Here is a 144179-nt window from a genome sequence, read left to right as displayed (position 1 = left end):
GTGGAAGATGATCCCTTGACGGGCCATTTAGTAGCACTTGAAGGAGAACAATGGCGGGCCATGAGAACGAAATTGACCCCGGTATTTACATCGGCCCGTATGAAATATATGTTCCCCACTGTGGTCAAAGTGGGAGAAAATTTTACCCAAGCTATGGGTGAAGAATTGCAAAAGTCCTCAGATCAGGTTTTGGAAATCAGAGATTTATGTGCCCGTTTTACCACCGACGTTATAGGAAATTGTGCCTTTGGCATTGAGTGTAATAGCCTAAAAGATCCCAATGCAGAATTTCGTCAAAAAGGCCGTGATATATTCACACGACCTCGACATGGCAGTCTCATTCAATTGTTCACCATTACCAATGGCAAATTGGCCAAAACGCTTCATATGAAATTGTTTCCCGACGATTTAACTGAATTCTTTATGAATGTTATCAGGCAAACGGTTGACTATCGTCTCAAGAACAATGTGAAGTGTAATGATTTTATGGATTTACTGATCGAAATGAAAGCTCAAGATGAGAATATGGCTAAAGCCACAAAGGGTATTGATTTATCTCATGGTCTTACGCTAGAGCAAATGGCTGCCCAAACTTTTGTATTTTTCTTGGCTGGATTTGAGACATCATCAACAACAATGTCTTTTGCTTTATACGAATTGGCTCGCCATCAAGATATTCAAGATCAATTGAGAAATGAAATTGCCAATACACTTAAGGAATCTCATGGGGAGCTGACCTATGAAGGAATACATGGAATGCAATATCTGGAGCAAGTTGTATCGGGTAAGAGTTGAATATACAATTAAAATTTTATATTATCTGATTATCACTCGGTGGCACAAAAAGTGGCACAATTTTTCAAAAAAAAAATAAATAAATAAATAAATAAAATAAGAATTAAATTAGTTTATTATTTTTCTTTTGTCTGTGATGTCTTCAAAACTGCATCAGCGTTGCAAATTTCAAAACAAAGTAGCATAAAAAGTATAACCCGTAACAAAAGGTAGCGCAAAAAGTGGCACACTTTTTTTAAACAAAAAATATAAGAAATAAATTAACTTATTATTATGAATGATTTATATAGAATTATGAAATGTTTTTATTTTAATAATTTGAATTTAATACAAACATTTCCAATCTAGTAAAAATTATCTTCCTCCTTTTTGTTTGCAGAGACCTTACGCAAATATCCCCTGCTAGCCAACTTGGTACGCATTACGAAAAATGACTATAAAGTTCCCAATACCCGACATGTGATTGAAAAGGGCATAATGACTGTAATCCCAGTATATGCCCTACACCATGATCCCCAGTACTATGATAATCCTGAAGAATTTAGACCTGCCCGTTTCACACCCAGTGAATGTCAGCGACGTCATCCCTCGACATATTTACCATTTGGTGATGGACCTCGTAATTGTATCGGATTAAGATTTGGCAAAATGCAAACCAAAGTTGGTTTGGTTGCCTTACTCAGAAAATATCGTTTCGGATGCTGCAATACAACTGAAATTCCTCTTGAGCTAGATAAGAAAATCCTACTAACAGCTCCAAAAAATGGTATATATCTGAAAGTGGTACCTTTGTAATATACAAGAAAAAAAATTTTATTATTTTTATAATATAAAAAATAAATTTACTTTTATACTTTCTACGAGTCCCTACCACGCTTGCCACAGTTGGCAGAATTCTACCAAAAGTGGTAGAATTTTTTTTACTGTTTGGTATGTTTTCAAAATATTCCTCTCTAACTAAGAGATCCCTCAATTTCAATAAAAGTTTCAATGAATTAAATTTGGCAACATTTTCTATAGAAATAAAATTTTGACAAAAATTGCTGTAGAAACAAAAATTTTTAAAAAAATCTATAGAGATACTTAAATTTCAAAAAAAAAGCAATCAATTAAATTTTTACAATATTTTCTATAGAAATAACTTTTTTGTTAAAATTCTCCTTAGAAATAAAATTTTGACAAAATTTGTTATAAAAAAGTAAAACGTTGACAAAAATTCCATAAAAATAAATAAAATTTTGACAAAATTTTCTTAGAAATAAAATTTTGACAAAATGTTCTATAGAAATAAAATTTTGACAAAATGTTCTATAGAACTAAAATTTTGACAAAATTTTCTATAGAAATAAAATTTTGACAAAATGTTCTATAGAAATAAAATTTTGACAACATTTTCTATAGAAATAACATTTTGACAAAGCTTTCTATAGAAATAAAATTTTGACAAAATTTTCTTTAGAAATAAAATTTTGACAAATATTTTTATAGAATAAACTTTTGACAAAATTTTTTTTAGAAATAAATTTTTGACAAAATTTTCTATATAAATAAAATTTTGACAAAATTTTTTTAGAAATAAATTTTTGACAAAATTTTCTTTAGAAATAAAATTTTGACAAAATTTTTATAGAAATAATATTTTGACAAAATTTTCATTAGAAATAAAATTTTGACAAAATTTTCTCTAGAAATAAAAATTTGACAAAATTTTCTATAGAAATAAAAATTTGACAAAATTTTCTATAGAAATGAAATTTTTACAAAATTTTCTATAGAAATAAAATTTTTACAAAATGTTCTATGGAAATAAAGATTTCACAAAATGTTCTATGGAAATAAAATTTTGACAAAATTTTCTCTAGAAATAAAATTTTGACCAAAATTTCTATAGAAATAAAATTTTGACAAAATTTTCTCTAGAAATAAAATTTGACAAAGTTTTCTATAGAAATAAAATTTTGACCAAAATTTCTATAGAAAAAAAATTTTGACAAAATTTTTATAGAAATAAAGTTTTGGCAAAATTTTCTATAAAAAAAAAATTTTGACAAAATTTTCTATAGAAATAAAATTTTGGCAAAATTTTCTTTAGAAATAAAATCTTGACAAAATTTTCTTTAGAAATAAAATCTTGACAAAATATTCTACAGAAATAAAATTTTGCCAAAAATTTTCTATAGAAATAAAATTTTGACAAAATTTTCTATAAAAATAAAATTTTGACAAAATTTTTTATGGAAATAAAATTTTGACAAAATTTGCTATAGAAATAAAATTTTGCAAAAATTTTCTATAGAAACAAAATTTTGACAAAATTTTCAATAGAAAAAAATTATGTCAAAATATTCTATAGAAATAAAATTTTGACAATATTTTCAATAGAAAAAAATTTTGACAAAATTGTCTATAAAAATAAAATTTTGACAAAATTTTCATAGAAATAAAATTTTGACAAAATCTTTTATAGAATAAAATTTTGACAAAATTTTCTATAGAAATAAAATTTTGACAAAATGTTCTATAGAAATAAAAATTTGAAAAAATTTTCAATAAAAAAAAAATTGACAAAATATTCTATAGAAATAAAATTTTGACAAAATTTTTAATGGCAATAAAATTGTGACAAAATGTTCTATAAAAATAAAATTGTGACAAAATGTTCTATAAAAATAAAATTTTGAGAAAATTTTCTATAAAAATAAAATTTTGACAAAATTTTCTATAGAATTAAATTTTTGACAAAATTGTTTATAGAATTAAAATTATGACAAAATTTTCTATAGAAATAAAATTTTGACAAAATCGTTTTGTTTTGTTATTGTTGGTTTCGTTCCTTAATCATTGTTGTTGTTTTTGATTTCAACTTAAAACAATGCATTGACTAAACTACAAGTGTAGCTTGACCAACAGAGGAAAATAATGTTTGTCAAATTTATTTGGGTAAAGCCATACAGGCTGCAAGATGGTTGGGTGGACGCACGTTTCGGAATTACCACATTCCTCATCAGCATCCTCTACTTGCAGCAAAACTATCAACCAATTATCAGAACAAATTCAGGCAATTCATTAAATCCAACAATGAACCACACTTTCAAAAACCTTTTTTCGGAAGGTTCACATGTGGTTTATTTTTACAAAATTTTCTATAGAAATAAAATTTTTACAAAATTTTTTATAGAAATAAAATTTTTACAAAATTTTGCATAGAAATAAAATTTTGACAAAATTTTCTACAGAAATAAAATTTTGACAAAACTTTCTATAAAAATAAAATTTTAATAAAATTTTCTATAGAAATAAATTTTTTTAAAAATTTTCTATAGAAATAAAATTTTTTAAAAATTTTCTATAAAAATAAAATTTTAACAAAATTTCCTATAGAAATAAAATTTTGACAAAGTTTTTACAGAAATAAAATTTTGACAAAATTTGCTATAGAAATGCGATTTTAAAAAAAATTCTTAGAAATAAAATGTTGACAAAGTTTGTACAGAAATAAAATTTTGACAAAATGTGCTATAGAAATACGATTTAAAAACAAATTTCTTAGAAATAAAATTTTGACTAAATTTTCTATAAAAATAAAATATTGTCAAAATTTTCTATAGAAATAAAATTTTGACAAAATTTTCTATAGAAATAAAATTTGTACAAAGTTTCTGATAGAAATAAAATTTTAACAAAATCTCTTATAGAACAAAATTTGTTACAAAATAGAAATTCTTATAGAAATATCCTTCAATATAAAAAACTCTTATTTAATAGATTTTTGGTAAAATGTTCTTCAAATTTTTGGTAGATTATGTTTGGAACGAGTGTTGACCGTGGTCCTTACGCTTTGGATGGTTTGCTGTGTTGATGAGATGGAATTGGTAATTTCGGCTGTCGGCCTCCACTAAAACAATGATGAGTTCCACTAAAACAATGGAGCTCCTTTTCCCTCTTTCACTTAGGAGGTGCTCAATAATTTGTCGGTTAAAGAAAACCTCATACATCTCTCCGAAACACCGCCAAAAGTGTCAGCATACATTTCATCAATATTAAGGCAATGATATGTTTTCATTGACATAACAAAATTATTCATTAACCCATGAAAATGTTCTTTAATATTATGATAAATTTCGCTATAAGGTAAAAACTCATTACCATAACGAAAAAGTTCATTGTATTTATGAAAAAGTTTCATTGGCTCATTTTTAACGACAAATTCCATTAATGACATTTTTTCCACTAGTGTAAGATCCAATCATCCCTTGTAGTGGAGTTCGAGAAATCTCTTACTGTAGACCACAACTTACCTGTACCTATGTTATATTGATTCAGATGCTCTAACAATGTATTCCGTTTCGTCTTCGTCGAATATCTTACTAAACTCTACAGTAAGTTCCCTGATACTAGGATCAGCAGGATTATCGGGGCTTACCTCGCTCGTCTGCATCTCTGTATTCGTTCCAGTTGGGTTTTTTTGTTTAGTAACCGTTCATCTCTTCGTATCGTCTCTAATGTGACTGTAATCTAATTATCCCTTGTAGCGGTGTTCGAGAGGATACTCACTGTAGACTAGAGGTGTGCACGTGACACGAAATTGTCGTGACTCACGAAAATTTTCGTGACTCACGCGTGAGTCGTGAGTCACGCTCATGGCAACGGCGTGAGTGTGCGTGATCGTGATTAACAAACCAAAATGTCGTGCGTGAGCGTGAGTCACGAAAATATTATCTCCGTGAGTGTGCGTGAGTAAAGGTTTACGCTCACGAAAATAATCCCGCTCACCAACATAAAACGCTTAATAAAGGGTGATTCTTTTGAGGTTAGGATTTTCATGCATTAGTATTTGACAGATCACGTGGGATTTCAGACATGGTGTCAAAGAGAAAGATGCTCAGTATGCTTTGACATTTCATCATGAATAGACTTACTAACGAGCAACGCTTGCAAATCATTGAATTTTATTACCAAAATCAGTGGCAGAAAATCCGCTTTTTTATCGACAAATTTTGTTCAGCGATGAGGCTCATTTCTGGTTGAATGGCTACGTAAATAAGAAAAATTGCCGCATTTGGAGTGAAGAGCAACCAGAAGCCGTTCAAGAACTGCCCATGCATCCCGAAAAATGCACTGTTTGGTGTGGTTTGTACGCTGGTGGAATCATTGGACCGTATTTTTTCAAAGATGCTGTTGGACGCAACGTTACGGTGAATGGTGATCGCTATCGTTCGATGCTAACAAACTTTTTGTTGCCAAAAATGGAAGAACTGAACTTGGTTGACATGTGGTTTCAACAAGATGGCGCTACATGCCACACAGCTCGCGATTCTATGGCCATTTTGAGGGAAAACTTCGGAGAACAATTCATCTCAAGAAATGGACCGGTAAGTTGGCCACCAAGATCATGCGATTTGACGCCTTTAGACTATTTTTTGTGGGGCTACGTCAAGTCTAAAGTCTACAGAAATAAGCCAGCAACTATTCCAGCTTTGGAAGACAACATTTCCGAAGAAATTCGGGCTATTCCGGCCGAAATGCTCGAAAAAGTTGCCCAAAATTGGACTTTCCGAATGGACCACCTAAGACGCAGCCGCGGTCAACATTTAAATGAAATTATCTTCAAAAAGTAAATGTCATGGACCAATCTAACGTTTCAAATAAAGAACCGATGAGATTTTGCAAATTTAATGCGTTTTTTTTTTTTAAAAAGTTATCAAGCTCTTAACAAATCACCCTTTAGTTAAATTAATTTACAATTTTAGTGACACCTGGGATGTTAAGAGTGAAATAACGATCCCGATTTTAATAATGCTCATGTTTTCAGAGACGTCGTTAAGGTAAATTTGTTCGTGAGTCACGACATTTTTCGTGAGTCACGATATTTTTCGTGAGTCACGATATTTGTCGTGAGTTACGACATTTTCGTGCGTGAGTGTGCGTGAGTACAAATTTTCTTTTCGTGAGTGTGCGTGAGCGTGAGTCCTACCAAACAATATCGTGCGTGAGTGTGCGTGAGTAAGATTTTTCCGTCGTGAGTGTGCGTGAGCGTGAGTAAAATATTACTCACGTGCACACCTCTACTGTAGACCACAACTTACAGGGTCTGTACCTATGTTATAGTGTGCTAAAGGAATATCTTATTAATCTATGTATTCAGTTCCCTGATTCTAGGAATTGCAGGGTTAACAAGAAGGCTCTCATCATACTCCTTTGCGAGTCCCGTCAATTCTGCTGGGAAATTGGGCCACATGACCAATTTGACAAGCGAATATGAAACGAGGGTCTACGCCCTTCATGATATCCCGAGACACCACCGGGCAACAAGAACAAGAGAGAAGGTTGGCAAAAGGCAACTAAGACCTATCATCACGGCTGTGCTCCAGAGTGCTCTCACTGTGGACCACAACTTATCTGTGCCTAGGTTATATTGCTCTAGGTACTCTAACAATATAATCCTCTTGTGCTCGCCGACTATCTTACCAATCTTTATATTCAGTTCCCTGTTTCGTTTGTGAGTCCCGCCGCTTCTGCTGGGAACTTTGGACTCATTTTGAGCATGAAAGAAGGACGGGAGCTCACTAAAGGACCGTTGAATGTAGTCTCTGAAGTTAACCCAGTTAATTTTGTTTTAGTTGATAAACGTCCGGTATTCAGACGTCATGAAATCAGATTTGATCAGCAAACAGACATGTTTTACATAGCCATTAATTTTTCCATTTTCACATTATTAGAGATTTTTCAAAAAGAAGAACCTAAACGACTTACCATTAAAATGAGTAATTGTGAATTTCCTAACAGTTCTTAGGTCATCAATAGAATTTTATTTTTCAAATCTCTCCACATTCAAATAAATACATTCACTGGGATTGAACACTCTGATATTGAAAGGATCAAACTTAAGACAGTCCGGAGTTTTTTCACAAATGGAAAATTTGAAATTGTTCAAGAGTAAGGCAACACCCAACATAGATTGCATCATACCAAAACGTTCGGCAATACATGACCGAGGACCAGCACCAAATGGTTGATAAGCCATAGGATGAAGTTGCTTCCTTTCTTCAGTGGTGAAACGCTCTGGACGAAATATTTCAGGTTGGGGAAAATTAAGAGGATCATGATGCATGGCATAGACGGGTATAAGAATACTGACACCAGGTTCTATGGTAAATCCATGGGGACCAGGTAAGGTATAGGAACGACGACATGTACGTCTACCGGTGGGAGCAACAGGATATTTGCGAAGAGTTTCTAAAAAACAAATGGAGTTTCTCAAAGATTATCACAAAAGTGTACTTTTAACTTATTTACCTTGCACCACCTGCCTTATATAGGTCATTTCATTTAAACTCTCGTAGGTAAATTCTTCTTCATGCATGGCCAAAGAATTTCTTACACTCTCCCTGGCCTTTTCTTGTATTGCGGGATTTTTGGCCAATTCGTAGAGGGCAAATGTCATGGTACTCGATGAAGTCTCAAAGCCACCAATGAAAAATACAAATGCTTGAGCTATAATATCATCCAATGTCAATTGCAATTCTCCATCTTCAGTGGGATTATTTTTCAACTCGATGAGAAGATCCAAAAAATCATTACGTTTCACCGAATTCTTTTCACGATAGTCAACATTTTCTCGAACAATACGAGAATAGAAATCAATTAACTCTTTGGTGAAAACTTTGTAGCCAAGCCATTGGAAAAATTTCGGATATTGTGAGGCCAACATTTCAAATAAGGGGTTAATCGTATAAAAAGCCTTATCACCTTTCACTCGAAACTCAGTACGGGGGTCGTGTAGGCTATTGCAGTCCAAACCAAAAGCTACACTACCAATAACATCGGTGGTAAAACGGGCACTTAAATCTCTTATCTCCACCAAGTGATTATGTTCCATGGAAGTTTGCTCCATTACTTGTACGAAACGCTGACCTATGGCAATGATAGTGGAGAACATTTGCTTCATTTTGCCCGAGGTGAAGGTGGGTGTTAATTTGTTTCTCATTCTACGCCAAAGGTCACCCTGAAGTCTCACCAAATTTCTGGATAGGGGATCATCGTTATAATTTGCATAGAGACCTCTATCGGGGAATGAATCGAAATCGCTAATCAATATTTGCTTCATCATGCCCATATCTGCAACTACCACCGCAGGCGACAAGGGACTATAAATTCCAACATAGGGTTTGTTTTCAGCCTTTAATTTTTTGTAAACTCTTTGCAAGGCGAAAGCCACATGTTTTCTTTCTTTGATTTTATATAACTCTGGTACAGGTTCAGTTGCCACATTCCTTCGCTTCCAATAATTACGCCCTCTTCTTATCCAAATTGCAATGATAATCAAAGGAATCGCTAAGATTAGGCAAACAGTAGCACAAATACATGCCATCGTTGGTAAAGTTGCTTACTTCACAGAGGTTTTAACACTACTGAGATAATTTCGCAAAAGCTTTTGCATTTCTTGCTCCGAGCTTATCATGCTTCAATGTTACAAAGATCAATGTTTGCCGCGAATCATAAACAATTCCAAATTTAGCAAGAGATAGATTATTTACTTATCTCATTTGAATTTATAATTCTCTTAAACTGATAAATTATTCGGTTTCAATTCAAAAAGAGTCCTTAGAATTTCAAAGAGAGTACATGCAAAATAAAGAGTTAGACAAAAAATCAATTGCCTCAGTCAACAATGTCTCACTAATGTATTTACAAATTTTAATATAATTTTCTTTGAGTATATGGGTTTGAGGAAAATCAGTATTTAACTCGGATAGTTTAAACTCTGAAAAGTTGCTCAAAGTGAGAGATTTACAAATAAAGAGATTGTTACCAATAAAACATATGAGTTCTCTGAAAGCGATTGGTTGTTGAGTCGGGCTCCTGCGCCAATATGGATTGTCCCTTAATATGCATAGATCCTTGAATGTCTCGATTGTGAGAATGTTTCCTCCATCTTGTAAATATCGAGCTCCACATTTGATCATTTCAGATGTGGTTTAGTCTCTGAAGTTTCTCAGTATTTGATGCGAATATTTAAGTACCTGGAAATACCAGATCTTAGCTGGGATAGCACTGAACTGGTCTCTGTAGGCAGTCTTATTTGGTCATCGCTAACAGATGGTGGTTTTCCACCCAGCACAACGCTGCACTGGTAAGAATTTATAGCCTTCTGAAACGCTGCCGTGTGTGCCGCCCTCAATGCCGTACTTATTACCTGATCACTGTCATCACCGATCAGATGGTTAATTGACTGTATATGTTTCCTGAAATCGTACCGAATGGACTTGTTCGGTTGGTACCCTCCTGGATGTGGCATTTCTTGGGTGGTTTGCCCCTCTGCACTGTTGGATGAAGAGTTCGCCCCAACGAGAGAATATGTTTCCTGAAATCGAACCGTAATAGGCTTGGCTTGTTCGGTTGGCACCCTCCTGGATGCGGCATGGTTTGGTTGTTTTATCCAACTGCACTTTATCAGGTGCTGTTGGGTGAGGTATTCGCAGTGTTGCCTCACCGAGAGAATTTTTGAATCATGTCGCAGATGCTGTTCTGGTGTTTTTGGGGAACAGTTCGCAGCGCAGAATTTTGCACCGTTTAAAGATGGCTCCACTGAGTATCGCAAATATTAGGAGTCCTAAAGGAGACGCACAATCGATAAGGAGACGAACAATAAACTCATAGGACTTTTGTATCTTCTCTTTATCTTTATCTATCCTTCAAGCTGAAAGAAAAAAGAAGATTTTCCATCTAAAAATGAAGAACGCACTTAACACAAATACGTTAGAGGAGATAAAAGGGAGAGAATATGCAAAGGAGACAAAATTGACGACACTGCGATATATACGACAAGGGAAAGCAAGACTTATTCCCATTACAGAAAAGTAGACGAACAGACGACGTGGAAATGGGTGGATGCTTTCGAAATTATTTGCATGAAATGGGCAAATCTCATAGTCCATATTGCGCCTCTACAAACAGATGAATAGCACCGATGACGCGTATTCAGATGTACTTGGATCTGCAGCGAAAGATCGCAATTAGAGGGACATGTAGACGAACTGCACTTGAACGCCATTACAGGAGAACAGCTGAACGCCATTACAAAATACTGCGTAGTCATACTGAGGAAGAAGAAGATTGACACACACCGTAAGGTAAAACGAAATGACCTCGAAAATAGGGGCACACACTGAAAAGCTATGGTGTGGATGCAGACACGTCTGATGAAATGGCCACACACTTACATGGGGCTTCAACTGGAAGTTATGTAAAAATAGTGCAAAACTCCGAGAGCCACCGTAGTACATTGGTTAGCATGTCCGCGAAAGATCGCAATTAGAGGGATATGTAGACGAACAGCACTTGAACGCCATTACAGGAGAACAGCACTTGAACGCCATTACAAAATATTGCGTAGTCATACTGAGGAAGAAGAAGATTGACACACACCGTAAGGTGAAACGAAATGACCTCGCAAATAGGGGCACACACTGAAAAGCTATAGTGTGGATGCAGACACGTCTGATGAAATGGCCACACACTTACATGGGGCTTCAACTGGAAGTTATGTAAAAATAGTGCAAAACTCCGAGAGCCACCGTAGTGCGTTGGTTTGCATGTCCGCCTTGCACACACAAGGTCATGGGTTCAAACCCAGTTTCGATCAAACACCAACCATTTCTTCAGCGGTGGATTATCCGCTCTCAGTAATGTTGGTAACACTTCTGAGTGTTTCAAAGCTTCTCTAAGTGATTTCACGGCAATATGGAACGCAGTTCGGACTCGGCTATAAAAAGGAGGTCCCTTGTCATTGATCTTAACAAGGAATGAGGCATCACAATGGACTGAATAGTCTAAGTGAGCATGATACGTCGGGCTGCCACCTAACCTACGCTCCTGGATGTGGCATGGTTTGCCCCTCTGCACTTTATCAGGTACTGTTGGATGAGGAGTTCGCCCCAACGAGAGAATATGTTTCCTGAAATCGAACCGAATAGGCTTGGCTTGTTGGGTTGGTATCCTCCTGGATGCGGCATGGTTTGGGTGTTTTACCCAACTACACTTTATCAGGTGCTGTTGGATGAGGTGTTCGCAGTGTTGCCTCACCGAGAGAATTTTTGAATCATGTCGCAGATGCTGTTCTGGTGTTTTGGAGGGACAGTCCGCAGCGCAGAATTTTGCACCGTTTAAAGATTGCTCCACTGAGTATCGCAAATACTAGGAGTCCAAAAGGAGACGAACAATAAACTCATAGGACTTTTGTATCTTCTCTTTATCTTCCCCGCCAAGTGCTACCAGCCAACGCCTTCAAGATCTTGTTTCTACTCGCAACGTTTTTAGCTCCAATTTTTGGGAGCCACCGTGGTGCAATGGTTCGCATGCCCGCCTTGTATACACAAGGTCGTGGGTTCGATTCCTGATTCGACCGAACACCACAAAGTTTTTCAGCGATGGATTATCCCACCTCAGTAATGCTGGAGGTTTTCAAAGCTTCTCTAAGTGGTTTCACTGCAATGTGAAACATTCGGACTCATCTTGTCATTGAGCTTAACATGGAATCGGGCAGCATTCAGTGATAAGAGAGAAGTTCACCAATGTGGTATCACAATGGACTGAATAGTCTAAGTGAGCCTGATATATCGGGCTGCCAGCTAACCTAACCTAACCTCGTGTGGACTAACTTTCAATTTAGAAGACGATGTTAAAGAGTTTTAAGATACCTTGCCATCGACAAGTATTACCACGACGCAAGTACTTCGATTGTAGATGATAGTCCTTAGTAGAAGTTTCTACGCAATCCATGATGGAGGGTACATAAGATTCGGCCCGGCCGAACTTACGGCCGTATATATTTGTTCTTGTTCGCTTGTTTGATTCATTGCTGCCACCGTATGACGTTATCTTCTGGCTACCTAAACACAAAATAAAAATTCATTAGATTGATAGAGAGGATAAATCACATCGTTAAACTATCGACAAAGTTTCTGAAGTGTTAACTGTAACTCGCTTCGCACAAATTCACTTAATTTGATAGAAGTAATGAGAGAATTATTTGTAGAGTAAAATATACTCAGATATGTAGCGTAGAAAAGCACATCAATTTATCCCCACTCAGGTTATTGTCATGTGAGTAAGTTCCCTGTCTCTTACTCATCCATTGTTTATATTTCTCATTAACACTCTTTATATGGATCGTTATAATGACGAATTGTCAATACCTTTTGTTTATTTACAGAATACACCAACAAACTCTCACCATAAAATTTTAGCTATCTCTTTCATGTTTGACAAGTTGACTGTCAAAAATCTCTACAAAAACGATAACGAGAGACGACATAAATGGAATACTTTTTTTATGGATTGATAAGAATACATTGTGACTTCGACCAAATGAAGCATTAAAATATGTCTATTAGTTAAAGCTGGTTAGGTTAGGGTTATGGTGACACTTGGGATACGCTTTCTATGCGATTTTCCAAATAATTTTTCCTAATTTTTGTTTTTTTAAATGTTTGAAAGCCTGTGGAATACATATAAGCATTTTTCCAATACATATTTTTAATAGGTAGCTCCCAATTCTCGATCATTCCAATAATATAAATATAATAAAAAGTAAATATTTCTATTAAAATGTAACCATATAAACAAAGAGAGTATGCAAAATCATATCAAAGATCATGTGTTTGCATCTCTGCATAGTTTTCCTCTATAAACAATTGTAGTATTCTATACAAGCACCTCAAATGTAAACAATAGTTATAAACCCCATTTTATTTCATTAATTATTTATTTTTTTTTTATTTTCTCCATTTATTATTTTTCGAATGGTTCAAGTACGTTTTATGTAACACTTATTTATTTGCGTGCTTCCGTTTTGAGAGTAGAATCGTTTCAACTACTGCAGCATCAATCGTTGGCGTTGACGTTTTAACAACCGTAACTTTAATTGTCGGTAAACTTTGCCTCTTCTCGATTAATTGCTTTTACCTTAGTACGATTTCAGCTGGATTTAAAATTCAGTTCGTATTATGGTCAGACAGGTGAGTAGGAGAGTGAGTCACAATAAATATTTTTGCTCACTGACATAGTTCAGTATTCTATGGCTGAGTAGAACAATTCTCATCTCTTTTTTATTGGGAAGAACCTGTAGTGACGATGATTCAATTGTTTTAATGTTTTTTGGAGAGCCATATATTGATAAGCTTTTGCAGTTTTGTTAACTTCAAATAAGTATATATGGCCAAAAACGAATTTTATGAATCCTCTACCATAAAAAAAACGAGTTGACTTTTATTTTGGATACGATCATAGATAAAATCGTTTTTAAAAATACCCGAAGTAGACTTTATGTAGATTTTTTTTTTTTTTTTTTTTTGACAAAATTTTCTATAGAATTAAAATTTTGGCGAAATGTTGACAAAATTTTGTATAGAAATAAAATTTTTAAAAATTTTCTATAGAAATACAATTTTGAAAAAAATTCCTATAGAAAAAAAATTTGACTACATTTTCTAAGGAAATAAAATTTTGGCTACATTTTGTATAGAAATAAAGCTTTAACTAAATTTAACTAAATCGTTCACAAAATTTTCTGTAGAAATTAGATGTTGACAAAATTTTCTGAAGAAATAAAATGTTAAAAAAAATTTCTATAGAAATAAAATTTGACACAAATTTCTATAGAAATAAAATTTTTACAAAATTTTGAAAAAAAAAATAATATGTGCTTTATTTGGTTTTTTGATTTTTGGTAAAATTTTCTTCAAATTTTTGGTAAAATTTTCTCCAAAATTCCTTTTGCAACTAAGAGTAACTTCAATTTTCAATAGAAAACAAGTATATACGGCCGCAAGCTTGGCCAGGCAGAAGCTTATGTACCCTCCACCATGGATTCCGTAGAAACTTCTGCCATCCACAATCGAATTACTTGGGTTGCGGTAACACTTGCCGATGGCAAGGTATCTTAAAACTTCCTAACACCGTCTTCTAAATTGCCAGGTAGTCCATACGTGGTATATATTCAATTAAAAAAGGCCGATTAAATACGTATGTAATAAAGTTTGACAAAATTTTCTATAGAAATAAAATATTGACAAAAGTTTCTATAGAAATAAAATTTTGACAACATTTTCAATAGAAGTAAAATTTGGACAAAATTTCTATAGAAAAACATTTTGACAAAATTTTCTAAAGAAATTCAATTTTGACACAATTTTCTATAGAAATAACATTTCTATAGAAATAACATTTTGACAAAATTTAAATTTGGACAACATTCTCTATAGAATTAAAATTTTGACAAAATTTTCTATAGAAATCAAAATTTTGCCAAAATTTTCTATAGAAATAAAATTTTGACAAAATTTTCTATAGAAATAAAATTTTGACAAAATTTTCTATAGAAATAAAATTTTGACAAAATTTTCTATAGAAATAAAATTTTGACAAAATTTTCTATAGAAATAAAATTTTGGTAGATTATTTTTGGCTCGAGTGGCAACCATGATTATGAACCGATATGGACCAATTTTTGTGTGATTGGGGATCGGCAATGTATAACTATAGACTGATATGGACCAATTCTTTCGTGTTTGTTAGATACCACATACTAACACCACGTTGCAAATTTCAACCGGAGCGGATGAATTTTGCTTCTTGTTAGAGACCATAAAACACCAGGTACCAAATTTCAATCGAATCGGATGAATGTTGCTCCTCCAGGATGTTCCGGAGGTAAAACCTGGGCATCGATTTATATGGGGGCTATATATAATTATGAACCGATATGGACCGATTCTTGCGTGTTTGTTAGATACCACATACTAACACCACGTTCCAAATTTCAACTGGATCGGATGAATTTTGCTCCTCCAATGGACCAATTCTTGCATGGTTGTTACAGACCATATACTAACACCACGTACCAAATTTCAACCAGATCGGATGAATTTTGATCCGGACGTCAAATCTGGGGATCGGTTTATATGGACCAATTTTTGCATGGTTGTTAGAGACCATATACTAACACCACGTACCAAATTTCAACCGGATCGGTTGAATTTTGGTCTTCCAAGAGGCTCTGGAGGACAAATCTGGTGAACTGTTAATATGGGGGCTATATATAATTACGGACCGATGTGGGCCAATTTTTGCATAGTTATTAGAGACCATATACTTACACCATGTACCACATTTCAGCCGGATCAGATGAAATTTGCTTCTCTTAGAGGCTCCGCAAACCAAATCAGGGGATCGGTTTATATGGGGGCTATATATAATTACGGACCGATGTGGACCACTTTTTGCACGGTTATTAGAGACCACATACTTACACCATGTACCACATTTCAGCCGGATCAGATGAAATTTGCTTTTCTTAGAGGCTCCGCAAGCCAAATCAGGGGATCGGTTTATATGGGGGCTATATATAATTACGGACCGATGTGGACCACTTTTTGCACGGTTATTAGAGACTATATACTTACACCATGTACCAAATTTCAGCCGGATCGGATGAAATTTTCTTCTCTTAGAGGCTCCGCAAGCCAAATCGGAGGATCGGTTTGTATGGGGACTATATATAATTATGGACCGATGTCGACCAATTTTTGCATGGTTGTTAGAGATCATATGCTGACACCACGTACCAAATTGCAGCTAGATCGGATGAAACTTGCTTCTCTTAGAGGCTCCGCAAGCCAAATCAGGGGATCGGTTTATATGGGGGCTATATATAATTATGGACAGATGTGGACGAATGGTTGTTAGAGACCATATACTAACACCATGTACCAAATTTCAGCCGGATCGGATGAAATTTGCTTCTCTTAGAGCAATCGTAAGCCAAATTTGGGGGTCCGTTTATATGGGGGCCCATTTGCAATACCACCGACCTACATCAATAACAACTACTTGTGCCAAGTTTCAAGTCGATAGCTTGTTTCGTTCGGAAGTTAGCGTGATTTCAACAGATGGACGGACGGACGGACATGCTCAGATCGACTCAGAATTTCACCACGACCCAGAATATATATACTTTATGGGGTCTTAGAGCAATATTTCGATGTGTTACAAACGGAATGACAAAGTTAATATACCCCCATCCTATGGTGGAGGGTATAAAAAATTGCCAATATTTTTCAATAGAAATAAGATTTTAACAATGTCTTCAAAATATTGACAATATTTTCGAAATTCGAAGTAACTTTTGGAGAAAAAAAATCGATAGTAAAGTTTTGACATAATTTTCGAGAGTAACAAAATTTTGATAAAGTTTGCGAAATAAGGTTTTGACAACAATTTGAATAGAAATAAAATTTTGACAAAAATTAATATAGAAATAAAATTTCTTGACAAAATTTTCTCCAGAAATAAAATTTCAACTCAGTTTCCTATAGACATAAAGTTTTGAGAAAATTTTCTATAGAAATAAACTTTTGACAACATTTACTATAGAAATAAAATGTTGACAAAATTTTCTATGGAAGTAATATTTTGACAAAATGTTTATAGAAATAAAATTTTGACAAAATTTAATATAGAAATAAAACTTCTTGACAAAATTTTCTGCAGAAAGAAATTTTTGACACAATTTCCTATAAAAATAAAATTTTGAGAAAATTTTCCATAGAAATACAACCTTGACAAAACTTTCTATAAAAATACAATTTGGACCAAATATTCCATAGAAATAAAATGTTGTTAAAATATTTTACAGAAATAAAATTTTGACAAAATTTAATAAAGAAATAAAATTTTTTGACAAAATTTTCTGCAGAAAGAAAATTTTGACACAATTTCCTTTAAAAATAAAATTTTGAGAAAAATTTCCATAGAAAAAAAAAATGTTCTATAGAAATGCAATTTTGACCAAATATTCCAAAGAAATAAAATGTTGTTAAACTATTTTACAGAAATAAAATTTTGAGAACATTTTCTACAGAAATAAAATTTTGAGAAAATTTTATATAGAAAAAATATTCTGAAAAAAATTTCTATAAAAATAAAATTTTGAGAAAATTTTCTCTGAATATAAAATATTGTTAAAATATTCTACACAACTAAAATTTGGAGAAAATTTTCTATGGAAATAAAATTTCTAGACAAAATTTTCTACAGAAATAGAATTTTGCCACAATTTCCTATAAAATGAAATTATGAAAAAAATTTCTATACAAATACAATTTTGATCAGATATTCCATAGCAATAAAATGTTGTTAAAATATTCTATAGAAGTAAAGTTTTGACAAAATTTTCTATCTAAAATAAAATATTGACAAAAAAGAAATAAACTTTTGACAAAAGTTTCTATAGAAATAAAATTTTGACAAAATTTTTTATAGAAATAAAATTTTGACAAAATTTTTTATAGAAATGACATTTTCTAAAGAAATAAAAGTTTGAGAACTTTTATTATAGAAATAAAATTTTGGCAAAATGTTATATAAATAAAATTTTTACAAAATTTTGTATGGAAATTTTTGGAAAATTTTCTATAGAAATAAAATTTTGACAAAATTTTTTGTAGAAATAAAATGTTGACAAAATTTTCTATAGAAATTAAATTTTAACACAATTTCTATAGAAATGAAAATTTGACAAAATTTCCAATAGAAATAATATTTCCATAGAAAACTTTCGGGATAGAAATAAATAAAATTTTGACAAAAGTTTCTATAAAAATAAAATTTCGACAAAATTTTTTATAGAAATAACATTTTTACAAAATTTTCTATAGAAATAACATCTTGGCAAAATTTTCTATGGAAATAAAATTTTCTATAGAAATAATATTTTGACAAAATTTTCTGTAGAAATAAAATTTTGACAAAATTTTCTATAAATTAACTTTTTACAAAATTAAACATTTTTTTGATACTAACTACAAAAATTTTACGAAAAAAACTCAAACTAAGGTTTCTTAAATTTGGTAGATTTTTGGTAAAATTTTCTTAAAATTTTGGTAGAATAATTTTAGCACGATTGGCATCAATGCCGAATATTATCGGGGAAAAAGGCCTATAGGCAGTACTGAAGCCCTGAATAGACAAATATTTCGGCTGCAAACCATGGACATTCCAACAGGGCTTAAGGTCATTGCACCAGCACGCGTCAACCAAAGAAATGGAGAGTTTTCGTTTCATTTCAACCTTAGAATGAACACCAAAGTCTTCGAATCTCAATTCCTTGGATTTTTGACATTTTAGTATTTGCGACAAATATAATATTGCGCTCTTGCACATGTTGATTGGGTGTGATCATATTCCTTCTCTCCGTGTTCAGACCCAATGTTGTAGGGTATTACAAACTCTGACCGTATTTTATTGTTCCAAACTTCCCATAGAACCTATTGAACCATCCATTTCTAGGTAGACTATAATCAGCAAACAGATGATAAACTCTGAGCAATGCTTTTGTGAAAAGTTGAAGCAGAATATGTACACGGAGTGCTAGTGGCAGAAAGTAGAAATTTACTTCATAACAATAAAAAAAAAACAGAACAGCACAGCGCCGAACAGCGTAACGCTTGCTTCTCACCACTCTCGAGGTTTAGTAATCAGTTAACAAATAAGCGTTTAATACAACCAACACCAGCGTCAGCGACATCGAATAATAGAAATATTTGCGAATATACAAAAAAACGACAATTTCAAGTGGAAAATAAGCCAAAAATAATTCATTGAAATAGAAGCGATAAAATCATGATCACAAAATGAAATCGAGTGTTAATTCCAACCGCCAATACGAAAATCCAATTGAACGAAGAAGAAAAATTTTTTGAATAAAAATTCATTGGAAAAAAATAATTAAATTTTTAAATCAATTCGCTTACGGCCATGTGGGTTTTATTTTTACTTTTGGCCTTGGTTATTGTGCTTATCTTCGTTTTATTGGGCGTTTTTTGTAAATACGTGCGCGATTATTGGCATTTTCTGGGGGTGCCCCATGATAAACCCAGACCCTTAAAGGAAATCGTTAAGACATTCAGTAAATATGGCACCACCACCCAAGTGCAAGAACAAACGGAATATTTCAAAAAAGTCTATCGAAAATTCAAGGGATCGGGACCCTTTTGTGGTTTCTATTTTCTGTTCGAACCGCGTGTATTGGTCTTGAGCCAAGAAATGGTGCAACAAATTCTAGTGAAAAATTTTTCCAATTTCAATGATCGAGGATTTTATCACAATCGTAAAACCGATCCTTTATCAGCCGATTTATATCAGTCTAGTGGCGATCAATGGAAAGAGATGCGTTTGAAATTGGAGCCTGTTTTCCAAAAGGCCTATATGTTCCATTTCTATGAAAGCATACGAGAGGAATGTGAAAAGACTTTTCTTCTCTTCGAATTGCAGCGCCAAGAGTATCAGAAAATCTCCCCTCAAAGTGATGTGGCCATGGATGTTAAGCCCCTAATGCATCGTTATGTCCTTGGGAATATAGCGAAATGTGTATTTGGCCTCAATAAAGCCATGCAGGCCAAATATCCTTTGGAGGAATTCGATGCTATGACTCAATATGCCCTACACACCTATCGTCATGGAACATTTTTGAGTTCCATTATGCATCGCTATCCCCAACTATTTCGTTCGTTTAATTTTTCCACAACCAAAGAAAAGGTCCATACATTCTTCATGGCTCTACTCAATGATGTCATTGTGCATCGTTCGAAATGTGAACCCTATACCGATGATTATCTACAACTTCTTATCAATCTGATGAATCAAGAATACAATACCCATGAAACGCAAGTTCATAATGAGGGTATTGGTCTAAAGGAGCATTTAATTAACGAATTGGCATCGCATGCCTTTACATTTTTGCGTGCCGGTCTAGAGCCTACAGAGCAAACTCTGACTTATGCGTTGTATGAGATGGCCCGAGATCCTGTAATGCAACAACGGGTGAGAGAGGAAGTTAGTAAAGTCTATGAGAATAATGGAGACACCTTCACCTATGAGGGTATACAATCGCTGAAATTTATGGGGCAATTTATTTCAGGTGAGTTTGGGTAAAAGCTTTGGGTCAATTACAATGGCTAGTGTGACGCGAAGATTGAAAAATAAGGCCGGCGATGTAAAATTGGTTGTACGATTAATTGTAACGTGGATAGCCAGTATAGGAGATATTGGATGGGCGAATGCACACCTCCATCCCTCGACACAGGCAATTCGACATAGAAATGGACCAACTACGCAGTGAAGACATCTACAATTCCTTAGGAATTATCCGTGTCGAGGGGTGAAGGTCTGCATTCGCTCACCCAGTATCTTCTATACTAGCCATCCTCGTTGCTATTAATCTCACAATAGTTGGGATACGTTTTTTAATTTTTAATGAATAATGGACCAACGCCGAGTAGATATATTTGCGATGTCTCAGCCGTCAAACTACCGCCGATAAAAATGGGTAAGCTTCATTCCCTGGTATGACGTCTACACTAGCTGTATGGATTGACATTGAGGGAGTATTCAAGAACTTATCAAATCCTTAGGCCAGTTTCGAGCGTCTCGATCTTTTAAAGATTGGATAGCCCATATGCTAAGGAATATAAGGATGAGCTGTGTACCGCATCGTGTGACTATAACGGTCAATGCAGAGCAGAGAACTCCACAGGGATGTAGGGATACTTGTGCAGGGAACGCACCCTAATTGATTCTGCAGGAAGACAAAGGGTTCCTGAGGATGGCATATGACTGGACAAGACTCAGGAGCCTCAATGGTAATCCAGAGAAGACAAAATCATGTTAAAGAAGAGCCACATTAAGGATAGGACTGAGGAAATCTACATGCAGAAGAGCGGTGAGTGCTAACGACGAACTATCAAAGGAAAATAGGGGCTACAATCCATGATCGTATACCTGAGGTGACCGTAGATGCCGAGTGTGACATTCTGGTGGTCCTGGGAGAATGGGACCCCATAACATATGTCAGAGGGAAATAACTGCTACACCGATGTATCGAAGATGGGTGAGAGGACGGGACTGAATGTTAACCCGGAAAAGACAAAGCTATGCCTATTCACTACATGAACTGAACAGAGGCAATACGATACCAGTGTCTGATATAGTAAAGTATATAGGATTAAACTTATACAGGACACTGCAATGGAAGATCCAGAGAAGGCGACCTAGAACAGATACTTGAGGGAAATTACTGCTACAGAGCAGAAACGAAGATGGGTGACAGGACAGGACTGAATATTAACCCGGAGCCTATTCAATAGAAGAACTAAACGAGTTTCTTGGACAAACAATTCCAGCGTCTGATAAAATAAAGTTCTCAAGAGTAACCTTAGACAGGAAACTGAATTGGAAGAGCCACATTGAACGGAGGACTGAGTAAGCCTACAAGTGTTGGGCGAACGATGTTATCCATACTTCCTCTGGAAACGGACTCTAACCGACTCTGCAGGAAGACGGAAAGGTTTCTGAGGATGGCATATGACCCAGAAGCCTGATTGTTAAACCGGAGAAGACAGAATTATACCTATTCTCTAGTAGTACTGAAGGACTATAATAAATTTTTGGGCTATGGGATATCAGCTTCTGATAAAGTAAAGTACTTAGGAGTAACCTTAGATAAGAAACTGAATTGGAAGAGCAACATCAAAGAGAGGACTGAGAAAGCATATAGAGTGGTGGTCTCTAAATGGAGCTTGAACCCACAGATAACGCACTGAATATATGAGAGCGTAACAAGGCCAATCCTTGAAGATGTTGGGAGAATGGACGGAAACACGAAATATGCCTGAAGTGGCCATAGCTGCCGAGTGTGATATTCTGACGCCATTAAGATAGTCCTGGGGGAATGGAACCCCATGACAAATACCCGATGGATCGATGGGTGAGAGAACGGAACTGAATGTCAGCAAGATCCTGATAAAGTAAAGAACTTACGAGTACCCTTAGACAGGAAACTGAATTGGAAGAGCCACTTCAAGGAGAAGGCAGAGGAAGCCTACAGGTGTTGGACAATGTGCAGAAGAGTGGTGGGCTCTAAATGGAACCTAAATCCATGTGTTAGATGACGCACTGAATATATGCGAGCGTAATAATACCAATCCGGACATATGCCTCTATAGTGTGGTGGGCATCAATGGATTGGAAGTGCAACAAAGAATTTTTACAGAGGGTCCAACGGACATCAATCAGAGCGTTGGAAACGATACTGGACTTAAGATCTCTAGAGGTTCAAATCAAAAACGTAGCCTTTATGGTTACGATGAGATGGAAAATGTTGGTAGAACGAACGGAAACACGACACATGAAAGGAAAATAGGGGGGACGATGAGTGAAATGGCGGATGCCGCAACAGGGGCATGATCGTATACCTGATATGGCCCTAGCTACCGAGTGTGACATTCTGATGCCAGTAAGATGGTCTTGGAAGAATGGTGCCCCAGAACAGATACCGGAGGGATATATCTATTACATCTATGGATCGAAAGTGGCTGAGAGAACAGTGGCATGATTGTATACCTGATGTGGCCCTAGTTGCCGAGTATGACAATCAGTAAGATGGTCTTGGAAGAATGGTACCCCAGAACAGATACCGGAGGGATATATCTATTACATCTATGGATCGAAAGTGGCTGAGAGGATGCTACACCGATGGATCGGCGATGGATTAAAGGAGGGGACTAAACGTATATATGGAGCACCTAGATATCGAGATACTATTTCGATTATCGTACCACATCACAATCTTGCTGGCATAACGGGATGTGCTATGTCGATCTTCGGAAATAATACGAAGCCATAAAACGTAAATATTTTCACATATTGCCGGAGGGCAATGAAGGCAATAGCAGATATTACAGTTCGATCACGAACCGTATGCAAAAAAAGATCAACGAATTCTTGGAATACTGCAAGGTCCGCACCATATTGGTGCCGGACCATGCCGGAATTAGAGAAACCGTAAAGGCAAATGGACGTATAAGGAAATGAATCTATAGAACGCAAAGTCAATAGAGGCAATACGGGCCGAGTTGAATGAATGGACCAGGGAGATATATAAAACGATGGGGATCAATGCCACGGGCGGTAGGGAGACGAATATACTGAGAGGTGAACCAGATACAAAACAGACTGGAGAACTATTCAAGAATAGTAAAACGACAGTCAGGAGGACGGCGGGAATAATGACAGGGCACACTAATAGAAAAATTGCGTTCCACAATCGTGAACGGACGGTGACAAAATAAAACGGAAATGTTCACAAAAAATCAAAACGAAATGTTCACGATTTTGTCCACGGGCGTTCACGATTTCATGAACGGCATTCGTTTTTCTTTTTCCATGAAAATTCTTAAAATAATCGTTAGACGTTGTTATGGCAACTCCGCTGGTGGTGCAATGAGCTAAAGCGACTGTTAACGCGTATGGTGCACACAACACAGGTTCGAGTCACGGTAGCGGAAATCTTTTTTTTTTTTAATTTTGTTTATAAATTCGTAACCATTACGTTTTCAGATCATGAACACTCGTTGTTGTTTTGACAACGGATGGTGTCATTTTAACGTTGTCAGATTGACCCCGTCTGTTCTCAGTTTGACAACACATGAACGAAACGTTTTGAAATGACAACGCCGTTCATGATTTTTTCTATGGGTGCAGATAGAATTAAGAGCATATCTGTGCCGAATTGGAGCAGCAGAGTATGGTGCATGTAGGCTATGTTTGTGAGCCACGGTGGTGCAATAGTTAGCATGCCCGCCTAACATACACAGGGTCGTGGGTTCGAACCCAGTTTCGACCAGACACCAAGAAGCTTTTCAGGGATGGAATATCCCACCTCAGTATTGTCATTGAGCTTAACATAGAATCGGGCAGCACTCAGTGATAAGTGAGAAGTTCACCACTTTGGTATCACAATGGACTGAATAGTCCATTGTGAAATATCGTTCTATACCTAACCTAACCTAGGCTGTGTTTTGAGGATGATGAGATCTGGAACATTACCTTTGTCTGCGAACTAAATTGCCTACCCTAATGTATCGTTATCTCCTGGGAAATATAGGAGGACCGTGCGAATAATAACCGGGCTCCTAGAATTAAGAGCACATCTGTGCCGAATAGCAGCAGCTGAATATGGTCCATGTAGGGCTTGTTTTGAGGATGAAGAGACCTTGCAACATTATATTTTAATACATCTCCTTATAGGTCTATCTCCAGAATATATATTATGAGCCTCATGGTCTACGTTGGTCCTTGTGGATGCCTAACATTTCTAGGCTACCAGCGTGAAAAGGGAAAATGAGTCTGAACGATTCTTCCTTATGTGAATCTGTGTTTTTTTTTTCTCCGTCTAATATAGCCTTAGTCTACTATCAGATTTAGTTGTAAATCGCCATCCATATTAAGCATCCAAATTTAAAATTATCCTACTTCTTTATATTCCTATCATTGCAGAAACCATACGTCTTCATCCTGTCACCCCATATATCATGAGACGTACGCTTAATGACTATCTAGTCCAAAAAGATACAAATTATCTTATACGTAAGGATATTAACATCGTCATACCCATACATGCAATGCACAATGATCCTGAGATCTATCCACAACCGCATATTTTTAATCCTGATCGATTTGCTGCCGCCAACAATGCACAGAGGCAATCGTGTGTATGGCTAGGCTTTGGTGAGGGGCCACGCAATTGTTTAGGTCTACATTTTGCCCAGCTACAAATGCGTACACTATTAGCCCATTTGCTAATGAGATATGAATTTTCATTGGATACCCAAAATCTGGTGGTATGCTGTCTAGAAGGCGTGGCCTTAAGGATAAGGCCTTTAAATGAACGTTCAGAATATGTAGAGACCGAGGGACGAGAATCGGCTGTTGTGATATGAAAAGGAGAACATAAATATGTTTAGAATTTATATGTATGTAGAAATGATTGAATTATTGTAATTATTAGAAATTAAATTATATTCATTGTGTGTTTGTGTTTTTTTTTTGTTTGTTTGTTTGTTTGTGATTCCTTTTATGTAGACAAGTATTAATTGTTATTTATTTTCTAGTGAAATTTAAGAACACCTTTCCCTTGTTTTTTCTTTTAATTATTGTAAATAAATTACATTTTAATAAGGCCATATAAACCAAAAGAAACAAAGCTTTCGCTTATCTAATCTTTAACATAGAAATGTAAAAGAATTTTTAAAAACTCCTAAAAGTATGCTGCCATTTGCAATTGTTTTTAAAATTGTCTAGGTTCCCCAATACCAAAAATATAAAACGAAATAAAAAAATGAAACAATGAAAAATTATTTGTATTTTTAATTTATGAACAAATTAGTTTTAAGCACGTATGCACAAAAATTTCGTTTGCCTGCCCATAATACAGTTTTGCCATCTATCTCTTATGGGAGTAAAAAAGTAAACAATGGATAATAACGTCACACGTAATTATCGTTAGCTAATATAACAAAGCATTTCCTAAGGGTAGCGGAAATTTCCACTAGAGTAGCATACGGGGCTTAAAGAAAATCAAATTTTTTTTTTTGCAAAAAAAAATAATTTTTTTTTTCCAAAAAAAAATAATTTTTTTTTTCCAAAAAAAAAATCAGAAAAACAAAATTTTCAAAAAATTTCTGAGCATATTTTTTTACAAATACTTTTGAAAAAATACAATATGTTTAGGAAACATTTTTGAATTCAAAATGTCTATAGAAGAGATTTTGAATTAAAAATTTGGAGTGTTCATAAGGGTAATAACTTAAATTTCGTTAATATGCGGATTTAAATGCTGTAAGAGCCCCAACGAGTCGCTACGCCGGTTTTACCCGCGACCGATGACTTTTGCTTAGCCGAAGTCATCTAGACTAAAATATAGCCACAGTGGTACAATGGTTAGCATGCCGCCTTGCATACACAAGGTCGTGGGTTCGATTCCTGCTTCGACCGTACACCAAAAAGTTTTTCAGCGGTGAATTATCCCACATCAGTAATGCTGGTGACATTTCTAAGGGTTTCAAAGCTTCTCTAAATGGTTCTACTTGGAGAAAAAAAAGACTGATACATCAGGCTGCCACATAATTTAACCTAACCTAGCTGTCAGTCAATCAAAAACTCAAAAACTTTATGATGTTTGATCGAAACTGCGGTTGAACCCACGAAGATTTTTGATGTTTTAAAGTTTTACCGAATAACGGCTACTAAAATCTTGGGTTGTTAAATTTTCTATAGAAATAAAAATGACAAAATTTTCTTTGGATATAAAACTTTGACAAAATTCTCTACGGAAATCAAATTTTGACAAATTTTTCATAGAAATAAAATTTTGACAAAATTTTCTATAGAAATACCATTTTGAAAAAATTTTCCATAGAAATAAAACTTTTACAAAATTTTCTATGGATATAAAACTTTGAGAAAATTTTCTATAGAAATAAAATTTTGACAAACATTTCTATGGCTATCAAATTTTGACAAAATCTTCTATGGATATAAAATGTTGACAACATTTTCTATGGAAATAAAATTTTGACAAAATTTTCTATGAAAATAAAATTTTGGTAAAATTTTCTATGGATATAAAATATTGACAAAATCTTCTATTGAAATAACATTTTGACAAAATTTTCTATGGATATAAAATTTCACTAAATTTTCTATAGCAATAAAATTTTGACAAAATTTTCTATGGAAATAAAATTTTGACAAAATTTTCTATTAAAATAAAATTTTGACTAAATTTTCTATGGAAATAAAATTTTGGCAAAATTATGAAAATAAAATTTTGACTAAATTTTCTATGGAAATAAAATTTTGGCAAAATTATGAAAATAAAATTTTGACAAAATTTTCTATGGAAATAAGATTTTGTCAACATTTTCTATGGAAATAAAATTTTGACTAAATTTTATTTGAAAATCAATTTTTGGCAAAAAAATCTATAACAATAAAATAGAAATAACATTTTGACAAAATTTTCCATGGACATAAAAATTTCACAAAATTTTCTATAGCAATAAAATTTTGACAAAATTTTCTATGGAAATAAAATTTTGACAAAATCTTCTATAGAAAATAAATTTTGGCAAAATTTTCTAAGGAAATCAAATTTTGACCAAATTTTCTATAGAAATACCATTTTGAAAAAACTTTTCTATAGAAATAAAACTTTTACAAAATTTTCTATGGATATAAAACTTTGAGAAAATTTTCTATAGAAAAAAATTTTGACAAAATTTTCTATGGCTATAAAATTTTGACAATATCTTCTATGGATATAATATGTTGACAACACTTTCTATGGAAATAAAATTTTGACAACATCTTCTATGAAAATGAAATTTTGATAAAATTTTATATAGATATAAAATATTGACAAAATTTTCTATTGAAATAAAATTTTGACAAGATTTTCTATAAAAATAAAATTTTAACAAAATTTTCTTTGGTAATAAAATTTTGACAAATTCTATTTAAATGAAATTATGACAAAATTTTCTATAGAAATAAAATTTTGTCAAAATTTTTCTATAGAAATAAAAATTTGACGAAATTTTCTATAGAAATAAAATTTTGACAAAATTTGCTATAGAAATAAAATTTTGATAAAATTTTTTATAGAAATAAAATATTGACAAATTTCTATAGAAATAAAATTTTGACAAAATTTTCTATGGAAATGAAATTTTCACAAATTTTCTATGGATATAAAATATTGACAAAATTTTCTATGGAAATAAAATTTTGACAAAATTTTCTATAAAAATAAAATTTTGATACAATTTTCTATGAAAAAAAATTGACAAAATTTTCTGTGGAAATAAAATTTTGACAAAATTTTCTATAAAAATAAAATTTTGATAAAATTTTCTATGGAAAAAAAAAAATTGACAAAATTTTATTCTATAGAAAAAATGTTGACAAAATTTTTTAAGAAATAAATTAAGAAAATTTTGCAAAAAAAAAACATTTTGGTTTTTATAGCCATAGAAATAAGGCTTTAAAAATTTTACAAAATCTGCTATGAATATAAAATTTTGACAACATTTTCTATAGAAATAAAATTTTGACAAAATTTTCTATAGAAATAGAATTTTGACATTTTCTATGGAAATGGCATTTTGACAAAATTTTCTATGGATATAACATTTTGACAAATTTTCTATAAAAATAAAATTTTTTCTTCAAAACTTGGTAGATTACTTTTGACTCCAGTGGCAACCTTGCCCACAATACCACAGAGTCGTTTTTGTGCAGAGTGTGATGACTTTGCTCGCCATAAAATTTGACGTTCTTTCCATCTTTTTTTTTGCTTTGGAAAAAAATGTAAAAAAGTATAAAATTCACTATGTTCAAAAATGTTTATTTTTATTTAAGTTTTAAAAACTATTATAAATATATAATAATTAAAAATATTATTTTAAAATGGTAATAACTATTTTTTTTAATATATGTTAGTATATACGTAAATGTATATTAAGATGCCCGAGTGTATTAACAATTTAGCTCGTAATAATTTCTTTTTAAGGAATATTCTATATTTTATTGTTTTTATTTATGTTGTTGTAGATATGCAATTGCCTCTATCCTAAATCGAAAACAAAAAATTACCAAAGAATTTACAAAACTCTACTAATCATTGAACACTATATGCTATGTTAAGACAATAGCTTTACATATATATTATGTGATATGAAATATTGAAATGAAAATTATTTAGATTTAAATTTGAATAACGATTTAAGTATTTTCTATGTATTTTACGTTTTTTCTTTAAAAGTTTTATTAACTATTATATAAATTTGTATTTATCGATGTGATATAGATAATTGATTATCAGTTGACTGAGTGGAAATTATTTTCGTTTTATTTTCAATAAGTGACTTTCTGGAGGGATTTGATTTGAAAATTGCTGTAAGTGCAAATTTATCAAAATTTCTATATAAAAGTTTAGAAAATTTGTGCGGTAAATTTCTGGTAAATTTTTGAGGTGTATCAGTTTTTTAAATATAAATAAAATCTTCGGACTTATATTTTGTTTGATATGACTTATAGTATAGCCGAGAAGAAAGAATTTTTTATTATCTTGCTTTTTGTTGAATAAAAAAGTAATAGGAAATACGCAAAATAATTCATAATTTTTTCGCATAATCATGACAACCATAAAATGTTGCTATATTTTCATTGCAAACGCTATTATCGACATTCATAATCATGTATACCCATTGATGCATCGCTATATTTTTGCTTATTTATATGAATTTTGTATTAGACCTTGATATCGACCATTTACAACTTACCCCGTACGAAAAACCTGCACAATTTTTTTTTTACATAACTACGACATTCTCCAACTTTAACCAATATTCCCTAAGGACGGACACCTTTATCATTTCGTCTGTAATGTATAAAGGTGACTTATTCGTTTGAAGTGCAACATAATTTTTGGACAAATTTAGTGGTAGCAAAATCTAGCACTTTCCGTTAATATATTGGTTAAAAACTTGCAAGCTCAATTGTTACAGCGAAAATTTAAAAATGAGTCGATAATGTAGATTTATGTAAATAATATTGAGTACTTGATTCATTAAATGGATTTTAATAGGCTTCGAACCTTCAAATTTTGTCAAAATTTTATTTCAATAGAGAATTTTGTCAACATTTTATTTCAATTTATTGTCAAAATTTTATTTCTATTTAAAATTTTGTCAAAAATTTATTCCTATATAAAATGTTGCCAAAATTTTATTTCTATAGAAAATTTTGACAAATTTTTATATCTATAGACAATTTTGTCAAAGTTTAATTTCTTTAGACAATTGCGTCGAAATTTTATTTCTATAGAAGATTTTGTCAAAATTTTATTTCTATAGAAAGTTTTGTAAAAAAATTTTATATTTATAGACAATTTTTGTAAAAATTTTATTCTATGGAAACTTTTGTCAAAATTTGATTTCTATAGTAAATATCGTCGTTTATTTCTATAGAAAATTTTTTAAAAATATTATTTCTATAGAAAATTTTGTCAAAATTATATTTTATAGAACATTTTGTCAAAATTTTATTCGTATAGAAAATTTTGTCCAAATTTAATTTCTATAGAAAAGTTTGTAAAAAAATGTTTAAAAAATTTTATTTTATTTTATTCTGTGGAAACTTTTGTCAAAATTTGATTTCTATAATAAATATCCTCGTTTATTTCTATAGAAAATTGAAGAAATATTTTTTCTATAGAAAATTTTGTCAAAATTGTATTTCTATACAAAATTTTGTAAAAAAAATGTATATCTATAGACAATTTTTGTAAAAATTTTATTCTGTGGAAACTTTTGTCAAAATTTGATTTCTATAGAAAATATCGTCGTTTATTTCTATAGAAAATTTTATTTCCATAGAAAATTTAGGCAAAATTTTATTTCTATATAAAATTTTGTCAAAATTTTATTTCTATAGAAAATTTTATCAAAATTTTATTTCTATAGAAAATTTTGTCAAAATTTTATTTCTATAGAAAATATTGTCAAAAATTTTTTTCTATAGAAAATTTTATCAAACTTTTATTTCTATAGAAAATTTTATCAAAATTTTATTTCTATAAAAAATTTTGTCAACATTTTATTTCTATAGAAAATTTTTGTCAAAATTTTATTTCTATACTAAATCTCGTTTATTTCTATAGAAAATTTTGTATAAATATTATTTCTAAAGAATATTTTTTCAAAATTTTATTTCTATAGAAAATTTTGTCAAAATTATATTTTATAGAACATTTTGTCAAAATTTTATTCGTATAGAAAATTGTGTCCAAATTTTATTTCTGTAGAAAAAGTTGTCAAAATTTTATTTCTATAGATAATTTTGTCAAAATTTTATTTCTATAGAAAATTTTGTCAAAATATAAATTCTATAGGCAAATTTGTCAAAATTTTATTTCTATAGACAATTTTGTCAAAATTTTATTTCTATAGAAAACTTTATTTAGATAGAAAATTTTGTCAAAATTTTATTTCAATAGACAATTTTTTATAAAAATTGTATTCTATAGAAGCTTTTGTCAAAATTTGATTTCAATAGAACATTTTGTCAAAATTTTTTTTCTATAGAAAATTTTTTCAAAATTTTATTTCTATGGAAAATTTTGTCAAAATTTTATTTCTATAGAAAATTTGTCAAAATTTTATTTCTATAGAAAATTTGTCAAAATTTTATTTCTATAGAAAATTCCTCATTGGTGTCGATTGTTTTCATTTTGCTTTCCTTCCAAATACTTGGCAAACCTGTGTTATTGGCACACAAAATAAATTTCCGCTGGACTTAAATGTGACATTTTAACGAGAAACTTAGGTTAATTATCGGTAACTTTTACCAATTTATTTCTATAGAAAATGTTATCAAAATTTTATTTCTGTAGAAAATTTTATTCCTATAGAAAATTTTGTCACAATTTTATTCCTACAGAAAACTTTGTCACAATTTTATTTCTTTAGAAAACGTTGTTGTCAAAACTTTATTTCTATAGAAAATTTTGTGAAAATTTTATTTCTATAGAAAATTTTGTGAAAATTTTATTTCTATAGAAAATTTTGTAAAAATTTAATTTCTATAGAAAATGTTGTCAATATTTTATTTCTATAGAAAATTTTGTGAAAATTTTATTTCTATAGAAAATTTTGTGAAAATTTTATTTCTATAGAAAATTTTGTCAAAATTTTATTTCTGTAGAAAATTTTGTCAAAATTTTATTTCTGTAGAAAATTTTGTGAAAATTTTATTTATATAGAAAATTTTGTAAAAATGTTATTTCTATAAAAAATTTTGTCAAAATTTTATTTCTATATAAAACTTTGTAAAAATTTTATTTCTATAGAAAATTTTGTTAAAATTTTATTTCTATAGAAAATTTTGTCAAATATGATTTTTTAATGCATTAATTAAAATTTCGATATAATGACCTTATGTTTCGTATTATGGCATGTATTAAAACTTCCAAAAAAAAATATATATTTTTTAAATGAAAATCATTCATACAAGAAAAATCGTTACCGATCGATAATACAGTCTATCCACATATTTATGGTATATTTGCTGATGTATATTCATTGGATATGAATGCATTTCTTAGTGCCATTAAAAAAAAATATTTTTATCATAAAAGGTGGTTCAACCATTTCATTAATAAGACTTTGCGAAAATTAAAATTATTTTACTTTTTTTAGTTATGGCGACTTAAAAAAATTCTTTGATCTCGGCCTAAATTTTTTCCGTGTTATGTCCATTATTTATATAGATTTATTATTTTCTTAAATAACTAATTTAATTAATTTGTGTGTTTTATCATTGGAGATAAAATTTTAATGTCATTTGTTAGCATTTCGTTGCAAGTCATTAATTAAAGGACATTACATTTTATTTTTCTAAATTTTTAATTGACTTTTTCAATTATTTATTTAATTTTGTTTTGGAATGTTATTAAATTTGCTTTATGTTTAGATTTGAAAAAAAAAAATTAAATACGCTGCCCAATGCCAGTATGCTCTTCGTTTCGGCTAACATAAGTGGTTAAACAACTTAATTATTATTTTAGAAAACTAATAAAAGCATTTAGAATGCTAGACTTTTGTGTGTTTGTGTGTATGTATGTTTAACTAATAGTTTAAAATAAATATTGTATTTAGTTTTGTTCGTTTTTAACTAAAAACTGGCCTTAGAATCTATTTTGACACTTATTTCGAGGGTTGCCGTTTGTGAGTAAAACGCGGTGATGTAGGCCCAGGACTATGTTTGACTGGCGATGTATTGGAAGAGGGAGGAGGATTAGGCATTTTACTGCGCAACATTTGTTCATGGACATAAAGGAAAACTCCAATATCACGATGCCCAGCTTGCCAGGCAATCTTAAAGGCAGTACTGCCATCCTAGATATGATCAAAAAATAAATTAGAGATAAATTTGTCAAATTACTCTTAAAAATCGCAAAACTCACAGCATCTTGTATTAATGAATCACAATCGGGATGGGTTAACAAATGTTTAACAATATCACTGCGTCCATGCTCAGCGGCACACATTAAAGCAGTGCTACCATCTTCATCTTGTATATTAATATCGGCTCCATTGGCCAATAAGAGTTGTACCATTTCCAGATTACCATGCGATACAGCCAGCATTAAGGCTGTCTGGCAATGCTAAAGGGGAACAAAAAAATTAATAAAATTTTTTCTCGATTTTTTTTTTATTTTTACTAACTAACCTTTTTTGCCCGTATATTGACATCAGCCATCTGAAACAGTCGTTCCACGACTGTACGATGTTCTGGATTTTTCAATTTGGCCAATGATACAAGCATTACACTGGTGTATCCTGCATTATTCATTTGATTTACATTGCAAACCTTTGAATCGAGCAAAATGGATACAACATCGAAATTACAATGCGAGACTGCATAATGCATGGCGGTATTACCCTGAAAAGGAAATAAAAAAATCATGAAACATTTTAATTTTACAAACGATGGCATCTCTATGTATTAAAAAAAAAGAGTATTGAGATCGAGAGACTGTTTTACATTATAAAACCAAGGCGCTAGATGTCACTGCCAGTAGGATGTCATTAAATGATTTGTTCCGAGTCACTGTTTTCCGAATCACCTCTTCACCGTTATGGTTAACGCTTTGCCTAATAAAGGCAGGACAGTAAAATAGTGTTTCAACGTCTCATCATCCTCAAAACACGCCCTACATGCAACATCATCTGCTGCTCCAATTCGGAACAGATTCTAGGTGCACGATCATTATTCCCACGGTTCTCCTGGCTGGCGTCCTACTCTGCTTGAGTAGTTATCCAGTCTATTTTTTTTATCTTGCTCACCTCATAATATTTGTGTCGCCCTTTCGACCGTTGCGTTGGCCCTCGTCGCTTTATGTGACATCCCGAGCTTATTCCTCAAACTTGGCCTGCGTTGCGTCTAATGGCTTTGAGTTCTCTAAGTTCAATTTCCTATGTGTCCTAGCTTTTTATCGCCAGTTTATTTGCCTTAACATCCTTTTCATTGCCCTGCTGCAATCTGTGAAAATGTTCACGTTTTGAGGCCTCGTGTTATTTTCGAGCCATTTAACACATTCCGTAATGGCAGGCACTTCTACACTGTTAGAAAAATATGTTTTTCATATGTTTCGATATAAACAAAATGTGTTTCGGGCACAATTTTTAAACGCAATATATTTAAGTGCAAACATGTATTGTTCTCAAACTAACACTAAATTTTTGGAACACATATGTTAATATGTTAGAATATATTATGTTTGGGGCATGCATGTTTCATAAAAATTATATGTGTGAATGTAAACATATATAAATTTACAAATTTCGAGTAAACATATATATATTGTGATATTTTCTTCAGAGAGAGAGAGAGAGAGAGAGAGTATAGAGAAAGAAATAGAGATAAAAACCGGGAGGGTCGACGAAAGATATCAAATTAACACAGCGAGAGAATCAAAAGAGCGCAATTTCTGTGAAACCGCTTATATGTTGTTTCGGAAACTGCTTTATGATAAGGCCAAAAGTTTTATTTGCTTAAGTCTAAATATTATTTAATTTAAGCCTAATTATTATTTAATTTGTGTATGTTATAAAATTATTTATATATGTTTATACTCGACCCCACGTTCTTCCTTTGTTAGAGTTTTTGAATTCCTTCCAAAATTTCAAACTTTTATACCATAACCAGTTTTTTATTACAAAATTGTTATTTTTGCAATAAAAAAATAATATTTTATCCAAAAGCCCAGTCCATTTCGTTTATATCAAGCACTGTTTCTGACTGTAAATCTTTAATAACCCACATTTCGAAGTTTCATTATAAAAATTTAATATAGTATAAATATAAATGTGTAAATTAAAAAAAAAAAAAAAACAATTGGTGTTTGGTCGGAGCAGGGATTGAACCCACGACCCTTTGCATGTACGGCAGACATGCTAACCACTGCTCCACGTTGCCAACACATGTATGTTTCTGTTAAATAATGTTATGTTTGCATGGGCTCGTGGGCGCTGCAAACTATGCTATATTAATGTAACTTATAACGATAATTGTCTACTGGTGACTAAAACAGCTACGTAGCTCAGTGGTAGTGTGTTGGCTTACAAACTGTATGGTCCTCGGTTCGATTCTCCGTCCAGGCGAAAGGTAAAATTTAAAAAAATTATAAAATTGAATAATTTCTTCAACATTATTTGTATTACAGAAAAAGGTGCCAAGAACTAAAAAATTTCGTGGAAGTGAAAATTATGTTAGGGAATGAGCACAATCTTCTTTGGGGAAAATTCTTCCAAGCATATAATATTTTTGGGCTCCAAATGCTTCCAAACATATTATATGTTCACATAAAACAAACATATTAATGTTTCGGCAGTATCCAATAATATATGTGCTTCCTGCAAAATATGTTTGGAACATATGTTAGAGAGGCGATTTTTTTTGAGGGTGTACTTGCCGGATTATGCTGTGGTCTGGTATTGGGCCCCGTCCTCTCACCCAATCCATTGGTGCAGCAGTTATTTCTTTGGTATCTGTTCTGAGGTGCCATTCTCCCAGGACCTTTCAAAGTACGCTAAGTCTAAGAACTGAATTTTACAGGAAACAAGTTCAAAGTTTTTTTTATCCCCTCCACCATAGGATGGGGGTATATTAACTTTGTCATTCCGTTTGTAACACATCGAAATATTGCTCTAAGACCCCATAAAGTATGTATATTCAGGGTCGTGGTGAAATTTTGAGTCGATCTAAGCATGTCCGTCCATCTGTTGAAATCACGCTAACTTCCGAACGAAACAAGCTATCGACTTGAAACTTGGTACAAGTAGTTGTTATTGATGTAGGTCGGATGGTAATGCAAATGGACCATATCGGTCCACTTTTACGTGTAGCCTCCATATAAACGGACCCCCAAATTTGGCTTGCGGGGACTCTAAGAGAAGCCAATTTCATCCGATCCGGCTGAAATTTGGTACATAGTGTCAGCATATGACCTCTAACAACCATGCAAAAATTGGTCCACATCGGTCCATAATTATATATAGTCCCCACATAAACGGACCCCCAAATTTGGCTTGCGGGGACTCTAAGAGAAGCAAATTTCATCCGATCCAGCTGAAATTTGGTACATAGTTTCAGCATATGACCTCTAACAACCATGCAAAAATTGGTCTACATCGGTCCATAATTATATATAGTCCCCATATAAACCGATCCCCCGATTTGGCTTGCGGAGCCTCTAAGAGAAGCAAATTTCATCCGATCAGGCTGAAATTTGGTACATGGTGTAAGTATATGGTCTCTAACAACTATGCAAAAATTGGTCCTCATCGGTCAATAATTATATATAGCACCCATATAAACCGATCCCCCCGATTTGGCTTGCTGAGCCTCTAAGAGAAGCAAATTTCATCCGATCCGGCTGAAATTTGGTACATGGTGTTAATATATGGCCTCAAACACCCATGCAAAAATTGGTCGACATCGGCCTATAATTATATGAAGCCCCCATATAAACCGATCCCCAGATTGACCTTGCGGAGCCTCTAAGAGAAGCTGGAATTTGGTACATGGTGTTATTATTTGGTCCCTAACTACCATGCAAAAATTGGTCCATATCGTCCATAATTATATATAGCCCCCATATAAACCGATCCCCAGATTGGGCTTGCAGAACCTCTCCGAGAAGCCAATTTCATCCGATCCGGCTGGAATTTGGTACTTGGTGTTAGTATATGGTATTTAACAACCAATCAAAAATTGGTCCATACCGGTCCATAAATATATATATCCCAGCAAAAAAAGTGTCGCCAAAAAAGTAATGAAAATGTTCTTTTTGGATCCGGAAGTGGTCCAAAATTGACGCAGAAGCGATGAATTTAACATGGGCTTGTCACAGGACGGAAATCCTCCCTTTCAACAGCCGTTGCACTGAATTTGCATCACTTCTTTAGGTGTGGTCCGAATTCAATGTTTTGGATGTAAATAAAAAAATTCTGTGATATTTTGTCGAATAAATAATTTTTATAATTTTGTATAATTTTTAATGTATTCTAACGCTTGTCGGAAACGTTTGACCTCAAATATTTTCAATAATTCACAATTTTTTGAGATTGGATTTAGCATTTTTTTTTCGACAAAACTTAAATGATTTGTACCATTTTATGAATTCTTACTCTGTTTTTACCTATTTGAAAGAAAAAAAGTTAAAATTACCCATTAAAAGTATGAAAACATCATGTTATAAAAAATTGAATTAAAAGAACTTCCTGGGTAGTTAAAATAAAGAACATCATTGGGAGTGCATCTTCTGGAAGTGCTTTTAAAGTTGTGCCTTCGGAAGAACTTCCAAATTTTTTTGCTGGGTAGCCCCATATAAACCGATCCCCAGATTTGGTTTTGAAGCCTCTTGAGGAGCAAATTTCATCCGATTAAGTTGAAATGTGGTACATAGTGCTAGTATATGGCCGTTAACAACCAAGCCTAATTAGGTCCATATCGGTCTATAGATATATGTATATAGGTCTCAGATAAACCGAAGGCAATGTTAAGAAGTTTTATGATACCTTGCTATCGGAAAGTATTACCACAACCCAAGTAATTCTATTGTGGATGACAGTCTTTCGTAGAAGTTTCTACGCAATCCATGGCGTAGGGTACATAAGATTCGGCCTGGCCGAACTTACGGCCGTATATATGTACTTGTTTGATGTAGGAAACTGAACCCAAAACTCTGTCTTTTCAAGACCTGTGTTACCGCTGTGTCACTTTAATATCAATTTGCAAATTTTTTAAGCGGTACTTTTGTCCATTAAAGACATACATTTTACTTTTTTGTTCCACCTTTTTATCATACTGTTACACTTTTTTCAATTTCTTTACTTTCATCTGTAATATTTTTTATACATATACCGGTTAAATTATGGATATGATCGGTATCTTAATATATAAACGAGTTTATGAATTGAATACTACTTGTAAGAAATTGTTTACAATAACGCCTAAAAGTATGCAACAATTTTTTCCACAGTAGATACTATTCTGAATATTACATTTCCAAGAATGGTTTTCAACGAAATGGAGATAAAATGATTGTAAGGTTAGTTAAGATTTAAATTAACTGCCTGTTTATGGAATTTTCGTTCGCCTCGAGACGAACGATTCGCCAAAAATCACATATTGACATCTCGAAAACCAGGGACTGTGGAATCCCAATTGTTTCGGTGTTCAATAGCAAATCATAAATAATGAGTTCAGAACAAAATTCAGGATTTCCTAGAAAATATATATAAAGTTATTTTTGTTTCAATCTAGACAAACGATTCGTCTCGAGTAGATTTTGTGTTTCATGAACTGGCAGTAAAGAAATTTACTTCACAATTCACGCTGAGAAAAAATAGATTCAATTGTTAATTTATCTTTAAGAAAAATTGTGCTATTTGTATGCCTTTTTTAATGAGTGTGCAAGTCGTTAAAAAACCTGTTTATGCCAAATTCTAAAAAATCGGTAACGCTGATTGATACATTAATATAATGATTCCCTTAGATCCAATTTACAATAGGATATTTTAAACCATATTATGATCTCGATTACTTACATTAATATCCACCATATTAACACAGTATTCCAATAATGGCACAGACAAATCTTCAAAACAATCCAAATAATCCTCGACATCCAAGGGATTTGCCTTTTCCGAACTGGAAACCCGAAACCATTCCTGTTGGACAATTTGCTTATATGTCTTCAAACTCAAAGATGAGATGGGTTTAGCACCCATCTTTTTGAGTAAAGAATTATTAATGGATTTTAAAGCAACCAACATATTCATGGGAGGTGTAACTCTGGAAAACAGAAAAAATTAAACATTTTTCCGATTTACTGTCTTAAAATCCTCATACTTCTTTCTTGGCTCTGTTTCTTTCATGGCAATCTTTTGCAGCAAAGCCTTCGAAGGGGGTTTCGGTTGGGCTTCCTTTGATGCTTCTTCATCTTCATTTCCTTTAGGAGTAGCGTTTACTTGACTAGATTTTATGGGTGAGGGCAATAGTGAAGCTGTAGTCGTCTTCTTGCGAGCTCCCTGAGATACTTCCACCACACTAGGTTCGGGCCTTTGAATTTCTTTACTTGCCTCTTCCTCATTGGCCGGCAATTTCTCCTTGACATTGGCATTTGAGGTGTTTGTAGGTATTGCCGTTACTACAGCACCTGATGCCACCGACAACGGAGCTGGGGAATTGTCGCGAGACCAACTTATACTAATACGTTTTTCTTCACGCACAATGAGCTCATTATCACCCAAATGGCTGAGGTCATATAACGATTTACGTTGCGGTGATGCCCCTGGGGATTCTGTGGTCTTCTCTTCGTTATCATCTTCTTCGGTAAGCTTTTCAGTATCTTGATGACTTTTGCTTGCAGTTACTTGTTCAGTAATGAAACTTTGAGATTCACCAGCTGCATCCAATTGATGGAAGGCTGTAGAGGGTTTTTCTTGCAAGGAACTGTAAAGAAATGAGAAAAGGAGGTTTGCTAATTATCTTACTACCCTGCTGCATGTTTGTATGAGAGAGAAATTGGTGCGAAAACTTTACGTTAGCAATAATGCTGAACAGCCACTTACTATCAGAGGATAGCAAGTGAAACTGCCAAGACTCCAAAACATGGATTTTTCCGTTGATTTTCAACGCTTTTGGAGGGAAAACTACTGTAGTTATGCGCTTAAACTTAATTTCCTAATTATTAACAAGCTAAAATATTCTATTTTGCGTATTTTGCAAATAAACACAAGCTGCTATGAAGCTTTCGAAACCAAAACTAAGATTTTAGTCCGAAGGTCATTGCTATTGTTTTGCTGTTCTTCTTCTTGTTATACGGCATTATCTAGTGCTGGGAAAGCTTCTGTGGTGAATTTTCGAGAGCGCATGTCTTTCTCTAAGGGTTGCCACTTACAGAGAATTTGTACTAAATAAAATTTTTAAATCATAAGTTTTCAAGTTCATTGGAATATAATTTTAAATTATAAGATCAATATTTTTATGGGAAAATATCAGTGGGTACAAAAGCAGATGAATTAGCAACTGTGAAAACTGTCCTAGGGTGACATTTGGTGTAGGTTAGGTTAGGTGGCAGCCCGATGTATCAGACTAACTTAGACTATTCAGTCCATTGTAAACCACATTGGTGAACTTCTCTCTTATCACTCAGTGCTGCCCGATTCCATGTTAAGCTCAATGACAAGGGACCTCCTTTTTATAGCCGAGTCCGAACGGCGTTCCACATTTCAGTGAAACCACTTAGAGAAGCTTTGAAACCCTCAGAAATGTCACCAGCATTACTGAGGTGGGATAATCCACCGCTGAAAAACTTGTTGGTGTTCGGTCGAAGCAGGAATCGAACCCACGACTTTGTGTATGCAAGGCGGGCATGCTAACCATTGCACCACGGTGGCTCCCGTGGTGGTGTAGGAAACGGTGTGCCAGGGGAGGGCTATGAAACCGCAGAAGAATTAGGCTACCCTTTCTTTCGAATTTATAATCGACCTTTACAATTTTATTGGGAAATACCACAGGCTTCGAAAACAACCGTGGGGACTGTCATAGGGTTACAATTGCCCTTTTTTCGAATTTATAACCGGCCTTTACAATTTTATTGGGAAATTGGAGCTATGAAAGCAAAGGAATTAGCAACAGTGGCAACTGCCTTAGGGTAACAATTCGTGTAGGACAGACGGTAATAAGAGTTCTAGGACATCCCTGAAAAAATTGTCGACCACCTTTTTTGCATTTCTAACCACCCTGTGGAATTTTCATATATAAACGATGCTGCACTGAAAAAAAATTGTCGCGAACAAGTACATACAAGGCAAGGAAATTCAACCGGATCGGATGAAATTTGCTATTCCGCCAGAGGCGCTGGAAGTCGAGATTGGGAAACTCTGTTGTTACAATCTACTAACTGACAACTTTATCGCAAAGCTTGACATTTTTGAGATTATACCTACTCAGAACATTTTAACATACGAGCGATATTTGTGAACATTTTCGTGAGATTATTTTTTGCAATTTTTGGCGTGCACCCATAGAAAAAATCATGTTCTGAAATCGTAATGATTGCGAACTCATGAAAAAAATCCGCTACCGTGACTAGAACCTGGATTATCTGCTCCCTACGGGTTAACAGTCGCCTTAGATTATTGCACCATCGACGGAGTTACCATAAGAACGTCCAACAAATATTTTAAGAATTTTTGTGCACAAATAAAAACGAAAGCCGTTCTTGAAATCATGAACGCCCGTGGACGAAACCGTTAACATTCCGTTTTGAATTTTTGTGAACATTTCCGTTTCATTTTGTTATCGTCCGCTTCAAGATTTTGGATCGTAATTTTTTCTATAAGTGTGGATAAAATCAAAAACAGTGAAACGGTGAACTTAGTTACTTTTTTGGCGATGAATTTCCGTCAAGGACCAGTGTGCATCGATGGAATGGGGAACTCAACGGATTCGTAGTTCACTCCAAGACTAAGGTCATCTAAAATCAGTTGTTGTTAACGAGACCATTGATGCTGCCCGCCAACCGATATTACGACATCATCATGTGACCTATCGTGAAATTGAGACAACCTTAAGCATTAGTGGTTGCCTCAATTTCAATATTGCATGAACATTTGGCCGTCAAACATTTTTGTTCGCGTTGGATTCCAAACAATTTGTAAATCGCTCAATAAGGGGATCCTGTCGATTGCTCGAAAGAAATGCTCCAAAAATGCGATTCGCGGTTCTTCGAAACAGGTCTATGACATCGTGACAGGTAATGAAGCCAATTTTACCAAAAAACTACAAACAAACAAAAATGTATGTTATTTCAATAGAAAATTTTGTCAAAACTTTTTTTCTATAGAAAATTTTGTAAAAATTTTATTTCTATAGAAAAATTTTGTTAACATTTCATTTCTATAGACAATTTTGTAAAAATTTTATTTCTAAAAAAAATTTTGTCAAAATTTTATTTCTATAGAAAATTTTGTCAAAATTTTACTTCTATAGTTAACTTGCAAACATTTTAGTTCCATAAAACACTTTGTCACAATTTTATTTCTATAGAAAATTTTGTCAAAATTTTATTTCTATACAAAAATTTTGTCAAAATTTAATTTCTAAAGAAAATTTTGTTAAATTTTATTTCTATAGAAAATTTTGTCAAAACTTTATTCTATAAAAAATTTTGTTAAATTTTATTTCTATAGAAAATTTTGTCAAAATTTTATTTCTGTATAACATTTTGTCAACATTTTATTTCGATATGAAATTTTATCAAAATTTTATTTCTATAGAAAATTTTGTCAATATTTTATTTCTATAGAAAATTGTTTCCAAAATTTTATTTCTATATAACATTTTGTCCACATTTTATTTCTATATAAAATTTTATTTCCATAAAAAATTTTGTCAAAATATAAATTCTATAGAAAATTTTGTCAAAATTTTATTTCTATAGAAAATTTTGTCAACATTTTATTTCAATAGAAAATGTTGTCAATATTTTATTTCTATGGAAAATATTGTCAAAATGTTATTTCAATAGAAAATTGTATTTCTATAGATAAATTTGTCAAAATTTTATATCTATAGAAAATTTTGTTAGAATTTTGTCATTTTTTTCTATAGAAAATTTTATCAAAACTTTATTTCGAAAGAAAATTGTGCCAAAATTTGGTGGTTCACTTTGGGTTTAATGAACTGCCTGAATTTATTCTGATAATTGGTTGATAGTTTTGCTGCACGTAGAGGATGCTGATGAGGAATGTGGTAATTCCGAAACGTGCGTCCATCCAACCATCTTGCAGTCTATAAGGCTTTGCCCAAATAAATTTGACAAACATTCTTTTCCTCTGTTGGTTAAGCTACTCGTGTAGTTTAGTCAACACAATGGTTTTAAAGCTGAGATCAAAACAACAAATAAAATTTTATTTTTATAAACAATTTTGTCAAAATTTTGTTTGTATGGAAAATTTTGTCACATTTTTGACTATAGAAAATTCTGTCGAACAAAATTTTATTTCGATAGAAAATTTTGTCAAAATTTTATTTCTATAGAATTTTTTGTCAATATTTTATTTCTATAGAAAATTTTGTCAAAATTTTATTTCTATAGAAAATTGTGTCAAATTTTTTTTCTATAGAAAAATGTTGTTAAAATTTTATTTCGATAGAAAATTTTGCCAAAATGTTATTTCTATTGAAGAATTTGCCAAAATTTTATTTCTATACAAAATATTATTATATACAAAATATATTTTATTTATATAGAAAAATTTGTCAAAATTCTATTTCCAAAGAAAATTTTGTCAAATTTTATTTCTATAAAAAATTGTGGTTAAAATTTTATTTCGATAGAAAATTTTGTCAAAATTTTATTTGTACAGAGAACTTATGAAGTATCTTTTTCCAAATTCTGCCAAAACATCAAAAATTCTACCAATCGACAGAATTCTACCAACTGTGGCAACCGTTGTATGAGGCCGAAAGTCATTTGGAGGGTTGTTTCAAGATGAGCCAAATCCAACAAACGTTGCTCACGCACGAAACACTTCCAAGCAAATGCTCAGAAAAACTTTACGTGTCGCAATCGTACCGCTATAACAACGCAAACCGTCAATTCTGAGTGGTACACAGACAGTTGTTTGCCAGTTGTTCTCCATGAAATCAGGAAAACATACCGCCGAGGACGGAACTCTCTTCATCACGAAAATGCGAGCTCTCACACATCGGCTCAAAAAACTGCATTTTCTAGCTCTCAAAAAATCGATTTCATGGGACATCCGCCGTATAGTTCTGACACTTTTCGATTATTAATATTTGTTCTCTAATCCTGAAATATAAAAGGCAAACCTCGTATCCCTATTTCCCAAGGTTTAATAAAAAAATTGTTGTTTCACTGCTCCAAAATTACGAAACCTTAGTAAAAAAACTAGTCGCTTAAAATTAACCCTAGGGAAATTGCATCTCTTTAGACGGGAACATTGGCAACTCTGTTCCAAAACTCCAATACCCTTAACCACTAACCTTCGGCGTGTATTAGGTCAGTGAGTTATTGGGTTACCACTCTCAAAGCTTTACAATGAACTCAACACTTAAGGGTTTATGTCTTCACTAAATTTTTAACTTACCTTGCCATACTTTTATGCTCTGCCACTGGACTAGACGGTGGTGAAGGTGTCACAGTATAAGTATTTTGCCTTTGAAATACTCTCCTCTGTGGTGTGGGACTGGGTAAAGTTTTCGGCCGTGGTATTTTCGATTCAGCAGCACGACTAGGCACAGGGCTAGCCAAAACTTTGGAAAAGTCTTTGGCTAAATTTTTTATGGCATCCTTACAAGAATCACAATAATTATCTGCACAAGCTATGGATATGTGGGGTTTGACAATATCCCCACAAGCTATATCACGCTTATGGATTTCTTCGGTATTGGAGGAAGAATTACTAGTGGCCACAGGAGGCTGGGTATTCACCGAATTATCTTTGAAACTTTTCACTTCAGTATTACAGGCTTTAGTGAAGACTATGGGTTTGGGTGGCAGTAGTTTGGTTTCCTTTGAAGGAGAGGGGGGAGTGGGGATGGCATCTGTATTGGTTTCTGAAGTCCGTAGATGTATTAAATCTCTGGTATCGGTAAGTTTGAAAGCCTTATCGACCTCGGCTTGTGTACTGCTATTATGCATTTCGGGAGAGAATTGTAAACCCACCGAATGCACTACAGCCAAAGGAGTTTGGCATCCGGCCGAATGGACAGTTACCGGGGTATATTGAGTCCATTGTGTCTTTTTTTGTATATTGAGTTTTTCATTTTCTCCCAAGGTGAAGGTATTACTACGTCCAGGCATTTCCAGAAGTTTAAGGGATATGGTTTTAGTGGTTTCTGCTCCAGCCTCTTCGGTACCACAGGCCACATGATGTTTGGTCACTAGACATTTTTCACAGAGCACATCGGTAATACGGTCATTGGAACAACCCACGGAACGTACATCGGGCTTGCAATTGGTATAACTTTCCCTAGTGGCTGGTTGGGCCATAATGCCCACATTATATTTGGGTACAGGTTTCTCGCTTTTTGTTTGGGCCGAAGAATCCCTTACATCCTTTTTGGGAGTATACATCTGAGTACCCACGGATATTAGATCCCTAAGACGTTCCAATTTCTTTTGCTCTTCATACTGACGTATGGATATCTGTATGTGCTCTTCCATATCGATTCGTGTGTATAGAGATTCGGTGATGTTCGCAGTTAGGGCAGCATTACAGGCCACATCGCGTGTTAGTTTGCATACCGGTAGATGACTTCCAACGGCAATATCTCGGGTTGTTCGTTTATTATACATGGTGCCGACATCACGTTTCAAAGAAGGAGGAGATTTTGAATTTCTCTCGGATGATGTTGAAGAACTTCTCATACGGGTTCCCATACTCTCCAAGGATATGGGACTAACCCTTTGCGGTTGGAATTGTGTGGGCGATGTAAATTTCGGACTTGGACTGGGGGAGGAGGAGAAGCGATTGGCCTCTTTGGCTTTTTGTAGCTCTTCCTCTTTCCGTTGTACCGTTTGCTGGAGACGTTGCTTATCATCACGCAATTGGGAAAGTTCACTCTGTGAGGAAGATACCAAGAGGATAGAATCTGATTGGTTGGTTGTTTCACAATATACGACTCGCTTACCTGTAAATCCGGTATAGCTTTGACCTGCTCCTCTAGATCTTTCATACGTTTTAAACTCAAAGCCATTTGTTGACGTATATTGAAGAGAGTTTGAGCATCTGTAGCCGCTGAAGCTGCTGCTGCTGCCGATGATGAGGCGCTCTCATTTGGGGTCAGATGGAAAGAATTGGAAGTTGGAGTGTTCTTCTCGGGTGAAGAAGCCTCCAGATAATTTTCATTGGATGATGGCATTGTTGGACTAGTTCCTAGAGTTGGGGTAACCAAGGATTGTTTACGTGGTGGCGGAGGTGGAGGTTCAATTTGACCATCTTTTCCATTAGCCACCAATAGTTCTTCCACTGCTGCGGCATTTGCAGCCACAGTGGCCTGGACATACGATTCATATTGCTGTTCAGCTGGTGATAGTTTTTGTTGGAAAGGCAATGGTTTTGTATAGAATCGAGATGCACTTGGGGATTTGGAACCAGTTATACAGGAATCTGAAAGAAACAGAAGACAAAAAGCTTAGCTTTAAGAGTACAAGACTAATTTTCTATATAAAAAGAAAACACAATTATATTAATTTTTTACGATTTTCTTTGACATTGGCTTTTTGTATTAAAATAATTCGTATATTAAGTCTATCCATGGACACAGCTCGAGGCAAACTATGGTAACGGACAGACAGACAGACAGTTTACTGCCACTATTGTTTTAGGTTGAAGAGTCCCCCTAACTGGCTTTTGTTTTTTCGTTTTTCGTTCAGCTATAGCTCATTCTCTATTCCACATATTGAAACTAGTTCGTATCCGATTTTGTGGCTTTCTTGTTGGCTTTTCACGCTCGTATGGATGCGAAAAATTTGCATGTATAATAATTTCAACGTTTTCGAATATTCATTAATGAGAAATTTATTCAAATTCTATTGTTAAGACTCTCCGCACTCTAGACTCTAGATAACCAGCCACCAATATCTCGCGGGTTTTTGAATACCAATTTTGGTATGGAGTTTCTGGTCCGGAAATGTGTGTCATCATATCAGTTTAGCTTTAGCTAAGTAGACCTAAGGTTTTACGGCAAACACTCTCTGACGTTTGGCACTTAACAAAGCGATTTTCATCAAATGCTTCAGTTGCCAAAAATACCACATTAGCAGAAGCTTTGTCAGTGTTGTTTGTTTATTTTTTTTTTTTTTGTGTTGGCGGTTTCCAAGCCAGCCAACTTTAATGAATTAAGTTCTCGTCATTTTATTGTTGACGTAGGTATTTAATTTGTGGAGAGATTGCAAATGAGGCTTATCTCCAAGAAAAGTGGAGAGTATGTCATACAAGAATATAAGTCATTGTACCCTACAATAGGCCCGAAGTGCCGCTATTTGTTTGTAACCATGAGAAATATGTGCCCATTTTTTCCTACCATAATTTCAATGATACGTTGTTATCGAACGTCTACCAAAGAATGAAAGCCGTTTATGAAATTTTCACAAAAATTTCTATAGAAATAAAATTTTGACAAAATTTTCTATAGAAAAAAAATTTGACAAAATTTTCTATAGAAATAAAATTTTGTCAAACTTTTCTAAAGAAATAAAATTTTGACAAAATTTTCTATAGAAATAAAATTTTGACAAAATTTTCTATAGAAATAAAATTTTGACAAAATTTTTTATAGAACTAAAATTTTGACAAAATTTTCTAAAGAAATAAAATTTTGAAAAAATTTTCTATAGAAATAAAATGTTGACAAAATTTTCTATAGAAATAAAATGTTGACAAAATTTTCTATAGAAATAAAATTTTGACAAAATTTTCTCTAGAAATAAATTTTGACAAAATTTTCTCTAGAAATAAAATTTTGACAAAATTTTCTCTAGAAATAAATTTTTGACTAAATTTTCTATAGAAATAAAATTTTAATAAAATTTTCTATAGAAATAAAATTTTGACAAAATTTTCTATAGAAATAAAATTTTGAAAAATTTCTCTATAGAAATAAAATTTTGACAAAATTTTCTATAGAAATAAAATTTTGATAAAATTTTCTATAGAAATAAAATTTTGACAAAATTTTTTATAGAAATAAAATTTTGACAAAATTTTCTATAAAAATAATATTTTGACAAAATTTTGACAAAATTTTCTATAGAAATAAAATTTTGACAAAATTTTCTATAGAAATAAAGTCTTGACAAAATTTTCTATAGAAATAATCTTTTAACATGTTCTAAAGAAAAAATTTTTGACAAAATTTTCTATAGAAATAAAATTGTGACAAAAAATTTGTAACGCACATGGACGAAACAGTGAACATTTCCTTTTGATTTTTCGTGAACGTTTCCGTTTCATTTGTTACCGTCCGTTCAAAATTTTGGAACGTATTTTTTCTATTAGTGCAGATACAGGAAATTTAGCTCATTGCTATGGAAATCAGTAGTCGCTGCTAAGAATTGGAGCCATTATTATCGATTGTGTAAATTACCCTACATATCTAAATATTCTTTTTGCAACATCATTATCGGCTCCTAAGGCCCATCATACGAAAATTTCGCTATTCATAAGAAATGTACTGCAAATTTTGCTTCCGCATATTCCGTATGATCTTATTATCGACTGCTTATATTTTGTAACGGGCTTTTAAAATTCGTTGTTAGGTTAGGTATAGAAGCCGCCCATTGAGATACCACCGAGTGCCGTGTCCGAACGACATCACGGTAAAACCCCTTAGAGAAGATGTGTGCGTTCAGAAATGTCACCACTATTACTGAGTGGGGATAAATCACTGCCGCAAAATTGAGATTGAACTCATGACAACGGTTGCCACAACTGGTAGATTTTTTGCATTTTGGTAGAATTATTGATATTTTGTAGATTTTACTTAACTAAGAGGTACAGGAAATAAAATTTTGACAAAATTTTCGATAAAAATAAAATTTTGACAAAATTTTCGATAGAAATAAAATTTTGACAAAATTTTCTAAAGGAATAAAATTTTGACAAAATTTTCTAAAGGAATAAAATTTTGACAAAATTTTTTATAGAAATAAAATTTTAACAAAATGTTATATAGAAATAAAAATTTAACAACATTTTCTATGGAAATAAAAACTTGACAAAATTTTCTATAGAAATAAAATTTTGACAAAAATTTTTATAGAAATAAAATGGTGACAAAATTTTCTATACAACAATTTTGACAAAACTTTCTATAGAAATAAAATTTGGACAAAATTTTCTATAGAAATAAAATTTTTGACAAAATTTTCTATAGAAATATCTAAATATTTTTTTGGCAACGAAAATTTCGCTACCCATAAGAAATGCACTGTAAATTTTGCTACACAAATATTCCGTATAACCTTATTATCGACTGCTTATATTTTGTACCGGGCTTTTAAAATTCATTGTTAGGTTAGGTATAGAAGCAGCCCATTATTTCAGGTTAACATAAACTATACATGTCAACACAATTACTGAGAGGGGATAAGCCACTGCTGCAAAACTGGGATTGAACCCATGACCACAGATGCCACAGTTGGTAGAATTCTGCCAAATATATAATAAAAACAAGTAAGGAAAGTCTAAAGTCGGGCGGTGCCGACTATATTATACCCTGCACCACTTTGTAGATCTAAATTTTCGATACCATATCACATCCGTCAAATGTGTTGGGGGCTATATATAAAGGTTTGTCCCAAATACATACATTTAAATATCACTCGATCTGGAAGAATTTGATAGACTTCTACAAAATCTATAGACTCAAAATTTAAGTCGGCTAATGCACTAGGGTGGAACACAATGTTAGTAAAAAACAAGTAAGAAATTCTAAAGTCGGGCGGGGCCGACTATATTATACCCTGCACCACTTTGTAGATCTTCATATTCGATACCATATCACATCCGTCAAATGTGTTGGGGGCTATATATAAAGGTTTGTCCCAAATACATACATTTAAATATCACTCGATCTGGACAGAATTTGATAGACTTCTACAAAATCTATAGACTCAAAATTTAAGTCGGCTAATGCACTATGGTGGAACACAATGTTAGTAAAAAAGTCTAAAGTCGGGCGGGGCCGACTATATTATACCCTGCACCACTTTGTAGATCTAAATTTTCGATACCATATCACATCCGTCAAATGTGTTGGGGGCTATATAAAGGTTTGTCCCAAATACATACATTTAAATATCACTCGATCTGGAAGAATTTGATAGACTTCTACAAAATCTATAGACTCAAATTTAAGCTAATGCACTAGGGTGGAACACAATGTTAGTAAAAAAATATGGGAAACGTTTAAATCTGAAGCAATTTTAAGGAAACTTCGAAAAAGTTTATTTATGATTTATCGCTCGATATGTATTAGAAGTTTAGGAAAATTAGAGTCATTTTTACAACTTTTCGACTAAGCAGTGGCGATTTTACAAGGAAAATGTTGGTAGTTTGACCATTTTTGTCGAAATCAGAAAAACATTTATATGGGAGCTATATCTAAATCTGATCCAATTTCAACCAAATTTGGCACGCATAGCTACAATGCTAATTCTACTCCCAGTGCAAAATTTCAACTAAATCGGAGCAAAAAATTGGCCTCTGTGGTCATATGAGTGTAAATCGGCCGAAAGCTATATATTGGAGCTATATCTAAATCTGAACCGATTTCAACCAAATTTGGCACGCATAGCTACAATGCTACTTCTACTTCCTGCGCAAAATTTCAACTAAATCGGAGCAAAAAATTGGCCTCTGTGGTCATATGAGTGTAAATCGGGCGAAAGCTATATATGGGAGCTATATCTAAATCTGAACCGATTTCAATCAAATTTGGCACACATGACTGTACTAGCAATTGTACTCCTTGTGCAAAATTTCAAGCTAATCGGGATAAAACTCTGGCTTCTGGGTCCATATAAGTGCATATCGGGCGAAAGATATATATGGGAGCTATATCTAAATCTGAACCGATTTCAACCAAATTTGGCACGCATAGCTACAATGCTAATCTACTACTCCCTGTGCAAATTTTCAACCAAATTGGGGTAAAAATCTGGCTTCTGGGACCGTATCAGTCCATATCGGGCGAAAGATATATATGGGAGCTATATCTAAATCTGAACCGATTTCAATAAAATTTGGCACACTTGACTATAGTACTAATTGTTCTTCTTGTGCAAAATTTAAAGCAAATTAGGTTAAAACTCTGGCTTCTGGTGCCATATAAGTCCATATCGGGCGAAATATATATATGGGAGCTATATCTAAATCTGAACTGATTTCTTCCAAAATCAGTAGGGATCTATTCTGAGCCAAAACATACTTGTGCCAAATTTGAAGTCGATTGGACTAAAACTGCGACCTAGACTTTGATTACAAAAATGTGTTCACGGACAGACGGACAGACGGACATCGCTATACCGACTCAAGAGCCCACCCTGAGCATTTTTGCCAAAGACACCATGTGTCTATCTCGTCTCCTTCTGGGTGTTGCAAACATATGCACTAACTTATAATACCCTGTTCCACAGTGTGGAGCAGGGTATAATGAAGGATTTTTTACTCTTTGGTAGATTGGTAGAATTATTGATATTTGGTAGATATTACTCGACTAAGAGGTACTTCAATTTATAGAAATAAAATTTTGACAAAATTTTATATCGAAATATATTTTTGACCAAATTTTTCTATTGAAATAAAATTTTAACAAAATTTTCTTCAAAAATAAAATTTTGACAAAAATTTCTATAGAAATAAAATTTTGACAAAATTTTCTATACAAATAAATTTTATAAATTTTATCAAAATTTTCTATAAAAATAAATGTTTGACCAAATTTTTCTATAGAAATAAAATTTTAACAAAATTTTCTACAAAAATAAAATTTTGACAAAATTCTCTATGAAAATAAATTTCGACAAAATTTTCTATAGAAATAAAATTTTGACAATATTTTTTTTTGAAATAAAACATTGACAATTTTTTCAATACAAATAAAATTAAAATTCTTATAAAACTATCTATAGAAATAAAATTTTCATTCAAAGTAAAGATTTTTTAAATTTGGTAAATTTTTGGTAAAATTTTCTTCTAATTTTGGTAGATTATTTTTTGCGCGAGTGGCAACCGTGTCCATGACCCTTGTATGCGTGCAAGCTAACATTTTACCATGGAGGTTCCTTTGGAGGTACTGCATTATCGGCATAAAAATTCTTGATTGCTTTACATTGAACATTTTACAGAATTCGCAAAATGAGAATGTATTTCTTGTTAAATTTCACTACAGCTGAGTTGTGTTAGGTTAGGTTAGGTAGAGTGACAGCCCGATATTTCAGGCTCACTTTCAGTCCATTGTGATACCACAGTGGTTAACTTCTCTCTTATCACTGAGTGCTGCCCGAATCTACGTTAAGCTCAGTTACAATGGACCTCCTATGTATAGCCGAGTCCGAACCTTTGAAACACTCAGAAATATCACCAGTATTACTGAGAGGGGATAATCCACCGCTGCAAAAGTTTTTGGTGTTCGGTGGAAACTGGGGTTGAACGCTCGACCCTATGTATGCAAGGCGGGTACGCTAACCATTGCACCACGGTGGCTCCCAACTACAGCTACCTACCAGGCTTAAGGCTTAATAGGCGATGACACTGTATTATCGACATCTAAAGAACCGATTAGACATATATTTAAAACCGATTAAAAAGATTTGGCCGTTATAAGGCACCGGCTCACACATTCACTGTCGAATGAAGCCCCAATCACTGTATTCGCTAAGCACTTGGCCTATTTTGATGTTAATAAAACATTTTTTTTTCCACTTAAAATGCTTGAAAATCTTAGAGAAATCTCAAACTGCCGTCTGGCATATAGAGTATCACAAGCTTTCTGTTAGCTTTTTATAGTCTATGGCCCATTATCATTATTTTTGTCAATTCTCAGTTTGCCGCTGTTATTTAATTTACTATGCTACCAATTGTTTACTATTATGACTTCTACATTCCATTCACCTTAAATCAGTTACAAAAATTTCTGTGGCTTGCAAATAGGGCTAGAGAGCAGTTGTCACTGTCATGAGTTCATTGAAGTGTAAGGTTTTTTATTTTTCGATAGTTTAATTGATATCGTGGCGCTATTAATGAGACACGAATCAAAATAGTTTGCATATTCAATAGACATTTGGCGATAAACAATGCTTATAATTAAAAAAAAAAAATGGGGGAAATTTTATCTATTTTGCGTGAGGAGATGTGGAAAATAGAAATAATCAGCTTATACATGGAAAAAAATATTGGTTGAAAACTTTGGACTTGGGATAAATTTGGGGATTGTAAGGGAAAGCGAAAAGTCGATTTTTTCACAACTTGAAAAAACCGAGTTGTCGACCTTTTCAAAACTGGGAAATATGGAATACTTTTAGTACATTGTGAAAAGTCGATTTTTTCACGTTTTGAAAAAATTTGAAAAGTCGACTATTCAGCTCCCCTTATAATCTTCAAAGATTTAAAAGTCGACTTTTCGAATTTTTTCAAAAAATTGAATTATTCAAAATTATGAAAAATGAAATATTTTCGACTTTTTGAAAAATATGAAGAATGGATTTTTTCAAATTTTGAAAAACTCGCAAAGTCTACTTCTCGATACCCTTTATAATCCCCAAGTGAAAAGTCGGTTTTTTTCAAGTTTTAAAAGTCGAATTTTCGATTTTTTTTTTTCAAAACTTAAAAAAATCGAATTATCGACTTTTTCAAAATCGTGAAAATGGAATACTTTTCGACTTATTGAAAAATGTGAAAATTGGATTTTGTCAAGTTTTGAAATAACTAGAAAAGTCCACTTTTCGAATCCCCCTATTATCCCCAAATTTATCCTAGCTCCAAATAAATAGAAAAATATAAATTTTTATTACTTCAAATATTGAAATATATTTTTTATGTAAATATTATGGCAGATATCTTTTAGCATCTAACCACACCCCTATTCATTATAAAGTCATCGATCTTTTTACCTTGTGAGATGCTATTATATTACATGCAAATCTTTTCAACAAAAAGCCATTAAATAACAAACCATTCACAAATTTCAATAGCTCTGCATCAAATCTTGATATAAAAAAGATGAGCTATAATAGCTTCAAGTTTCAACAAAATAAAAACAAAATAGTTAAAAAAATAGTTTAAAAAAATATAAGCTTCTTAACATATATATTTAAAACAAACACAATGTATCATGAACTCATTGAAGTCTTATGTCTGGTCTATAACATAACTACGGTTGACTTCTTTCCCATAAGCTAAAATCATATTTTTGCCTAATGTCAACCTTATGTAAAAGAGATTGAGGAAATGACTTTGTTAAAATCGTATTTAAAAAAATTAATTACAAAATGATGTTTTAAAAGGTTTTGTATGTCTGTCTTCTTATTTTTTTTGTAAATTGTAAGAAGCTAAACCCTAGTAATTATGAACACGTTTTGTCTAGTCTTACAAATTTGTGATGGAAGACATCTAACATAACATATCTTCGGAAAGCTGGAGAAATATTTGCCTAAGGCTATATAATTTTAAAATATATTGAACAGTAAGAAAAAGCAAAAATTTTGTTTGTTTGAATTTAATGTGCTATGGAAAAAATTCTCTGGACTGTTTGTTCTATATGGGGTGAGAGCAAGGTTGCCACTCGAGCAACAAATAATCTACCAAAAAATTTTCTATAGAAATAAAATTTTGCCAAAATTTTCTATAGAAATAAAATTTTGCCAAAATTTTCTATAGAAATAAAATTTTGCCAAAATTTTCTATAGAAATAAAATTTTGCCAAAATTTTCTATAGAAATAAAATTTTGCCAAAATTTTCTATAGAAATAAAATTTTGGTAAAATTTTCTATAGAAATAAAATTTTGACAAAAGTTTCTATAGAAATAAAATTTTGATAAAAATTTTCTATAGAAATAAAATTTTGACAAAAATTTTCTATAGAAATAAAATTTTGACGAAATTTTCTATAGAAATACAATTGTGACAAAATTTTCTATAGAAATACAATTTTGACAAAATTTTCTATAGAAATAAAATGTTGATAAAATTTTCTATAGAAATAAAATTTTTAGAAAATTTTCTATAGAAATAAAATGTTGAAAAATCTTTTATAGAAATAACATTTTGACAAAGTTTTCTATGAAAATATTTTTTTTACAAAATTTTCTGTGGAAATAAAATTTTGGCAAAATTTTCTATAGAAATAAAATTTGACAAAATTTTCTATCGAAATAAAATGTTGTCACAGTTTTCCATTGAAATAAAATTAAAAGTCATTCTTTTGGAACCTCACAATGAAAATTTGCTATACAAATAAACTGTTGACAAAATTTTCTATAGAAATAAAATGTTGACAAAAATTTTCTATAGAAATAAAATTTTGACAAAAATGTTCTATAGAAATAAAATTTTACAAAAGTTTCTATTGAAAAAAAAATTGAGAAAATTTTCTATAGAAATAGAATTTTGACAAAATTTTGTATAGAAACAAAATTTTGACAAAATTTTCTATAGAAATAAAATATTGACAAAAAGTTTCTATAGAAATAAAATTTTGACAAAAATTTTCTATAGAAATAGAATGTTGACAAAATTTTCTAAGAAATAAAATTTTCACAAAATTTTTCTATAGAAATAAAATGTTGACAAAAATTTTCGATAGAAATAAAATTTTACAAAAGTCTCTATTGAAATAAAATTTTGACAAAATTTTCTATAGAAATAAAATTTTCACAAAAATTTTCTATAGAAATAAAATTTTGACAAAATTTTCTATGGAAATAAAATTTTGATAACATTTTCTATAGAAATAAAATTTTGATAACATTTTCTATAGAAATAACCCCAAAATACCTCTAGATCCTGTAGAAATAAAATTTTACAAAAGTCTCTATTGAAATAAAATTTTGACAAAATTTTCTATAGAAATAAAATGTTCACAAAAATTTTCTATAGAAATAAAGTTTTGAAAAATTTTTCTATAGAAGTTAAATTTTAACAACATTTTCTATAGAAATAAAATTTTGACAAAAATTTTCGAGATAAATAAAATTTTACAAAAGTTTCTATTGAAATAAAATTAAGTCAAAATTTTCTTTAGAAATAAAATGTTGACAAAATTTTCTATAGAAATACAATTTTGACAAAATTTTCTATGGAAATAAATTTTGACAAAATTTTCTATAGAAATAACATTTTGACAAAATTTTCTATAGAAATAAAATTTTGACAAAATTTTCTATAGAAACAAAATGTTGACAAAATTTTCTATAGAAATAACATTTTGACAAAATTTTCTATGGAAATAAATTTTTTACAAAATTTTCTGTGGAAATAAAATTTTGGCAAAATTTTCTATAGAAATAAAATTTGACAAAATTTTCTATCGAAATAAAATTTTGCCAAAGTTTTCCATAGAAATAAAATTAAAAGTCATTCTTTTGGAACCTCACAATGAAAATTTTCTATACAAATAAACTGTTGACAAAATTTTCTATAGAAATAAAATGTTGACAAAAATTTTCTATAGAAATAAAATTTTGACAAAAATGTTCTATAGAATTAAAATTTTACAAAAGTTTCTATTGAAAAAAAATTGAGAAAATTTTCTATAGAAATAGAATTTTGACAAAATTTTCTATAGAAATAAAATTTTGACAACATTTTCTATAGAAATATAATATTGACAAAATTTTCTATGGAAATAAAATTTTGATAACATTTTCTAGAGAAATAAAATGTTGATAACATTTTCTATAGAAATAAAATATTGAAAAAATTTTCTATAGAAATAAAATTTTGACAAATTTTTCTATGGAAATAAATTTTGACAAAATTTTCTATGCAAATAAATTTTTTACAAAATTTTCTGTGGATATAAAATTTTGGCAAAATTTTCTATAGAAATAAAATTTGACAAAATTTTCTATCGAAATAAAATTTTGCCAAAGTTTTCCATAGAAATAAAATGTTAACAAAATTTTCTATTGAAATAAAATTTTGATTAAATTTTCTATAGAAATATACTTACGTCACAATTTTATTTCTATAGAAAGTTTTGACAAAACGTATAAAAGAAATACAATTTTGACAAACATTTCCATAGAAATATAATATTGACAAAATTTTCTATGGAAATAAAATTTTGATAACATTTTCTAGAGAAATAAAATGTTGATAACATTTTCTATAGAAATAAAATTTTGACAAAATTTTCTATAGAAATAACATTTTGACAAAATTTTCTATAGAAATAACATTTTGACAACATTTTCTATAGAAATAACATTTTGACAAAATTTTCTATAGAAATAACATTTTGACAAAATTTTCTATAGAAATAAAATTTTGACAAAAATTTTCTATAGAAATAAAATATTGACAGAATTTTCTATGGAAATAAAATTTTGATAACATTTTCTAGAGAAATAAAATGTTGATAACATTTTCTATAGAAATAAAATTTTGACAAAATTTTCTATAGAAATAACATTTTGACAAAATTTTCTAAAGAAATAGAATTTTGACAAAATTTTCTATTGAAATAAAATTTTGGCAAAATTTTCTATAGAAATAAAATATTGACAAAATTTTTTATGGAAATAAAATTTTGATAACATTTTCTAGAGAAATAAAATGTTGATAACATTTTCTATAGAAATAAAATTTTGACAAAATTTTCTATAGAAATAACATTTTGACAAAAGTTTCTATAGAAATAAAATTTTGTCAAAATTTTCTATAGAAATAAAATTTTGACAAATTTTCTATAGAAATAAAATTTTTTACAAAATTGTCTATAGAAATAAAATGTTGACAAAATTTGCTATGGAAATAAAATTTTGGCAAAATTTTCTATAGAAATAAAATTTTGACAAAATTTTCTATGGAAATAAATTTTTTACAAAATTTTCTATGGAAATAAATTTTTGACAAAATTTTCTGTGGAAATAAAATTTTGGCAAAATTTTCTATAGAAATAAAATTTGACAAAATTTTCTATCGAAATAAAATTTTGCCAACGTTTTCCATAGAAATAAAATTAAAAGTCATTTTTTTGGAACCTCACAATGACCACCAATATCTCCCAATCGCAATTCGTTGGTGTAAGTTCGGCTCTAAAATGTAACAAGATGTTGATCACCTCAAGACGGCGCGTCGCCAGGAATAGGTGAAATACCACAGACCCATGTTCGGGCAGCGTGTGATGGCTTTGTCGGCAGTTTGAAGGTAATAATTCGTGCCAAAAGTAACCAATTCGAACAAATCTAAGCTGATTCCAAAATTTGATGGTATTTCGGACATTTCTTACTTTTTAACAATAAAATAACATTAAAAATTAAACAAAAATGCGCTTTACTTCGTTGCATTACATATCAGCACCCCCCGATTTCTAGTTTCACACATATTAACTTGAACTTGATAACAATTCGCGTCGTCTATCCTTTGAACCAACAACCACCATCAATCTATTTTTGCAATCCACCCTAATATGCCCATGTACTTACATTCTTTCCACCAGCCTTTATACCAATGCTTATGATTAATAGCTACCGCTAGTGGAGACTCCTCCAAGTTATTATGTTGTGGAGATTTTTTCTTTTGACGTTTTTTAATTTTATTGGTTGTCGAAAACATCTTAAGAAAAAACTGCAACAAATCCCATTACTAGTTCTTTCCAACAATTGAACATTTTTATTAAGTTTTGGTATTTGTTTTTAATTAATTTGACAAATGTTCAATCATTTTTAATTTCTCTAATTTCAGTTCAACAAATTTTACGGCACCTTCTTTTACAACATCTTACGTATTTGATTCGATGAAAGTTCTCTTAAGACTAAAAAATCAACTCAAAATCAAATGAAATCTCAATGTAGAGATTTCCAACGGAAAGTACCTGATAATAAACGCAACAAGCTAACAAAGAATTGATGAGCAGAGAATAAGAAAAGCAAAAAAAAAACACACACAAATATGATGAAATTTGTTAATCTTCTTGGAAAAAGCCAATCTCGTGAAGAAAAAAAGCTTTAGCAAATGATCTCTTTTTTTCTTCTTAGTTGGAGGAACATTAAAAACAAATTGTAAATATTGTTTCGCTTGAAATGTCTGAAAACACATCAAAAAGAATTGAGAACCAAGCTGAGTTTAGTCTAATCAAGCCGCAGTTTGTATACCCTTCACTATGGAATATTGAATCATGAGGCTAAAACGGTGCTAATATTTTAAACATAGGACACAATTTTTTTCCTAAAATAGAATTCATAATTTTTATTATTGTTGGTCAAATAAAACAGAGAAATCGGTATACATAGGTGGTCTGATAAATACTTAGATTACGAAAACTAACAAACATTTCGCTAGCAATATTTTTGTTGTAGTCTCCTCCTTCTTTTTAAAGTTAGTCAACAAAATGAAATCGCGCGGGGCAATACACACAAAAATTTTTTCTGATTCAATAACGAAATTAATTGATCCAATTACTTTTTTAATTGGAATGTCTTCAATCACAAAAATGATAGTATCAATTAAAAGTCAATTAAAAAATTAATTGTTCCAATTAAATAATTAATTGATACTATTTATTTTTGTGAATGATTTTTGCTTAAATTAAAAATTTTTTGAATCAACTAAACTTTTAATTGAATATTTTCTAAAACTCAATTAAGACTTTAATTGGAAAAATTTTCGTGAAAATTGTTTCCGTGTATGAGGAGACTATGGTAAATGGGGCAGCAGATCGAAAACCAATTCGACCTTGGCAAGGTGCTACATTACCTTGGCCAGGTGCTACATTACCTTGGCAAGGTGCTACATTACGATGGCGATTGATCACTTTTTTCTTCCCCAAATGAAACCGTTTTATTCGCAATTCAGAATACGTCATTTTAGCCGGCACAATTAAGATACACAGAAAAAAAGTTTTTTGCCTTCAATCTCGAAATGAGTTATTAATGGAAATGTCTTCAATCATAGAAATGATAGATGATAATTAATTTTTTTCAGTTAAAAAATTTTATTGAACCAATTAAATTTTGAATTGAATATTTTTAAAATTAAAACAAAAACTTGGTTCTATTTTTTTCTCTACATGGATCACATTTTGTGAATAGCAGATATCACCCTTTCCTATTCTTTGGAGCCGGTGTTTTCCTATTCTTTGGAGCCAGTTTTACCTTTCAGGCCGACTCTTAAATACCCACCACCATAAATCAAATGTAATAATTTCCTGATGAGTGCCTTACAAAATGGACCGATAAAAACTAAATCCTATACGCGTGTGGGTCTAACATGACATTATATATACAGTTTCAGGCAAATCGGATAAAAATTACGATTTCTAAAAACCCAAGGAGTTAAATCGGGAGATCAGTCTTATGGGGGCTATGCCAAAAACCATGAACGGATACACACAATATTCAACATTTAGTTGTAGTTCTAGAATCTATACCCCAAATCGGAGAGCCGGTTTATAAGAGAACTATATCAAATCGGTCTACGAGGGGGCTATACCAAACCATGGACCAATGCTTGCAATTTCTTGTACACCTCTTTACGGTCCTCTAGATTTCCAATTTCAGGCAAATTGGACAAGAACTATTGATTCTCGAAGCCCAAGAAGTAAAATCGGGAGATCGGTCTATATGGGGGCTATACCAAAACATGGACTGATACTCACCATTTTCGCAACACCTCTTTATGGCCCCAAAATACCTCTAGATTTGTAATTTCAGGCAAATTGAATAAAAACTACCCAAAACCCCAAATCGAGTGATCAATCTATATGGGGGCTATATCAAAACATGGACCGATACTCACCGTTTTCGGCACACTCCTATGAAAAAATTCCGATCATCTCTAACCAAACAATAATTTAAACTCCATTTGATTGAAAACCACTATGTTGAAAATTTTCTTTGCATACTTTTAGGCAGTGCATGTCTCCACTGCAGAGAAAAATGCTGATGAATATAATATTCGATCCGTAAAATCTATTTTTTGTTATACACACTGTATTTCCGTAATCTTAACGGAATTTGGGATCACAATGTACAAAAAAATATATCAGTATAAATAAAAAGTGGCATAGTATGACAAAAAGGTGGCACACAAATGCAAAAAGTACGAGATTTAATAGCAAAATGAAAGAGAGGTACAAAAGTATCCCCGCTTGAAAAATGTGCCAAAATTGTCGTCAGGTGTAGTTTTAACAGCAACACCGGCACAAAAAGTTTTGCTTCAATAAAGTACATTTTCATTCAAAGTTATAATAACCTGATCACTATGTGGTTTAGGGTATAAAAAGTGGCACAAAAGGTGGCATAATCTTTTCTAAAGAAAACATACGACTCAAATAAAATAATTTTATCTCCATATCATCGAAAATCAATCCTTTAAATTTAACAGCTCATGGGAGAACCCAATTAACAGAAAATGTCCATTGCATATTTCCAGGCGTCTCAATGGTGCGCTTAATAATACTATGACATGAAAAGTAAGAAGTGCTCAAAATATTGAGAAGTATTCAATAATAATAATAATGCATTAGATCTGTAATTTTAAAGGTAACCGGGATAAAAATTTACTCAATTTGCTACAAAATTTACACTATGGTAGCACTGAGTATGACACAAAATAGAACAACAGAAACTTTTGGTTTTGGATCTCAACCATTATTGCAAACGGTATAAACCAAAAATTCTATGTAGGGTACAAAACATAAAGCTAAAGTAATTATCACCAATTCATAAAATCAAATTCAATGGCTGTTCATTCACCGGCGGTAGTCTACTTTCTCAAACCCACTAATTATTGGAGATTTTGAGAAGAAATGCTCAAAACAAACAAATGTCTAAATAAAAAAGCTGTTCTTCTCCCGAGAGAGATAATATACACAGAAAAAATTGTTTTTTAATTCAATTGCGAAATTACTTGATTTAAATAATTTTTAATTGTATCTTTGCTTCAATCTCGAAACTGTCTCTCTTAAGGCACTGTTAAGAGATAATAGAAGACTATACATAATTGTGTATTTTTTTTTTTTTTTTGAAATTGTCTTTCAAACTATTATGACGTTTAGGAGATAAGCGAAGTAAATAAATCATTGAGCAACTTTTTTTTACAAGAAAAATTAGAATATGACTGGCCGTTTATATGTCAAGCGATGCAAGAATGGCGTTTTTTTTATTTTTATATTTCATCTGACTCTTACTCAACAAATACAAAAAATGTGATAATTGAAAGAAAATAAAACTTTTTTTAGATCAAGATACAAAAATAAACGAATCTTTAGTACCCTCAACTACACTGTGAAAAATATGGGCATTATATAAAAGTTATTGCAATTTGTAGTTAATGTAGAATGGATGGTATTCAAAATGAGCAATATGGGACCACTTTCAGGTATAGTCCCCATATAAACCGACCCTCAAGTTTGATATTCCCTTTGGAGCCCCTTGGAAAAGCAAACTTTATCCGATCCGTTTGAAACTTTGAACGTGATCTAAGAATATGTCACCTTACAACCATGTACAAATTGGTCCATATCGGTCCTTAAGTATGGTATATATAGACCCCATATAAACCGATCCCGGTTCAAATTTAGATTGGATGAAATTAATCAACTATGGAAAACTTAGTCCATATCTGTTTACTATTATATGTAGCCACTATATAAACGGATCCCTAGTTTTGACTTCAGGAGCATCTTGGAGGAGTGAATTTCATTCGATCCGGTTGATCGAATCTTACTCTCCAAAATGGCCCAGTCGCAAAACTCCAACGGATTAAGATCACGAGATTTTGGTGGCTACTGTGTGGTAGAAATGAAGCGTGGAATCCCCTATTATGAGTCATTCCTGGTTGATTCGTGCTGAGTGTGATGGTGCTGAGTCCTGTTGGAATGCTCACGGAATGCAGGCTTCAATACTTTAGAAAATTTTTACAAAAAAATTCGGTTGAAATACAACCAGCCACCCTGTATATTTATACCCACGACCATAAAATGGTAATGGGGATATAATAATTTTGTCATTCCGTTTGTAACACATAGAAATATCGATTTCCGACTATAAAAAATATATATTCTTGATCAGGGAGAAATTGTAAGGCGATATAAGCATGTCCGTCTGGTCGTCAGCCTGTATGTTGTAGTCACGCTACAGTCTTCAATAAAGGAGCTATCATCCTGAAATTTGGCACAAAATCGTCTTTTGTCTGCACGCAGGCCAAGTTCGAATATGGGCTATATCAGTCCAGGTTTTGATATAGCTCCCACATAAACCGATTCCCCGATTTGCGGTCTTGGGCTTATAGAAACCGCAGTTTTTTGCATATTTGCCTAAAATTCGAAATCAAGCGGTATTCTATGACCATTGTGCCGAAAATGGTGAGTATCGGTCCATGTTTTGATATACCCCCTATATAGACCGATCTCCCGATTTTACTTCTTGGGCTTCTAGAATCCGTAGTTTTTATATAATTTGCCTGAAATTGGAAATCTAGAGGTATTCTAGGACCATAAAGAGTTGTGCCGAAAATGGTGAATATCGGTCCATGTTTTGGTATAGCCCCCATGTAGACCGATCTCCCTATTTTACTTATTGGGCTTTTAGAATCCGTAGTTTTTATACAATTTGCCTGATATTCGAAATCTAGAGGTATTCTAGGACCATAAAGAGTTGTGCCGAAAATGGTGAATATCGGTCCATGTTTTGATATATCCCCCATAAAGACCGATCTCCCGATATTACTACTTGGGCTTCTAGAATCCGTAGTTTTTATCCAATTTGCCTGAAATTGGAAATCTAGAGGTATTCTAGGATCATAAAGAGGTGTGCCGAAAATGGTGAGTATCGGTCCATGTTTTGATAATATCCCCCATAAAGACCGATCTCCCGATATTATTTCTTGGGCTTCTGGAGTCCGTAGTTTTTTATCCAATTTGCCTGAAATTGGAAATCTAGAGGTATTCTAGGATCATAAAGAGGTGTGCCGAAAATGGTGGGTATCGGTACAGCTTTTGATATAAACCGGCCCTCCGATTTGGGGTCTAGATTCTAGAACTACAATTAGATGTGCTAAATACTGTGTGTATCACTCCATATTTTTGTCATAGCCCCCATTAGACCGATCTCCCGATTTAACTCCGAGGGTTTCTAGAAATTGTAGTTTTTATCCGATTTGTCACAAATTTAAAATATAAAATTTAAAAAGTGTAAATGATTTAGTTTTTATCGGTCAATTTGGCAAGGCATCTATATAGATTGATTTCACTTATTGAGGGTACAGAAGGTGCACTGATCATTAAAAATTGCTTGAAACTGAATGTAGAATTTCCAGATTTTACTTCTCGTAATCATTAAAGTAAATGGGGTAAAAATCTAGAGATATTAGATTTAAAATCAAGGCCTTATTTCATTATTTTCTTGCACACATACAAGATATGCTTATGATTCCTCTACAACTGAAACAAAAATGGTTGCATTGAATCCAGATTTTCATCTAGTCTTCATAGGTAAAATCTTTACATTTATCTTCGGGAAGCATACTGGTTGAACAGATCTGCTTGAGAAAATATCTGTCATCAAACCCCCCCCCCCCCCCCCCCCCCTTAAATTTCCAACGGAAACTATAATATTTTATTCATGGTGGTGGGTATTTAAGATTCGGCCCGGCCGAACTTACTACTGCACATACTTGTTTTTATTTAAAAAGTCTATCGGAGAAGTTAACATTTCACCAATATTATTTATAATTTTTTTTCATAATAAAACATCACGACATAGAAAAATCCATCGCATAAACTAATCGAATTTTAAAAGTAACTCTACTGGCTTTATGTCATTCTCCAAATGTATTTAAGAATTTCAAATATTGCCAAACAAGTTCTTAAAAGCCCGTTTAAAATTGTCACAGATGTCTGATGTTTGAAATTAATTTACATTTTTAAAACCTCCCTAACATTTAACAAATGTAAACGCCAAAAGTGTTACCATAATGTTATGCAAACTAAAATAATGGCACTAGAGAAAAAAACAAAAATAACATTTCATAAAAAAAACTCAAACAAATAGTGGCGAAAAAACACCATAATAGCGTGACAATTGTATGTAACAAAAATAATACGTTGAGAGACGCTAAATGCAAAAATCCACAAAGCAAATATTTTTTTTTTTTTTGAATTTAAATTGCCGTTGCAAATTTGAAATTCATTAAGCCTGTCTCTTTTTCGGTTTCAATAAGAGGGGAAAGACAATTGGCTATCAACAGTTAGAGTGAGGAATTTCAAAACTTGAATGCATACAAATAAGTTTTGATTGAATTTTCAATTCTAGCATTCAAATAAATATTCAAAACTGCCACATAAATTGGTAACTTTTTTCTCTCCAAAAAAAAATCACAAAACCATTGGTGATCGCAACATAAATTCACAAAGCAAAAACTTAGCCAAAAGAAATATTGCGGTTAGCATAAATTATTATGTATAGAAGTTGAAGCATATGATGGCAATCAAGCCTGCAACGTATAGCTACAACAATGATCAAAATATGTCCGTTCATCCAAAAATGATGCTTACTGACAAATATGGTCGATCATAAATGTTTATGATTTTTGTTTTTGTTATGAATAATTTTTTGGCATAACGAAAAGATTTTCGAAGTAATCGTTTGGTAGGTATCTACTTTGAAAACAATTGAAATTGAAACTTTATTATAGAAAAATCACAATTGTATGATGAGAAAAACTTCAATTTTCGTTATGATAGACAAAGCAAACTATAATTTAACACATCAAACATTATTCTAACATTGTACTAGGGTAAGCATGACTGCCTTGCATAAAATTATTAGTGAATTCAATCCCAGTTTCGGCCGAACATAAAAGCAAGTATTCAGCAGTGGCTTATCACCTCCCATTATTAATTCAATTAATGTAAATTTGCATGTAAAACTTCATCATTTCTATTTTTATTCTACCCCAATCATGTATTTGTTATATCGTTTGTAAGAAACATCTTTAAGCGAAGTTTCTTTAAATACGTTTGTGTGTGGATAACACCCTGTTCTATAAATAGACATGCTTGACTAAATGCGTAGCTTGGGCGTTAGTGCCTGTAGCGGCATTTTTGTGATCATGACAACAATAGTTATACGTACTAGTCGATAGTGTGTAGGCTTAAGAAACAGATCCTCCGTGGGTCAATTCCCCATCACAGTTGCCACTCGAGCCCAAAATAATCTACCAAAATTTGGAAAAAATTTACCAAACAAATTATTTTGCAAAATTTTATTTCTATGGAAAATTTTTTCAAAATTTTATTTCTATAAACCATTTTGTCAAAATTTAAATAGAAATAAAATTTTGACGAAAGTATATTTCTATAGAAAATGATGTCAAAATTGTATATCTATAGAAAATTGTGTTAAAATTTTTTTCGGAAGGTTCAAGTGTGGTTCACTTTGGGCTAAGCGAACTGCCTGAATTTATTCTAATAATTGGTTGATAGTTTTGGTGCAAGTAGAGGATGCTGATGAGGAATGTGGTAATTCCGAAACGTGCGTCCATCCAACCATCTTGCAGTCTATAGGGCTTTGTCCAAATAAATTTGACAGACATTCTTTTCCTCTGTTGGTTAAGCTACTATGTAGTTTAGTCAACACAATGGTTTTAAAGCTGAGATCAAAACAACAAATAAAATTTTATTTCTATAGAAAATGTTGTTAAAATTTAACTTCTATAGAAAAATTTTTCAAAACTTTATTTCTATATAAAAATTTTTCAAAATTTTATTTAATTTTTATTTATTTATTTTGTTAACATTTTACTTCTATAGACCAATTCGTCAAAATTTTACTTGAATAGAAAATTTTGTCAAAATTTTATTTCTATAGAAAATTTTGTCAAAATTTTACTTGAATTGAAAATTTTGTCAAAATTTTATTTCTATAGAAAATTGTATCAAAATTTTATTTCTATAGAAAATTTTGTCAAAATTTTATATCTATAGAAAATTTTGTAAAAATTTTATTTCTAAAGAAAATTTTGTCAAAATTTCATTTCTAATGAATTTTTTTTTCAAAATTTTATTTCTATAGAACATTTTGTCAAAATTTTATTTCCATAGAAAATTGTGTCAAAATTTTATTTCTATAGAAAATTGTATCAAAATTTTATTTCTATAGAAAATTTTGTCAAAATTTTATATCTATAGAAATTTTTTTAAAAATTTTATATCTATAGAAAATTTTTTTAAAAATTTTATATCTATAGAAATTTTTTAACAATTTTATTTCTAAAGAAAATTTTGTCAAAATTTTATTTCTAATGAAATTTTTTTCAAAATTTTATTTCTATAGAACATTTTGTCAAAATTTTATATCTATTGAAAATTTTGTCAAAATTTGATTTCTATAGAAAATTTTGTCAAAATTTGATTTCTAAAGAAAATTTGTCAAAATTCTATTTCTAATGATTTTTTTTTCAAAATTTTATATCTATAGAAAATTTTGTCAAAATTTGATTTCTAAAGAAAATTTTGTCAAAATTATATTTCCATAGAAAATTTTGTCAAAATGTTATTTCTATAGAAAATTGTATCAAAATTTTATTTCTATAGAAAATTTTGTCAAAATTTTATATCTAGAGAAAATTTTGCAAAATTTTAGTTCTATAGAAATTTTTTTCAAAATTTTATTTCTAATGAAAATTTTTTCAAATTTTTATTTCTAATGAAAATGTTGTCAAAATTTTACTTCTATACAACATTTTCTGTAAATTTTATTTCTATAAAAAACTGTGTCCAAATTTTTTAGAAAATTTTGTCAAAATTTTATTTCTATAGAAAATTTTATTTGTATAGAAAATTTTGCCAAAATTCTATTTCTATAGAAAATTTTGTCAAAATTTTCTTTCTATAGAAAATTTTGTCAAAATTTTCTTTCTATAGAAAATTTTGTCAAAATTTTATTTCTATAGAAAATTGTATCACAATTTTATTTCTATAGAAAATTTTGTCAACATTTTATATCTATAGAAAATGTTGTAAAAATTTTATTTCTAAAGAAAATTTTGTCAAAATTTTATTTCTAATGAAATTTTTTTCAAAATTTTATTTGTATAGAAACTTTTTTGTCAAAATTTTATATCTATAGAAAATTTTGTCAAAATTAGATTTCTAAAGAAAATTTTGTCAAAATTTGATTTCTATAGAAAATTTTGTCAAAAATTTATTTCTAAAGAAAATTTTGTAAAAAAAATATTTTTAACAAAAATTTTGTCACAATTTTATTTCTATAGAAAATTTTGTCTAAATTTTATTTCTATAGAAAACATTGTCAAAATTTTATTTCTATAGAAAATTTTGTCAAAATTTTATTTCTATAGAAAATGATGTCAAAAATTTATTTCTATAGAAAATTTTGTCAAAATTTTATTTCTATAGAAAAGTTTTTAAAAACATTTATTTCCATAGAAAATTTTGCCAAAATTTGATTTCTATAGAAAATTTTATTAAAATTTTATTTCTATATAATTTTTTTTTAATTTATTTCTATAGAACATTTTATTTCTATAGACCATTTTGTCAAAATTTTATTCTACAGAAAATTTTGTCAAAAAAAAAAAAAAATTATAGAAAATGTTGTCAAAATTTTATTACTGTTGAAAATTTTGTCAACATTTTATTTCTATAGACAATTTTGTCAAAATTTTATTTCTATAGAAAATTTTGCCAAAATTTTATTTCTATAGGTAATGTTGTAAAAATTTTCTTTCTATACAAAATTTTGTTAAAATTTTATTTCTATAAAAAAAATTGTCAAAATTTTATATAGAAAATTTTGTCAAAATTTTATTTGTATAGATAATTTCGTCAAAATTTTATTTCTATAGAAAACTTTTCAAAATTTTATTTCTATAGAAAATTTTGCCAAAATTGTTTTTCTTTTCGTCCATTTTTTTTTTCATTTCTATAGAAAATTTTGTCAAAATTTTATTTCTATACAAAAGTTTGTAAAAAATTTTATTTCGATAGAAAATTTTGCCAAAATTTGATTTCTATAGAAAATTTTATTACAAATTTATTTCTATAGAATTTTTTTTTTTTTTAAATTAATTTCTATAGAACATTTTGTCAAGATGTAATTTCTATTAAAAATTTTGTCAACATTTTATTTCTATAAAAAATTTGTGGCGTAGCTCTTAGTTGGAGAGGAATAATGTACAATAAACCAAACAGTAAAAAATCTACCATTTTAGGTAGAATTCTACCAACGGTGGCAACGCGTTCCCCATTCGGGCAAAATTAAAAAAATATGAAAATTGCAATTATTCCAGAAGATTAAAAACATTTTCTTGAGATAATTTGTATTAAGTTGGTTTGAAATATTTTTTTCTTTGGCCTAAAATTTTATTTGCGAGGGAAGATATTTTTTATTGTGTAGTTATTTACTTCAACTAATCCCATCTCGCTAGGTATACATCCCTTAGGTGAGATGGTGCTCTTTCAATATATTTTTTATTTTATTGTATTTTATTTTATTTTATTTCATTTTTTTTTTATTTTAATTTATTTTATTTTAAATTATTTTATTTTATTTTAATTTATTTTATTTTATTTTATTTTATTTTAGCTCTATAGAAAATTTTGTCAAAATATTATTTCTTTTTTATTTCTATAGAAATCTTTTGCAAAATTTTATATTTATAGAAAATTTTGTCAAAATTTGATTTCTTTAGAAAAGAAATTGTCAAAATTTTATTTCTATGGGAATGTTTGTCAAAATTTTATTTCTATGGGAAAGTTTGTCAAAATTTTATTTTTATAGGTAATGTTGTAAAAATTTTCTTTCTATGCAAAATTTTGTCAAAATTTTATTTCTATAAAAAAAATTTGTCAAAATTTTATTTCTATAGAAAATTTTGTCAAAATTTTATTTCCAAAGAAAAAGTTTGCAAAATTTTAAAATATTTTCTCAAGATCTTAGCTCTATAGAAAATTTTGTCAAAATTTGATTTCCTTTTTGTTTCTATAGAAACCTTTTGCAAAATTTTATATCTATAGAAAATTTTGTCAAAATTTTTTTCTATAGAAAAATTTGTCAAAATTTTATTTCTATTCAAAATTTTATTTCTATAGAGAAGTTTGTCAAAATTTTATTTCTTTTCGTCAAAAAATTTTTTTTTTCATTTCTATAGAAAATTTTGTCAAAATGTTATTTCTATAGAAAAGTTTGTAAAAAAAATGTATTTCTATGGAAAATTTTGCCAAAGTTTAATTTCTATAGAAAATTTTATCAAAATTTTATTTCTATCGAAAATTTTGTCAAAAATTTATTTCTATAGATCATTTTGTCAAAATGTAATTTCTATTGAAAATTGTGTCCAGATTTTATTTCTATAGAAAGTTTTGTTTAAATTTTATTTCTATAGAAAATTTGTGGCGTAGTTCTTAGTTGGAGAGGAATAATGTGCAATATACCAAAAAGTAAAAAAATCTATTTTAGGTAGAATTCTACCAACGGTGGCAACCGCGTTCCCCATTCGGGCAAAATTGAAAAAATGCAATTATTCCAGAAGATTAAAAACATTTTCTTGAGATAATTTGTATTAAGTTGGTTTGAAATATTTTTTTCTTTGGCCTAAAATTTTATTTGCGAGGGAAGATATTTTTTATTGTGTAGTTATGTACTTCAACTAATCCCATCTCGCTAGGTATACATCCCTTAGGTGAGTTGGTGCTTTTTCAATAGGTTTTTTATTTTATTGTATTTTATTTTATTTTAAATTATTTTAATTTATTTTATTTTTTTATTTTATTTTATTTTATTTTATTTTTTTATTTTATTTTATTTTATTTTATTTTATTTTATAGCGTCTACACCCAGTCATTTCAAATGATTCGTTTTCATTTTGCTCGCCACTTGATTTTTAAATTAATGTCAGACAAACCATATTATATCAAAAAGCTCGAGTTAGTCTATGAATCATTTGGAGATTCGTGCAAAAAATTGTTTATTGCCGAGGCAACAAAAAAAAAAGGAAACAAGCAAGTAAAACATGAGCAAGACTTCATTATAGACAAATGGTTTTTTGGATTAATTTATTTCAATAATTTTTTTGGTCTTTAATGTATTTTCTTAGTTTTTGTTAAGAAGTTTTCTCACGTCATTGAAATATCCTATAACTCATTAGTTTTTATTTCATATCATATTTCTTTAACTTCGTTTACACCTCTTATTTGATTTATATAAAAAAGAAACAATAATTAATATGATTAATATTGTAGACAACTGAAATAGAAAAAGTTAATCAAATGTTTCAAAATGATTCAATCCAATATTGAAATAAGAAATCATTTTGGTTATTAGAATTTTGATCACTATAAACGTGATTGTTTTTATTTGTTTAATGAACTACTAAAACTGACTTTGAATTCGATTTGAATTTTAATTAGTGATCTAACTTATGCTGGTTTGTAGTTTTGTTTTGCTATCAACCCTAGAAAACGTTTACGTGCCAATAACATTGTTGCCTAAAGACGATTCACACATCATTAATGAATGAGGTAGAAATCTTATTTGTCCAACAAAACTTATGGCTCTCTTGTTAATTTCATACAATATTCATGAAATTTATTTTAAGGTAATTTTCTTGTATTTTTTATTTAGAAATTGTAAAAAACATATGATGGCGATATTAAATTTAAGCCTGCTTTTAAAATTTTATTGTATATTAATATATTGAAATTTTTAGAAATTATTGATTTTAGTTAGGTTACATATTTGGAACAATAATAAAATTAACATAAATTTACAGTTATCACGAGAACTCATTATCATTTAAACCGCCTAATGTCCTAGAGCAGATTTTTATAAAAAAAATACTTTGTTCCACAGAGTGGTTCATAAATATGGAAAATATCAAAAACTAAAGTCATTTTTATGCAATTTTCATAAAGCACATTTAAGTTATTTTTTAAATTTTTCCTGTGGCAGTTTATAAGGAAATATGCTAGAGCTCACCAAGACAGTTGGTGAATTGTTGGATTTTGGACAATATATGGCCAAATCGGAAGAACGAATATATGGGGGGCTTTATCTAAATGTGAGATGGTTTTTATCAAATTCGGTAGACTTAAACAAAATGGTAAATCTACTTCCTATGTCAAATCAATCTCAAGGGTAAAATGTGGGTATTCTAGCCATATTTGCCATATCAAACAATTACATATACATACATATAGGGGTTACATTTAATATGAAACGATTTGATTAATTTGGTACATATTGCAAATATATTAATTGCACTCTTTTCAAAAATTTCAAAATTTTCGAAGTGAAACATTAGCCTTCGTGGCCATACGAATCCAAATCGGGCAAAAGTTACAAATTTTACCAAAATATATGTATTGAAAATTCTGCCAAATTTTAGTTCTATAGAAAATTTTGTAAACGTTTTATTTCTATAGGAACTTCTATTAAAATTTTATTTCTATGGAAAATTTTGTCAAAATTTTATTTCTATGGAAAATTTTCTAAAAATTTTATTTCTATAGAAAATGTAGTCAAAATTTTATTTGTACAGACAATTTTGTCAAAAATTTTATTTCTATAGAAAATTTTGTCGAAATTTGTTTCGATAGAAAATTTTGTCAAAATTTTATTTCCACAGAAAATTTTGACATAAATTTATTTCTACAGACAATTTTGTCAAAATTTTATTTCTATAGAAAAATTTGTCCAAATTTCATTTCAATAGAAAAATTTGTCCAAATTTCATTTCAATAGAAAATTTTGTCAAAATTTTATTTCTATAGAAAATTTTGTCAACAATTTATTTCTATAGAAAATTTTGTCAAAAATGTATATCTATAGAAAATTTTGTCAAAATTTTATTTCTATAGAAATTTTGCTCAAAAATTTATTTCTATAGGAAATTTTCCCAAAATGTTATGTCTATAAGAAATTTTCTCAAAAATTTATTTCTATAGAAAAATTTCCCAAAATGTTATTTCTATAAGAAATTTTCTCAAAATTTTATTTATATAGAAAATTTTGTTAAAATTTTATTTCTATAGAAAATTTTGTTAATATTTTATTTCTATAGAAAATTTTGTTAAAATTGTATTTCTATAGAAAATTTGTAAAGTACGTCTTAGTTGAAGGGGATTATTTTGCAAAATCTACCAGGTGATAAATGCATCTATCAAAACTTCAAGAATTCTACCAATATACCAAACAGTAAAAAATCTAAAATTTTTGGTAGAATTCTGAGAGTAAATCGAGCGAAAAATATATATGGGAGATATATCTTAATCTGAACCGATTTTTATCAAATTTAGCTCACTTGTGCGATACTATCATCTGTACCCCGCGTGCAAAAATTAAAGAAAATGAGGGTAAAGCTTAGACTTCTGGGCCCATATCGCGCGAAACATATATGTTAGCTATATCTGAATCTTAACCGATTTCTTCTAGAATCAACTGGGTCCTATTCCGGCCCAAAACACATACTAGTGTCAAATTTGAAATCGATTGGACTAAAAATGCGATCACAAAAATATGTTCACAGATGGACATGGTTGGCATTATTGCCAACGATACCATGTGGATGAAATTTACTCGCCCAAGCGATTCCGTATACCGAATCTGGGGATTGGTTTATATGGGGGCTATATATAATTATGGACCGAAATCTTGAAATATCGCTTAACAAATTTCAACCGCATCACATGAAATTAGCTCCTTCAAGATGCTCCGGAAACCAAATCTGGGGATTGAATTATATAGGGGGGCTATATGCATATAATTATGGACCGCTATAGACCAACCTTTGCATGGTTATGAGAGGGCATAGACTAACATCAAGTACCAATTTTCAACCGAATCAGATGAAAGTTAACATTACAAGAAGCTCCAGAAGTCAAATCAGGGGGTCCTTTATGACCCATTTGCATTTCTGAGTCGATCAGAATTTCACTACGACTTGGTCCGATATGACCTAGTTGCAATATCATCTAAGTTACTTTAATAGTAGCTATTCGTGTCAAGTTTCAGGTCGATATTTTATTTCGTTAGGAAGTTAGCGTGATTTTTAACAGACGGGCGTACGAACATCGCTAAATCGACTCAGAATTTTACTACGACCCAGAATATATATTCCTTAACGAGGTCCGAAATGATCCATTTTCAATACCATCTAATTTATAACAATACCAGCTATTTGTGTCAAGATTCAAGTCGATGTTGTTCGAAAGTTAGGGTGATTTCAACGGACGGACGGACGGACATTGTTAGATAGACTCAATTTTAACCACGACCCAGAATGTATAATTTATGGGGTCTGAGATCAACATTTTAATGTGTTACAAACCGAATGACTAGATCCTCCATGCTATGGTGGAAGATATAAAAATAACGACCAATAATTTGAAACATAAAATAGTCGATATATGATAAACGATATTTAAGCTTTGTCTTGACCGAACTTAATACCTATTTCGTTTGTTTATATTTAAATTATATGTTTTGTTATTTCAAAAATCCGATCTTCTCTACAATTTTATCTCACTTCAATAGAGGATACTTTGAAGTATCCGACAGAGTGTCAAGTTTTAAAACACTTTGTTGATTTTTCACATTGCCTTATAAGACTGCTCATCGATTTGTGTTTACTTTACAAATTATACGCTCACAAGTCGCCAAAATAACACTAAACAACAAAATGTTTATTTCTAAAATTACTTAACATTTACTTGCAGAAAAACTAAAAAAAATATGCTGTTCTTCAAACTGATTCACAGTCAAACAAAAGAACTACAAAAAAAAAAACTTGAACTATTTTTGCATTAGACAAAATGAAGCAATAGGGAAGTAGATATTCGCCCATTCGCAGTGATTTTGAATTGTCTATGAAGACATTAACATGTAATAATGTAGTAAATGGCTAATATAAAAATATCGAAAGTAGCTAATTAAAAGGGAATAATGTCGGTCTAAATGGACTTTCAGATACCCTATATAGTATTTATATGGTACAAAGATATTGATAATAATTTACGAATAAAAGTAAGTCTTTAAATTACAAAAACTGTTTACCACAAGCAACTGAACCATACCCTCGGCCATACCGTAGGCTTGGCAGTAAAGAGTAAAATTTTGTCAAAATTTTATTTCTATAGAAAATTTTGTCAAAATTTTATTTTTATAGAAAATTTTGTCAAAACTTTATTTCTATAGAAGATTTTGTCAAAACTTTATTTTTATAGAAATTTTTTTCAAAATTTTATTCTTATAGAAAATTTTGTCAACATTTTATTTCTATAGAAAATTTTGTCAAAACTTTATTTTTATATAAAATTTTTTTAAAAATTTTATTCTTATAGAAATTTTTTTAAAATTTTATTCTTATAGAAAATTTTTTCAAAATTTTATTCTTATAGAAAATTTTGTCAAAATTTTATCAAAATTTTATTTCTATAGAAAATTTTGTCAAAATTTTATTTCCCCAGAAAATGTTGTCAACATTTTATTTCTATAGAAAATTTTGTCAAAATTTTATTTCTATAGAAAATTTTGTTAAAATTGTATTTCTATAGAAAATTTTGACGAAATATTTTTTTTAGAAAATTTTGTTAAAATGTTATCTCTATAGAAAATTTTGTCAAAATTTTATTTCTATAGAAGATTTTGTCAAAATTATATTTCTATAGAAAATTTTGTCAAAATTTTATTTCTATAGAAAATTTTTGTCAAAATTTTATTTCTACAGAAAATTTTGTCAAAATTTTATTTCTTCAGAAAATGTTGTCAACATTTTATTTTTATAGAAAATTTTGTCAAAATTTTATTTCTATAGAAAATTTTGTTAAAATTTAATTTCTATAGAAAATTTTGTCAAAATTTTATTTCTATAGAAAATTTTGTTAAAATTGTATTTCTATAGAAAATTTAGCCAAATTTTCATTTCTATAGAAAATTTTGTCAAATTTAATTTCTATAAAAATTTTGTCAAAATTTTATTTCTATAAAAAATTTTGTCAAAATTTTATTTCTATAGAAAATTTTGTCAAAATTTTATTTCTATAGAAAATTTTGTCAAAATTCTATTTCTATAAAAAATTTTGTCAAAATTTTATTTCTATAGAAAATTTTGTCAAACTTTTATTGCTATAGAAAATTTTGTCAACATTTTATTTCTATAGAAAATTTTGTTAAAATTTTATTTCTATAGAAAATTTTGTTAAAATTTTATTTCTATAGAAAATTTTGTCAACATTTTTTTCTATAGAAATTTTGTCAACATTTTATTTGTGAAAATTTTATTTCTAGAGAAACTTTAGTCAAAATTTTATTTCTATAGAAAATTTTGTCAAACATTTATTGCTATAGAAAATTTTGTCAAAATTTTATTTCTATAGAAAATTTTGTAAAAATTTTATATCTATAGAAAATGTTGTCAAAATTTTATTTTTATAGAAAATTTTGTCAAATTTTTATTTCTATAGAAGATTTTGTCCAATTTTTATTTCTATAGAAAATTTTGTCCCAATTTTATTTCTATAGAAAATTTTGTTAAAATTTTATTTCTATAGAAAATTTTGTCAAAATTTTATTTCTATAGAAAATTTTGTCAAAATTTTATTTCTATAGAAAATTTTGTCAAAATTTTATTTCTATAGAAAATTTTATCAAAATTTTATTTCTATAGAAAATTTTGTTAAAATTTTATTTCTATAGAAAATAAAATGAACATTTACCCCATCGATTGGCCGCCAGAACTCAAGCACCGCCGATGGTTATGGTGCGCTCGCACCCCACTCGTATTCATCGACCGTGGTGTCAAACATTTTGGTCACAAACCATGGATATTCCAACAGTACCATAGTACTCAGTACGCGTCACCAAGAATGACTTAGAAAAGATGTTATTCGCTTCATTTCTACCGGGCTATGGCCACCACAGTCTCGGGATCTCAATCCTTTGGACTTTTATGACTTTTATTGGACTTTTTCTGGATAACGAGGGTTTTAGGTAAAAATTTTGAAAATTTTATTGGCGATATTTACTCCTTGAAATCATTGATGCTTTTGTACTCACCTCCCACATCATGATTATTGTCCGCTGTATCCCAAGACCAGCCATTATATCGCTTATCCTGGTAATTATAACTAAGTCCTTTAAGCAAATGATTGTTATTATTGTTATTGCGATCACTGATGCTGGAAAGTCTTCCTCCATATTTACTACCAACACCTTCCCCTCCTCCCGAATCATCACGAAGACCCGATTTCTTTCTCTTCATCGATGCTCTTTCCAAGGTTTTTTCAAAATCGCTACATACTTCATCGAGAGCATCACGTAAAAATGCCTTAGTCTCAGGTGGACTCATCGGAGCCCGTCTCATAGGATATGGAGGATTATCACTTTCAGCACCACGATATGAAGAACATGTGGAAGAAGCTGTACCATAAGGGGATTCAGAGCGTGGATAGGGGGTAGGTGTTGTAGATCCATAACGTGGAACTGAAGAAGATCTAGGTCTGGTGGGCTGGTATTGATAAGGTGTCGATGTAAATGAAGGTGTCCGCTGAAGACTGGCAAAGGGGGAGTCAGGTTCATTTTCGTGGGGCAACTGAAAGAAAAAGGCAATTATCGTTTGTGGAAGTTTACTGTGCTTTAAAATTGTTTTTTTATATTTTTAATTTTATATAAATGTAGTGAAAGTTTTCATTCATTCAAATATTATTACAATCCTCCTTTTGATCTTTCATTATGGGCGCGGAAATATTTCTTGCCATTGTGGGATGTGCAATTTGTTTAATAAGTTTTGTCACACTTGCGGTTTAAGATTTGTTGTTCCATGCCCGAAACTCTTTTTTCCCTACTTCACAGACCATTTATTTGTCCGTCTGTCTACTCATCCATTGGCACGTCTTTTCAACGTCAGTCCATTTATATTTTCATCCAGCTAAAGATCAAAGTGATGATTTTGTCATCTCATTTCATTGGTCTTTTAACAAAAACAATTTTTGTTTGGTATTTAGTTCCACCCATAGCTTTTGGGATTTCTCGGTTCGCTTTAATTGACATGTGATAGTTTTTGTGTGACTGTTTTTTATGTAAAAGTGTTGATCTCACTTTTATGAAGTAATGAAAATTTTAATGGTTTTTAACGACAGCAGATATCAGGCGAAAAATCTATGCTATAAAATACACAAAGGAACCGAATTTAAATGCTATAGTTATGGCTCTATTGGGTGGATATTGAAGAATAGAGAGAAGAAGAAAATTTGCATTTTTTTAACAATCTAATTTTAATTAAATCATTAAAATTGAATTAAAATAATTTGGTTGAAATTTTAATTTTTGTATAAGTCTTAAAAGAAAAATTCACACAATTTTATAGCAATTGGCATCCTTTGAATTTAGCATATTTGAATTAAATTAAAAAAATAAGTAAATTTATTTTTAATTTTAATTTAAATTTCAATTTATATTTAATCTAGTTTAAAATTTATTTAATTGCAATTTAATTTAACTCAATTTAATAAAAGAACTTTATTAATTTTGATTATAATGGAAGTCACCAAAGAGGTTTGCTAATTTACATTTTTTCCTTCCCAAAAAATCCTACCATAGAAATTTCCTATACAAATGCAATTTTACCAAAATTTCCTTTAAAATGAAAATTTACAGAAAATTGACCTTAGAAATAAAATTCCGAAAAAAACTCTATAGAAATGACATTTTGAAAAAATTCCCTATAAAAATTTTGAAAAATTTCCTCTAGAAATGACATTTTGACAAAATTTCCTATAAGAATAAAACTTTTGCAAAAATTTTCTATAGAAATGAAATTTTCTCAAAATTTCCACTGAAAATGAAATTTTGACAAAAATTTCCTATAGAAGTGAAATTTTCCAAAAATTTCCTACAAAAATGAAATTGTGACAAAGTTTCCTATAGAAATTAAATATTGCCAAATATCCTATAGAAATGAAGATTTGCCAACGTTTCCTACAGAAATGAAATTTTGCCTACGTTTCCTATAGAATATTATTATTCAACCGTCGAACGGAACGGACGTGTTTTTTAATAGCGGATAAAATCATCGTAATAAGTACCTACTACGAATTTCAAGTGTGGTGGGATATTAGACCACCATGCAGAGAAATTCAAAGACATCCACTGGGTTGCTAACTTCAGGGCCCAGTGGACGGGTATCGACTGGAGTTATAAATTTGGGCAATGACCAAGAGTTAGGCCCAATTAGTCGACCTGTAGACGGGTCGACAGGTGGCGACAATTTGACAAGTCGGACCTTTTCCAAGGTAACGGCATCAAAAGGAGGTAATCCCTCACGAAAGAGATTCAAAGAACGCAGAAATGCTTTGTTTATCCTAAAGAAATTAGGATCAGTCGACCCAAGCACGTTGTCGGCTAAACAAAGCGATTCCTTAAAATGGGCTCAAGGAATTCTTGAGGCTGGAAAAAGGGAACGATCACCGGATGAGCTGCCATCCTCCAAAAGGGATCAACGATCGTTTGCCTCAGTTGCTAAAGACAGCCTTGTGATGGCTATCATAAATAAAGGAGCATTGGACGGTATGGTTCCAAAGCAAAAATGGGGGGAAATTGAGAATGCTTTGTCTGGCGTCTACTCACAGGTGCTGGAAAAGTTTCCCGGCCCAGATCCTCGACACCAAGAGGCTGGTTGGTATCAAGGACGATTTAAGCTAGTCGCATTTGAGGACCAGAGGTCTATAGAATGTTTTAAAGCTGCTCTGATACTAATTGGTGAAGTTTGGGAAGGAGCTGCTCTAGAGTTAGTCGAGAAGAAAGACATACCGGCTAGACCAAGAGCACATGCGTGGATACCTGCAAACCCTCCTGACCCTGAATCTATTTTAAATAGACTGAAACAATGCAATCCAGATCTTCCAACAGCTGATTGGAAGGTTGGCCGTTTGGATGAAGTGGATGGGCCAAGACGGCATGCAGTGTTTATATTGAACACTCAGTCTTTGCCACATCTAGCAAAGTCCCAGGGCCGTGTATGTTATGGCTTTCATTATATCCAAATGAAGGTGTATAAAAACGATCAGCTAAAGGATTCAGAAATGGACAAGCCTCTGTCTGAATCAGAAGTAAGCGGATCCTCTTGCGAAGTCGAGGGGGATACCAAGACATTTGAAGACATGGATAGATACCGTATGCGTGAGGAGGCTTCTACTGCCTCAGAACTCACCAAAGTTGAACCTATGGTTATTGCGAGAGTCACCGATATCTCTGAAGAGGACATTCTTGATGACTCGATTGAAACGGCTGATGTGACGGTTGTTGAAAATCTCGATGGTCCTACGGATCCTCCAGATAAATCTTCATCATTGTAAGGCTGCATGTGCTGCCTTAAAAGTTCTCCTGATGAAAGGGGACATAGACATAGTTCTTATTCAAGAACCATATGTTTATAGAAACAAAATATGTGAATTAAGTACTCCGGGGTTCAAACTATTGCAGTATACTGGTAATGATGTAAATCGAGCCTGTATAGTTGCTAAAAACGAGCTCAACTTGTTTCTGCTTCCTTCAATGTGCAATACAGACACTGTCGTTGCAAGTTTAGAAATAGCCAAATGCAAATATTGGGTATCTTCGGTCTACATGGGACATGACAGGGAGATGCCTCCATATGCCGTTAAGACCTTAGTGGAGGAGTCACTGAAAACAAAGACGAAACTCATTATGGGATGCGATGCGAATGCACATCATAGTATGTGGGGAAGTAGTGATACTAATGCAAGGGGAGAGTCGCTAATAGAGTTTATTTTGCGTACTAATCTGGTAGTTTGCAACAAGGGAGATGTCCCAACCTTTGTCACTAAAAACAGGCAAGAGGTTTTGGACATCACCTTGGCCTCGCAAGAACTGAATGAAATGATATCTGAGTGGCAGGTTTTAAGTGAACACAGCTTCTCAGATCATCGCTACATCAGTTTCAAATTTGATGTTCATATCACCAAGATCATATTTCCGCCAAATGTTAGGAAAGCTGACTGGAATAGGTATAGGGAATCGTTCAATATGATGATACCGGAAATAACTGAGACAAATATGAGAAATGTGCAAGATATCGAACACGCAGTGGAGCGGATTACTAAGGCCTTCAACATCTCACTGAAAGCTGCATGCCCTAGAGGAAAGCCAAGGGGGAAACATCGACCACCATGGTGGTCTACGGAAATAAGTAATATGAGGAAATCCTGCAGGAAGCTCTTTAACAAGGCAAAGTCCACCAGAGCCCCTGAGGACTGGGACGCTTACAAGAAGAATCTGAGAGGATACAAGCGAGAACTGAGAAAGGCTCAGCATAACTCTTGGAATGCTTACTGCAGCAGTATTGAGAATACGTCCGAGGCTTCCAGACTACGGAAGGTTCTAGCATCCACCAACTCCGCTCCAGGTTTCATTAAAACATCGGAGGGCAATTGGACAACGTCCAGTGAGGAGACGCTGGAGGTACTATTGGACACACATTTTCCTGGAAATCAGACGGTTGAACCATGTACTGGCGGTGCCACAGTTGTTCAGCGGTCGTTTCCTGTCGAGGACATTGTATCGGAAACTAGAATAAGATGGGCGCTAAATAGCTTTGGACCATTCAAATCCCCTGGACCTGATGGAATTACTCCGGCGGAGTTACAAGCTGTAACTGACAAAATTATCCCCTGGTTGTCGGTGATATATAAAGGATGTATCAACTTATCATATATCCCAGGAAAGTGGAGGGAAACAAAAGTCGTTTTCATACCTAAAGCGGGAAAAGCCTCTCACTCGAGGGCGAAGGATTTCCGACCAATCAGTTTATCCTCATTCCTACTTAAGACTCTGGAGAGGATGATAGATATTTATCTTAGAACTAGCATCGATTCAAGTTTGTTCTCGAAACGACAGCATGCATACTCGAAGGGCAGGTCTACTGAGACCGCACTACATGAACTAGTCAGCTTTATTGAAAGCTCACTATCTGTCAAAGAATACACAATCGTGGCGTTTCTAGACATCGAAGGGGCGTTCAATAATGTCCATCCGAGCTCGATATTAAATGGACTGACAACTCTGAATGTTGATCCATGTATACTCAGGCTGTTAGACGAACTGCTAATGAAGAGACGTATTTCAGCCACACTAGGACAAGCAAACATACAAAAGTATGTGAACAGAGGCACTCCCCAAGGAGGAGTTCTATCACCTCTTCTTTGGAATGTTGTTATAAATAGCCTTCTGGTTACTCTAGAAAAAGAAAGGATAAAAGTGGTGGCATACGCAGATGATGTAGCTCTGGCAGTAAGGGGAAAATTCCCATCCACAATCAGAGATATTATTCAGAGGGCCCTCCGGATGACTGAACAATGGGCGAAAGACAATGGTCTTGGGGTAAATCCTGCAAAGACAGAATTAGTCATGTACTGCAAAGATCGCAAAACTCCCACGGTTAGGCCTATTTCCTTAGGGGGTATTGAAATTCCCTTTGGTGATTGTGCAAAATACCTTGGCGTTATTTTGGACAGGAAGCTGAACTTTAAGCTTAATATTGAAGAAAGGGCGAGGAAGGCAACTGTAGCTTTGTACTCGTGCAAAAAGGCAATAGAAAAAAGTGGGGACTAAAACCAAAAATTGTGCATTGGCTATACACGGCAGTGGTTAGACCTATAATGCTATATGGTGTTGTAGTCTGGTGGCCGGCACTTCAGAAACCGACTGGTTTAGATAAAGTTCAGCGTATGCCGTGTTTGTGTATTTCAGGCGCATTCAGCAAGACAGGAACAAATTCCCTTAATGTCATGATGCATCTATTGCCTTTAGACATTTTGGCCAAACAGTCAGCTGCAACAACGGCTGTGCGGTTGCGCGAACTATCGCTATATTCTAATGATCTGGAACTTCAAATATCGAAAAGATTACCTAATCACTGTAGTGTTTTTCAGGCTGAAATATTAGCAATAAGAGAGGTGGCGAATTGGCTGAGAAGTAATGTTCCAAAAAATGTGGGCATTAATATATACTCAGACAGTCAACCTGCAATAAAATCCTTGGACTCTGTGTTCCTCAACTCGAAAACGGCCATTGATTGCCGCAAATCTCTCAATGAGATGGCTGAGCAGTACAATATTCACCTAATATGGGTGCCTGGCCATAGGAACATTCCGGGGAACTGCGAAGCGGATGAGTTGGCAAGGCTAGGGACTACCTTACATATTCCAGGGGAACTAGAATTTGTTGGTATGCCCCTAGCTACCTGCAAGCTCATGCTGCGTGAGAAGGCTGTTATGATGGCAAATGTTCGATGGGAGAATTGCAAGGGTTGTAACGACACCAAGCAAATATGGCCCCATTTCAACTTAAACCGCACACTAGATATGCTAATGTTCTCGAGACGTCAGGTATCACTCCTGATATCTGCTATAACGGGTCGCTGCCTGATAGGAGATTTTGCAAAAACTATTGGCGCGAAGTATAATGACTATTGTATGAGCTGTCATGATGCGGAGGAAAAAGAATCAATTAAACACCTCTTGTGTGAGTGTCCTGCATTTTGTGTAAAGCGCAAGCAACTTTTAGGAGCATATAGCTTCAGATTACTGGCGGATCTGGAAAACGTTAACTTAAGCAGTCTGCTAATGTTTTTGGAACAATCTGGTTCGTTCAACAAAGAAAAATAATCAAGAAGGTTCAGCGGTTAAAACTAGAAGTGCCCATATGTAATAGGTACTTTTAGTTAATGTGGTATCACAATGGACTGAATAGTCTAAGTGAGCCTGAATCTTAATCGGGCTGCCACTTTAACCTAACCTAACCTAACCTTCCTATAGAAACGAAATTTTGCCAAAATTTCCTATAAAAATGAAGTTCTGCCAAAATTTTATAAGGAAATGAAATTTTGGCAAAATTTACTATAGAAATTAAATTTTGACAAAATTTGCTATAGAAATTAAATTTTCAGAAAATTCCCTATAGAAATGAAATTTTGAAATAATTTTTTAGAGAAATGAAATTTTGACAAAATTTGGTGTCTATTCAAAACTTTGACATATTTCATGTCTTTAGGAAATTTCGTCAAAATTTCTTTTCTATAGAAAATTATGTCAACATTTCATGCCTATAGGATATATAGGAATTTTTGTTAAAATTTCATTTCTATAGGAAATTTTGTTAAAATTTCATTTGTATAGGATTTTTTTTTTAAATTTCGTTTGTATAGGAAATTTTGTCGAAATTTTATTTCTATAGTAAATTTTGCCAAGACTTTATTTCTATAGGAAATTTTGACAAGACTTCATTTCTATAGTAAATATTGGCAAGACTTCATTTCTATAGGAAATTTTGACAAAATTTCATTTCTATAGGAAACTGTCACTATTTCATTTTTGTAGGAAATTTTTGGAAAATTTAGTTTCTATAGGAAATTTTGTCACAATTTCATTTCTATAGGAAATTTTGTCAAAATTTTATTTCTATAGGAAATTTTTTTTTCTATAGGAAATTTTGTCAAAACTTGATCTATATAGGAAATTTTTTGGAAAATTTTATTTCTATAGAAAATTTGGTTAAAATTTTATTTATGTAGGATATTTTGTAAAAATTTTATTTCTACAGAAAATTTTGTCACGATTTAATTTCTATAGAAAACTTTGTCATATTTCATTTCTTTAGGAAATTTCGCCAAATTTCATCTCTATAGAAAAATTGGTAAAAATTTCATTTCTAGCGAAAATTATATCAACATTTTATGTCTGTAGGAAATTTCGTTAAGATTTCGTTTCTAATGTCAACATTTCGTTTCTACTGAAAATTTTGTTAAAATTAAAATTCTATAGGAAATTTTCATTGAAATTTGCAAAGTTTCTCTTCAGAAATGAAATTTTAAAAAATTGCCTTTGAGATGAAATTTTGGGTAATTTTCATTGAAATTAGGCAAAATTTCCTGTAGGAAAAATTTCTATAGATAGGAAATTTCAACAAAATTTCTTATACAAATGAAATTTTGAAAAAATTTCGTATAGAGATGAAATTTTGACAAAATTTTGTACAGAAATGAAATGTTGAAAATATCAAATGTTGAAAAAATTTTCTGTAGGAAAAATTTCTGTAGATAGGAAATTTCAACAAAATTTCTTATACAAATGAATTTTTTAAAAAATTTCGTATAGAGATGAAATTTTGACAAAATTTCGTACAGAAATTAAATATTGAAAAAATTTTCTATAGAAATGAAATTTTGACGAAATTTCATAAAGAAATGAAATATGACAAAGTTTTCAACAGAAATTAAACCTTGACAAAATTTTGTGTAGCAAACAAATTTTAACAAAATTTCCTACATAAATAACATTTTAACCAAATTTTCTATAGAAATAAAATTTTCAAAAAAAAAACAAAATCCTATATAGATCAAATTTTGACAAAATTTCCTATCAAAATGCAATTTTGAGACATTATTGAAATAAAATTTTGACAAAATTTCCTATAGAAATGAAATTTTTCAAAAATTCCCTATAGAAATGAAATTTTTCAAAAATTTCCTACAAAAATGAAATTGTGACAAAGTTTCTTATGGAAATAAAATTTTAACAAAATTTCCTACAGAAATGAAATTTTGACAAAATTTTTTGTAGAAATGACATTTAAACACAATTTCCTACAGACACATTTCCTACCTATAGAAATGAAATTTTCAGAAAATTTTCCCACAATATTAAAATTTTAACAAAACTTCCTAAAAACGGTTTTTTATTTGCTGATTTACATTTTGTCCTTCTCAAAAAATCCTACCTTTTTTGATTTATTTATGCATTTTCAATTTCGTACGAAAATAAAAGCCGACATTGAAATATCCACCCGTTTTCCCTTTGGTAAACCCAAAAAACTAATAGGACTTCCAAATTCAGATCTGCGGTAGGTTTTAGGAAATGTCATGCAAGAAAATTTATACTCGCAAAAAGCCTGCAAAGCAAATTTACTTTATAGCAAAGCTATTTTTACTACACTATGGCATGCTAACGATATTTTTTGTTGACGGTTTATATCCCCTTTAGGAGGCGGTATATTTTATTTGAATTGATGGCGTCTTACAATCCAGCAAATACTTAGGTTGCCGACACCAAGCCATGGTAACACCAAAAACTTTCAAACAGCCAGACAGACAAATGGCAAATTCCTTTACTTTCAATTATACTTTTGGGGGAGGCTCAAAAGTCAAAAGGCGGATCTATGTCTTCTTTGTGGGGGGAGGAGGGAGGGATAATGTTAATGCCATTCCATTCAACCATAAACCAACCTACCTCTGTTAATGTCTGCTGCTTATCGATGGCATCCCATTGATCGAATATTGAATCCAGGCCCAACATAAATTCCATAGATTTTCGTGATCTGCGACGACTGCGTCTTTGCAATTCCTCCTCCGATGGCTTAGCATTGGCCAAAGATTCACAATATCGCACAAAATCCAAATCGATGTGGTATCCATAGGGACAACAGTTGCAGCTGCGTACATTCGCATATTGTGGCAGATTACCTACATGGAAGAATGAAAGAAATAATTTAATAAAAAAAATATTATCCATAAACTAACATAAATAAATATTGAAATATGGATTTGGTGTGGTCTTTATCATCATAATGAAGTGGGAGAGTTTGTGACCAATCGTTCCACTATGAAATAGGATATCTTTATGTGGTATTATAGACTTCAATGCGATGGAGAATAAGATTAAAACAGACATGATAGGGTAGACAGAATAGGTAGAAAAAATTGACAAAATTTTCTATAGAAACAAAGTTTTGATAACATTTTCTATGGAAATGAAATTTTCAGAAAATTTCCTATAGAATGAAATTTTGATAACATTTCCTATAGGAATGAAATTTTTAGAAAATTTTCTACAGAAGTGAAGTTTTGAGAAAATTTCCTATGGAGAAGACATTCTGAATAAAAATCCTATAGAAATAAAATTTTAACAAAATTTTCTATAGGAATGAAATATTGCCACAATTTCCAATCGAAATGAAATTTTGCAAAATTTGCCAGAGAAATTAAATTTTGTCAAAATTTCCCTAGAAAATTTCTATAGAAATGAAATTTTCATAAAATTTCTTATGGAACGGAAATTTTGACAAAATTTGCTATAGAAATGAAATTTGTGTAAAATTTTCTATAGAATTGAAATTTTGACAAAATTTCCAAATGAAATGAAATTTTGACAAAAATTTAATAGAAATTAAATTTTGACAAAATTTTCCTTAGAGATGAAATATTCAAAAAAACTCTTATAGAAAAGAAATTTGGAAAAAATGTCCTATAGAAAAGAAATTTGGAAAAAATTCCTATAGAAATTAAATTTTCAGAAAATTTCCTATTGAGATGAAATTTTCAGAAAATCTCATATGGAAATGAAATTTTCAGAAAATCTCATATCGAAATAAAATTTTCCAAAAATTTCCTAGGGTAATGAAATTTTGACAAAATTCCCTGTAGAATATGAAATTTTTCCAAAATTTCCTACAGAAATGAAATTTTGACAAAATTTTCTATAAAAATTAAATTTTGACAAAATTTCATATAGCAACGAAATTTTGACAAAATTTCATATAGAAACAAAATTTTGACAAAATTTCATATAGAAATGAAATTTTCAAAAAATTTCCTATAGAAACGAAATTTTAAGAAAATTTCCTATAGAAATGAAATTTTCAGAAAATTTCTTATGGGAATATAAATTCTGACAAAATTTCCTGTAGAATATGAAATTTTGACAAAATTTCTTATAGAAGTGAAAGATTGACAAAATTTCTTATAGAAGTGAAATTTTGACAAAATTTCCAATAGAAATGAAATTTTGACAAAATTTCCAATAGAAATGAAATGTTGACAAAATTTCCAATAGAAATGAAAGGTTGACAAAATTTTCTATAGAAATGAAATTTTCGGAAAATTTCCTATAGAAGCGAAATTTTCAGAAAATTTCGGCCAAATTTTATTTCTTTAGGAAACTTTGTCACAATTTCATTTTTGTATGAAATTTTTGAAAAATTTCATTTCTATAAATTTCATTTTCATAAAATTTCTTATAGAACTGAAATTTTGACAAAATTTTCTATAGAAATGAAATTTTGATACAATTTACCATAGAATTTAAATTTGGCAAAATTTCCAAATGAAATGAAATTTTGACAAAAATTTTATAGAAATTAAATTTTGACAAAATTTCTCTTCAAAATGAAATTTTCAAAAAAATCCTATAGAAAAGAAATTTTGGCAAAATTTCCTATAGAAAAGAAATTTGGAAAAAATTTCCTATAGAAATTAAATATTCAGAAAATTGCCTATAGGCATGAAATTTTCAGAAAATCTCATATCGAAATGAAATTTTCAGAAAATCTCCTATCGAAATGAAATTTTCAGAAAATTTCCTATGGTAATGAAATTTTGACAAAATTCCCTGTAAAATATGAAATTTTGCCAAAATTCCCTGTACAATATGAAATTTTGCCAAAATTTCCTACAGAAATGAAATTTTGACAAAATTTTCCATAAAATTTAAATTTTGACAAAATGTCATATAGCAACGAAATTTTGACAAAATTTCATATAGAAACAAAATTTCATATAGAAATGAAATTTTAACAAAATTTTATATAGAAATGAAATTTTCAGAAAATTTCCTATAGAAACGAAATTTTCAGAAAATTTCCTATAGAAATGAAATTTTCAGAAAATTTCCTATGGGAATGAAATTCTGACAAAATTTCCTGTAGAATATAAATTTTGACAAAATTTCTTATGGAAGTGAAAATTTGACAAAATTTCCAATAGAAATGAAATGTTGACAAAATTTTCTGTAGAAATGAAATTTACGGAAAATTTACTGTAGAAGCGAAATTTATAGAAAATTTCGGCCAAATTTTATTTCTATAGGTAACTTTGTCACAATTTCATTGTTGAAGGAAATTTTTGTAAAATTTCAATGTTGTAGGAAATTTTTGGAAATTTTCATTTCTATAGGAAACTTTGTCACAATTTCATTTTTGTATGACATTTTTGATGTTTTTTTTTCAAAATTTCAATTCTATAGAAAATTTGGTTAAAATTTTCTTTATATAGGATATTTTGTTAAAATTTTATTTCTACAGAAAATTTTGTCAAGATTTAATTTCTATAGAAAACATTGCCATATTTCATTTCTTTAGGAAATTTCGATCTATATAGGATTTTTTTTTTAAATTTCATTTCTATAGAAAAATTTCTTATAGAAATTTTTTATAGAAATGACATTAAAACAAAATTTCCTACAGACACATTTCCTACCTATAGAAATGAAATTTTCTGAAAATTTTCCCCAATAATAAAATTTTAACAAAACTTCCTAAAAACGGTTTTTTTATTTGCTGATTTACATATTTTTTCTTCTCAAAAAATCCTACCTTTTTTGATTTATTTATGCATTTTCAATTTCATATGAAAATAAAAGCCAACAGTGAAATATCCACCCGTTTTCCCCTTGGTAAACCCAAAAAACTAATAGAACTTCCAAATTCAGATCTGCTGTAGGTTTTGGGAAATGTCTTGCAAGAAAATTTATACTCGCAAAAAGCCTGCAAAGGAATTTTTCTTTATTGCAAAGCTATTTTGGCAAAATTTCTTATAGAAATGACATTTAAACAAAATTTCCTACAGACACATTTCCTACCTATAGAAATGAAATTTTCAGAAAATTTTCCCACAATAATAAAAATTTAACAAAACTTCCTAAAAACGGGTTTTATTTGCTGATTTACATATTTTCCCCTTGGTAAACCCAAAAAGCTAATAGGACTTCCAAATTCAGATCTGCGGTAGGTTTTAAGAAATGTCATGCAAGAAAATTTATACTAGCAAAAAGCCTGCAAAGGAAATTTTCTTTATTTTTATTTTGACAAAATTTCCTAAAGAATTGAAATTTTAAAAAAATTTCCTATAGAAATAAAATTTTGACAAAATTTCCTATAGAAATGAAATTTTGACAAAATTTCCTATAGAAATGAAATTTTGACCAAATTTCCCTTAGAGATGAAATTTTCAGAAAATTTCCTACAGAAATGAAATTTTCAGAAAATTTCCTATGAAAATGACGTTTTGACAACATTTCCTTTAGAAATGAAATTTTGAGAAAATTTTATATAGAAATGAAATATTAATAAAATTTCCTACAGAAATAAAATCTTGGTTTGGTTTATTGGTTACATCCTTTTAAAAGGCCTGGAGCTCCCGAAAAATTGACGGATGGACAAAAGAACGGACGGACGAATGGAAGGATGGACGGATGCTCGCACTGAGGGATAGGCATACATCTTCCAATACTGCTCTTTAGAAATATAAAACAAGAACAATTTTTCTGAAATGTATCTGCGCGTCGCTTTTCTATGAATCTTTATTTAAATTTCTTTCGTAAACCAAGGTCATCTTACCTACCACAAAAGGTGAACTCAAGTTCATATAACAACTCTTATCAGTGTATAAATTTCTTAGTTTGCCTTAGAAGGCTACCTGTATGAAACCATAAGCCAACGATCGTTTGGTCGATGGTCAGAAAAAAATTGTTACTGTTTGTCGCCTAAACAAAAAAAAACTATGAAAAAGATGCCGTCACGATTTTATGACCATTCAAGTTTAACACTTTGGCGGCTTAGCTTAAAAGCCTTTGGCAAAATTCCAATAAGAAACATGCTTTAGAATAAAAGGCAAATTTCAATAACAACTGAAGCGAGCAAGGTAAATAATTGGGCACACCTGCGAATATCGATTTTCAGACAAAACAAAAAAACCCTAAGGCAGCGTAAGGTCATAAATTAAAAATTGACATTACAATCATTCTAAGATTCTGTGTAAGATACAAATTGATTTTGCCTAAGGGATTAATTTTTTCTTAAGAACTTACAACAAATTTCCGGAATTTCACGGAATCGTAATAATTTCACTTGCTCGCGATTCGTTTCGTTGGCCATACGCAGGTAAGGCCGTTCGTATTTTAGCCAATGCCACAAAATTAAAACGAAAGATAAAATTATTTCTAATAACATTTTTGAAAGAGTTCTTAAGAGATATTTAAATCTTAAAATTATTTATTAGTTTAAAAATCCCCACGTTTTTTATAAATAAATAAATTAATTGTTTTTTTATCTATGTGACATTTTTATCGAGTTTTCGTTTATTACTATTTAACCGTTCTTTTAGTTTATGAAAGAGAATTTATTCTATGACGTGGCAATCATTTGTTAATAGTTTGAATATCAAAATTTAACTAAACAGGTAAATGTTTTAAACATTTAAAATAGCTCAATGTTTGACTCTAAACAAGTGATAAGAGAAAAGTACTTTGGTGAAGGTGCAGCGGGATCGGGGGACCGAAATGTCATATTTCGATAAGGTATATTCAGTTTTATCTTAATGATAGGCAAAGTGCTGAAATATATGCCAACAAATTTTGTTTACCTTTGAGTTATTAATAAAGCTTTCACAAAAGCGTTTTATATATTTTATAAAAGTTTATAAAAGCTGGAAAAACTAACACGGAAAAAATTTGCTAATTTATTTAAAATTTATTTTCTATAGAAATTAAATTTTGAAAAATTTTCCTACAGCAAATACATTTTTAAAAAATTTCCTACAGAAAATAAATTGTCAAAAATTTCCCACAGAAAATAAATTCAGAAATATTCTATAGAAATGAAATTTTCAGTAGATCGCCTATAGAAATGAAACTTTACAAAAATTTCCTATAGAAATAATATTTTGAGAAAATTTCCTATAGAAATAAAATTTTCAGAAAATTTGCTATAGAATTTTGCAGAAAAATTCCTGCGAAAATAATATTTTGGAAAAATCTTCTATGGAAATGAAAGATTGCAAAAATATTCTATAGAGATGAAATTTTTGCAAATGAAATTTTGAGAATTTTTCCTGTGAAAAAAATTGGAAAATGTTTCTATTGAAATTAAATTTAACAAAAATATTCTATAGAGACGAAATTTTCGAAAATTTTTAGAAAAAATATATTTTGACAAAATTTCCTATGAAAACTAAATTTTCAAAAATTTCCTAAGAAAATGAATTTTCAGAAATTTTCTTATACAAATGAAATTATTAGAAAATTTCCTGTGAAAAAAAATGGAAAAATTTGCTATAAAAATAAAATTTTGCAAAAATTTTCTATAGAGATGAAATTTTCGGTAACTTTCCTATGTAAACTAAATTTTCAAAAATTTCCTAAAGAAATGATTTTTCAGAAAATTTCTTATACAAATGAAATTATTAGAAAATTTCCTGTGAAAAACAATTGGAAAATTTTTCTATAAAAATGAAATTTTGCAAAAATTTTCTATAGAGATGAAATTTTCGGTAACTTTTTATAAAAATGAAAATTTGACCAAATTTCCTATGGAAATTAAATTTTCGAAAATTTCCTAGAGAAATGAATTTTTAGAAAATTTCTTATATAATAAACGAAATTACCACAAAATATCCTGTAAAAAAATTTTGAAAATTTTTCTATAAAAATGAAATTTTGCAAAAAATTTCTATAGAGTTGAAATTTTCGGAAACTTTCTATAAAAATGAAATTTTGACAAAATTTCCCATTAAAATTAAAATTTCCGAAAATTGCTATAAAAATGAAATTATTCAGAAAATTTCCTAGAGAAATGAATTTATAGGAAATTTCTTATATAAATGAAATTACCAGAAAATATCCTGTGAAAAAAATTGGAAAAATGTTCTATAAAAATGAAATTTTGCAAATATTTTCTATAGAGATGAAATTTTCGGAAACTTTTTATAAAAATGAAATTTTGACAAAATTTCCTATTAAAATTAAAATTTCCAAAAATTGTTATAGAAATGAAATTGTTCAGAAAATTTCCTATAGAAAATTTGCAATAAAGATTAAATTGTGAACATTTTTCTAAAGAAATGATACTGTGCAAAAATTTTCTATTGAAAAGAAATTTTCAGAAAATTTCCTACAGAAATGAAATTTTGAAAAAATTGCCCATAGAAAATAAATTGTCAAAAATTACCTATAGGAACACAACTTTCAGAAAAATTCGATAGATATGAAATTTTCTAAAAATATCCTATAAAAATGTTTCTATAGAACTAAAATTTTCAGAAAATTGCCTATAAAAATGAAATGTCTCAAAAATTTTCAGAAAATTTCCTTTGAAAATAATATTTTCGAAAAATTTTCTATAGAAATAAAATGTTGCAAAAATTTCCTGTGAAAATGAAATTTTGAAAAAAATGTCCAAAGAAATGAAATTTTGCGAAAATTTCCTATAGAAATGAATTGTTGTAAAAATTTCCTATAGAAATGAAATTTTAGGAAAATTTCTTATAAAAATAAAATTTTCAGAAAATTTCCTTTGAAAATTACATTTTGGAAAAATTTTTTACAGAAATTAAATTTTGCGAAAATTTCCTATAGAAATGAAATTTTCAGAAACTTTTTATAAAATTAAATTTTGACAAAATTTCCTATTAAAATTAAAATTTCCGAAAATTGCTATATGAATATATGAAAGAACATTTCCTATAGAAATGAAATTTCAGAAAATTTGATATTGTGCAAAAATTTTCTATTGAAATGAAATTTTCAGAAAATTTCCTACAGAAATTAAATTTTGAAAAAATAATACATATAGAAATGCAACTTTCAGAAAAATTGGATAGAAATGAAATTTTCTGAAAATATCTTATAAAAAATTTTTTATAGAACTAAAATTTTCAGAAAATTGGCTATAGAAATGAAATATTCAGAAAATTTCCTATAAAAATGAAATGTTTCAAAAATGTCCTATAGAAATGGAATTTTCAGAAAATTTCCTGTGAAAATAATATTTTGGAAAATTTTTCTATAGAAATGAAATTTTGCAAAAATTTCCTATAGAAATTAAATTTTGCAAAAATTTTCTATACAAATGAAATGTTAATTTCCTGTGAAAATTAAATTTTGGAAAAAATATCCATAGAAATTAAATTTTGTGAAAATTTCATATGGAAATGAATTGTTGTAAAAATTTCCTATAAAAATAAAATTTTCAGAAAATTTCCTGTGAAAATTAAATTTTGGAAAAATTTTTTACTGAAATTAAATTTTGCGAAAATTTCCTATAGTATTGATATTTTTGCAAACATTTCCTATAGAAATGGCATTTTCAGAAAAAAAAATTCCTATTTCCTATATTTCCTATAAAAACGAAATTTTGGAAAAATTGTCCATAGAAATTAAATTTTGCAAAAATTTTCTATAGAAATGAAATGTTGCAAAAATGTCCTGTGAAAATGAAATTTTGGAAAAAAATATCCATAGAAATTAAATTTTGCGAAAATTTCATATAGAAATGAATTGTTGTAAAAATTTCCTATAAAAATAAAATTCAGAAAATTTCCTGTGAAAATTAAATTTTGGAAAATTTTTTACTGAAATTAAATTTTGCGAAAATTTCCTATAGAAATTATATTTTTGCGAACATTTCCTATAGAAATGACATTTTCAGAAAAGAATTTCCTATAGAAAATAAATTGTCAAAAAAGTGCAACCTTCACAAAATTTCGATTGAAATGAAATTTTCTGAAAATATCCTATAGAAATTAAATTTCCTATAGAAATAAAATTTTCAGAAAATTTCCTATACAAATGAAATTTTGCAAAAATTTACTATAAAAATAAAATTTTCAGAAAATTTCCTATAGAACAAAAATTTACAGAAAATTTTCTATAGAAATAAAATTTTGTAAAAGAAATTTTCAGAAAATTTCGTATAGAAATAAAAATTTAGAAATGTTTCTTATAGAAATAAAATTTTGAGAAAATTTCCTATAGAAATTAAATTTTCAGAAAATTTCCTGTGAAAATAAAATTTTGGAAAAGTTTTCTATAGAAATGAAATTTTCAGAAAAGTTTCCTATAGGAATGAAATTTTCAGAAAAGTTTTTTTTCTATAAGAAATTTTTACAAAAAGTTTCCTATAGAAGTAAAATGTTGGCAAAATTTTCTACAGAAATTAAATTTTTACTAAATTTATTAAAATATTATAAAATACATTTTTTACCACAAGCTTATCGAGTTGACTTGGTTTTAATTAATTTTAAAAATTATTTTTTATCTTTCTCATTATATCTTTGTTATCTTGTGAAAAATATTTACCCACTCAATTTCAATCCATTTTAATTTTTCATTAATTTTTTCTGTATTTCGCGTGGCATATGTTTGTCACTCACACTAACTATGGTTATAATGTCTCAAAAAAAAAAAATATCTCCAAAAGTTTTAAGTTGGAGAGGGGGCAAAATATTCGTAAAATTGCTTATTTATTTATATTTTACGTTCAAACTCATTTGACAAAACAAATTATTGTAAAACGTTACGTGCGTACATGACGTGGGAGGAATGCATTTTACTAAAATTTTATATGCAGTGAGTGACAGCACATTCGTATTTTTTTCCCAAGTTACAGAGTATGCGAACGAATAGACAGACAGAGCTGGTCGAGTGGCCAGAGCACATAAAATGTCAAATCACTTAATGTGGGCGCGCATGCGTGTCAGACATATGGTAAACAAACACAATTCACACTGCATGAGTGCAATGCAAAAAACTGAAGGATGGTTAGTACCAGATATATTTTTTTAAATTTTTTACTATTATGTTTTCCAATTTTTATTCATTTTATGTCAATCATCTTTAGATGTCTTTAGTTCAAATATTTCCATTTTAAGAGGAAACATAAAATCGGAGAAAGTTTTTTGTTTTCACCAAAAAATTAATTGATTAAATAAACAATTTTCCAATCAAAGATCCACAAAATATCGGTAGATGTAGTAGGGTACAGTAGGAATCTGGTTTATAGCTGCGAACCTTTAGCTATAAGTAATCACGTGGCATTCTAAAAAAGTGCAAATACTCTAAAAATTGCAAAAAAATAAATATAATATAATAAATATATTCTTTTTATAATCTGTGAGAGCATAACCTTATACTTCAAGTATCCTTCCTATAAAATATGTGAACATGTAATAGGATACAGAAGGAATCTACTTCACTATTTCAAAGCGCTTACCTGCACAAAATTAGATAATGCGTTATTGGATTTAAAATACTCTATAAATTGAGAATACAAAAAAAAATAATATTTGAAAAAATAATTTTTGAACAAATCGCCATTTTTTACATTTCTATATTAATACTAGTAGAAGGGAACAGTAGGAATCTCGCTTAATGTTTTATTTCATTTAATTTAAATTTAAAATTATTTAATTTAATTTATTAATTGAATTTATTTAATTTAATTTAATAAATATATTCCCCCTACTATGGTAAAAGACATACACACATTTAATAACAATGTGGAATAATTGTGTACAAGCAAAATTCTCATATCTCATAATAATTGTCATAAGCTTACAACAAATCATATCATCCACACATACCATATACTGAAATCACAACACAAAATGCTGTGTTTGGGAACATATGTCATCGTTGTGACAAAAATTATGGCTACTTTTTTATTGACACTCATACAAGTCGGCCTTAGTCATATAGGTATATAGTGCCATACGAAAACGTCACTAATGAAGCTCAAAATAACAATTTTCAATTTTTTAAAAGACTTTAAGCTGAAAACAACAACAAAAAATCTCAACGAAGCACAGCTACACAAAAAGTCAAAATGCCAAAATAAAAATCAAAAGAAGGGGGAAAAAGTGGCTGTGAACTGCCACAGAGACTGTTGCAGTTTTGCTGGCTTTGATGTTGATGTGGATGATGATTGCATTAAGTCGTTTCAGATGTTCATTAAAATGCATAACACGATCTTGTGTGGCTGTGAAGATGGAGGAGGACGAAGTGGCGATATGCTGTAGTATGATCGTTTTTATGGTAATACCCCTACAATAGCACAGAATCCCAAGAGGCATGGGTTTGTCGATATGCTAGCATGGAAGTGACAATCAAAAACTGTTTTGATAACTTTCTTAGAATCAAAAGAAGCTGATGTAGTAGAATCCAATTTTTATTCGGCACTCAGTTAAATATATGATTGTAGAGAGAAAAAAATTATTACAAATTGGTACTTGAAAACAAAAGATGATTGTGGCAAAAATCTTGCATTTTTTTAGACATGAAAATATTTTTAAATTCAATAATTAAATTAATTGATTCAACATTTGTTCAATCACAAATTGAGTTTTCTTTCTCTTGCAATTGATTTTTGTTTCAACTAAAAAATTTTTCGATTTTATTAAATTTTTAATTAAATTATTTTTAAAATTCAGTTTAAAATTTAATTTAATTGGAAAAATTTGGGTTCTAGTTTTTTTTCTGTATACGTTCTATGAATTATTGTAGTTTTTTTATTAATTGATTATAATTAATAAATTAGCGAGAGATTACCAATTAATTAATTTTTAACTTTTGAAATTGCTACTCTCAATTTTTTTTTAAATAAATATGTTTACAGGAACCCTATTTTTTTTAAATATCATTTTTCCATGTGCATCTTGCATTTTCTGATTGGAAACGTCTTTTCTCCTCTTCTTTCTTTTCATTTCCGAACATTTAGCACGTTTTTACAATTCGCCTGAAGGTACCATAACATCATGGTCTCCAACACCATCATTGTGATCGCCATCACCTCCCTGAACATCAGTTTTGGTAAATTTCTGTTGTACAAAAGTGTTTTGTCTGACAAAATTGTTTGCGTGACATGGAGCAACTGAAATTAAAAACAAACACAAAAAATCTCCAAAAAAAAAGCAAAACCATCAAACTTAAATGCAACACTTCAACATACACTCAATTAAATGGAATAAAATTAATTTATTAATTTGTAGATTTTTGTTGCTTTTCTTTGGGATTTGATTGTTCCTCAAAACAACATGCCTGAACATGTATGCTGTACTACAGAACATTATTTTATTTCTCTTTTTTGGCAATGACAAATATCCCAAAATGGTTGGGTTTGAGGTATTCTCGGTATGAACGAATGGGTTAATTAAGATTTTACACAAACAGTCAATCAATATAGGTATGATTTTCGACAGTAAGAAGTTAATTTATGTCTTAAAATAGTATGAATGTTTTGTAGATTAAAAATAATAAAAAAACAGAATTTATTAATTTTTGGCTAAAATAAAAATAGACCCGGCAAATTTGATTGGTTTGCTTGCACATTATTTATTTTTTTCCATTTTGTTTAACAGATATTGATAATTAACCTCAATGAATTAATATCATTTAATTTTATTGAAATTACAAGTAGTAATAGTAGTAGGTACAGTAGGAATCTCGCTTAATGGGTGTGTATGCTAGGCTAACACAATTGTTTAAGACGACATGCTGTTGTTTAAAGCTAAAGAGAATAGACTCTAGCACATTGTCGGCTAAACTGAAACAAAAATGGGTGCAAATTCCTAAAACTCTCATGACACTTAATCTAAAGGAAAGTAACCCAGACAATCAAACTGCCAAGAAATCTTTAGGTAATTATGCCAGTCTTTACCACATCTAAGCAGGCCTCAGAGCTATTTGACTTATATCCGGAAGTGAGCAAAATTTTCGAATATTTTCAGTTTTGCTGACTATGATATAATTTGCCGCTATTTTTAGTTATTTCTGATTTCTGTCTTGTTTTCAGAAACATCCACATATATTGTGGATCTCCATAACTTCTCTGACATGGCCTAAATATAAAAGTCCATCAGATTGGCATCTGGCGAATTAGATATCCACTTGGTATCCGAAGAGAAGTACAGAAGACGAATTTTAATACTTCTATTGAAAATATTGTCAAAATTTTATCTCTAAGAAAAAAAATTCTCAAAATGTTATTTCTATAGAAAATTTTGTCAAAATGTTATTTTTATAGAAATTTCTATAAAAATTTTATTTCAAAATTTTATTTCTATAGGATTTTTTCAAAATTTTATTTCTATAGGATTTTTTCAAAATTTTATTTCTATAGGATTTTTTCAAAATTATATTTCTATAAAAAATTTTTTCAAAATTTTATTTCTATAATTTTCTTTTCGAAATTTTATTTCCATAAAATTTTTTTCAAAATTTTATTTCTATAATTTTTTTTTTCAAAATTTTATTTCTATAAAAAATTTTGTCAACATTTTGTATCTATCGAAAATTTTGTCAAAATTTTATTTCTATACAAAATTTTGTTAAAATTTTATTTTTATAAAAATTTATTTCAAAATTTTATTTCTATAGAAATTTTTATCAAAATTTAAGTTCTTTAGAAATTTATTTCTATAGAAAGTTTTGAAGAAAAATCTTTTGACAAAATTTTCATTAGAAATAAAATTTGGAGAAAATTTTCTATAGAAATAGAAATTTGACAATTTTTTTTTATAGAAATACTATTTTGACAAAATTTTCTTTTGGAATAAAATGTTGACAAAATTTTCTATAAAAATCTAATTTTGACAAAAATTTCTATCGAAATATATAGAAAATTTTGTCAAAATTTATTTTTAAACAAAATTTTGTCAAAATTTTATTTCTATAGAAAATTTTGTCAAAATTTTATTTCTATAGAAATTTTTGTCAAAATTTTATTTCTATAGAAAATTTTATCAAAATTTTCTTTCTATAGAATATTTTATTAAAATTTTATTTTTATAGCAAATTTTTTCCAAATTTTATTTTTATAGAAAATTTTGGCCAAATTTTATTTCTATAAAAAATTTGTCAACATTTTATTTCTATAGAAAATTTGTCAACATTTTATTTCTATAGAAACTTTTGTCAAAATTTTATTTCTATAGAAAAATTTGTCAAAATTTTATTTCTATAGAAAATTTTGTCAAAATTTTATTTCTATAAAAAATTTTGTCAAAATTTTATTGCTATAGAAAATTTTGTTAAAATTTTATTTCCATAGATAATTTCGTCCAAATTTTATTTCTATAGAAAATTTTGTCCAAATTTTATTTCTTTAGAAAATGTTGTCAATATTTTATTTCTTTAGAAATTTTTTTCAAAATTTCATTTCTATACAAAATTACACAGAACATTTTTTTCTGATTCAATTACGGAATCACTTTATTCAATTAATTTTTTAACTGAAATGTCTTCAATCACGGAAATGATAGTATCAATTAAAAAATTAATTGAAGGTCAATTAAAAAATTAATTTGATCCAATTAAAAAATTAATTGATACCATTAATTTTTGTTTCAATTAAATTTTTAATTGAATATTTTTTAAAACTCAATTAAAATTTTAATTGGAAAAATTGTCGTGAAATTTTTTTCTGTGTATGTCAAGATTTTATTTCTATAGAAAATTATGTAAAATTTTATTTGTAATGGTGAACTTCTCTCTTACCACTTAGTGCTGCACCATCCTATGTTAAGTTGAATGAATAGGGATCTCCATTATGCGGTGAAACCATTAAAGAAGCTTTGAAACACTCAGAAGCGGATAATCCACAGCTGAAAAACTTTTTGGTTGTCGGTCGAAACTGGGGTAGAACCGACGACCCTATGTAAGCTGAGGGCGGACCTGCTAACCATTGCACCACGGTGGCTCACTAAACTATAAAATGTTATTCTATACAAAATGTGTGAAGTTCCTTTTGAGTTGGAGAGGAAATTAAAATTTTTCAAATGATCAAAACGTCGAAACTCAGAAAGTCGACTTTTTCAAAATTTTAAACTGTGGAAAGGTCGAAAAGTGGACTTTTCGAAAAACACTAAAAGTTGGTTTTATGAGTTTGATTATAATTCCTGCTCCAAGGTAGTTTAAAAAATGTCTAATTAAAAATTTAAATAATAGTTTAATAAGTTCGCATCAATTGGTTTAAATGAAGGCTTTGTAAATTTGATGTTTTATATTATACACATTTGAAAGTAGTAGGTGCAGTAGGAATTGTACTTATTACTTCATATCCCACAAATTTCATCGGTGGTTTTTAAATAATATTAAAACGTATACGTAACGTATAACATAAAATATCATAAAATTTAATTGAAAAAAATATATATATTATAATCACATATTTGATATAATATATACCAATAGTAGTAGGGGACAGTTGGAATCTCGTCAATTGCAATAACACGAAATTTTACAAAGCTTAAAAATTTCAAAACAAAAATCCATATTGCGACAACGTCAAAAAACCAACCTTTTCAAAATTAAACAAAAAACGAAAACACAAAAATTTCACTTTTTGAAAATAAAGAAATTTAAAAAAAAAAAAAATGAAAGCTCGACAAAAGGGACTTTGAAAAAGTTGTGATTTTGATTATAATTACTAAACTAAGGTAGTTTCCAAATTTTGCTGATCATTTAATATGTTAGGTTAGGTTAGGTGGCAGCCCGATGCATCAGGCTCACTTAGACTATTCAGTCCATTGTGATACCACATTGGTGAACTTCTCTCTTATCACTGAGTGCTGCCCGATTCCATGTTAAGCTCAATGACAAGGGACCTCCTTTTTATAGCCGAGTCCGAATGGCGTTCCACATTGCAGTGAAGCCACTTAGAGAAGCTTTGAAACCCTCCGAAATGTCACCAGCATTACTGAGGTGGGATAATCCACCGCTGAAAAACTTTTTGGTGTTCGGTCGAAGCAGGTATCGAACCCACGACCTTGTGTATGCAAGACGTGCATGCTAACAATTGCACCATGGTGGCTCCCTCATTCATTAATTATTTAATAAGTTTTCTTAAATTGGTTTAAATTAACACTTCTTATATTTCAAGTTTCATATTCTACACACAGAGAAGTAGTAGGGTACAGTAAGAATCGGAATTATTGCTTCATAAATTTAATTAGGGCTTTTTTTAAATTAATATTAAAATTGCTCGAAAATTGTTTACAAATTTACATATCATAAAATTTAATTGAATAAAATTAAAATATTTTGGTATATCAGTTACAAATAGTAGTAGGGGAATGTAGGAATCTAGTCATTTGCAATACCATGATATTTTACAAGTTTTTTTTAATTCGAAAATTGTTTACAAATTTACCTATCATAAAATTAAATTAAATAAAATTAAAATATTTTGGTATAACAGTTACCAATAGTAGTAGGGGACTGTAGGAATCTAGTCATTCGCAATACCATGAAATTTTATAAGGTTTTCTTATTTCGACCATAAAATAAAGCAAAATTATTTCTATAAAATCTATTTAACGCCATATATAGGATGTTTTTAGGCCCCCAAAACTACATAGTGTTACCTTAAATCCTGCAACAACATTTGTTGCATATCATTAGACTCTCAGCAGAATTTATTTCAACTGTCTGATTTTCCTTGATACTCAATTTATCAATGGCAATCGGATTTGAAATGTTTTCAATTTCGTACAAGATTTCTATCTCTGTTAAAACCAAAAAAATCTTTTGCCAAAATGTGGGTCATTTGTAACACGTTTTGTGCATATTTTCAACACACTCCTACACACTTGGAACACACAGAACGGGCATTCGTCTAAACTATAGACAATATTGTTAACTTTGTCGTTGTAGTTGCCGTCGTCGTCATCATAATCATCGTTTATTGCCATCCAACAATTGGGTGTACAACTTTCAGAACAACTCTATGGGAAGAGAGAGGGGGACGCGGTATTTATATCTAAAACTGGAATTGGCCTCAACAGCATTGCAAAGCAGCAGCCACCTCAGTGACACCCACATGTCAGACTTTAAGCATGCGCATTGATTACTACTTCTCAATTTCTAGAATTTAGAAATAAAAATGCAACAAAACTAAAGTTTTGTTTATATCATCAAGGCAAGAAAATTCAATGGAATTGGCAAAATTAATTGAACCATTGCCAAAGTGGTAAACTTTAGAAATTTTCAATAAAATCATTTTCGTAAAGATGTAATAATGATATCGGAATTTTTGAGGAAACTTAATTTCAGGTACAGAGGGTTGTGCGGTTAGCCAAGTCAATGTAATTGAATATCGTTTTTCCTTGCTGGCATAGTGGATGGCTTATAGATACTCTTCATTGTCTGTTTTCTGAAGATTCCCACAAACGAAACTGATTGATGTTGAACGCGCTATGTTAGGGCTATGGCGCTTTGGATTACTGAATCAAATCGTCTATGTAATTTATGTGGCTACAATGTGCCTTGGGGGCAATTTGTTAAACCATCCCACTCATATATCTACTATATCTAAAGCCAACCAACTGTGGAACCTCCCTCCTCTTCCGGTTACAAACCAATGGCAGTGGGTTCATATCTATGTGGTGTTTATCGCAATTTTATTGCAATCGTTCTCTGGGTCTTTGAGGCGTTCAATAAACTTTACCAAGATGTGTAATTTTTTTTAATTAACCGTAATTTTTGTTGACTTTGTTCGTCGAACTATTTTTTTATTTTAGTTTGTGTTTTTTGTTCATAGCCTCTTTGAGCTAAGTTGCAACTATTTATCGATAGACCGGTTTTATATAGAGCTGATGCTGGTGCAGCTACTGCTTTTACGTTTTTTTCTTTTTTTTTTTGCGCCTAGACAAGTAGTCAACCATCCCCCAAGATTCCTATGATTGAACGGATATGGGTGTTGACTTTGTGGGCGGTTTATTAATTTGATCGAATCACATAAAAAGTGGCGATTTACGATCGTATACGTTTTTGTATTTTTTTTTTCTACACAACAAAATTAAGCCGATTTTGAAATGTAAGATCTCTAATGCGCTTAAAATGATTGCCTCAGTTTATTGCCACTTTATGGTGATTGAGTTATTCATTCATAAATTTTACTCTTTATACTATCAAGGCTGACGTTGGAGCAGTTTTAATTTTTTGAAATGGAAAAAAACGAATTTAACGAATAGATCTTGTATAAATTACACAGCTGAAAAAATAGTAAACTTGCCAAGGGGAAATGAAGCGACTCTAGGATCTCTATAGGACTAGTCCCAGATGTGTATGGATACATCCTGCATTAAGACAAGGAGTATGATTACCTCAAACTTATTTTAGTGTTACGTTTTCATGAGGAAAATGGCGTCATGAACTTAAGGGAGCTTAACTACCAACTCCAATCCTATCGGTTGCCACTCGAACCAAAACTAAACTAACAAGATTTTGAGAAAATTCTACCAAAAAACTACCAAACAAAAAGAAACTTCTTTAAAAAATTTTGTAAATTTTTTTATTTCTAAAGAAAATTTGGTCAAAATTTTATTTCTATAGAAAATTTTACCAAAATTGTATTTCTGTCGAATATTTTACTAAAATTGCATTTCTATAAAAAATTTTTCCAAAATCTTATTTCTAGAAAAAAATGCCCAAAATTTTATTTCTATAAAAATTTTTTGCCAAAATACATTTTATAAAATAATTTTTCAAAATTTATTTCTATAAAAAAATTTTCCAAAACTTTATTTCTATAGAAAATTTTACCAAAATTGCATTTCTATAGAATATTTTGCCAAAATTTTATTTCTATAGTAAATTTTGTCAGATTTAACACCTATAGAACATTTTACCAAAACCTTATGTCTATCAAAAATTTTATTTTTATCGAAAATTTTGCTAAAGTTTTATTTCTATGAAAAATTGTGCCAACATTTTTTTTCTATAAAAAATTTTACCAAAATTTTATTTCTATAAAATTTTTTTCCAAAATTTTATTTCTTGAAACAAATTTCCTAAATTTTATTTCTATAAAAAAATTTTGCCAAAATCTTTTTTATATAAAAAAATTTACCAACATTTTATTTCTATAGAAAATTTTGTCTAGAAAAAAATTTCCAAAATTTTATTTCTATAAAAAAATTTTACCAAAATCTATTTTATAAAAAAATTTTCCAAAATTTATTTCTATAAAAAAATTTTCCAAAATTTTATTTCTATAGAAAATTTTACCAAAATTGCATTTCTATAGAATATTTTGCCAAAAGTTTATTTCTATAGTACATTTTGTCAAAATTTTATATCTATAGAAAAATTTTACCAAAACCTTATATCTATGAAAAATTTTGCCAAATTTTATTTCTATAGAAAATTTTGCTAAAACTTTATTTCTATGAAAAATGGTGCCAACATTTTATTTCTATAAAAAATTTTACCAAAATTTTAGTTCTATAAAAATTTTTTCCAAAATTTTATTTCTAGAAAAAAATTTCCAAAATTTTATTTCTATAAAAAAAATTTTGCCAAAATCTTTTTTATATAAAAAATTTTACCACAATTTTATTTCTGCCAAAAATTTTGTCAAAATTTTATTTCTATAGAAAATTTTGTGAAAATTTTATTTCTGTCAAAAATTTTGTCAAAATTTTATTTCTATCGAAAATTTAACCAAAACCTTATTTTTATGAAAAATTTTGCCAAATTTTTTTTCCAATAGAAAATTTTGCTAAATTTTTATTTCTATGAAAAATTGTGCCAACATTTTATTTCTATAGAAAATTTTGTTAAAATTTCATTTCTATAGAAATTTTTACCAAAATTTTATTTCTATAGAAAATTTTCGTGAAAATTTTATTTCTATACACAATTTTTGTGAAAATTTTATTTCTATAGAAAATTTTGTGAAAATTTTATTTCTATAGTAAATTTTGTCAAAATTTTTTACCTATAGAAAATTTTACCAAAACCTTATTTCTATGAAAATTTTGCTAAATTTTTATTTCTATGAAAAATGTTGCCAACATTTTATTTCTATGAAAAATTGTGCCAACATTTTATTTCTACAGAAAAATTTGTCGAAATTTTATTTCTATAGAAAATTTTTGAAGAGGAGTTTTTTGCAAAATCTACCGAAACATCAAGAATTCTACCAAGCAGTAAAAAATCTACAATTTTTGGGAAGAATTCTACCAACTGTGCCAACCGTTTGTGTAATCCCGAACCCTGAAAAGAGGTTAATGATCACCCCCAAAAAATTAAAATTTCGATGAAGATCTTAAACAATCCAAAATTTTATATGAAAAACCAAAAGGACCTTAATTCGTGGGGGTCACGAAAAAAAAACAAAATCGGAAAAAATCAAAATTTCGATTAAAATCCTAAAAAAATCACATTTTTATATGAAAAGTTTCTTTCGACTATATCTCATTACATATGCGTCCTAGAGCGAAAAGGACGTTAATACGTGATCACTCCCAAAAAATTGAAAATTCCGTCCAAATCCAAAAAAAATCAAATTTTTATATGAAAAACTTGGTTTGGCCATATCTTCTTAAATATGCACCCTAGATCGAAAAGCATATTAATTCGTGATTACCCTCAAAAAATTTAAAATTAAAAATATTTAAAACAGGAAAACCTGATCGGGATCTAAACATATCACGAGAATGGATGCAATAATGAGCTTGCGCCAAAGCCATTGAAGTTTCAAAAATTGCAAGAGTTCGCGAATGCCTAAAAAAGTTAGACTGGAATTAGCCAAGGATTTGTTTCAATTAATGCGAACAATAAAGATTAGAAAGGATTGGAAAGATTGGATGGTAGCGATGAACAAGTCGTTTGATCAGCCAGTTAAATTTTTTTCGGAATTGATTCTCACACATTTGAAAACATACTGCATTTTTATTTGCACTCTCAATAGTAGTAGGGGACAGTGGGAATCCCGTCAATAGAAATACCAAGAAATTGTACAAGGTTTTGCTATTTAGACCAAGGATGAAACTATCGCATTTCTATAAAATCTTATCAACGCCATTAAGAGGTGTTTATGCTCAAGCAGTTGCTTCGCTTGTAGGAAAGTTGTCAGTTACCGATTTTTTTCGCTAAAAAGCCATTTCAAATTGAGAGTTTGTGAATAAAAAAAAATGATCGGATTTACTTGCCAAAGAAGTCAGCTTAAAATTGACACCTTCGATTGGGCACCAATATTCAAGCACCGCCGATGATAATGGTAGAGGACGCCGTAACGGCCGTTGGTCACTTCCGGCACATATTTATTGACAGTTGGATCAAAATAAATGCCGAATATTATGGAGAAAATGTCCCAAAAGAGAGTATTGCAGCCCTGGGCGGATAAAAATGTCAGCCGCAGACCATGGACATTCCAACAGGATCTAGCACCATCACATTCAGTACACGTCATCAAAGAATGGTTTTAAAAAAGACTCCTCGCTTCATTTCTAACGCACAATGGCCATCAAAAACTCCGGATATGAACCCGTAAGACTTTTGTGCCTGGGGCTTTTTGGAGGGTAAGTTTGGCACTAAAATCTCCCGATTCCAAACACGGTTGCCACAGTTGGTAGAATTCTACCACAAATGGTAGATTTTTTACTGTTTGCTAGTTGGCAGAATTCCCGATGTTTTGGTAGATTTTGCAAAATATTCCTCTCGAACTAAAAGACATTTAATATCCCCAAAATGTTGAAAAAGTTTTCTATATAAATAAAATTTTGACAAAATTTTCTAAAGAAATAAAATTTTTACAAAATTTTTTATAGAAATAAAATGTTGACGAAACTTTCCATAAAAGTTTTTTTTGTTTGGTAGAATTTTCTTCAAATTTTGGTAGATTATTTTTGGCTCGATTGGCAACTGTGATCCCAAACCGTTGGACTTTTGCGCCTAGGGCATTGTGAAGTGTAATATTCACACATAACGCATATTTGATATAACAGATGCAGATAGTAGTAGGGGACAGTAGGAATTTCGTCATTTACTATTTCATGAATTTTTACAAAGTTTTCATATTTAGACCTAAGATGAAGCAATCTTATTCCATTACAATTTCTTTAGGCACCAAAAACGCACTATGTTACCTACAGCGCTTTACTTTATTGCATTACACATATCAGTCAAACTGTATGCTATAGACCCTTAAGTGGTCTTCTCCCATCTCCATCACCTTTTGGATTTTTTTTATAAATTTTTTACATATATCAGATCGATATGATATTCCCCAAGTTATGATTGGGAAAATTTTCTCCCCCTTAAAAAATTGATGTCTGTCATAAATTCATTGTCAAATTAAACTACAAACACTATGGGCCCAATCAATTTTCTTTCACTTTCTGTAATCGCAAATGATTGAATCCAATACTTTTTTTTTATGAATGAATTGAAAAGTTTCTCTTGTTTCTAGTAATGGTTTTGTTTTTTACTCAACAGCAAAAAATACATGTTGACCATGTCCAAAACAAAGATAAATATCAACACAATTTCAAATGTTTTAGCCTCTGGCAAATAAATCCAAGAGACAAAAATTACAGTGAATGTTGTTATGCATTGCAGTAAGAAAAAAACATATTCCAAGGAGGGAAAACCTGGTCAAGCTATAAAATATAGCTAAAAGACCAAATGGACAATTGGATAATGCCACCCACCCACAAACGTTATGGGGTATCATGCTTGAAGTGAACCCCGCAGTTGGTTAATAAACGACATTTGTTTTTTTTTTTTTTTTTTGGTTGTTAGCAAATTAACGAGCAATTGAATGGCTGGATTAATGACATTTCATAGAAAAATTATTTAATAGTTAATAATATTGACTGGCCATTAATAAGTAATCAATAAAATCAACAAGCCAAACATAATCACAAACTGGCTTAAGTTGACTCAGGGTCAGGGTTACAAAGTTGGCTCTAGCGATTGCTGATGTTATAGTCGTAGCGGCAACTAAATGATGTGTGGCCCACACAGACGCACATACGTGACAAAGCTTTGTTGGGAGTTCATTCATATGCTTGGCTAATAAAATAATTTGTAAAAATAAATAATTACTATTCATTAAATGATGGTTCACAACTACAAGTTTAATTGTTTGCTTATGCGTTCGAATAATAAATAAATTATTTAGAGAAGAAATCATAGGGGACCTGAATGTCCGTCCGTCGAGTTTTGTATATCGAATGGAGGACCACTCTACGCATTTGTGCGTAATAACGACAAGCGATACCTTGAACTCCGTAAAATTGCAAACTTATTTACTCTTCTTAAGATAATTTAGCGATGTTCATTAGAGGTGTGCACGAGACACGAAATTGTCGTGACTCACGAAAATTTTGGTAGATTGGTAGAATTCCTGATGATTTGGTAGATTTTGCAAAATATCCCTCTCCAACTAAAAGGAACTTAACAACTTTTGTATATCTTTAATTTCCTATAGAAATAAAATTTTGACAAAATTTTTCTATATAAAAAAATTTTTACAAAATTTTCTATTGAAATAAAATTTTGACAAAATTTTCTATAGAAATAAAATTTTGACAAAATTTTCTATAGAAATAAAATTTTGAAAAAATTTTCTATAGAAATAAAATTTTGACAAAATTTTCTATAGACATAAAATTTTGACAAAATTTTCTATAGAAATAAAATATTGACAAATTTTTCTATATAAAAAAATTTGACAACATTTTCTATAGAAATAAAATATTGACAAATTTTTCTATATAAAAAAATTTGACAAAATTTTCTATAGAAATAAAATTTTGACAAATTTTTCTATATAAAAAAAAAATTTGACAAAATTTTCTATATAAAAAAAATTTGACAAAATTCTATGGAAATAAAATTTTGACTAAATTTTCCATAGAAATAAAAATTTCTATAGACATAAAATTTTGACAACATTTTCTATAGCAAATAAAATTTTTCTATAGAAATACAATTTTTTCAAAATTTTCTATAGAAATAAAAGTTTGACAAAATTTTGACAAATTTTCTATAAAAATAAAATGTTGACAAAATTTTCTACCGAAGTAAAATTGTGATAAAATTTTCTATTGAAATAAAATTTTGACAAAATTTTCTATAGAAAAAAAATTTTGACAAAATTTTCTATAGAAATAAAATTTTGACAAAATTTTCTATAGAAATAAAATCTTGACAAATTTTTCTATAGAAATAAAATTTTGACAAAATTTTCTATAGAAATAAAATTTTGACAAAATTTTCTATAGAAATAAAATGTTGATAAAATTTTCTATAGAAATAAAATTTTGACAAAATTTTCTATAGAAATAAAATTTTGACAAAATTTTCTATAGAAATTAAATTATGACAAAATTTTCTATAGAAAGAAAATTTTAACAAAATTTGCTATAGAAATAAAATTTTAACAAAATTTTCTATAGAAATAAGATTTTAACAAAATTTTCTATAGAAATAAAATTTTGAAAAAATTTTCTACAGAAATAAAATTTTGAAAAAAATGTCTATAGAAATAACATTTTGACAAAATTTTCTATAGAAATAAAATCTTAACAAAATTTTCTATATATAAAAAAATTTGACAAAATTTTCTATAGAAATAAAATTTCGACAAAATTTTCTATAGAAATAAAATTTTATATAGAAATAAAATTTCGACGAAATTTTCAATAGAAATAAAATCTTGAAAAAATTTTCTATAGAAGTTAAATTTTGACAAAATTTTCTATAGAAATACAATTTTGACAAAATTTTCTATAGAAATAAAATTTTGACAAAATTTTCTATAGAAATAAAATTTTGACAAAATTTTCTATAGAAATAAAATTTTGACAAAATTTTCTATAGAAATAAAATTTTGACAAAATTTTTCTATAGAAATAAAATTTTGACAAAATTTTCTATAGAAATAAAATTTTGACAAAATTTTCTATAGAAATAAAATTTTGATAAAATTTTCTATAGAAATAAAATTTTGACAAAATTTTCTATAGAAATAAAATTTTGACAAAATTTTCTATAGAAATAAAATTTTGACAAAATTTTCTATAGAAATAAAATTTTAACAAAATTTGCTATAGAAATAAAATTTTGATAAAATTTTCTATAGAAATAAAATTTTAATAAAATTTTCTATAGAAATAAAATTTTGAAAAAATTTTCTACAGAAATAAAATTTTGAAAAAAATTTCCATAGAAATAACATTTTGACAAAATTTTCTATAGAAATAAAATGTTAACAAAATTTTCTATAGAAATAAAATGTTGACAAAATTTTATATAGAAATAAAGTTTTGACAAAATTTTCTATAGAAATAAAATTTTGACAAAATTTTCTAGAAATAAAATTTTCACAAAATTTTCTATAGAAATAAAATTTTGAAAAATGTTCTATAGAAATAAAATTTTGCAAAAAAAGACTTTTTGGTTTGGTAACTAAAATTCAATTTGAATCCCGATTACCACAGCATAGATATTTAACCTAACGTAAACAAAAAAACTCACTATATTTTTTAAAATTAATTAAAATATATTTTTTTTAATCAATTTAAATATTTGGATTGAATTGGACAAATTGTTCTATAAAAATTTAATAAAAATCCGCCATATACCTGAATTTGAATCAATGAAATTTTAAATTGACATTGATATTATCATTTTGGTCATAAAGGCAATTTTAATTAAAAATAATTTAATTCATTTAATGTCATGCTTAAAGCCCAAAACTATTTTGTTTACACTGAAAGGTCGCCCTTCTCGAATATGCTAAAATATCACAGCTTTAGGTTAACTAACCCATCTTAATTGTGTTTAAACTTACCATTGCTTTCTGTGAAGGCTCGTTGTGATCGTAAAACTAGAGACCTAAAAGTAAAACAAAATAAACAAAAACTCATTAATACGAATTATAGGAATTAATTAAAAAATAAAAGTATTTATTAATACCGTAATTAGAAAAAAAGATTTTTTCAACACCTAGGCATATAGGTATATGCTAAATGGATTAAAACATAAAGTTTTATGTGCATACACAGACAGAGGTCTATCCAGAAAACCGAAGAAATATATCACTACAGAATGGAATAAAATCTGTGATTAATGGAATCTAAACACACGGTGGGAAAACTATTTTGTAAACTTGTTTTTCCGAAGAAAAAGAAATTTGGAAAACAATTCTTTTCTTTGGGACTTATTTTTCCATAGAAAAAAATTCTTTCCATTGAAATTATTTTGGAACAAATTTTGGATATAAAACATTTATTTAATTAAATTTGTTTGTTAGAACAAAGTTTCAAACAAATGTATTTATAGAAATGTAATGGACATAATTGAAAGTAAACAATTCGAAACCAGTTCTGTTTTGAAGAAATTTTCGATACTAAAATTTTTATATTAAAAACTTTGGTTCGAGTGGTACGGTTTCCAAAGTTATTTAAATGGGATATTTAGACCTATTTTCACTTTTTATCTTGATTCAAAAGTGAAAACAGGTCTAGAACACATTCCCATGTAATTGGAACGTAACAAATACAAAAATTTTTTGCAGTTTCCCCATAGAAAATATTTGGGATTTTTTTCATAGAAAATATTTTGGAAAACATTATTTCAATATAAATAAAATAAATTTTATAACAAAATTTATTTTTATTTTATAACAAAAATAAAAAAATGTATAGCAAAAACTTCAACATATTTTTTTAGGCGAACAAAATTTTGAGGAAAAAAATATAGTAAATTTTTTTTTAGAAAAATTTCGAAAATGTTTTTTAAAAAAATATGTGTGTTTCGAAATCTTCTTATAGCTATAACACAATCATTTGTCATTGGAATATAACGCCACAGTAGAAAAAAACACAAAAAAATATTTTGAAATACTTTTTCTCCATAGAAAATAATTTACCAAAAGATTCTTCCATAGAAAATATTTTGGAATAACTTTTTTATACAGAAATTATATTAGAACAAAATTTGTCCATAGAAAATATGCATTGCTTAGAATCGAATAAAAGAATAGAATAAAAAAATTTACACAATTTCTTATAAAAAAAATAAAAAAATTTTCGAAACATTTTTTTTTTAATTTTTAAGTATTAAATTAATAGGGAAATTTAGGGAATTTGCATAAACTTTGTATAGGTAGAACAAATCCCTTGTATTCTTTTATTAAAAAAAAGTAAACAAGTTTTTATTAAAAAAATTAAACAATTTTCTTATTAAACAATTTTCTTATTAAAAAAATTAAACAATTTTTTTTTCATTAAAAAAAATTAACTATATTTTTTATTTAAAAAACTATTTTTTTCTTAAAAATTAATAATTTTTTTATTAAAAAAAACAATTTTTTTTTAATTAAAAAAAATTATTTTTGGAACAATTATTTCTTAAAAATATATAAATAAATTTTTGAATTAAAAAAATTAAATCAAAAATTTCGAAACAAAATTTTCGAAATCAAAAACAAAAAATTGTGGGAAAATTTTCGATATAATTTTTTTAGGAAAATTTTAAGAAAAAAATTATAAATAAAAGTTCTTATAGCAAAAATTTTTAATAGAAAATTTGCACCATATTTTAAAATTTCCCTTTTCAGATGATATGAGATTTAATTTTTGAATATATGTATAGGTAACAGGTTGACTGATAAGTCCCCGGTCTGACACATAGATGACGTCGCTAGTATTAAATGCATATTATTTTTATATAGCACCAACCTTCAAATGATTCGTGTCAAAATTTGACGTCTGTAAGTCAATTAGTTTGTGAGATAGAGCGTCTTTTGTGAAGCAACTTTTGTTATTGTGAAAAAATGGAAAAAAGGGAATTTCGTGTTTTAATAAAATACTGTTTTCTGAAGGGGAAAAAATACAGTGGAAGCAAAAACTTGGCATGAGTGTCCGGACTCTGCCCCAGGGAAATCAAGAATAATTGATTGGTATGCAAAATTCAAGTGTGGTGAAATGATCAAGGTTACCGACGAAAACATCAAAAAAATCCACAAACTGATTTTGAATGACCGTAAAATGAAGTTGATCGTGATAGCAGAGGCCTTAAAGATATCAAAGGAACGGGTTGGTCATATCATTCATCACTATTTGGATATGCGGAAGCTCTGTGCAAAATGGGTGCCGCGCGAGCTCACATTTTACCAAAAACGACAACGTGTTGATGATTCTGAGCGGTGTTTGGAGCTGTTAACTCGTAATACACTCGAGTTTTTCCGTCGATATGTGACAATGGATGAAACATGGCTCCATCACTATACTCCTGAGTCCAATCGACAGTCGGCTGAGTGGACAGCGACCGTTGAACCATCTCCGAAGCGTGGAAAGACTCAAAAGTCCGCTGGCAAAGTAATGGCCTTTGTTTTTTGGGATACGCATGGAATAATTTTTATCGACTATCTTGAGAAGGGAAAAACCATCAACAGTAACTATTAGATGGCGTTATTGAAGCGTTTTAAGGTCGAAATCGCTGCAAAACGGCCCCATATGAAGAAGAAACAAGTGTTGTTCCACCAAGACAACGCACCGTGCCAGAAGTCATTGAGGACGATGGCAAAAATTCATGAATTGCGCTTCGAATTGCTTCCCCACCCACCGTATTCTCCAGATCTGGCCCCAGCGACTTTTTCTTGTTCTCAGACCTCAAAAGAATGCTCGCAGGGAAAAAATTTGGCTGTAATGAAGAGGTGATCGCCGAAACTGATGCCTATTTTGAGGCATAACCGAAGGAGTACTACCAAAATGGTATCAAAAAATTGGAAGGTCGTTATAATCGTTGTATCGCTCTTGAAGGGAACTATGTTGAATAATAAAAAAAAAAAAATTTTGACAAAAAAATGTGTTATTCTTTGTTAGACCGGCGACTTATCAGCCAACCTATTATAACAACATAATGGGGAAAATACTTAATAACATTTTTTTTATATAGAAAAAATTTGGGACATATTTTTCCAATAGGAAACAGCAAAAAAAGTTTTTGTTAGAAGCAATTTAAAATAATATATAGAACAAAATTTTAAGAAAAAGTTACAATTATTATTGCAAACATTTCTGTTTAATTTTATGGTTTTCAAAGTAAATATAAAATTTAAAAATCATCATCATGAAAACAAAAATCATGTAAATATCGCCTTTTAGATGAAATGAAACCCAGTCCGAAAACCTATGTTGTCACCACCTATTTTTTTTCTGTTTATTTTCATAATTTGTTATGATTGTAAATAAATAAATAAAATGAAACCTTTGTTAATTAAATGAAACCTTTTTCAATTCAAATGAAACTCTTTTCATTTGTAAATTCGGACAAATCAAATAAAAATTGCGGTCTTCACAAAGACCAAAATACTTCATATTATGAGGTCGGTTTATATGGATCTATCCACGAATTTTACCCGTTTGCAGACAAAAAACGAATCTGTGAAAAATTTCAGAACGATAGCTCGTTTATTGAATGCTCTAGACAGACAGATGGGCAACATTTTTTACAAATGGTGATGAATATGAAAATTCCGAACAATAGTTTTTGTAATATTTCTTAGAGTTGTTGTATTTTGGTGATAGACAAGATAATAACATTCCTCATTAGTTATGTAAAAATGGCTGGACCGAAATCTAATATATTTAAATGTGGGTGTTTAGATAAATCCCCATAGAAACCCCAAATCAATATATGTCTTATAAATTTTTACTGAAGATGTAAAATTTGTCAACCATCTGCGACTAATTTTGATCTAGGGCCTTCATTATTAAATTGTCATGCTGGGCCATCTGTCTGTATCTAATGACCATTCCCCCCTACACTAACATTCCACCACCTATCTTATTGACAACTTTGTCAAAATGTCTAGGCATTTGTAGTGAGTTGTATAGTTTTTCTTTCTTCTTTTGTTTTGCTTCAATTTTAGTCACCATAACCGAAAGTGACCCACATGTTTCCCATTCTCATACGCTACGTTGAAATGGCTAGAAAAACTCTTCCCGTGTTATACAATTTTAAGATTTGTTTTGGGTCATCATCCCCAGTACTGGATGCTGCTGCAGCAACATGTTTTCCTTGTTAATCTTTTGATGAGTGATTTATGGCTGTATAAAATGACAACATGTCTGTAATCAAGGCAAAAAAAAATGATACAACACTGCGTGTGTTCCTACAACAAAGTTGTGAAGCAGATCACAATCGAAAGATGTCATTTAATTGACTATTTTTGTATCAGTGCAAGTCAAGTGTTGCGGAAACATTAAAAGATGGGGAACATAGCAGGTTTGTCAAAATCTGTGGGGTCCATGGGAATAATATTTTTTTGTAAACAAAAATATACTGAAATAAAAAAAGTCCTATTTTTTTAATACCCTCCACCATAGGATGGGGGTAAAGGGTGATACGGTCAAAATTTGGTCAATATAAACTTGACGTATTTCTTTCAATTTTGCATTTAAAAAACCTGAACACCCCTCATTTTGAAGGTGTGTGTGTGTAGAATGTTGCTCCTATTTTAATTTTGGAAATCACTCTTCAGTTGTCAAAATGCCGTCCAAGAAGAAGAGCAGCGTATCAAAATTTTGCTCGCGCATCGCGAATATCCGAGCTACTCGCACACAAAGCTGGCAAAATCGCTAAAAGTTGCCAAATCAACCGTTACAAATGTAATTAAAGTTTTTGGGGAACATTTGTCAACAGCCAGGAAGTCTGGATCGGGGGGAAATCGAAAACCGGAAGCCGCTGAGACGACAAAGAGTGTTGCCGGTAGTTTCAAGCGAAACCCTAACCTCTCTCTCCGAGATGCCGCAAATAAGCTGGGTGTATCGTCTACAACCGTGCATCGAGCCAAAAAACGAGCCGGACTATCGACTTACGAGAAGGTAGGACTCCAAATCGCGATGATAAACAAAATACGACGGCCAAAGCGCGATCCCAGAGGCTGTACACGACGATGCTGACGAAGTTTGACTGCGTGGTAATGGACGACGAAACCTACGTCAAAGCCGACTACAAGCAGCTTCCGGGACAGGAGTTTTATACGGCAAAAGGAAGGGGAAAGATAGCAGATATTTTCAAGCACATAAAACTGTAAAAGCTCGCAAAGAAATATCTGGTTTGGCAAGCCATCTGTACCTGTCGCTTGAAAAGCAGCATTTTCATAGCTTCCGGGACCGTCAACCAAGAAATTTACGTGAAAGAGTGTTTGAATAAACGTCTGCTGCCTTTCCTGAAGAAACACGGTAGTTCCGTACTGTTTTGGCCGGATTTGGCATCTTGCCATTACGGTAAAAAGGCCATGGAGTGGTACGCCGGCAACAACGTGCAGGTTGTTCCCAAGGACAAGAACCCTCCCAACACGCCAGAGCTCCGCCCAATTGAGAAATACTGGGCTATTGTCAAGTGGAACCTAAAGAAGACCAAAAAACTGCTAAGGACGAGCAGCAGTTCAAGGCAAACTGGCTTTCTGCGGCGAAGAAGGTGGACAAGGTGGCTGTACAAAATCTGATGGCAGGTGTCAAGCGTGAGGCCCGGCAATTCGGATTTGGAAAAGCGAAAGCCTAACTGAAAATTTTTCCTGAATTTTATACTAATTGAACTTGAATAAGAAATTTAATTTGATTTTTTAAATAAACGATTTCACCGATTTACACGCGTTTTCCATTGACCAAATTTTGACCGTATCACCCTTTATATTAACATTGTCATTCCGTTTGTAACACATCGAAATATTGCTCTAAGACCCCATAAAGTATATATATATTCTGGGCCGTGGTGAAATTCTAAGTCGATCTGAGCATGTCCGTTGAAATCACGCTAACTGTTGAAATCACGCTAACTTCCGAACGAAACAAGCTATCGACTTGAAACTTGGCACAAGTAGTTGCTATTGATGTAGGTCAGATGGTATTGCAAATGGGCCATATCGGTCCACTTTTACGTATAGCCCCCATATAAACGGACCCCCAAATTTGGCTTGCGGAGACTCTAAGAGAAGCAAATTTCATCCGATCCAGCTGAAATTTGGTACATGGTGTCAGCATAAGATCATGCATGGTCCACATCGGTCCATAATTGTAACAACTATGCAAAAATTGGTCCACATCGGTTAATAATTATATATAGCCTCCATATAAACCGATCCCCCGATTTGGCTTGCGGAGCCTCTAAGAGAAGCAAATTTCATCCAATCCATGCACAAAATTGTCCACTTCGGTCCATAATTATATATAGCCCCCATATAAACCGATCACCAGATTTGACCTCCGGAGCCTCTTGGAAGACCAAAATTCATCCGATCCGGCTGAAATTTGGTACATGGTGTAAGTATATGGTCTCTAATAACCATGCAAAAAATGGGCCACATCGGTATATAATTATATATAGCCCTCATATAAACCGATCACCAGATTTGACCTCCGGAGCCTCTTGGAAGACCAAAATTCATCTGATTCCGTTGAAATTTGGTACGTGGTGTTAATATATGGCCTCAAACACCCATGCAAAAATTGGTCGAAATCGGCCCATAATTATATATAGCCCCGATATAAACCGATCCCCAGATTTGACCTCCGGTGCCTTTTGGAAAAGCAAAATTCATCCGATCTGGTTGAAATTTGGTACGTGATGGTAGTATATGATATTTAACAGCCATGCCAAAAGTGGTCCATATCAGTCCATAATCATATATAGCCCCCATATAAACCGATTCCGAGATTTGGTTTTGGAGCCTCTTGGAATGCCCCCATATCGATCCGAGGTTTTGGAGCCTCTTGGAGGAAGGTACATTGTGCTAGTATGTGGCCGTTAACAACCATGCCTGACTACGCTATAGTTATATATAGCCCTCAGATAAATCGATCCCCAATCACACAAAAATTGGTCCATATCAAGTTCATAATTGTATATAGCCCCCATATAAGCGACCCCCATATTTCAATTCTGGCTCTCTACCACGTATGGACTAACTCACAATTTACAAAACGATGTTAAGAAGTTTTACGATACCACAATTGGATTGTGGATGACAGTCTTTAGTACAATTTTCTATACAATCCATGGTGGAGGGTACATAAGATTCGGCCTGGCCGAACTTACGGCCGTATATACTTGTTTTAATTAACGAAAAAATAATTTTTGAAATTTGTTAAATTTTTTAGACATTTTTTCTATAAAAAATATTTCTTAAAAAAATTCAAAATAATTGGTAACATCCAATACTTTAACTCTGAATCTTTAATTATCAAAATCTTTGTAGTATACGAGTACCATTAAAATAAGTGGCAGACAGTAGCTTTGTCAAAACCTATAAACTCCTTATGAACAATATTTTTTTTTTTTTTTGTAAGAAAAAAACATTAATGAATTTTTAATTAAAAATTTTTAATTTAAATGTTTTCTATAAAAGTGTACACACTAATTGCTTTTTTAAAATTTGTTCGATGACTTGTTCCTTAAAAAATTTAACCTTTTATTACAACTTGTTCCCAGTTTTACCATTTAAACATTTTTTCAAAGAGTTCTTAGAGTCTTCAATTATCGCAATCTTTATACTATAACAATGTTGGCTTTTTGTAATATAGTAATATAGTAATATTCAGGGGGGAATACTTCGTATGCCCCAAATTAACGAATTCCACATTACCACAAAATCACCATCACAAAAATTCCGGAATGACATTCCTGTAGTATAATCCCAGCACAGCATTTATTTCCACACTCAAAATGAAGAGAAACAAAAACAAACATTATTCCATATGTTGGAGTCTAAATCCATGAAAATCCCAATACAAACGAAAACACAAACACAACAAGGGGGAACGAAAAACACAAAGTTAAAAGAATTTTTATTATAATTTTCAAATTTCTTTTGACACTCTTTATGACTTTTCATTACATATATAAGTTGTCTGGTAGAGGTGGCAACCAAATGGATATTGTTTCAGCCATGTGATGATAATGATTATAGTAATGGAACAAGTTCACCATAATTCTTATGAATGAGAAGGAAGTGTGAACATGGTTTTTGGGGGCCTAATTTTATTATTTTTATCAAAAACAGACAAACCAAGTGAATAGAAGCTATTGTGATGTCACGTTTCGTTGAGACTTCGAAATATAATTTAAATAATTTCGTTCAAAACTCTTTTTATAAAAAATTATTATAAATTTTTGTCTATAAAAAAAATTGTTTCAAAACCGTTTCTATATAAAAAAAAATTATTCCAATTTTTTTTTCTATACAAAAAACTTAATCCGAATTATTCCTATATAAAATATATTTAAAATTTTATCTATAGAAAATTTATTCCGAATTAGTTTCTTTAAAAATGTATTTCAAATTAGTTTTTTGGAAATTTAAAATATATAAAAATTAGTTTCCAAATTTTATTTACATAAAAAATAATTCCAAAATTTATATACACTCCACTATAGGATGAGGGTATACTATCTTCGTCATATCGGTTGAAGGGAATCAATATATTGATCTCAGACCCTATATTATGGGTAGTGTTGAAATTATGAATCGATCTAGCGATGTCCGTCCCGCTTGTTGAAATCTCGCTAGCTTCCGAATGAAACAAGCTATCGTATTGGAACTTGGCACAATAAGATCCTATTGACGAAGGTCGGATGGTATTGCAAATGAGCCATATTGGACCACTTTTAGATATAGACCCAATATAACCTTTCTCCAGATTTGACTTCCCAAGCCGATTGAAATTGTCTTCTAAAACTCTTGCAAAAATTGTTCCATGCCCCCATATAAACCGATCCGCTGGTTTAATTTCCGAATCCTCTTGGTGGAGTAAATTTCATTGGATCCATTTGCAATATAAACCATTTCCAATATAAACCGAAATTTAAATTTATTCCAACTTCTATATATATAAATAAAAATATATAAAAATCTTTGTTCTGAATTTTTTCATATAACAAACTTTATTCAGAAATTTTTTCTATATAAAAAATTTGTCACGAAATTTATTCTATAAAAAAATTTTATTCCGCTGATTTTATTCGCTGAACAAAATTTGTCGATAAAAAAGCGGATTTTCTGCCAACTTTTCTAGGGCCCATTCACTGAAAATTCGACGTTGTGGCAGATCGTTCGGCTTCAGTTCTTGCACGAGCTGTATTTTATACGGTTTTACACCAAGATCTTTGCGTAAAATCTTCCATGTGGTCGAATAACACAAACCCAATTGCTGCGAACGGCGACGAATCGACATTTCACGGTCTTCAGCAACACTCTCAGAAACAGACGCAATATTCTCTTCTGTACGCACTGTACGCATTCGTGTGGTTGGTTTAATGTCCAATAAAGTAAACTGAGTGCGAAACTTGGTCACAATCGCATTAATTGTTTGCTCACTTGGTCGATTATGTAGACCATAAATCGGACGTAAAGCGCGAAACACATTTCGAACCGAACACTGATTTTGGTAATAAAATTCAATGATTTGCAAGCGTTGCTCGTTAGTAAGTCTATTCATGATGAAATGTCAAAGCATACTGAGCATCTTTCTCTTTGACACCATGTCTGAAATCCCACGTGATCTGTCAAATACTAATGCATGAAAATCCTAACCTCAAAAGAATCACCCTTTATAATAAAATTTTATTCCGAAGTGTTTTCTATACAAAAACTTTATTCCGAATTTTTTTTATAAACAAAAAAGTTATTCTAATTAAACAATCTCTTCCGCAATTTTTTTCTATATAAACAATTTCTTCCGCAATTTTTTCTATATAAAAAGTTTGTTCCGAAAATTTTTCTATATAAAAAATTTGTTCCGAAAAATTTTCTATATAAAAAATTGTTCCGAAAATTATTCTATATAAAAAAATTTGTTCCGAAAAATTTTCTATATAAAAAATTTGTTCCGAAAAATTTTCTATATAAAAAATTTGTTCCGAAATTTTTTTATATAATTTTTTTTTCGATTTTTTTTTATATACAAAAAATTTGTTCCGAAATTTTTTCTATATATAATAAATTTATTCCGAAATATTTTCAATATAAAAAAATTTATTCTGAGACTTCCAAAATGATTTTGCTCCGAAATTTTTTCTATCAATAAGAAACATAAAAAATTGTTATAATTTTTTTTTCGTATTTAATATATAATATATAAATGTTTCTTCCGGTATTTTTTTTTATAAAAAAAGTTCCGAAATTTGTTCGAAGTTAATATATAAAATTTTTTTTTTCTGAATTTTCTCTATAAAAAGAATTGATTCCAATTTTTTTTATATTGTTTTTTTTTATATTATCTAATACATATGTCCCGATTTTTTTATATATAAAAATCTGTTGCGAATTTTTTCCTTTATTGTAATAAAACTTGCTCATAATTTTTCTATATAAAAAATTGGTCCCAAAATTTTGTTTTATTTATAAAATTGTTCCGTATTTTTTTCTATATAAAAAAATTTTAAAATTTTTTTCGTATTTAATATATAAAATATAAATGTTTCTTCCGGTATTTTTTTTACAAGTTTTTTTCTGAATTTTCTCTATACAAAGAATTTATTCCAATTTTTTTATATTGTTCCGCAAATATTATCTAATATATATGTTCCGATTTTTTTTATATATAAAAATCTGTTGCGAAATTTTTTCTTTATTATAAAAAAAACTTGCTCATAATTTTTCTATATAAAAAATTGGTTCCAAAATTTTGTTTTATTTATCAAATTGTTCCGTAATTTTTCTATATAAAAATTTGAAATTTTGTTTTCGTATTTAATATATAAAATATAAAAGTTTCTTCCGGTATTTTTTCTTTATAAAAAAAATGTTCCGAAATTTGTTCGAAGTATTTATATAAAAGTTTTTTTTTCTGAATTTTCTCTATACAAAGAATTGATTCCATTTTTTATATTGTTCCGAAAATATTATCTAACACATTTGTTCCGGTTTTTTTTATGTATAAAAATCTGTTTCGAAATTTTTTCTTTATGGTAAAAAAAAAACTTGCACATAATTTTTCTATATAAAAAATTTGTTCCAAAATCTTCTATTTAATAAATTGTGCCATAATTTTTTCTATATAAAAAAATTGTTCCAAAAGTTTTTCTATATTAAAAAATGTTATCAGAACATTTTTCTATATAAAAAATCCGATTTTTGTAATAAAAAACCATTCCGAAATTTTTTCTACATAATTCTTTTTTATAAAAAATTAATTTCCGAAATTTATTCTACATAATTTTTTTTTCTAATTTGTTCTATATAATTTTTATTATGAATTTCTTTCCATATACAAAAAAATTGTTCTGTTAAAAAAATTTGTGTGAAAAGGAAAATTTGCTTCGCAATTTTATTTTATATAAAAAATATATGCATTTCGGTTTTTTCCAAAATTTGCTCTATATAAAAATTATTCCGTATTTTTTCTATATAATAAATTTGTTTCGAAATATATTTCCTATATAAACTATTTCTCCCGGATTTAATTTAATTTTCTCTATACAAAAAAATCGATTCGAATTTTTTTTATAAAAAAAACTTTTGCAAAAATTTTTCTGTATAAAAAAAATATAAAAAAAAATCCTATATCAAAAAACTTGTTGCGATTTTTTTCTGTACAAAAAACCTCTTCCGACATTTTTTTAATAATAAGCATGTTTTATATTAAAAATTGGTTCCATTTTTTTTTTTCATGTAATATTTTTTTTTTTTTTATATTCCAAATTCCAACATTTTTTAATGATTTATATATAAAAATTGGTCCCGATTTTTTGTATATATGAATCATTTAATTATTTTTTATATATATCCCATTTTTTGTCGACTATGAAAAAGTTATTCCGATTTTTTTAAATGCAAATTAGTTACGACATTTTGTTTTTTTTTATTATTTGATTATTGGTAATTAAGGGTAATTAGTTTTTAAGGTAACAATATTCTATGGCCTTAGAACTTTTTTCTAAACAAGGTGAAATCAAAGCAGTTTTAGAAACTAAAATGATATTTCATCTCAATTTCTCCACGTAGTGCAGTAAATTCTTTTTAAATTATTTAATTATACGTTTGGAATAGCTTTATTACATTCATGATAATATTCTTCAATTCCATATATGAGTATGCTGCCTCCTTCATGGTTGCCCTAGCCTTAAGATGTAAAATTCTAGTGATGAATGAGGTTTTTTTATTCAATTTGATTTTCCTGTTGAATAAAATGATAGATTGCGTGCATTCCCAGATCACTCCTTCATAAAAGAAATATATTAGGAAGCCAAAAGGTAGCTACACAATATCCAACAGAGTGCATGTCTATAATGAGCCTTTACATCTGTTGATGACTGAATGATATTTCTGTGCTCATCATGATTTCATCCAATTATATGCATATATTAATGATCAATGATCTTCAGGCATTTTGGGCACGAGATCATGAAAACTATACCTGATGAATGGAGATAATACGCAAAGGTTTATAGTAGAAAAAAATATTGAAAAACGAAGCAATAATTTTTTATGGGATATTCAGGGGAAATATCTGTCTTTAATGACTACATTAAAATATTTTCTAGTCCAAAATTATTTATGCGTTTTTATATTTGGTTTATTAAATTTGAATTTTTCTTTGCAGTCCTCTTGAAATTCTTTGAATTGTAGTTAATTTTTTTTTTTAATCTTTGCCTTATTCGAATTACAGTAATTTATTTTCCTAGAAATTAGTCAAACTTCATTATATAAACATTTCAGTTAATCTGATTTAATTTTCTACAAACTCTTTTGTTAATTTGGAATTTATTTACCATTTAATACATAAATATTTACCAATCTATTAATATGTATAAGTAAACATTCCATCATGAAACTAAAAGCCGAATATCTAAGCGCCTCCAAATTTGTCGGCACAAAACATTTACTGTCCAAACCTGAAAAAATTTAAATGAATTTCTAATAAATGATCCGAAAAAGCAAACTCAGCATTTGGACATCTGTTCGAAAAACTTTAGCTCAACAACCAAGAAATCAGGCAACAAACTTGTAGCCAAGCACAGGTAGCTACAAGCAGAGAAATAAGGGATTTCAAAAAGTTTACGTTAATTATAATACCTTGCGGAAATATCCGCAAATATTTTGGAGCTGAGCAAAGCTTTTTACGGTCTTTTTTTGAGTGTTCTTATCGAAAATTCCCAGGTGAATGTATATATAGGATTCTAAAATATTACCAAAAACACATTATTCTGTCAAAATTTTACTCTGACAGAAAATTTTGCCAAAATTTTACTCTGACAGAAAATTTTGCCAAAATTTTACTCTGACAGAAAATTTTGCCAAAAATTTATTTCTATAGAAAATTTTGCCAAAATTTTATTTCTATAGAAAATTTTATCAAAATTTCATTTCTACAGAAAATTTTATCACAATTTTATTTCCATAGAAAATTTTGTAAAAATTTTACTTAATATAGAAAATTTTGTCAAAATTTTACTTCTAAAGAAAATTTTGTCAAAATTTTATTTCTATAGAAAATGTTGTCAAACTTTTATTTCTATAGAAAATTTTGTTAAAATTTTATTTCTATAAAAATTGTCTCAAACATTTATTTTTATAGAAATTTTTCTCAAAATTTTATTTCTATAGAAAATTTGGTCAACATTTTATTTCTACAGAAAATTTTGTCAAAATCTTATTTCTATAGAATATTTTGTCAAAGTTTTATTTCTATAAAATTGTATAATTTTGTCAAAATTTTATTTCTATAGAAAATTTTGTCAAACTGTATTTTCTATAGAAAATTTTGTTAAAATTTATTTCTATATAAATTTTCTCAAAAATTTATTTTTATAGAAATTTTTCTCCAAATTTTATTTCTATAGAAAATTTGGTCAACATTTTATTTCTACAGAAAATTTTGTCAAAATCTTATTTCTATAGAATATTTTGTCAAAGTTTTATTTCTATAAAATTGTATAATTTTGTCAAAATTTTATTTCTATAGAAAATTTTGTCAAAATTTTATTTCTATAGAAAATTTTGTCAAAATTTTATTTCTGTAGAAAATTTTGTCAAAATTTTATTTCTATAGAAAATATTGTTAAAATTATACTTCTATAGAAAATTTTATCAAAATTTTATTTCTGTAGAAAATTTTGTCAAAATTTTATTTCTATAGAAAATTTTGTCAAAATTTTATTTCTATAGAAGTAAAATTTTGTCAAATTTTTTCTATAAAGAATTTTTTGTCAAAATTTTATTTCTATAGAAAATCTTTTCAATTTTCTTTCTATAGAAAATTTTGTCAAAATTTTATTTATATAGAAAATTTTGTCAAAATTTTATTTCTACAGAAAATGTTGTCAAAATTTTATTTCTATAGCTAGTTTTGTCAAAATTGTATTTCTATAGAAAATTTTGTCAAAATTTTATTTCTACAGCAAATTTTTTTATTTCTATAGAAAATTTTGTCAACATTTTATTTCTATAGAAAATTTTGCCAAAATTTTATTTCTATAGAAAATTTTGTCAAACTTTTATTTCTAAAGAAAACTTTGTCAAACTTTTACTCCTAAAGAAAATTTTGACAAAATTTTATTTCTATAGAAAATTTTCTATAGAAATAACATCTATAGAAAATTTTGTCAAAACATCAAGAATTCTACCAGACAGTGAAAAATCTATCATATTTGGTAAAATTCTACCAACTGTGGCAACCGTGGTTCTAATTCATTTTTATGGAAATACATAAAAACCTGCTGCTCTATTAAATGTACAGTCCCAAAATAAATATAGAGACACAATATATGTATGAATATTATCATATTTTATTACCTCCAAAATTTTTTTACTGCTTCCTGTTCTTGGGGCTGCAAATCTTTAAGTTTATCTTTAAAATTTTGCCAATCGTCTCGTGATTCATTTTCACAAACCACCATAGCCGTGGTACTCATATTCACATTCGATTTTTGTATTTGGGGGGAAAAAAACAAAAATGGCACTATCACTGGATGTTAATGAAAGAGGTCTTTCATTCAATTAGATTGGATTTCACTTTTAATTAAATAATTAAATTATTAGGTTTTTATTTCTGTTTGCTTCACAATAGTTGAATGGTTAAGGTTATTGATATCTATTATGACGTTTTATTTCTTAATAAATTTATTTATTTAAATTTTTGTTTGTTTGCTTTTAAATACTTTGTGATAACATGTTGTTAGTTTTGAATAAGCAAAAAAAGAAACAGGGGGCGGGAGATATTAACATTTACACTTTAGCTAATTAATCATATTTTTTAATAATTTATATGGTATATTTCTTGCATTGCCTTAAGGGAGAAATGTATTAGTATTGATTTTTTTGTATTTTTTAATAATAACAACCGGTTGCATATTTTAACACATCTTGATTTGTTGCTAATTTTATTATTTTATTCATAAGAGCTAAGTTTCATTTTGTTTGAGGTTTTAAACTCGTATATCATTGTTAGTTATTTAGCTACACTTTTTTTGGTTTCTGCGATTTCTTGAAACATTTAATTTGGCAATTTGTTTGATTTTTATAATTTGTTGCTTTTTAAATTGTTTTCGACCAGTTTTTGCACTCAATTTTGTTTTTTATTGTTGTTTTTGGTAAAATCGATTCCATTAATATTCGTTCAATTAGTCTGTCGTGGATAATTATAATGACTTCCTATAGCTTTCAGATATTTTTTTTTCACCAGAGAGCCAGTAATTTATTTAATACAAAGAATACAAAGATTCTAGCTTATGCAAGTTAAGTTCTTTTTTTGTTAAAATAAAGAATTGAAAGACTTGGTGGTCATACTTTAAAAAAAGAGATTTACGCAGTTCCAAAATAATGAAGTCCAGTATAGCAAAAATGCGTCTTCTCGTGGAACGATCGTCCGCCAGCTCCGTTACTCCCTACTCCACATTTAAAGACGTTAATGCCTACTACTTCACTCGGGTTAGCATTCATTACAATTGCATTACTGTGTCGCAAAATTTCCATATCGCTTTAGAAGATCCATAAAGTCGGGATGTCCAAAGTACTCAATGCTAGATAAACTTCATTTGATCATAGGACCTTGGAACTTCTTGGACACTGTCAGTAGAATGATTTCCAGAAAAACAATCACAGTAAAGTCTTTTCACTGGACCTTGTTCAATGTCCCGTTTTTCTATGAAAGACAATAGACCCGTTTCTCCTTTCACTGGATTTTACTCAATGTCCCACGTTTTGTTTTATATACATTTTTTTAATAATTCCCAAAGCGAAGTGAACATCACCTTTGAGTATACAAATATTCATGGAATATTTGTATACTCAACCCTATCACTACCCTACGGGGAATTAGTGCAAAGTGTTACTCACGGACCTCACATACCAGTACTCTAGTTTTCGCAATTTTTAGGAAACCATCGTAATGCAATGGTTAGCATATCCGCCTTGTATACACAGAGTCATGGTTTCAATCCCAGTTTCGACCAAACACCAAAATGTTTTTTTTTTTTATCGGTGGATTATCCACTCTAAGTAATGCTGGTGACAATTCTGAGTATTGCAAAGCTTCTCCTATTGCTTTCACCGTAATGTGAAACTCCATTCGGACTCGGTTGTTATCCCACCTCAGTAATGCTATTGACATTTCTGAGGGTTTCAAAGCTTCTCTAAGCGGTTTCACTGCAATGTGGAACGCCGTTCGGACTCGGCTATAAAAAGGAGGTCCCTTGTCATTGAGCTTAACAAGGAATCGGGCAGCACTCAGTGATAAGAGAGCACACAAAAAAATTTCACGAAAATTTTTCCAATTAAAATTTTAATTGAGTTTAAAAAAATATTCAATTAAAAATTTAATTCATTCAACAAATTTTTTAATTGAAACAAAAATCAATCACAAAAATAATAGTATCAATTAATTTTTTAATTGGATCAATTAACTTTTTAATTGACCTTCAATTAATTTTTTAATTGATACTATCATTTCTGTGATTGAAGACATTTCAATTAAAAATTAATTGGATCAATTAATTTCGTGATTGAATCAGAAAAAATTTTTTTTGTGTGAGAAGTTCACCAATGTGGTATCACAATGGACTGAATAGTCTAAGTGAGCTGATACATCGGGCCTTACCCTATCAATGACAATTCCATGTCCTGTATCGTTCTCGAGTTGATCCATTTACCGTAGGGTATGGACTCGTATCACAATGGACACAGATTTCCATTAGTGAAACTTTGTATACTCGAATTCTTTGTTATCTCGTCTTCCAACTGATGGGTGCTACGTGTTGGTCAGAAGTGGGACTACTCCATACACGCGATCCTGGGGTTGATCTATATACCGTAGAATATAGACTCATATCACAATGGACATTGATTTGCACTAGTGAAACTTCACTTCGGATTCTTTGTTATCTCGTCGCTGATGGGTTCTATGTCTCTTCAAAGTACATCAAGGACTCCTTATCCTCACCAATCTTCATATTCAGCAGTTCCTATTCAAAACATACGTGTCCTCAATTCTGGGTTCCCCGTTAGACTACTCCATACACGCGATCCTGGGGTTGATCTATATACCGTAGAATATAGACTCATATCACAATGGGCATTGATTTGCACTAGTGAAGTTTCTTCGGATTCTTTGTTATCTCGTCTCCCTTCTGATGAGATCTACGTCTCTTCAAAGTACATCAAGGACTCCTTATACTCACCAATCTTCATATTCAGCAGTTCCTATTCAAAACATACGTGTTCTCAATTCTAGGTTCCCCATTAGAATTGCTACGGCCTTCTTTATTATCGTGCTACACTTCTTCATTAGTTCCCAAGACTTATTCCAGTTGAGGCCACCCAACATTCCCAACTCTGTAAAAGTGTCCTCTTTAGATCTCATGTTCCTAAATTTCCCTTCCCGATATCCTTGCTTTAACATTTCTTCAAGTATCCATGCCGAATACGCAAATGTCGTGTATTTAGTATCCCTCTATAACCCTCAAAGTACATGAAGAATTCCTTAACCTCACCAATATTCATATTCAGCTGTTCCTATTCAAAAGTTAGGTATCCTCAACTCTAGGTTCTCAATTATAATTGCTACGGCTTTTTTTATTATCATGCTACTCTTCTTCCATAGGTTCCTAGTCTTATTCTATGTTGGTTCACCCCATAGTCTCTTCTTTGTATTTATAACGGCCGTACTCATTAAAATTCCAACGCAGAAGAGGTGACCTCTATTGATCTCACTTTCTTTAAGTTCTCTTCCCGATGTTTCCTTGTATGTATTGCCAGTCTATTTGCCTTTACATTCCTCGGGCATCCTTGCGAATCCTGCCGTATATATAGGAGTGGTTTATTTCGAACCCTTGAAATGTGTCTTGAAAGCACTTCAAGGTCACCATATCCTCACCAAACGACATATTCTGCTGTTCCTATTGAAAACATATATCTCCTCAACTCTAGCTTTCCAATCTGAACTGCTATGGCCTTCTTTATTATATTCCTTGCCTAACTCCTACGTAGTTTTCAAGTCTTATTCCAGTTTTGGCCACTCCACGGTCTTGGAGATGCAATTATTACGGCCGCACTGGTCAACATTTCTACTCAGAAAACATGATCTCTAAAGATTTCACCTTCCTTAAGTCCCCTTCCCAAAGGTTCCCTGTCTGTGTCGCCAGGACATTTAGCGTTACATTTCTTCGGGCATTGATGTTATTCCTTCGGTATACTTAGAAGTCGTGTATTTCCTATGGTCATCGATCCAATTCGAGTCTCATGGGCTTTATGGAATTCGTGTTATCTAAATCCATTTCCCTTAGTTCCTTGGATGGAATCGCTATGACATAACACTCCTCTTACTTTACAACTGAAGTTTCTGTCGTCCGCCTACACGGACGAAAAAGACTGTTTTTCATATGTTTGGGTGTAAAAATTATATGTTTGGAACTCAAATTTTTTAACACAATGCAAGCATACAATGTTCGTAAACTAGCATAATATGTTACAACATATTATGTTTGGGATATAAAATGTTTGTAAATATAATATGCTTGGATGCAAACATATATTAATTTTGAAATATCCTATAAACATATATGTGTTTAGAAAGAGAGACCTAGATAGCATGCTGCAAGTAAAAGAATGGAAGTAAACAATTGGCGCCTTAAAAATATATACACATAGAAAATTTCATTAAAAATTTTTTCTACCAATGTATGCCTAAGGTGAAACATAATATGTTTGAACAATACAAACAATATTTTGTTTGGACAAATCCTGAAAATATATATGCTTGAAGCAAAATGTGTTTGGGGTATATGTTACCGAAGCGATTTTTTTTTTTTTTTGAGGGTGTATGCATGAATATTTTCAACCCAGTTGACCTCGTGCTAAGACAAAGCCATTTAGGACTTTAGGGTGATTTTGCTCTCGGGCTAGAATGGGATATTTATGAGTCCTCATCAATCTAAGAGTAGAACAGGGAAGGTATAAACCTTTTTCTTCTTCCTAGTGGACATTAATTGATCACAACTTAGCATTTATGACTCCCCGTAAAAATCAAGGGCCATACGATAAAGGTTTACTGCCAAACTTCCTCATCTCATCACTAGATTACTCATGTCACGCTTCGAAGTTCCATATGCACAATATGATTTTCATGAAATGTAATTACTTTAAAACTGAACAGAAGTATATTTTAATTTCTGAAATTTGGTCCTTCGAAGCCCATGGCAATATCTAAGGGCGATTACGTTTCCGGGAAAAAGTGTTGCCCTATTGTTACACTATTTTTTCACTCATTGTCTTTCCATCCAAATGCTGATGCCGTCCTAAAGCTATTGATAATTCATTATATTGTGAGGGATACTAAATTCAAAAATTTTAACAAAATTATTAATATTTTTGCAATTAATTTCGAAAATGTTGCACTTTTTATTGGAATCAAAATCACCATAAATTTTAATCAAATATCGTGAATCTCACATTAATGGTAAATTCCGTGAAACAGAAACGAAGTAACTTTACACAACAAACAGTTGTAATTCACAAATATTTAATGAATTTCCATTGAAATCACATAATTAATGGAAATTTTAAGACACATGACGGGAAACACTATTATATTTTATTATTTCCCACAAATTTATTTAAAAGAAACATTCATATATATATTTTTTTTGTCAACAAAACACATTTGATTTATTTCTTCACGAAATTTTGTAGTTTTTCTTACGAATTTTTTCTCACGGAATTCTCATCTCATATGGACGCGCAACCGTACTCCAAATGCGTTCAAAACCAACTAAACTTGGCAAAGCAATGACCACTAAACACAGCATGCGGAACTGAGCGGCAACGACAACTACGGCGACGGTATCGTTGGCGAGGAGACAACGGCATAAACAAACAAACACTCACTCACTCATACACCGATTCTAAACAAACAAAAAAACTTCTGCTTGAACTTTATGGTCAAGAGGAAGAAGAAGACAAAAAAAAAACAAGACAAACAGAGAGACGATATTTTTTTATTTATTTTGGTTTTTTGATTGAATTTGGAGTTTTATTTTTGGGGCAAGACAGCATATCTCCTCCGACAACAAACACACACACACAAGCCACAACTCATAGACGAGAATAAAAACAAAAGCAGAGCGAGCTAAAGGTATGATCTCTGGTGTTGGAAAAAGAAGCAGAACAGATAACAACATCAGCCATGTCTTTCAGATGCCGCCCAATCTCTAAACTCTCACGTGTATTCGAGAGATTTCAAAAGACAAAAAAATATGAGATACTTCTCCCATCCTCCCCCCCAACAGCTTAAGAGCCCATCAACCTTACGAACTCTAAACTTTAGCACATGTTCGGTAATTAAAAGAAAACTCTTAGCCTTAGATATTACCAATAAAAAAATCCAATAATCTTGAAAGTCTTACCCCTCTTTGAGATGCTATATTGGTTTTACTCTCGTTGGTGCTGTTTTCATACTCACGCACACATGTGTATGTTATACATCGCCCAAGCATATCGTTCAAGCAACCTTAATGTATTTTAAAGTACTCATACCCCCCTCTACGGATACTACAACAATATTAAATGAAGTTTTGTTAGAATTGACACATATTGCATTGGAAAAACTTGTTGGTTGAGATATCAACCACCTAAACTGTATTTATCATAATGCAATGGAAAGAGGCAAACAAATGGGAGTGATGGAATTTGCTATCAATGAATTATAGCATAAAAAACAAGTGGGGAAACTCTACCGTGGAGTGGGGAGGGGGGGGGGTCACTCTGTAAACCATAACATGCAACATAAAGAGGCTAACAAATGAGAGTGATGGAATTTTTATCACTGAATTGCACCACTCATAAACCCCCAGCAAAAAATTTTTTAAGTACTTCTAAAGGAACAACTTTAAAAGCACTTCCAAAAATGTCCTCCCAAAGATGTTCTTTATTTTAAATTCAATTTCTTATAACTCGCTTTTTTCATATTTTTTATAGGCAATTTTAACTTATTTTTGTTTCAAATAGATTAAAAACAGAGTAAGAAGTAATAAAATTGAACAAATTATTAAAATTTTGTCGATAAAAATCATAAATCCATTCTTGATGAAATGCGAATTTTTGAAAATGTTTGAGGTCAAACGTTTCAGACAAGCGTTAGAATGCATTAAAAATCACAATAAATTATAAAAAATATTTATTTGGCAAAATATCACAAATTTTTTTAATTCACATCCAAAACACTGAATTCGGATGAAACCTTAAATGGTGGACATCCCTTCTATGACAAATCCATGTTAAATTCATCGCTTCTGCGCCAATTTTGCACCTCTTCCAGATCAAAAAAAAAACATTTTCACAACTTTTTTGGCGGCGCTTTTTTCGCTGGGCAATTAATCGATGAGAATAAAAGATGCAACATTGTCCAAATTGATTGCAAAATATGAAGGATACTGACATTGGTTTTGGGTTTGTATCCCTCACAATAATTGTGAAATGACACTACCATCTGAGCGAAAATATTATGAGGGAAAAAGTACTGTAACACCAAGGCAACATATTTTTCCGGAAACGAAAGCGCCCTAAGGAAAGTCTACCGTCGAGTGGGGCCTCATTTTGTAGACAAATACAACCTGATCCGCAGCTGTGCCAATTTGCTAAGATCTATATCAACATCTTTGGCGATTTCAGGAAAATTCGTCCCATATAGCAAGTAAATGTTCACACTGATATGAAAAAGGGTCATCTGAGATCATATACAGAGTGGACGAAATGTATCTAAACCCTTCGTCTGACAGTTGACCGATTTATTCCAGTAACAGTTCATTTTATTGTTTACAGGCTTACAAAAGCATTTTGATCTATTGCATTCAGAAATAAAGTTATTCGTTATTATATTTATGTTGACAAACCACAAGTGACTATCTTTAGAGCCCTCCAAGATTTAACTGTGAATACGAGAGTTCCCTTTTATTATTCGGGATAAGAGAACAAAAAGCCAGGACTATACAGCGTATGACCTATCAAATTGAGTGCTCAAAACTGCAGTTGTTTGAACCGATTTTTGAGATTTCGCATTGTCGTGTAAAGACTGATTCGTCTTGGGCGGTTGGTTTTTCTGATTTCTTTGTTGTATACAACTCAGAATCGATTCTTCTGCTAGTGGTATGAATGTGACATGTTCAGTCTTTCGGAAAAACTGGTAATCCTTTACTTGGAAGTGCTTCGGGAGCGAGCAACTTTTTTCTTGGATTCGGCTCCTCTTGAAACACCCACACTGTCGATTGATGTTTATTTCCGGGCTTATAGGCGTAATTCATCACCTGTCACGATGTCAGAAATATGGTTGAGGGATTGACAAATTGTGTGGGATCTAAATTTTTTTTTGACGGTAAAATGTTCTTGCAAACGCGGATGTGTGGTGGTCCCATCAATACTAAAGGTTGTCTCAATCTCACGATAGTTTGCGTGGCGATTTTTCAATATCAGTTGGAGCGCAGGGTTCCTGTTTCCCGTGCAGGAACTGATATTGGAGGACCTTCACGAGTTGGCAGATTGCAACACTAGGGAGGCCCAGTATCTTCTCGTAGAGGATGAAAACCCCGGTAACAACGCCAGAGATGATACGTGAAGGCCAAATTTGAACGAAATCCTCGCCGCATTGTCAGAAAGCTTGCTCGTGACCTAACTATATTCCGAGAACGGATGCAAAACATATGGAGTAATGAGCTTGGACTAAAGCCATTGAAATTCTAAAATTTCCAAGAGCTCATTGATGCATTCACCAAATTTGGACTTTTTTTCGATGAGAAGCCATTCCCAATTGAGCAGATTGTGAACAACAATTTAATCGAGTTTTCTTGCCAAAGAATTAAGTTGGAAATTTACACATCCGATAGGTCACCAGAACTTAAGCTCCGCCGTCGGCAAAGGTATGACCGCCGTAACGGCCGATGGTCGCCTTAAGCTCGTATTCAATCGACAGAGGGGTCAGCAAGGAGGTCCCAAAAAGGCTCAAAAAGGAGGTCCCTTGCTTCATTTCTACCGCACAATGATCATCAAAATTCCGGATCTCAATCCGTTTGGTTAGATTTGGTTAGGTGGCAGCCCGATGTTTCAGGCACACTTAGACTATTCAGTCCATTGTGATACCACAGTGGTCAATCCGTTGGACTTTTGGATCTGGGATATCTTTGAGAATAAGGTTGGCACTAAAAAATACCAAAGTGACAATCATATCAAGGCGACGCTTCATCGAGAATGGGCAAACAAAACGAAAGGTCCAATGTTGTGGGAAAAATGTCCTAAACACAGCATTGAAGCCTGGGCAGGCAAACATTTCGTCCGAAGGTCATGGACATTCCAAAAGGACTTAGCTCCACGCCATTCAAAACACGTCGATTAAGAATTGCCTAAAAAGTAGGATCCTCGCTTCATTACTACTGCACAATGGCCACCAAAATCTCCGGATCTCAATCCGTTGGACGTTTGCCCCTAAGGCATTTTGGAGAGTAAGGTTTGCACTAAAAAATATCGACACGATCATCTTAAGACGACGCCGGAAACGAGCCAACTTTATAAGTTTCAAGAATGTTTTAGACGAAAAAAGCATGCGATTCTATATTATCGATTTTTTATTTCGGTAGAAAATTTTGTCAAAAATTTATTTCTATATTTTTTTTTTCTATAGAAAATTTTGTAAAAATTTTATTTCTTTAGGAAATTTTGTCAAAATTTTATTTCTATAGAAAATTTTTGCAAAATTTTATTTCTATAGAAAATTTTTTGCAAAATTTTATTTCTATAGAAAATTTTTGCAAAATTTTATTTCTATAAAAATTTTTTGCAAAATTTTATTTCTATAAAAATTTTTTGCAAAATTTTATTTCTATAGAATATTTTGTCAAAATGTTATTTATATAGAAAATTTTCTCAAAATTTTATTTTTATAGAAATTTTTTTCAAAACTTTATTTCTATAGAAAATGTTGTCAAAATTTTATTTTCTTGACAATTTTTTACAATAATCTTCCAGTGGAATTTTTGTTGAAATTTAGTAAAAAGTACCTTTTCGATTAAAAAAATACCTTCTTTGTACTTTCTTAAAAATTGTATTTTACAATCCGTTGGACGTTTGCGACTAAAAAATATCGACACGATCATCTTAAGACGACTCCGGAAACGAGCCTGTGATGTCTTTGTCGTCCGATTGAAGGTCATAATTCGTGCCAAAGATAGCCAATTCGAACAAATCGAAACTGATTCTAGAATATAACACTTTACTTTGTTGAATTACAAATCAGTCTTTCGTTATCCTAGATTTTTTATCAATTCATCATGAATTTAACGTCGTTGAAACATATACATGAAGGAATGTAATGGATCCATGTACAATTTATTTTCCTGCTCCTCGTTGACAAAATCTATCATTCCAAATATCAGTTTCACTTTCGTATATATCAGACGCCAACAAAGTTTGTTTACTGTTGAGAGAATGATCCATAACAGCACTTATTACCCTCTTTATTTATTTATCTATATTTTTTGGTATTGAAACTAAATAAAATGATTCCAGGAATCAAGGCACGTTCAACCTTTTATCGTTAGAGTTTTCTATATAAGACTGACTATAATATCTGAAATCAGACATACACTAAATAGTAATCGTCTGCTGAGAGTAAGCATTTTTTCTGTAAACAATCACCTACATGCATGCCGAATAAACGACTACTGTCATTTCGAAAAAGACGAAATCGATAGTGGAGCAGAAACCGGGAGTTATGTGGAAGGGAAAGGCTGTATTGTTTAAGGCCTTAAGATATCTTTGACACTTAAAAAAAGGAAGTTTCAGGAAAAGAAAACGAGAAAAAAAATTGTCTGATGCCTATGCGGCGGTATTAGTTCCAAAATTGAAATTTGTAGAACGTTTAATCGGATTGGATGAAAATTTCTCCTGCAAGAGGCTCTGCAAGTCAAATCTGGGGATCGGTTTATGTGAAAGAGAAGAACTTCAATGCGTTCCGCGACAGAGGTATGCTTCCGCTTTTCTTTAAGGCCACCTTATACAGAAATTTGTATAGAAATTTGCCTCTCCATTATTCGCCTTTAAGTCATCATTTCGCCTTTAGCAATTGGGCCCCACTTAGTAAACCCTTAAATTCTAGCCCTCAAAAAATTAATTACTTGGTTGTTTACACTTTTGTTTATACGAGTGTTGTTTTTTTTTTTTTTGTAATATTTCACATTTGTTTAATAGTTTGCGATGAACGAAGAAGGCTGTAAAAGTAAATATTTTCACGGTGACAAAGCCAGTACACTTGTTTTCTCTCTCTAGCTTAATCTTCAATTGAAGGCAACAACAATTGCGACTGGGTGTGAAAATTGTTAATGAGATGCTATATTTGCAGAAAATAGCTCAAACGTTACTAAAGCAAGTGTTTATGGGATGACAATTAGACACATGGATAATATTCCATTGTCCACCCTTTTGGATAAATAAAACAAGCAAGTGTCAATAAAGATGGCTCTGAATGGAACCAACACAACATGGCATATTGACGGACAGGTATTTGAAAGAAAAAAAATTGAAACTATGTCACTGCTAGTGTAGGTAGCAAATAATGGCATATATTTTAGATTTTATAACAGCTGTAAACAAAGAAAATCAATGGAAACTTGGACAAACGAAATTCCCCTTTCTTATTCAGTATTTTCTTTAGTAGCCGAATTGAATCAACGATTATATGTAATATTTATTTATTTGCTGAAACGATTTTTACCTAAATCAATAGGCATTGTCTTTGAGTCAAAGTAAAGTTCTATGTCACATTTGAGAACGATATGTCTTAAATAGAATGCAAAAATACATAAATTTACATAAAATTTTCTATAAAAATAAAATTTTGACAAAATTTTCTATGAAAATGAAACTTTGAAAAAATTTTCTATAGAAATAAAATTTTAACACAATTTTCTATGGAAATAAAATTTAAACAAAATTTTCTATAGAAATAAAATTTTGAAAAAGTTTCTAGAAAAATAAAATTTTAACAAAATTTCTATGGAAATGAAATTTTAACAAAATTTTCTATAGGAATAACATTTTGACAAATTTGTATATAGGAATACAATTTTGGCAACATTTTCTGTAGAAAGAAAATTTTGCGAAAATTTTCTATAGAAACACAATTTTAACAAAATTTTCTATAGAAATAAAATATTGACAAAATTCTCTATAGAAATAAAATTTTACAAAAATTTTCATCCAATTTTGAAAAAATTTTCTATACAAATAAAATTTTTACAAAATTTTCTACAGAAAATAAATTTTGCGAAAATTTTCTATAGAAATAAAATTTTGACAAAATTTTCTATAGAAATAAGATTTTGACACAATTTTCTATAGAAATAATATTTTGACAAAATTTTCTATAGAAAATAAATTTTGACAAAATTTTCTATAGAAATAAAATTTTGACAAAATTATAAAATTTTATAGAAATAAAACTTTGACAAAATTTTGTATAGAAATAAAATTTTGGCAACATTTTCTATAGAAATAAAATGTTGATGAAATTTTCTATAGAAATAAAATTTTTACAAAATTTTCTATAGAAATAAAATTTTGACAAAATTTGCTATAGAAATAAAACTTTGAAAAAATTTTCTATAGAAATAAAATTTCGACAAAATTTTCTATGGAAATAAAATTTTCTATGGATATAAAATTTTGAAAAATATTTCTATTTTAACAAAATTTCTATGGAAATAAAATTTTAACAAAATTTTCTATAGAAATAACATTTTGACAAAATTTTATATAGGAATACAATTTTGGCAACATTTTCTGTAGAAAGAAAATTTTGCGAAAATTTTCTATAGAAACACAATTTTAACAAAATTTTCTATAGAAATAAAATATTGACAAAATTCTCTATAGAAATAAAATTTTACAAAAATTTTCATCCAATTTTGAAAAAATTTTCTATACAAATAAAATTTTTACAAAATTTTCTACAGAAAATAAATTTTGCGAAAATTTTCTATAGAAATAAAATTTTGACAAAATTTTCTATAGAAATAAGATTTTGACACAATTTTCTATAGAAATAATATTTTTTTTTGTTTGTTATTGTTGGCTTCTCTTCAATCGTTATTGTTGTTTTTTTGTTTTTTGATCTCAGCTTAAAGCCATGCATTGACTAAACTACAAGAGTAGCTTAACCAACAGAGGAAAAGTATGCTTGTCAAATTTATTTGGGCAAAGCCCTATAGACTGCAAGATGGTTGGATGTACAGCTGTTTCGGAATTACCACATTCCTCATCAGCATCCTCTACTTGCAGCAAAACTATCAACCAATTATCAGAATAAATTCGGGCAATTCACTCAACCCAACGTGAACTACACTTGAACCTCCCGAAAAAGGGTTTGATAGTCGGCTACTGCCTAAACAAATTTGCCAGCATATCTCTTTTCCTTTGCCAAACTCAAATCATCGATTTGTATGTATTTGGCTGGGTTTGTTTTTGAGCGTGCTTCCTCTATCTTCATTCGTTTTGTTTGTTATTGTTGGCTTCTCTTCAATCGTTATTGTTGTTTTTTTGTTTTTTGATCTCAGCTTAAAGCCATGCATTGACTAAACTACAAGAGTAGCTTAACCAACAGAGGAAAAGTATGCTTGTCAAATTTATTTGGGCAAAGCCCTATAGACTGCAAGATGGTTGGATGTACAGCTGTTTCGGAATTACCACATTCCTCATCAGCATCCTCTACTTGCAGCAAAACTATCAACCAATTATCAGAATAAATTCGGGCAATTCACTCAACCCAACGTGAACTACACTTGAACCTCCCGAAAAAGGGTTTGATAGTCGGCTACTGCCTAAACAAATTTGCCAGCATATCTCTTTTCCTTTGCCAAACTCAAATCATCGATTTGTATGTATTTGGCTGGGTTTGTTTTTGAGCGTGCTTCCTCTATCTTCATTCGTTTTGTTTGTTATTGTTGGCTTCTCTTCAATCGTTATTGTTGTTTTTTTGTTTTTTGATCTCAGCTTAAAGCCATGCATTGACTAAACTACAAGAGTAGCTTAACCAACAGAGGAAAAGTATGCTTGTCAAATTTATTTGGGCAAAGCCCTATAGACTGCAAGATGGTTGGATGTACAGCTGTTTCGGAATTACCACATTCCTCATCAGCATCCTCTACTTGCAGCAAAACTATCAACCAATTATCAGAATAAATTCGGGCAATTCACTCAACCCAACGTGAACTACACTTGAACCTCCCGAAAAAGCATACTTTTCCTCTGTTGGTTAAGCTACTCTTGTAGTTTAGTCAATGCATGGCTTTAAGCTGAGATCAAAAAACAAAAAAACAACAATAACGATTGAAGAGAAGCCAACAATAACAAACAAAACGAATGAAGATAGAGGAAGCACGCTCAAAAACAAACCCAGCCAAATACATACAAATCGATGATTTGAGTTTGGCAAAGGAAAAGAGATATGCTGGCAAATTTGTTTAGGCAGTAGCCGACTATCAAACCCTTTTTCGGGAGGTTCAAGTGTAGTTCACGTTGGGTTGAGTGAATTGCCCGAATTTATTCTGATAATTGGTTGATAGTTTTGCTGCAAGTAGAGGATGCTGATGAGGAATGTGGTAATTCCGAAACAGCTGTACATCCAACCATCTTGCAGTCTATAGGGCTTTGCCCAAATAAATTTGACAAGCATACTTTTCCTCTGTTGGTTAAGCTACTCTTGTAGTTTAGTCAATGCATGGCTTTAAGCTGAGATCAAAAAACAAAAAAACAACAATAACGATTGAAGAGAAGCCAACAATAACAAACAAAACGAATGAAGATAGAGGAAGCACGCTCAAAAACAAACCCAGCCAAATACATACAAATCGATGATTTGAGTTTGGCAAAGGAAAAGAGATATGCTGGCAAATTTGTTTAGGCAGTAGCCGACTATCAAACCCTTTTTCGGGAGGTTCAAGTGTAGTTCACGTTGGGTTGAGTGAATTGCCCGAATTTATTCTGATAATTGGTTGATAGTTTTGCTGCAAGTAGAGGATGCTGATGAGGAATGTGGTAATTCCGAAACAGCTGTACATCCAACCATCTTGCAGTCTATAGGGCTTTGCCCAAATAAATTTGACAAGCATACTTTTCCTCTGTTGGTTAAGCTACTCTTGTAGTTTAGTCAATGCATGGCTTTAAGCTGAGATCAAAAAACAAAAAAACAACAATAACGATTGAAGAGAAGCCAACAATAACAAACAAAACGAATGAAGATAGAGGAAGCACGCTCAAAAACAAACCCAGCCAAATACATACAAATCGATGATTTGAGTTTGGCAAAGGAAAAGAGATATGCTGGCAAATTTGTTTAGGCAGTAGCCGACTATCAAACCCTTTTTCGGGAGGTTCAAGTGTAGTTCACGTTGGGTTGAGTGAATTGCCCGAATTTATTCTGATAATTGGTTGATAGTTTTGCTGCAAGTAGAGGATGCTGATGAGGAATGTGGTAATTCCGAAACAGCTGTACATCCAACCATCTTGCAGTCTATAGGGCTTTGCCCAAATAAATTTGACAAGCATACTTTTCCTCTGTTGGTTAAGCTACTCTTGTAGTTTAGTCAATGCATGGCTTTAAGCTGAGATCAAAAAACAAAAAAACAACAATAACGAAATAATATTTTGACAAAATTTTCTATAGAAAATAAATTTTGACAAAATTTTCTATAGAAATAAAATTTTGACAAAATTATAAAATTTTATAGAAATAAAACTTTGACAAAATTTTGTATAGAAATAAAATTTTGACAACATTTTCTATAGAAATAAAATGTTGATGAAATTTTCTATAGAAATAAAATTTTTCAAAATTTTCTATAGAAATGAAATTTTGACAAAATTTGCTATGGAAATAAAACTTTGAAAAAATTTTCTATAGAAATAAAATTTCAACAAAATTTTCTATGAAAATAAAATTTTAAAAAAATTTTCTATGGATATAAAACTTTGAAAAATATTTCTATTTTAACAAAATTTCTATGGAAATAAAATTTTAACAAAATTTTCTATAGAAATAACATTTTGACAAAATTTTATATAGGAATAACATTTTGGCAACATTTTCTATAGATAGAAAATTTTGCGAAAATTTTCTATAGAAATACAATTTTAACAAAATTTTCTATAGAAATAAAATTTTGACAAAATTATAAAATTTTATAGAAATAAAACTTTGACAAAATTTTGTATAGAAATAAAATTTTGACAACATTTTCTATAGAAATAAAATGTTGATGAAATTTTCTATAGAAATAAAATTTTTACAAAATTTTCTATAGAAATAAAATTTTGACAAAATTTGCTATGGAAATAAAACTTTGAAAAAATTTTCTATAGAAATAAAATTTCAACAAAATTTTCTATGGAAATAAAATTTTAACAAAATTTTCTATGGATATAAAATTTTGAAAAATATTTCTATTTTAACAAAATTTCTATGGAAATAAAATTTTAACAAAATTTTCTATAGAAATAACATTTTGACAAAATTTTATATAGGAATAAAATTTTGGCAACATTTTCTATAGATAGAAAATTTTGCGAAAATTTTCTATAGAAATACAATTTTAACAAAATTTTCTATAGAAATAAAATGTTGGCAAAATTATAAAATTTTATAGAAATAAAAATTTCCCTAGAAATAAAATTTTTACAAAATTTGCTATAGGAATAAAATGTTGACGAAATTTTCAATATAAATAAAATTTTGACAAAATTTTCTACAGAAAATAAATTTTGCGAAAATTTTCTATAGAACTACAATTTTAATAAAATTTTCTATAGAAATAAAATTTTAACAAAATTTTCTATAGAAATAAAACTTTGACAAAATTTTCTATAGAAATAAAATGTTGACAAAATTTTCTATAGAAAATAAATTTTGACAAAATTATACAATTTTATAGAAATAAAACTTTCACAAAATATTCTATAGAAATAAAATTTTTACAAAAATTTTTATTAAAAAAAATTTAACAAAATTTTCTATGGAAATAAAACTATGAAAAAATTTTCTATAGAAATAAAATTTTGACAAAATTTTCTATAGAAATAAAATTTTGACAAAATTTTCTATAGAAATAAAATGTTGACAAAATATTCTATAGAAATAAAATATTGACAAAATTTTCTATAGAAATAAAATGTTGACGAAATTTTCTATAGAAATAAAATTTTTACAAAATTTTCTATAGAAATAACATTTTAACAAAATTTTCTATGGAAATAAAATTTTGACAAAAGTTTCTATAGAAATAAAATTTTAACAAAATTTTTAAGGAAATAAAATTTTAACAAAATTTTCTATAGAAATAACATTTTGACAAATTTTTATATAGGAATAACATTTTGGCAACATTTTCTATAGAAAGAAAATTTTGCGAAAATTTTCAATAGAAATACAATTTTAACAAAATTTTCTATAGAAATAAAACTTTGACA

General features: G+C 30.2%; 4 protein-coding genes across 5 annotated transcripts in view; 2 read left to right on the top strand and 2 right to left on the bottom strand.

Moving 5' to 3' along the window:
* The window catches only part of LOC142237899 (putative cytochrome P450 6a14), a 2031-nt gene extending 378 nt beyond the window's left edge, over positions 1-1653 (top strand). The window contains exons 1-2 of the mRNA XM_075309355.1: positions 1-784; positions 1175-1653. The exon at positions 1-784 is cut by the window's left edge and continues 378 nt beyond it. Coding sequence (XP_075165470.1) covers positions 1-784; positions 1175-1590 — 1200 coding nt within the window. The 3' untranslated portion in view covers positions 1591-1653. The remainder of the gene's footprint in view (positions 785-1174) is intronic.
* A 5928-nt stretch (positions 1654-7581) lies between these two features.
* LOC142237901 (cytochrome P450 6a8-like) lies at positions 7582-9337 on the bottom strand. Its single transcript, XM_075309357.1, has 2 exons — positions 8092-9337; positions 7582-8031 (listed from the first exon to the last, which is right to left on the bottom strand). The coding sequence occupies exons 1-2, from the start codon at positions 9164-9166 to the stop codon at positions 7604-7606; spliced, it is 1503 nt and encodes a 500-aa protein (XP_075165472.1). The 5' UTR covers positions 9167-9337; the 3' UTR covers positions 7582-7603.
* Positions 9338-19326: 9989 nt separating this feature from the next.
* Positions 19327-26048, top strand: Cyp317a1 (Cytochrome P450 317a1). The gene is made up of 2 exons (XM_075310370.1): positions 19327-20773; positions 25189-26048. Exons 1-2 carry the CDS (start codon positions 19612-19614, stop codon positions 25629-25631), a joined length of 1605 nt encoding a protein of 534 aa, XP_075166485.1. The 5' UTR covers positions 19327-19611; the 3' UTR covers positions 25632-26048.
* Positions 26049-33139: 7091 nt separating this feature from the next.
* On the bottom strand, positions 33140-127161 carry Kank (KN motif and ankyrin repeat domain-containing protein 2 kank). Of its 2 annotated transcripts, XM_075309117.1 has the most exons (11): positions 126978-127125; positions 112026-112069; positions 86846-87078; positions 77601-78135; positions 46489-46967; positions 44943-46420; positions 39673-40275; positions 39369-39615; positions 33985-34197; positions 33719-33919; positions 33140-33650 (listed from the first exon to the last, which is right to left on the bottom strand). In XM_075309117.1, exons 1-11 carry the CDS (start codon positions 127094-127096, stop codon positions 33459-33461), a joined length of 4344 nt encoding a protein of 1447 aa, XP_075165232.1. In that variant the 5' UTR covers positions 127097-127125; the 3' UTR covers positions 33140-33458. The 2 variants fall into 2 exon arrangements, with proteins under 2 accessions (XP_075165232.1, XP_075165233.1); XM_075309118.1 differs by lacking the exons at positions 33140-33650; positions 33719-33919; positions 33985-34197 and adding an exon at positions 34665-34877 and having other exon boundaries at positions 126978-127161.
* Between the last annotated feature and the right edge of the window lie 17018 nt (positions 127162-144179).

The sequence above is a fragment of the Haematobia irritans genome, chromosome 5 (genome assembly GCF_050003625.1).
Source record: "Haematobia irritans isolate KBUSLIRL chromosome 5, ASM5000362v1, whole genome shotgun sequence".
Classification (NCBI taxonomy): domain Eukaryota; kingdom Metazoa; phylum Arthropoda; class Insecta; order Diptera; family Muscidae; genus Haematobia; species Haematobia irritans.
Note: the sequence above shows the minus strand (reverse complement) of the source record. Positions and strands in the feature narration are given on the sequence as shown.

Bases quoted from the DNA above. Each gene is read 5' to 3' on its own strand.
- LOC142237901 (XM_075309357.1), bottom strand. From the start codon at position 9,166: ATGGCATGTATTTGTGCTACTGTTTGCCTAATCTTAGCGATTCCTTTG. The intron at 8,032-8,091 runs GTAAATAAGTTA...TTTGTTTTTTAG, and splicing joins TATAAGGCAGGTGGTGCAAG to AAACTCTTCGCAAATATCCT.
- Cyp317a1 (XM_075310370.1), top strand. From the start codon at position 19,612: ATGTGGGTTTTATTTTTACTTTTGGCCTTGGTTATTGTGCTTATCTTC. The intron at 20,774-25,188 runs GTGAGTTTGGGT...CTATCATTGCAG, and splicing joins TATGGGGCAATTTATTTCAG to AAACCATACGTCTTCATCCT.
- Kank (XM_075309117.1), bottom strand. From the start codon at position 127,096: ATGAGTACCACGGCTATGGTGGTTTGTGAAAATGAATCACGAGACGAT. The intron at 78,136-86,845 runs GTAGGTTGGTTT...TTTTTCTTTCAG, and splicing joins AGCAGCAGACATTAACAGAG to TTGCCCCACGAAAATGAACC. The intron at 40,276-44,942 runs GTAAGTTAAAAA...ATTTCTTTACAG, and splicing joins GAGCATAAAAGTATGGCAAG to TTCCTTGCAAGAAAAACCCT.